Raw genomic sequence first — 143,625 nt, 5'->3', positions numbered from 1 at the left:
TGATTGGCTGGCTGGAACAATGCCCTGGGCTAGTCACAATGGCATGATGTTGGTACAGACCCATATGCCTCATAATGGGCAACCATGGGTTGTTCCCTCTCAGGAAAATGTAAGGGATGGTAACATCCCTCCTGCTGATTGGCTCGTGGTGGGATGAGTAGGGATTTTTCCCCATCCCCATGTTTCCCCATTGGCACCTAGTCCAAATCTCCTTGCCCAGTCAATACCAGTGTCCTTCCCACATATATCTCTCTGTCTCAGTCTGCCCTGCAGCTCTTGTCAGCTGTCCTGTCCAAGCTTCTCCTCTGCCAGCGCCCTGTCACCCCGCACTCCCCACATCATCTGATCAGGTCAAGCTCTGGCCCCCTCAGCATTCTAGTCAATGGCTTCTTTCTCCATGCTGCTTTGGTACCCGGGAAGGGTTGAGAGCACAGGATCAGCAGGCCAGAGGAACGACGTGCAGGGGAAATCCTGCTCAGCCCCTGCAGCTCCAGGCTGGAGAATGCTCAGTGCAAGTGGAACCGTAGCAGATATTAGCTGCCAAACTCTTCTCAAATCTCTACTGAGCATGTCAAATGACAATGTGTTGAAGGCTTAAAACTTAGCCATTTGTGTGTGTGTGTATAGGAGGGTTCCACCTGGACAGGAAAAGGAACATCCCTGATGGGGCCACACTGCCTGTCCATTTCAGGTCCCTGCTCCAAAACCCTAGAGCTTTTCAACCAAATGCCTGTGTGAATTTTTTTTAGCCTGGGTAAATCCACATATTGTCCCCTAATCTTGCTCTCACAACGGCTTACCAGTTTTTGCTGAAACTTGCCAAAAAAAGACTTCCTAAGGCAGGCACCCACATGAAAAATGTCAGCCCAAACACCAAAAGTTTGCGAAAGTTTTAAGCAACTAAAAACAGGGTCTTATGATGGGACGTGTCTAGTAATGTTATCTATATTTACCTCTACCAGGTCCAACTATAATTCTTGAGCACCATCTAATGGCACATTATCTACTAACTAACTAACTAACTAACTATACATAGATAGCCTGTAGGGACTACCACGGTACAAATAAATAAAATAAGAATACTGTGGACACTGGAGATTAAATAGTGTCTCCTATTGCACCCATTTGACTCAAATTATTATTATTAATCATGTTTATTACCGTCACGGTCTTATTTCCACTTTGAACTTTAGCGTCCAGAAAGTGGGGACTGGCATGTACCCCTCTAAACTTAATTCCTAGCTTAGATCTGATAACGCTGCCACCAACCAAAATATAGTGTTTGGTACACTTTCTGTCCCCCAAAAACCTTCCCTGGGGAACCCAAGACCCAAATTCCTTGGGTCTTAAAACAAAGAGGAATAAACCATTCCCTCTCCTTCCCCATCCCAGCTTTTCCCTTCCCTGGGTTACCCTGAGATATACTCTGAGCCAAACTCCTTGGATCCTAAAACAGAGAGGAATTAACCTTTCCCCCCCGCTTCTCTCCCCCCACCACTCCCTGGTAATTTCAGACCCAATCCCCTTGAGTCTTACACAAGGAAAAAAAAATCAATCAGGTTGTGAAAAAAGAAAGCTTTTAATAAAAGAAAGAAAAAGTAAAACTGTCTCTGTAAAACCAGGATGGAAAATGTTTACAGGGTCTCAGCTTTACATAGACCAGAGGGACTCCCTCCCCCCTAGCCTAAGTATAAGTTACAGCAAACAGAGGTAAAATATCCTTCCAATAAAAATACACATTTGCAAATAAAGAAAACAAACAAAAAGACTTTTCCGCCTTCTAGCTATTACTTACTATTTTGAACCTGAGAGACTGTTCCAGAAAGCTTGGAGAAAACTGGTTGCACAACTGGCTCCTCTTAATCCCAAGAGAGAACAAAGAACAACCCAAAAAGCACAAACAAAGACTTTGCTTCACCAAAATTTGAAAGTATCTTGTCCCCCGATTGGTCCTTTGGTCAGATGTCAGCCAGGTTCACTGAGCTTGTTAACCCTTTACAGGTAAAAGAGACATTAACCATTAACTATATGTTTAGGACAATTACAGTAGTGCATAGGGAGCCACCAAGAGTGTGGCTGCCTTGTGGTAGGTGCTGGTACAAACTCAAAGTAGTCAACAGTCCCTGCCCCAAAGAGATTACAATGTAAATGACCAGATAGACGAGTGGCTCACAACCTTTCCAGACTACTGTAACCCTTTCAGCACAGGCACCAACTTTTTTCTGCACCGGTTGGTGTTCTCACCCTTGCCCCGACTCTACTCCTGCCCCAAAGTCCTTGCCCTAACTCCGTCCCTCCCTGCCCCATTGGATCCCTCCCCAAATCACCTCCCTGCCCTGTATCCTCCCTGAAGTGCTCCACGTTCCCCCTCCTCCCCTCCCGAGGCTTGCTGCATGAAATAGCTGTTTCACAGTGCAAGTGCTGGAAGGGAGGGGGGAAAAGTAGGACATGGCAGTGCGCTCAGGGGAGGAGGCAGAGGTGAGCTGGGGGGGCGGGGAGCTGCAGGTGGGTGCAGATCACCCACCAATTTTTCCCCTGGGTGCTCCAGCCCCAGAGCACCCATGGAGTCAGCGCCTATGCCTTTCAGGAGGCTGATTTGTCTTGCATACCCCCAAGTTTCACCACACTTAAAAATGGCTTGCTTACAAAATCAGACATCAAAATACAAAAATGTCATAGCCACACTATTACTGAAAAATTGCTTCCTTTCTCATTTTTACCATATAATTATAAAATAAATCAATTGGAATATAAATGTTGAACTTACATGTCGGTGTATAGCATATAGAGCAGTATAAAGAAGTCATTGTCGGCAGGAAATTTTAGTTTGCACTGACTTTGCTAGTGCTTTTTATGTAGCCTGGTGCAAAACTAGGCAAGTTGATGTACTAGCTGAGTTGAGGTACCCCCAGAAGACCTCTGAGTACCCCCAGGGATATCTGTAGCCCTGGCTGAGAATCACTGAGACCGACACAGGGTGGGGGACAGGGTAGAACACACCCGCAGAGTGAACAACAATGTAGAGTGACTGCAGCAATGTGATGAGAGTTGCACCTTTTTTTGGATGGGTTTAGTTAGGAGGGGATCAGCTAAAGAGAAGGGATAGGGTGACGGGGACAGAGCAGGAGGTGTTTGACAGCTATGGCAATTTCCTGCCATGGCCTTGGGAGGCCTTATTGAATTAAGTGTAAGTCTCGCTGGAGTCCATTGTATTAAATGCAAAGCTGCTGGCTGGGATGGTTTGTAACCTCTCCATGGGGGGGATGTGCTGTGAGCCCTGGGAAGCGTTGTGGATTTCAAAGGACTGGATCAAATAATGTGCTAGATAAGGATGGACTCTGGGGACAGTGTCAAGAGGTTTACCAGGGGAATCTGTAGGGGGAGGCACAGGCGCCGACTTTCCAAAGTACTGGGGGGTGCTCAACCCCCCAGCTGTGCCCCAGGTCCTGCCCCCACTCCACCCAAGGCCCCACCCCTGCCCCACTTCTTCCCTCCCCTGCTCCATCCCCACCCTGCCTCTTCCCTCCCCCGAGCATGCCACCTCACTCCTCTGCCCAGCCTCCTGCACACCGTAAAACAGCGGATTATGGCAGGCAGTAGGCGCAGGGAGGGAGAGGGAGGCACTAATTCACAGGGTTCGCTGGTGGGTGGGAGGCACTGGGTGGGCAGGGGGAGCTGATGGGGGGCTGCTGTTGGGTGCTGAACACCCACCATTTTTTCCCTGCGGGTGCTCCAGCATGGAGTCAGCACCTATGAGGGGAGGGGAATGCCAATTCCCTACCTCCCGTGATGGGAAAACCCAGCCTTTTTTCAGCTGTGTCCCGAGGACTGGGCCTTTGCTGACATGAGGCCGAGCCCCAAGCTGTAAAAGAAAAGACTAACCTATTAATGGGTGCGCTCTCTCTGAGCTAAGGCTGTTAATCAGCTTGTAGAGGCTGAAGGACTGACTCCCACCAGAGGCTTTGCTGGAGTTGGGGGGTGATCTCTGGTAAATTACTGCAATCCAGGAAGGTTCTTGAATTGTTTTTAATGTGGTTTCTCTGCAACGCTTCCACCACAAGACTAAATGCACTGGCCTAGGAAGGGCTGTGCGGCAACTCGTAGGTGTGGGTAATTACAGCCTTTGGAGGGAAAACAAAATGCAGAGACTGGCCTGGGCACGCAGTCCGATTTGCTGGGATTATCACTGTGCAGCCTGGGAAACCCCCAGGTTAGGGATGAGAGAGCTGCGAGTCTCTGCCTGAGAGAGGTGAGGGCTGAGGAGCCGGGAGCCCAGAGTGAGTGCCCTGGAGGGTCAATGGAATGTAGGGTAACCAGATGTCCGATTTTATAGGGACAGTTCCAATTTTTGGGTCTTTTTCTTATATAGGCTCCTATTACCCCCACCCCTCTCCTGATTTTTCACACTTGCTGTCTGGTCACCCTAATGGAATGGGAATACAGGGGCAGTTGCTCTGAGCTGTGATAGTGAGGAGTAATGCAGAGGTGACGAGAAAGGGGGACTGGGAGGAACATAAGAACGGCCACACTGGGTCAGACCAAAGGTCCATCCAGCTCTGCCTCCTGCCTCCCACCAGTGGCCAATGCCAGATGCCCCAGAGGGAATGAACAGAACAGGCAATCATCAAATGATCCATCCCCTGTCACTCACTCCCAGCTTCTGGCAAACAGAGGCTAGGGACACTGTCCCTACTCATCCTGGCTAATAGCCATTGATGGACCTATCCTCCAGGAACTTATCTAGTTCATTTTTTAACCCTGCGATGGTCTTGGCTTTCACAACATCCTCTGGCAATGAGTTCCACAGGGGTAGAAATACTTCATTTTTTTTTAAACCTGCTGCCTTTAATTTCATTTGGTGATCCCTAGTTCTTGTGTTATGAGAAGGAGTAAATAAGACTTCCTTCTTTACTTTCTCCACACCAGTCATGATTTTATAGACCTCAATCATATCTCCCCTTAATTGTCTCTTTTCCAAGCTGAAAAGTTCATTTTATTAATCTCTTCTCATATGGAAGCTGTTCCATACCCCTAATAACTTTTGTTCTTTTCTGAACATTTTCCAATGCCAATAAATCTTTATTTGAGAGGAGGCGACCACATCTGCACACGGTATTCAAGATGTGGGTGTACCGTGGATTTATAGTTTTACAGATTTATACTGTTGTGGAAATTCCTGTCTCTTCCAGCTGAGGAATAAGGAGAGATGGACACAGCTAGTCAAGCAAGGAGCTCCAGGAGGGGTGATCCATTTATTTCAACTGCAGTTGGGTTCAAGCTCACAAGTCAGCAAGAACAAAGAAAACACTTACACCAAAGTATTATATGCAGTTGACTATGATAATCTATTGCTCTAAGACTGGCCAAAATTTGCTATCATTACCATACATAATCAGCAAGCTACATGTATCTGCCTCTCTTGTGACCCCTTACCGTTCATCTTCTCACCACCCCTTTGCGTTAGTTTGCAAACCAAGCAGTTAGTTATCTATAGGATGCAGGTGCAGAAAGTTTCATTGTGTGCGGGTTTGGAGTTTGGCTACATTTCCTCTCGAAGGAACTTCCTGGCTTAAGACTATCCATAGCTGATGCTGCGTTTTCCCCTTCTTTCTCCCATGTGTATGTGACAAATTTGCCCCCCTGGCAGTTAAGTAGAATAATTCTTATTTCAATACCATGGTTGGAGCAAACAACCCATCAACACAGGTCAGAGAAAGGCAGTTGAAACTGTAGCATGTTCTCTGAATGTCCAAAAGACCAGAGGGGCCTGCTTCTGCTCTCATTGGCTGGAGTAGATTGGCCATCCTCTATTCTGCCCACATATGGGTAGGGGAGGCAACACATGGGCTGTAGTGTCCTCTTAGTGTGTGTGTGTGTGTGTGTGAATGTCTCCTCAGTATAGTTCTGCATCTGGGGGTTACTCAAGGGAGGGGTGGCTATGGCTGGGCCCCATTTTACCCCCTTGCTCCCCACTTTGGCTGAGTAAACACTTGGGAGAAAAGAAGACTTGGTTAGAAATTCAGCACCCCCTAAACCCATCAATCAAGGAGGGTCAGCACCTGCCACCACTGCAGCTGACAGCTCTGCAGTTCTCCCGCTGTAGCTTGGAGCTCCAGGTTCTCCTGCCGCCCATGGCAGCTATGCCCACACCCCGACTACCCATGGTGGCTCAGAGATCCAGGTCCCCCATCGCCCATGGTAACTGAGAGCTGCGGGGTGGAAGCAGAAAATGTCACAGAGGTCTCTGGAAGTCACAGACATAATCTTACCCTTCATCGTGACGAGGCAAAAGAGGGCACAGAAATAATTGGATTGTATTCACCTTTCCATTGCACCCTTAACACGTACAAAAAAAAGGTGGAGTTTGTGACTTCCTATTTACGGGCCTGCAAGAGTGTTTGAAGAGAGGCTGCCTGTGTGATTGTTGTTGTTATTATTTGTATTGTGTTAGTTGCAAGGGCATAGGCACTGGAACAATTTGTACAGTAGAGGTGCTGAGAGCCATTGAACCATACTGTAAGCCCTGCATAGGATGGAAACCACTTCAAACCAGGGGTGCTGCCATACCTCCAGCACACCTAGTTCCAGCACCTGTGTGCAAGGAGCCTCAGGCATGGACCATGCCGTGCTGGGTGCCATTCAAACACAGAACAGATGAGCAGAGAAAGCTGGCTGTGCATATGTGACCTGTCTGGAGAGATTTCAACATTGGATTTCTCAGATCTGTCCGTGTGGGAAAGGAAAAGTGTGTTAGTATAAGTTGTGTCTACACTAGGGGTTCCGCTGGTCTAGCTGTAACAGAATAGCTGCATTGGCAAAACATTTGTAGTGTAGATAAGGCTTAAGTGTGAGAAAGAGCAGCCTCCTCCCTGATCTGGAGCTGTGTGCCTGGACCTATCAAAATAGCTGATTCCAGTATCACTAACCCAGTGTTTGAAAATCATAAGTCAGAGCCCCCAATCATGACTGGCTTAAAATTCATGATATCCCCCCACCCCAATAATAACTTTTTTCTTTAGCTTCTGGTCATTGGATTGCACTTGCTTCACATTTCAAAGGTTTTTTCTTCCCCCAAGAGAGCTATAACTTCTTTTTTTTTTAATGAAAGCTGAGATTCTCATTCTATCTCTTGGTTCCAGCAGCTGGGTCTTCGAGTAAACCGCCAGCTATTATGAGATGTGTGATGTAAATTGTGAGAGATGGCACTGCTCTGATTCTTTTCCTGTACTTAGCTGTCCTCCTCTTCCCCTTGTGATGATCTCTTGACTGTGAACATTAAGAAATCAAGGTGTTCTAGCTGAAGAACTAGATCACCCTCTTTCTGATGGGACGGAGACATGCACTAACACTAAAGTCTGGCATTCAGAGGCCTCAAAATCATTAAGGGGGCTTAAATATAATATTTCATTGTTAAAAACAGTACATTTGGGGTTCTTTTTCTTTACCTTCTGGTTTTTAAGCCATTAGAATCCATTCAGGGCATGTTTTCAAGCTTTTCTTTGCAGCTGAACTAGAAACTTCTTAAAAAAAACAAAGAAAGCTGAAGGTCATAATCACATGACTCCTGGAGCTGGAACTTTAAGAAAAAACATCAGCTATCCAGAGTTGACAACACTGAGGGCTTGTCTACACTTGAAAGTTAATGCATATTAAGAGAGATTGTGAATGTAAAGCACAATAGCTGCTCCTGGCCAATGGACACTCCTATTCTTGAACAAAAGTGCCTTGTTTCTTGGTAGTTTACTCTGACAGTTGGTGAGACACAAACCAGGCATTCTTGTTCTGGAATAAGAATCTCCACGCCCACCACTGATCGTGAACAACTCTAAGGGCTTGTTTTCACTGTAAGGGGTGGCATGAGTTAACACACTCAAGTTAGTGCATACTTGACCTAGCTTGGGGGAGTGAAAGTGACTGATCACACTTAGGCACAGTACTCCAGCTAAACAGGGTGCTATAGCCTTAGCAGGGGGATTGGGTTAGCTGTTACATTCCCCCAAAGTGCATTACTAGCTTCAACCCACCCTCCCAACGGGCTCAGACTTAAAGCACTACTTGAGCTACAGATTTTGACGTATGGTCAGGAGTCAAATTAGGGATAACAGTCAAGTTATAACTGGAGCTAACTGTGCTGTGAAAACACATCCTAGGGTAGGCAAGTCCCGAGCCTACTGAAGGTAGAAGGATGGTTCCCAGAGCTCTCTGCTTTGCAGCAGCTTTCAGCCAGGCGTCCCCCCTGGATAGGGTTAAATACCACAAGGAGTTGGGGCTTCTAGGGAGGCGGCTCTTTGGCCTGGGTGTTTTCCAGACTTGCTAGATCATTGATCAGTAACTGGCTGTACGGCTTTCCAGGCGGCGCGCTCACCCCTGCCTGATTTGTAGCTTAAACACTACACCTGGATGCAGAAACGCTGAACCCCGGACCGGAGTGAGTCTAACCCACTTCCCTTTTCTCTCGCTAACACAGCGGGAGCGGCTGGCTCAGTCGTGCTCTGTCTGGGTGTTTTGCGGGGCAGGTTTTAGGGGTGTGTGAACAATAGAAAGACAAAACAAACAGCAGGAATAAAATGAACTAGAAACATGCATGGGCAGAGACATGATGATATACCTGTTTGAAGTACCCATGTGTCAGTGTCAGGATGGCCGAGTGGTCTAAGGCGCCAGACTCAAGGCTTTGTCTTCCCCTCACCTGGGTGTTCTGGTCTCTGTATAGAGGCGTGGGTTCAAATCCCACTTCTGACACATTTTTTCTTCCCTGTTTGAGCTTTTTTCCCCCATGAAGGGAGATTTAGTTACATTGAATTAAAAAATGGGAAAACACAGACAAGGGAACCATTTCTTTCTTTCTTTCTTTCTTTCTTTCTTTCTTTCTTTCTTTCCATGTAGGGGTTGATGTTTTGGAGACAACTCACCATTGTATTCTTTTATGCTGCAAAAAAACAATCCTGAAAATAAAACATATTAAAATAATTAGCTTAACAATAATTCAGGCAATTATCCCTTGCCTCTGTTTGCCAGAAGCTGGGAATGGGCAACAGAGGATGGCTCACTTGATGATTCCCTGTTCTGTTCATTCTCTCTGGGGCACCTGGCATTGGCCACTGTCAGAAGACAGGATACTGGGCTAGATGGGCCTTTGGTCTCACCCAGTATGGTAGTTCTTATGAGAATTCTGGGAAAAAAATGGTTAGTCACAGGTACAATACGTTTTCTTTGGGACATGACATTACAATTGTCAAAAAAACAAACCAAAATCTTCAGTGGTTTGCATAGGACTTTTCTTTGAAGGGTCAGAACTGCAGAATTGGGGTAAGTGATAGAGTGTGCCCCTGTGTCCACACCTTACACATGATTGCAATAATCTTTGTAGAAAGTATGTCTTGTAAGGTATTGTTTGAAAATTCATAATTTGCTGCTCATTATTGTCCTGCTAAAATGTGTGTGGCGATATTGTATTTGAAGTTATAAGAGTCCCCTGTATGTTGTTATTAACACATGTTCCAAGCTGAGCATGGCAAACAGCTCTGGAATCTGTGCCCTGCTTAATTTGTATTGAAGCAGTAAACAGAAGTAAGTAGGAAGGGTAGACCAAGAAACCTCAAACAGGTGAGGAAAGCAGCAGGGAACACCCTTTCTTATAGATGCTGTCTCCTGAATCTCATCTGGAAATGTTTTCCAAGGCAAGAACTGACACTATAAAAAAGGGGACAAACCCTAAGGTACCCCAACTTCTTCCTCTCTCTGTCCATTGATTCACTACACCAGAAGGAACAAAGGAAGCAACCATTAAAGAGGCGCAGAGGCTCAAATCTAAAGACAGCTCAGAGCTTGTGGTGAGAAAACCTTTGCTTTGAATTTAATGTAGTTTGCTAAGTTAGGCACCAGTGGCATTTTATCTTTATTTTTCTGGTAACCATTTCTGACTTTTTATATCTCATTACTTGTATTCACTTAGCATCTAGCTCTTGGTTTTTAATAAACTTGTTTTCTGTAATCCAGTGTGCCTAGATCAAAGTGTCCAGGAAACTCCATTTGGGATAACAAGATGTGTACATATCATCTCTCTTAATAAAATAATGGATTTTATATGAGCTTGTATTGGCCAGGAGAGGGCAGTGCAGTACAGGACATATATTTTTGGGGGGATATCTAGGACTGGGGGTGCATTGGCATCAACTTCTTCCAATATAACCAAGGCTGGTAAGAGCCAAAGAGTGGCTGGGTGGTTGCAGCAGGCACACACACATAGCTGGGAGTGACTTGCATCCTGGAGACTGTCCATGAGCAGTTCAGACTGGAGGTGACAGCAACCATGCCGTGTAAAGGTCACCCCAAGGTAGATGGCAGGGGTAACACAGCTACTCATCGGTCTGGATTCTGAACTGGATATATCACAGGGGAGGTTTGCTTTTACCCCCAGAGTATAAAGGCCAAAAAAGGGAATGAGAAAAAGAAAGCAAAGTCGCCTTCCAATGGCTGAGGCCTGCCACAAGCCTTCTGCGGCTGCTTCTTTCCGGCCCATCCAGATGCTCCCTTCTGTCCTTAGAGGGGTTGGGGCACTGCCCCTGAGTGGTGGGCGGATGGGGTCCAGCAATCCCTGGCCTCACACTCAAGAGGCCGACATTTAAGCCTCTCCCCTAACTTGAGGTGTTGATTCTTAAACCTCCCCACCTCCTACTGCAGCTGGTATCTTCAGCCTTCTTGTGTGGCTTCTCCTGCTGGGAAAAGCGGGCATTGCTGGGCTCCATTTGAGGAGGAAACCTTGGCTGGAAAGAATTGCGGCCAGCAGGGAAACCTCTTGCGCATAAAGGGCTGAGCTAGAGGCCCTGCTCCATAGCACCCAGCTCAGCAGCTCAGGCCGATGCTCCCACGAGTGGGGGAGTCAGCTGCAGTGGGTGGCAGGCCCGTAGCCCAGGGCTTCAGGCCTGTTGGGTCACCGACTCATCCCAGAACCACAGAGAGGGGAAGAGAGGGGATGGCCAGACACTCCTCCCACCAGGCTCACCATGCCCACTTCCTCCTGCCAGAGTAGCTGTGCCTGCTCCTGGTACCTGGACCCTCGCACCAGGATCACCCTCCCCACCTCCCGAGCAGGTGTGCCAGGCGCTGCAAGGCCCTTTCCCAATCTGCTGGAGAGGCCCTCTAGAGCAAAGGTCTTGGGGGGAAAGGCCCAGGCTTGTCTCAAAGGCTGATTTTCAGAAGATGGCACTCAGGGAGCATCTCTGCTTGGCACTAAGGCCCCATCTCTGTTGAGAGTGAAGAAGAAGATGAAGCCAGCTTAAGCCCTTCTGCTCTGTGGAATGTTTCTGTACACCCTGAGCTGGCCTTAGGACACCTAGGCTAGGATTTGTCCAGTGCGCCCCAGTCAAAGTCCCACCTTGATGCTGTCCTCTGAGCAGGCAGCAGCTGGCCTGCGTCGATTGCTTGGAACCAGCCGCCAAAGCCCCTGAGGGCTTGCCCCTGGTCTGAGAGGGGAAGTGAAAAAACCAGCAGTGCTAATGACTCAAACCCCTTCAGAGCCATTTTGGCTGAAGAGAGGTTCTAAGCAATGCATCTTCATGGGCCCTGAGGGCCTTCAGGAGGGTAGCATTGGTGGAGTAGCAGTTAACAGAACTGTTTTCCAAGCCGTCTGGGTTCAATTCACAACCAGAGCAGGGTTCTCCTGAGCTTTTCCCCTCCCTTTACTTCAGCAATTGCAGCGTTGCAGAGTAGAGAGAGGAGAGGAGGTCACTTGCTATACAATGGATAATGTGTTGGACTTCTGAGAAACAGTCCTTTGCATAGGTTAAGACAAGGATTCAAATCCCAACAGAGTCACTCTGGCTGCCATTGCACCTTTTACAGAATAGGCAGCCACTTGAGTGCCCCAGGGGGCCAAGACAAGGACAGAAAGGCATGCCTGGCTACCAGGAGGTAGAAGTCTCTACTTGCATCTTGGGAGGTGGGCTTCCCCTTAGAGTATTAAGGAAAATATGGAGAGTAGAAAGAGACACCATATCGCCCTTCTAGTGGCTGAGGCCTGCCACAAGCCTTCTGCGGCTGCTTCTTTCCAACCCATTTGGGTGCCCTTCTCTGTCCTTAGAGGGGTTGAGGCGCTGCCCCTGAGTAGTGGGCAGACAGAGTCCAGCAATCCCTGGCCTCAACTGAAGAGGCTGACATTTTAGCCTCCTGCAAGAGACCATGGACTCCGCTGGGCTCCATTTGAGGAGGAAACCTAAGTTGGAAAAATTGAGGCCAGCAGGTCAACCTCTTGCATCCAAAAGTCTGAGCTGGTGACCCTGCCCCTTAGTCCGTGGCCAGCAGCTCATGTCCTGGGCCCCAGACCAGTTCAGCCACTGGTTCATCACAGCACCCCAGAGAGGGGAAGAGAGGAGGTGGCCAGTGTGATGTTCCCCTCTGGTGTTATCTGTACTGGTGATCTGCTAGGTCACTCCAATCCTTGACTCTGGGAGCCAGTCTTACCCTGCTCTTCTGTGAGAAGCCCCACTTCAGGGGTTCATGCACAGCCTCTGGCATGTAAGCTGCTCCTTGGATTGGTCAACTGAATGACACTAGCCAATATCTCTGGTTCCAGACACAACCCTAGGAACCTCTTGTCTTGCAGTGCTCAGTTATGCCCGCTGGATGCTGAAAGCTTATATGAGTTTGTCAATTTAACAAAGAAATTGATATGTACCAGGCTTGTTATCCCAAGTGGAGTCTCTGACACACTTCAAACCAAACACACTGCTTCAGGTAGAATAAACAAACAAATTTATTAACTACAAAGATAGATTTTAAGTGATTATAAGTGATAGGCAAAAAGTCAGAGTGGTTAACAAACTAAAATAAACTAAAATAAAATAAACTATAAGCACACACTCTAAACTCTCAACCCTATTAGACTGGGCAGCAACTAGATTAAGCAGTTTTTCTCACCCCACTGGATATTGCAGACCTTAATATACAGGTTTGTTCCTTAACCCTGGGCCAATCTTCTGTGTTGAAGTCTTTGTCTTCTTCTCAGTGTCTTAGTTGCTTTCAGCAAAGGTGGGGGCAGGAGAAGGGCCCAGTATGTGTCCACTCTGTCTGTTTTATACCCTCAGTCCATGTGCTTTGGGAGCACAAGTCCAAGCATGTCTGGGGGACACTGCTGAGTCTCTCCAAGCAAGGTTGAGCAATTCCCCTGGTGTGGCCTCATGCAGGTGAGTCATTGAATTGTAGCTCCCTTGCTGGACAATGGCTGTTGATGGCTTGTTTGGTTGGTTACTTTCCTTGCTGTTGCCTCTGGGGAGCTAATATCTGGCTGATTCCCCAACTTACAGCATGTTTTAGTGACCACCATACAACACAGTTCTCATAACTTCATAGGCATTATTGATATACATATATGGATAGAGAAATGACTTTCAGCAGATCATAACCTTTCCCCTGATAACTTACAAGGCATGCCTTATATGTAAGATCATGATTATATGAAAATGAGAAATATGGGGGTTTCAGTATGCTCCCCCAAGGTACAGAATGTCACAGCCAGACACTCCTCCTTCCAGGCTCACCCTGCTCACCTCCTCTACCAGCTGGACCCGTCCTCCCATCAGAGTGGCCTTGCACATCTCTGGCACCTGAACCCTCCCACCTGGATCACCCTCCCCACAGTTGGAGCAGGGAACCCCCTCCCCCTAGAGTGCAGATGTTGAGAGAAAAGGCAGAGGCTTGTCTCAAAGGTTGATTTACAGGAGATAGGCAGCCAGGGAGCTGCGCTGCTTGTCACCCAGACCCCATTTTCTCCCTCTCTATTCAGAGTGAAGATGAAGCCACCTTTAGCTCTTTTGCTCCACAGAAGGTTTCTGTCCACCCTGAGCTCAACTGAAGACACCTGTGTTTGGATTTGGCCAGTGCAAAGTCCCAGTCAAAGTCCCCACCCCAGACTGTCCCTGGAGGAGATGGCAGCCATCCTGCGCTGGATGCTCAGAGCCAGCCACCAGACCCTCCAGGGGTACTTGCCTCCAACCTCTGGGGGAAAGTGAAAACACAGCAGTGTAGACAGCTGAAGGCTGAAAACAGCTTCTAAGTAGTGCACATTCTTGAGTCATGAAGACACCCAGCAAAGCAGCATTGGTGGTGTAGTGGTTAACATAACTCCTTTCTAAGCAGTTGGTCTGGGTTTAATTTCCAGTCAATGCAGTGTTTTCCTCAGAGCGTTGCCTGCTTTTACCACAGCAATTGCAATGTTGCAAAGTAGAAAGAGAAGAGGCACTCTTCTGGTCTGCTGATAGCTCTGTGGTGCAATGGAATGCATGTTGAACTTCTAAGAAATGATCCTTTGTATGCGTGGGGACAGTCATGTGAAGGTTGTGGGTTTAGGGTGACCAGACGTCCCGATAAAATTGGGACTGTCCCGATTTTAAGGAGTTTGTCCTGCGTCCCAACCAGAGTATGGCTGAAACGCCATTTGTCCCGATATTTTGTTTCCTGGTCTTTGGCGGCAATTTGGTGAACAGTCCTTCAGTCACGGACAGTCTTCGGCAGCATTTCAGCGGTGGGTAATAAACCTTGCCACCAAAGATAGAAGCACCCGCCGCTGAAATACTGCCAAAGACTGTCCACGACTGAAGGGCTCTCCGCCGTATTGCCACCGAACTCCCGGATGGGTGAATGTAAAAAAAAAAAAAAAGCCCCTCCTGCGGCGGTCCTGATATTTTCCCCATAATATCTGGTCACCCTATGTGGGTTCAAGTTCCACCTGAGTTGCTCTAGCTGCTCCTTTGCTTCCAGTGTGGCTCCTATGGAATGAGCAGCCACTGGAGTGTGACCAAAAGGGGCTGACAGAAAGGCCCATCTGGCTAACAGGAGGTAGAAGTCTCAATGGTGAAGGAGACATGCGTCTGTCCCTAGAGAACTAAGGAAAAAAATGGGAGGGCAAAAAAAGAGACCAAAGCCACCTTCCAGCAGCTGAGGCCTCGTGCAAGCTTCCTGTGGCTGCTCCTTTCTGGCCCAGCTGGGTGTCCCCTTCTGGCCTCACTAGGGTTGGGGCGCTGCTGCTGAGGGGTGGGTAGACAGGGTCCAGCAATCCCTGGTCTCACACTGAAGAAGCCAATGTTTAAACCTCTACCCTAACAGGAAGTGTTGATTCTTAAACCACCCCACCTCCGGCTGCAGCTGGAGTCTTAAACCTTCCTGCCAGGGAGAAGGGGCCCCACTGGGCTCCATTTGAGGAGGAATCCTCATCCAGAAAGTTTTCTGGTCAGCAGGTCTACGTGTTGTGTCTGAAGGGTGGAGCTGGCGGCTCTGCCTTGTAGGCTATGTTTATACTACACAGCTTTTAGCAGCACAGCTGTGTCGCTACAGCCATGCCACTAAAAGTTGCACAGCGTAGCCGCTGTTTGTCGGCTCTCTCGGTGACAAAAAAAGAGCAGGGTTAGCCCTGCCAGGAGGAGAGTGCTCCTGCTGACAAAGCACTGTTCACACCAGCACTTCTCCCCTAGAGAATTAAGGCAAAAATGGGGAGGAGAAAAACAAAACAACAAAGTCACCTTCCAATGGCTGAGGCCTGGTACAAGCCGTCTGTGGCAGCATCTTTCTGGCCCATCTGGATGCCCCCTTCTGGCCTTACTGGGAACTGGGATTTGGGTGCTGCTCCTGGGCGGTGGGGTCCAGCAATCCCTGGCCTGGCACTGAAGAGGTTGACGTTTAAGCCTCTCCCCTAAAGGGAAGTGTCGACTCTTAAGCCTCTCCACCTTCTGCTGCAGCTGCAGTCTTAAACCTTCTTGTGTGGCTTCTCCTGCAGGGGACCATGGGCCCTGCTGGGATCCACTTGAGGAGGAAACCTCGGCTGGAAAGAATTGCAGCCAGCAGGGCAACCTCTTGCACCCAAAGGGTAGAGCTAGTGGGTCTGCCCCTTAGTTCCCAGCCCAGCAGCTCAGGCCGGTGCTCCCACGAGTGGGGGAGGCAATTGAGGAGGGTGGCAGGACACCTTTAGCCTTTCAGCTCCATGGAAGATTTCTATTCACCCTCAGCTGGCCTGTATATACTTAGGCTAAGATTTGTCTGGTGTAGCACCCCAGTTAAAGTCCCCACGTGATGCTGTCCCCAAAGTGAGAGGCAGCAAGTCTGCATCAATTGCTTTGAATCAGCCACCAAAGCCCCACAGAGCTTGCCCCTGGCCTGAGGAAGGAAGTGAAAAAACCAGCAGAGTTGATGACTCAACCTTCCCAGAACCACTTTGGCTGACCCTGGCTGGAGACAGGTTCCAGGTAATGCATATTCTTGTTTCTTGAGAACCAAATGATTGTGGTGGAACTGCTAGGCAAGGCTGAGAGCTTCTTAATGAGGCTTTGATCCCTAAGCCCTTTTCTCACCTATTAACCCTTAACCAAGGGGCACGGCTACTCAGGAAGACCAGGGCTTTAAAAAGTCCGCTTCTTAGTGACCAGAGGAGCTAGGGAACAGGGGAGTTTTGCGAGGGAGTTTACAGGGCTAGTGTGTGTGTGTGTGTGGGGGGACATAGATAAACTTATATTCTTTAAACTTAAAGACCAAAACATCCCCTGATAAAAACAAAACAGCAGCCAAGAAACGAGCTTCAGGAGTAAAAAGATAAGGCAGGCAGAAGTCTAGCAACAGAGTGGGGACTATCCTATTTATTGCACCCAATGCAGGATGTATGATTACCTGTCCTATGGGCAGTGGAGTATGTGTGCATTCGGTGCAAGGAGCTCCTGGCCCTCAGAGATCATGTACGGGCTTTGAAGACCAGAGTGCCTGAACTGGAGGAGCTAAGGGAGATAGAGAGGTACATAGATGATACTTTCTGGGACACAGTAGAACAATCCTATCCCCGGTCTCACTGTTGAGGGGAATGAAAGTCTCAGGGAAGGAGAGCATCCAATTGGAGCAGAGGGAAACGATTCCATAGTTGAGATCCTCTGTGACGGGTTTGGTCACAGAGACCCCCTTGGGAATGTCACCTGACATGCTGAAAACATCCCTGTTTTCCCTGCCAGCTTTGAACTCCAGAACCCTGCCTTATTGAGCCAGACACTCTAGCCTGCTGCAACACAAACCCAGGTCGGCCCACGCCCCCAGAGCTTCAGACTTTAACCAAAAACTGCTCAGCAGGTCACCTATCTCCAGCACCCAGACACGCAGTTCCCAGTGGGATCCAAACCCCAAATAAATCCATTTTACTCTGCATAAAGCTTATATAGGGTAAACTCATAAATCGTCCACCCTCTATAACACTGATAGAGAGATTTGCACAGCTGTTTACTCCCCCAGTTATTAATCACTTACTCTGGTTAATTAATACACAAAAGTGATATTATTAAGTACAAAAGCTAGGATTTAAGTGGTTTCAGGTAATAACAGACAGAATGAAATAAGTCACCATGCAAAATAAAGCAAAAACACTCAAGTCTAAGCCTAATACATTAAGACACTAATTACACGTAATAGCTCACCCTCAGAGATGTTCCAATAAGCTTTGTTCACAGACTAGACTCCTTTCCAGTCTGGGTCCACTCCTTTCCCCTGGTACAGACCTTGTTAGTTCCAGCAGACATCTTAGGTGGAAACTAGGGGTTTTCTCATGACTGGCTGCCCCCTTTGTTCTGATCCCCCCATTATAGCTTTGGCACAAGTCGAGAATCTTTTGTCTCTCTGGGTCCCCAGCCCTCCTTCTAAATGGAAAAGCACCAGGTTTAAGATGGATTTCAGTATCAGGTGATGTGTGCACATGTTCTGTGAGACTCCAGCCTCCATTCTTCCAGGACTGGCCCGCAGATACCCAGGAAGATTTGCAAGTAAACAGAGCCATTTACAGGTCGTTGATTCTGAACCACCCTTAATGGCTTCCACTTAATATGTTTATATCTTATCCTTCTAACTCCAGACATAGAAATAAGACATGCAAACAAATAGGATGAACACACTCAGTAGATCATAAGCTTTGTAATGATACCTTACAAGAGACCTTTTGCATAAGGCATATTTCAGTTACATCGTATTCACACTCATAAGCATATTTCCATAAAACATTATGGAGTGCAACGTCACACCATCCTTACAGATGATGTTGTGGTAATCTCTCACACTGAGGATACCTCTCTGGGGGAGAGAACTCCAGTTATTAGGAAGATACAGGTATTAGTAATGAGTGAGTCGATCACTAGAAACATAGATAACTGGGTTTGTGATGACTGGGAGCACCGCATGGTGACTTTTCTGCCTGGTGTGAAGGTTGTGGATCTCTCAAGACATCTAGATAGACTTATGTGTAGTGCTGGGGAGGAGCCAGTGGTTGTGGTACATGTCGGTACCAACAACATAGGGAAGGATAGGAGAGAGTTCCTGGTGGCCAAATTTAGGCTGCTAGGTAAGAGATTGATATACAGGACTTCCATGGTATCATTCTCTGAAATGCTTCCAGTTCAACATGCGGGGCCAGTTAGACAGGCAGAACTGCAGGGTTTCGATGCATGGATGGGACGATGGTGCAGGAGGATGAGTTTAGATTTAATAGGAACTGGGTAAACTTTTGGAAAAGGGGGAGCCTATACAAGAAGGATGGGCTCCACCTAAACCAAAATGGAACCAGATTGCTGGCGCTTAAAATTATGTCCTAGTAAGGAGGAGAGGATGGAAGATGAAAAAATACAGCTAGGATCTGATGAGAAATATTCATATGAAAAAAGTCCCAGTCAATTACATCATGGAATGGCAGACAGCTAAAAAGTGACAAGTTTTTAAAGTGCTTATATACCAATGCCAGAAGTCTAAATAATAAGATGGGCGAACTAGAGTGCCTGATATTAAATGACGATGTTGATATAATAGGCATCACAGAAACTTGGTGGAATGAGCATAATCAATGGGACACAGTAATACCAGGGTGCAAAATATATCGGAAGGACAGAACAGGTCATTCTGGTGGGGAAGTGGCATTATATGTGAAAGAAAGTATAGAATCAAATCAAGTAAATATCTTAAATGAACCAAACTTTACCAAAAAATCTCTATAGACTCAAATTCCATGTTCTTATAATAAGAATATAACAGTAGCGATATAATACTGACCACCTGACCAGGATGGTGATAGTGACTGTGAAATGCTCAGGGATTAGAGAGGCTATTAAAATAAAAAACTCAGTAGTAATAGGGGAATTCAACTATCTGCATATTGACTGGGGTACATGTCACCTCAGGATGGGATGCTGAAATAAAGTTTCTTGACACCTTAAATGACTGTTTCTTGGAGCAGCTAATCCTGGAACCCACAAGAGGAGAGGCAATTCTTGATTTAGTCCTAAATGGAGCACACGATCTGGTCCAAGAGGTGACTACAGCTGGACTGCTTGGTAATGTTCACCATAATATAATTAAATTTAACATTCCTGTGGTGGAGAAAACACCCCCGCAGCCCAACACTGGAGTTTTTAATTTCAGAAAGGGGCACTGTACAAGATTGAGGAAGTTAGTTAAACAGAAATTAAAAGATACAGTACCAAAAAGCTGAAAGCTTCATGGAAACATTTTAAAGACACCATAACAGAGGCTCAACTTGAATGTATACCCCACATTTACAAACATAGTAAGAGAACCACAGAAGTGCCACCGTGGCTAAACAACAAAGTAAAAGAAGCAGTGAGAGGAAAAAAGGCGTCCTTTAAGAAGTGGAAGTTAAATCTTAGAGAGGAAAATAGAAAGGAGCATAATGAAGTGTAAAAATATCATTAGGAAGGCCAAAAAAGAATTTGAAGACCAGCTAGCCAAAGACTCAAAAAGTAATAGCAAAAATTGTTTTAAGTACATCAGAAGCAGGAAGCTGCTAAACAACCAGTGGAGCCACTGGACGATTTAGATGCTATAGGAGCACTCAAGAATGAAATGCCCACTGCAAAGAAACTAAATGAATTCTTTGCATTGGTCTTCATGGCCAAGGATGTGAAGAAGATTCCCAAACCTGAGCCATTATTTTTAGGTGACAAATCTGAGGAACTGTCCCAGATTGAGGTGTCATTAGAGGAGGTTTTGGAACAAATTGATAAACTAAACAGTAATAAGTCATTAGGATCAGATGGTATTCACTGAAGAGTTCTGAAGGAACTCAAATGTGAAATTGCAGAATTACTAACTGTAGTCTGTAACATATCATTTAAATCAGCTTCTGTACCAAATGACTAGAGGATAGCTAATGTGACACCAATTTTTAAAAAGGGCTCCAGCGATGATCCCAGCAATTACAGAAGCCTGACTTCAGTACCGGGTAAACTGGTTGAAACTATAGTAATGAACAAAATTGTCTGACACATAGATGAACATAATTTATTGGGGAAGAGTCAACATGGTTTCTGTAAAGGGAAATCATGCCTCACCAATCTATCAGAATTCTTTGAGGGGGTCAACAAGCATGTGGACAAGGGGGATTCAGTGGATACAATGTACTTCGATTTTTAGAAAGCCTTTAACAAGGTCCCTCACCAAAGGCTCTTAAGCAAAGTAAGCTGTTATGGAATCAGAGGGAAGGTTCTCTCATGGGCTGGTAATTAGTTAAAAGATAGGAAACAAAGGGTAGGAACGAATGGTCAGTTTTCAGTATGGAGAGAGGTAAATAGTGCTGTTCCCCAGGGGTCTGAACTGCAACCAGACCTATTCAATATATTCATAAATGATCTGGGAAAAGGGGTAAACAGTGAGGTGGCAAAATTTGCAGATGATGTAAAACTACTCAAAATAGTTAGTCTCAGGCAGATGGCAAAGAGTTACAAAAGGATCTCTCAGAAATAGATGACGACAACAAAATGGCAGATGAAATTCAATGTTGATAAATGCAAAGTAATGCACATTGGAAAACATAATCCTAACTATACATATAAAACAATGGGGTCTAGATTAGCTGTTACCATTCAAGAAAGAGATCGTGGAAACATTGTGGACAGTTCTCTGAAAACATCCACTCAATGTGCAGCGGCAGTCAAAAAAGCTAACACAATGTTGGGAATCATTTGGAAAGGGATAGATAATAAGACAGAAAATATCATATTGCCTCTATATAAATCCATGGCACACCCATATCTTGAATATCGTGTGCAGATGTGGTCGCCCCATCTCAAAAAAAGATATATTGGAATTGGAAAAGGTACAGAAAATGGCTACAAAAATGATTAGGGGTATGGAATGGCTTGGGATAAGAGGCGAGATTAATAAGACTGGGACTTTTCAGCTTAGAAAAGAGATGACTAATGGGGGATATGATAGAGGACTATAAAGTCATGACAGGTGTGGAGAAAGTAAATAAGCAAGTGTTATTTACTCCTTCTCCTAACACAGGAACTAAGGATCACCAAATGAAATTAATAGGCAGCAGGTTTAAAACAAACACAAGGAAGTATTTCTTCACACAATTCACAGTCAACCTGTGGAACTCTTTGCCAGAGGATGTTGTGAAGGCCAAGACTATGGCAGGGTTCCAAAAAGAAATAGATAAATTCATGGAGGATAGGTCCATCAGTGGCTATTAGCCAGGATGGGGAGAGATGGTGTCCCTAGCCTCTGTTTGCCAGAAACTGAGAATAAGCAACAGGGAAAGGATCACTTGATGATTACCTGTTCTGTTCGTTCTCTCTATGGCACATGGCATTGACACTTTTGGAAGACAGGGTACAGAACTAGATGGACCTTTGGTTTGACCCAGTGTGGCTGTTCTTACGTTAGCATGGCTGTTTTCTAAGCAGTCATCGCGTGGTGAAAACCAAACCACCTCTTTACCTTCTCTTTCTTGAGCAATGCTGTCTTTCAAAGTAGAGAAAGCTGTGACATATAGCTTATCTTTGAGGGCTCTTTGGTGATCAGAGGGTGGATTGGCTTTTTAGAAGGCAGAAGTTATCCTTGTTTAGTTGTTTTAATTTCCAGACTTTGAAAGGTTGTTTGTTCCAATACCACCATCCCCTCTTCGGCTCTTCATTGCGTGAAAACAGAGGAGATTCTTAATGCACAATCTTGTGGTTAGGTGCCTTCTGTTTCAAGCATCTAGGGTCGGTGCAAGGATATTTTGCGCCCTAGGCGAAACTTCCACCTTGCGCCCTCTGCCCCCACCCCTCCCCCCAGAGCACTGCTTATTATAAACTTTCAAAAATGAATACTGCATAATGTGGCATTGTTCATTAGAATTAATGCATATTCGGCTTGAAAAATTATTAATTTCATTATTTAGCCTACATATTTAATGAAAATAATTGAATAACCTGACAGGGTGTGGGGCTGGCTGGCTCTGGGCAGGGCAGGGGATGCAAAGCTGGTTGGACATGGGGTGTGGGGTTCGCTGGAGACAGGGGGTGTGGGACTGGCTGCGTGCAGGGCAGGGGGTGTGGGGCTGGCTGCAGGCAGGGCAGGGGCTGAAGCAGGGGCTGGATGGAGACAGGAGGTGTGGGGCTGGCTGTGGGCAGGGCAGGAGGTGTGGGGCTGGCTGCAGGCAGGGCAGAGGGTGTGGGGCTGGCTGCAGGCAGGGCAGAGGGTGTGGGGGGCTGGCTGGATACAGGGGTGTGGGGCTGGCTGGATACAGGGCAGGGGGTGTGAGGCTGGCTGTGGGCAGGGCAGGGGGTGCAGCAGGGGTGGCTGCGGGTAGGGCAGGGGGTGAGGGGCTGGCTGGAGGCAAGGGGAGGGGTGTGGGGCTGACTGGAGGCAGGGCAGGGGATGAGGGGTTGGCTGCAGTCAGGACAGGGGTTTCAGCTGCCATGGATGGAGCTGGGTCACAAAGAGCAGCTGCAGAAGGAAGAGCTGTTGGACAGAAGTTTCTGTGAGGAACCGGCTCTGTCCCATGGAGAGGTACCACTGCGGGATCTGCATTTTAAATAGCAATGGGGACGCCCCTGCAGCCCCTTGCCCTCTCAGCCTCCTGGGCACTGGCTCTCTGCGGCTCACTCCCTAGGGGCTCAGCCCTGCTCCTCTTGCCCCCAGTCCCTCATTAGGCCTGGGTGCACGGAAAGCATGCAGCACATCTTTGTACTGTGTTAATGACTCCTGAACTGGTGGGGGCTATGTCTAATTGCTGCCACTATCTCTTTCTTTGCTGGGCAATTAGATGACAATTAACTTGGAATAGCCCAGAGGGGTCAGAGTAGAGAAGGAGGGAAGAGAGACCTTTAGGTTTCAGTTCTGTGCAAAGCCGGTTGCCTTTCTTTTCAGCTGCCTATAAACAAACCTAGTAGAGAAAAGAGTTTCTTCCCCACATCCCCTCCCCCAAAAAATCGGTTATGATTTTAATGGCTCCAGAAGCAATATAATTCTGTAATCAAAAAGACAAGTTTCCTGCTTTCCCTTCCACAAAGATCTATTTCCAACCCAGGTAACTTATTATTTATTATCTGTAGTAACTATGTTCTCACGTTTGAATGATACACTGTAGTGGTGTCGGAGTTCTTTGGAAATCCCTCAGCTCTTTTGCGGTGTTGGGAGTGAATGCTAGACCCTCGGTTAATTACTTTTACCTTACTTCACGTGCCCATCTTTTGGTCATTAATTTTTGAAGTTAAATTAGATTTTCAAAACCCAGCTTTAAAATGATGTTCATGCCGACAATTGCAATTTAATTGTCCACATGGGGAAATCGATGCCTTGAAATTATGGGATCTAATTTTAAAATTGTATTAAAAATGTGGCATTATAAAGGGGAAATATTTTAAAAGGTTTTACCAGCATCCCCATTACTGTTACCCAGGATTCTGCTTCAAGCAGTAACACAGGAGGGAGAGGGCAATGGACAGATTAGTGTTCAGTGGTACTTCAAACAAAAAGACATTTACTCTTAAATTATCTCGATGCCTAATTGATGATCTAATGGCATGTATCAACTACATCAAAACTTTGCTGAATAAGCTTGTAAGCATTTCTAAGGGGGACAGTGAACATTCCAAACAGTGATAAGGTTTCTTATCAGCCATACTTCAACCCTCCCCTCACCTCCTTCTATGCCCTGATTGGGCAGGTAGGCAGTGGTGTCTGTGGGAGGTCCACCGCAACCGCGTGAGCAGCCAACAGTCCCCAGGCATGACTGCGGCAGCTCCACGGGAGCTGCCTGTGCCCCCTCCGAACACCCTGGGCTGCGGGCCATGGCGGCGGCACCCTGACCCGGGGGACCCCCTGGGCTGCCGGCTGCCGCGGCGGCGCCCTGACCCACGGGACCCCCTGGGCTGCCGGCTGCTGCGGCGGCGCCCTGACCCAGGGGACCCCCTGGGCTGCCGGCTGCCGCGGAGGAGCCCTGACCCAGGGGACACCCTGGGCTGCCGGCTGCCATGGCGGTGCCCTGACCCAGGGGACAGAAAAGAGAAAAGAAAAATATAATATTCCTACTGGCTTCTGGATTGTATCTTTCCCACAACGCTGCACACCATATCATAAACCTAGTCCCAGATTTGGACCTTAGCATCCAAAATATGGGGGTTAGCATGAAAACCTCCAAGCTTAGTTACCAGCTTGGACCTGGTAAAGCTGCCACCACCCAAAAAATTAGAGTGTTTTGGGGCACTATGGTCCCCACAAAAACCTTCCCTGGGGACCCCAAGACCCAAATCCCTTGAGTCTCACAACAAAGGGAAATAAACCTTTTCCCTTCCCCCCTCCAGGTGTTCCTGGAGAGATAACACAGAAGCAACCTCCGTGAATCTAAGCAGAGGGATTCCACCCTCCCCCGTTTCCAGCCTGGAAACACAAGCACTTCCCTCTTCACCCAGAGGGAATGCAAAGTCAGGCTAGTAAATCTAACACACACAGAGTTCCCCCTGACTTCTTCCTCCCACCAATTCCCTGGTGAGCTGCAGACTCAATTCCCTGGAGTTCCCCACTAAAGAAAAACTCCAACAGGTCTTAAAAGAAAGCTTTATATAAAAAGAAAGAAAAATACATAAAAATGGTTTCTCTGTATTAAGGTGACAAATACAGGGTCAATTGCTTAAAAGAATATTGAATAAACAGCCTTATTCAAAAAGAATACAATTCAAAGCACTCCAGCAACTATAGACATGTAAATACAAAAGAAAAAAACAATAACCCCTATTGTTTTTATGATCTCTGTACTCACAACTTGGAAACAAGATTAGAAAGCAGGAAATAGAAATCCCCTCATAGCCGAGAGAGAGTCAGGCAGAAGACCCAAGAACAAAAGACTCACACACACAAAACCCTCCACCCAAATTTGAAAAAGTCTGGTTTCCTGATTGGTCCTCTGGTCAGGTGTCTCAGATACTTCTTTCCAGGTGTAAGAGACATTAACCCTTAGCTATCTGTTTATGACACTAGGGGACACCCTGGGCTGCCGGCTGCCGCGGAGGTGCCCTGACCCAGGGGACACCCTGGGCTGCCGGCTGCTGTGGCAGCGCCTTGACCCAGGCGATCCCCTGGACTGCGGGTTGCCGCGGAGGCGCCCTGACCCAGGGGAACCCCTGGACTGCAGGCTGCCACCGGCAGCTCAGACTCCCTCTCTGTCCCAGCAGCAGCGGCTGCTCAACCATTTAAAAAGAAATTGAGAGCGCTTTTTGGCGCCCTCAAATCTCGGTGCCCTAGGCAACCGCCTAGTCCGCCTAAATGGTTGCACCGGCCCTGCAAGCATCAGTGATGTAGTGGGTGTACACCATTGTGAAAAAGTACTGTAATGCTGGCCATTAGAGGCAAAAAGGCATCCTTAAAAACATTGCAGTCAAATCCTAATGAGAATTATAGGGAGTGGCCCAAATTCTGGCAGGTTGAGTGTAAAAGTATAATAAGGAATGGCAAGCAAGAGTTTGAGAAGCAACTTGCTAAAAATGCAAAAACTAACGGTAAGTTGATTTTTAAGTACAGTGGAAGAAGGAAGCCTGCAAACAGGCTATTAGATGCACACATTGTGAAAAGGAAGACAAAGCCATTGCAGAGGGGCTAAATGAAGTTTTTGAATAGGTCTTAATTGCAGAGAACATGGAGGAAATAGCCCCATCAGAGCTATCCTTCTTGGGTAACGAATGTGAAATACATCACTGTGGGAAAGTGTCAGAAGAAGAGATTTTAGAAGAAACTGAAAAATTAAACAGTAAAATGTCACCAGGACCAGATGGTCTTCACCCAAGGGTTCTGATGGAATGCAAGTATGAAAGTGCAGGGCTACTAACTGTGATATTTAACCTAGAGCTGAAACAATCCTCTGTACAAGTGTCAATAGTGCAGCCCAGTTGCACCTCTGCAGAATCTGATCAAGTGTGGGTGCGTTTTAGCAGGTCAGAGGGGGTGATTTTGAACTCTTCTATCAGCATAATTAACCCCCGCCTCAATGAGCAGTGGTAGCTGTGTTGGTGGGAAAGCGTCTCTCACTGACATAGTGCTGTTCTCACCGGTGCTTGTGTTGGTGTAACTTATGTCGGTCACAGTGGTGTTTTTTCACAGACCTGAGTGATGTAAGGTTTACCGACAAAAGTGCTAGTGTAGACATAGTCTGACTCCTTGCCAATGGCACTACTGTTTCTAAAGTTGTGTCTACATTACCTAATTATGTTGACTTAAGTTATGGTGTTGAACAGTCACTGCAGTAATTAAATCACTTTTGCACGTCCATACTACACTCCTTGTGCTGGTGGTGCATGTCCACACCAGGAGCACTTGCACTGATTTAACTGCCAGTGTGGGGCATTGTGAGAAAGCTTCTGAAAGCTAGCAACAGTTGATGTAAGCAATGCAGTGTCTACACTAGAACTGCGTCGACCTAACTGCATGGAGCTAGTGCTACACTTCTTGCGGAGGTGCAGTTATGTCAAAAATAATGGGCGAGATATATCAGCGGGAGTGACATTTTTGTATAGACGCTTACAGAGTCAGGTTGACGGAAGAGGCCGTGTGTAGACCTAACTCTGTAGCGTACATCAGGCCTAAGACACTAGCAGTCTTGGCTTGGGGAGGAGCCAGAGGTAAGGCCTCAAGGGAAAAGTAGAGGAGCTTAGATGAGCCAGTCGAGGAGGTGGGAACTATCACTCCTCAAGCCTTAAGTATAAGGTTGAAAGCGGGGAAGGGGAAGTTGATCATTAAGGCTAAGATTTTTAGTAAAAGTCATGGACAGGTCATGGGCAATAAACAAATGTCCCTGGCAAAATGGGGAGGGTGGTGGATCCAGCACCCACAGCTCCCAGCTGCCTATGGCAGCTAGGAGCTCAGGGGACCCTGCTGCCCTTTGGCAGGGAGTTGCAGCAGCTGAGAACTGTGGGGCCCCCACCAGCTGACAACTCCAGCCCCGTTGCCCCAGGTGAAGTGGAAAATGTCACAGAGGTCTCTGGAAGTCACTTTCTGTGACTTCTGTGACATAACTGTAGCCTTACTCATGATCCGTGTTCTCACCTTAGCCTTAGCTCCCCAGGGCAAGTGGAATAGATGTTCCCACCTTACAAAACCTCTATAGGTGGAAAAAGTGTTAGCACCTGTGTTCTTAGTCCAGAGGTGTACCAAGGTTTATTTACCATCCAGCTCCAGTTCCCAAGTATGACTGCTCTCCATTCATCTCCCCTTCATCTCACCCTCTACTGGGAGCAAAACCCACTCATCCTTACACCACTCCTGGACCGCAATTGCCTCCCAGGATTGAGATTCCCTCTTCATCCTCAAGGAAGAGTGCCCGTACTCCACTCTGCTGCAGCAGTATGACTGAGGACATAGATTGGGTGGACGCTACCCCAGTGAACGAGCCTGGCCCATCCACTTTTTGTCAGGGCGGTAACCTTTTTCCCCCCCCTCTCGATTCTGGTTCGGGTTCATTAGATAGGCCAAAATTAAGGTCCAAGTTTGTAAAGTAAAAAATACCAGTTTGAACTGGATCTCCAATTTGGTTCTGGTTCATGTATAAGACTTTTCCTTTTAAACAAAATTACCCTCTCTGTTCTCTCACTCTAGAATTGTCCAAATATATATTGAACAATTTAATCTTCTGCTAAACAAGTTCTCACAGAGTAACAGCACCTGATATTTGGTTACTGGTGTCCACAAGAGAACAGGAAATGTCAAATGAAGTCCTGATCTCTTGAATTACCCCATGGTTGGCTCAAGGACAGGAAAATCTGCTGAAGACCTATTTTATGCAACACGGAGCAAGGTATGCAGGTTGTTGTGTTGTAAAAAAGGCCTGATACTGCCAGGTATTAATAGTTTCCTGGAGCTGCCACTGATCTCAGATTGGCCTCAAATCAATAGGAGCTCAGCACCTAGCAGCAGAATCCTGATATAGAGGACTAATTATGCTGCATGTACAGCTGCTTTGCATCCATGAAGTGGTCCAAAGCTGTCAAAAAGTCTGATTCCCACTTTGAACTTTAGCATCCAGAAAGGGGGGACCAGCATGTACCCCTCTAAACTTAATTCCTAGCTTAGATCTGATAACGCTGCCACCAACCAAAATATAGTGTTTGGTACACTTCTGTCCCCCCAAAACCTTCCTTGGGGAACCCAAGACCCAAATCCCTTGGGTCTTAAAACAAAGAGGAATAAATCATTCCCCCTCCCGGGGTTACCCTGAGAGATCACTGTGATTCAACTCCTTGAATCTTAAAACAGAGAGGAATTAACCTTTCCCCCCCATTCCTTTTCCCCCACCAATCCCTGGTGAGTTCAGACCCAATCCCCTTGGGTCTTACACAAGAAAAAAAATCAATCAGGTTCTTAAAAAGAAAAGCTTTTAATTAAATAAAAAGTAAAAATTATCTCTGTAAAATCAAGATGGAAAATGTTTACAGGGTCTCAGCTTTACATAGACCAGAGGACTCTCTCCTCCCCTAGCCTAAGTATAAGTTACAGCAAACAGAGGTAAAATATCCTTCCAGAAAAAATACACATTTGCAAATAAAGAAAACAAACAAAAAGACTATTCCACCTTCTAGCTATTACTTATTATTTTGAATCTGAGAGACTGTTTCAGAAAGCTTGGAGAAAACTGGTTGCACGACTGGCTCCTCTTAATCCCAAGAGAGAACAAAGAACAACCCAAAAAGCACAAACAAAGACTTTGCTTCACCAAAATTTGAAAGTATCTTGTCCCCCGATTGGTCCTTTGGTCAGGTGTCAGCCAGGTTCACTAAGCTTGTTAACCCTTTACAGGTTAAAGAGACATTAACTCTTAACTATCTGTTTATGACAGACCCACAGCACAACAGTAGTGAATCTCTAATAGAGACTGAATGTACTTTCATGGTGCTCGCAGTGCTTTTACACTGACATGACTCTAACAAGCTTTGTATAGTTCGAAAGCTTGTCTCTTTCACCAAGAGAATTTGGTCCAGTAAACGCTATTCCCTCACCCAGCTTGTCCCCGCAATATCCTAGGGACCGACACAGCTGCAACTACACTGCAATAACTCCACTGTGTTTGGAGTACTTCAGCTGAGCCTGAGGACTCATCAGTCCAGCCTCCAGGCAGATTAATGAGCTCTGCTGAGTTGCAGTAGGGTCACCGGACAGGCTGCCTGATTGGCCAGGGGGAGCAAACAGGCTTGTTTTTAAGCTCAGCAGGAGCAGCAGATTGTGGCTGGGCCATGCTTTGGCTTCTAGCTGTGACAGCTCCTGCCTCTGTCCTGCATCAACAAGTAAATCCTAATTACCCCTGAAAGTAAGGGTTAGCAGCATCATGCACAGGTGCTGACTCTATGGGTGCTCCAGAGCTCAAGCACCCACATGGAAAAAAATAGGGAGTGCTCAGCATCCAGCCACAGTGACTCAGGTGGGGCCCCGGGGCTGGCCACTGATCAGTTGTTCTCCGGGCCCCAGGTCTGGCTGCCGATCAGCTGTCAAAAGTGGGAAGGGGATAGGGCTGGGGCAGGGGGAAAAGAAAGGGCTGGGGCAGGAGACAGTGGGAAGAGAAAAGGGGAGGGGATGGGGAAGGGGGGACCTTGGGGGAGGGAGTGAAGTGGGGGCAGGGTGGGAAGAGGCAGAGCAAGGGCAGGGCCTCAGGGTGGAGCGGGGGTATCTGTTATCTCAATGGAAACGCTGTCAAAGTTATTGCAGAAGTATCTGCAGCCAGAGTTGAAAACTGTCTTCGCTGTCTGTGCAGGAATCATGAATCTATTCACCAGGGCCGGCCTTAAGATTTATGGTGCCCTAGGCGAGATTATTAAACTGGTGCCCCTGTGCCTGATCTGCTCTTAGCAACACAAACATAAGCTTACAGTATTGGAAAACTTGCCACATTCACGTTATTAAAACCAGTTTAACTTAATTAAGCACACTGTAATGCTGATGGACTAGCACTAAAGAAGCAGCACTATAGAAAAAATTCTAATATAACAGAATGATGCAAATAATATATATTTTTTAATTTATCAAAATTTATTGGAAATTTATATGAAGAGGTATTGAAACAAAGATTTATTTTTAATTAAAAGCAATCTTTCTGGCTTTTTTGGCTGCAAAATCAGTAATAATGTCAAAGTATGACAAAGACAAAGTCATGTCTTGTTCGATTGCAAGAATAGCAAGACCAGTTAAGCGTTCCTGACTCATGGTAGAGCAGAGATAGTTTTTAATGAGCTTTAGTTTTGAGAAACTCCGTTCTCCTGATGCTACTGTTACAGGAATTGTCAGTAGAATATGAGTGGCAATGTACACATTAGGATATATGTCTACAAGTTTGCGGGTATGAATAAACTGTACAATGTCCATCACCGATTTTGCATGTGGCAACATTGATGACAGTGTACTCAATTCTTCATACAGTTCAAGTCCATTTAAATCAAAACTGTCACCGTGCTTCAGGAGGCTCTCTAGGTTCTTGCACTTTGTCATTAGTTGCTCTTGTTTTCCTATTTCGTTGAATTTAGTTATGTCATACAAAAATCCAAACTGTTCATGGTGTACTTGCAAGGTATTAAACCTTTCATCAACAGCAGATACTGCTTTATCCATCACAACATTAAAAAATTCAACCTCAAATTTCTTTTCTGGATCGTCTATGGACATGATCTGCTGTACAGATTCTTCACCAAGAAGTGTCCCTGGCCTTTTTAACTCATATTAACTATGTATTTACTTTATGAAAGTTGGAGAAAACATTGTGAAAACGTAAAACATTGGCTGCCCAACTTCTGGGCTGGCAAAAGTTATACTGACTCACAGGGAAAAAAAAAAGCAGGAAAATCTTAGTACAACATATGGTCACTCTATACCAGGGGTCGGCAACCTTTCAGAAGTGGTGTGCCAAGTTCACTGTAATTTAAGGTTTCTCGTGCCAGTAATACATTTTAATGTTTGTAGAAGGTTTCTCTCTATGTCTATATTATATAAATAAACTATTGTTATTATCTGAGGTCTTGGCCACCAGTCCTGCTCAGGCCACTGCCAGCTGAGTAAATGAAACCCCAAACTGGCAGCAGGCTGGTGGCTGGAACCCAAGACAAGGATCCCAGGCCCTGCTCAGCCCGCTGCTGGTCTGGGGTTCTGACCACTAACTCCTGCCAGCCAGGATCCCGGCCACCAACCCCCCCTCAGCCCGCTACCAGCCTGGGATTCTGCTCACCCAGGCTGGCAGGAGGCAGAGTGGGGCTGGCGGCTGAGCTCCTGACTGGCAAGGGGCCGGCAGCCGGAACCCCGGAGTAGCAGTAGGCTGAGTGCTGCTGGCACCCCAGACTGGCAGCAGACTGAGCCACTCAACCCCCCACCGGCCCTGCTCAGCCCGCCATCAGCCACTCAGCCCGCTGCCAGCTGAGTGAATGGAACCCCAGGCTGACAGCAGGTTGAGTGGTTCAGCTGGCCTGCTCAGTCCACTGCCAGCCTGGGGTTCCTTGGGGGTCCCCAGGCCAGCAGCAGGTGCTGAGTGGGGCCGATGGCTGGTATCCCAGCGGGCAATAGGGCAGCAGCCGGAACCCCAGAGCAGTGATGGGCTGAACTGCTCAGCCTGCTGCTGCATACCATCAAAAATCAGCTCACCTGCCACCTTTGACACGTGTGCCGTAGGTTGCCGAGCCCTGCTTTATACACTAGTAAGGAGATGAGCATATTACAGTTGTTTGAGGGTTCTTATCAGGAGTAACAGGCTATAGGAAAGTCAGTCAACATTTTTTGTTTCTCTGATGAAAACTGGCCCACTCCCTGCCTCAAACCAAACCTGTCACTAATAATTGTCAACAACTTAATTTTCTGTTTTTGGCTAAGATATTGATTTTTTAAAAAAAAAATATTGAAATTGGATTCAGGATTGTTAGCAAGAATTTTTGGCAAACAAAGTTGTTAAATGACAATCTAAATGGCAACACAGTACTGCTTTCATGCTTGGCTCACCCCCCAGCCTGCTGGTCCAACAGCTGCAATAGACCCCAAAATCTACCTCTTGGGATGCAGAATGGCAACAGCAGCAGCAAACCCTCAGGTGCAATCACACGCCAATGGGCACCGCCGCCAGCCCAACAGACCATGGTGAAGTTAGCACAGCATCTGATCTCAGACAGGTCACCCATGGAGCCACAGCAGCTCATCTTGCCCTGTGCAGCTCCCCCCGGATGAGACGGATCGCTGGCAGCTGCCAGCCCGGGGAGAGGCGCTCCCCAGCTAGGGTGGCCAGATCCAGATGTCCTGACTTTATAGGGTCAGTCCTGATATTTGGGGCTTTGTCTTATATAGGCACCAATTACCCCCACCTAGAGTGACCAGACAGCAAGTGTGAAAAAACAGGACAAGCAGTGGGGGCGGGGGGGGGGTAAAAGGAGCCTATATAAGAAAAAGACCCCATATATCAGGACTGGCCCTATAAAATAGGGATATCTGCTCACCTTACCCCAACCCCTTGTCCTGATTTTTCACACATCTGGCTAACCCCAACCCAGCCCTGTGTGACATTCCAATCCTGGCTCGCTGCCCAGGAAGTGAGTTACTTTCACTTTCATTCCTCAGCAGGCAGCCAGCCTCCCCTCCCCCGCAGCACCTCACCCAACCCAGCCCTGACGGAGGGGAGGGAGGAGAGAGAGAGGGCTGCTCCTGGGGAAGAGGGAGAAAGGAGGGGGTGCGCCATGGGGCGGGGGGGAGAAGAATGGATGTTATGGGAGACAACAAAGGATACTGGTTCCAGAGCCACAGAACCTGCCTCACCTGACCTCAGCCGGGGGGAAAGAGTCACACTCACAGGTGAGCTCCCTCCCCAACCCCTATCCCCTCCCCTTCCCAGAGACCCCAGCAGCCAATCCCATTCCTCAGACTGTGCTGCATTCGGCTTTCTCTAGGACCCAGCAGCCCTGCTTCTACACTGTCTGGGCTGCCTGCAGAGTGGTGCCCCCAGGCAGTGAGGCCCTACGCGGCTGCCTATTCTGCCTATGCCTAAGGACGGCCCTGCTATTCACCTACAGAAAGATACACAGGAAATTGCTGAGAAAGACAGCAGGTCAAATTCTAGTCTCCCGTTCATGATATCCCATTAACTGCAGCGTAATAGCAGCGGTATAACATACAGTCCTTTATAACTGACAGGCAGAATTTGATCTATCCTGGGCATGAAACTAAGTCCGGAAAAAACATACACCTGCAAGTTCACAGAATTCCCAGCGCTTTTCATCACTTGGATTTAGAACCTTAAGGTGTGTCTACACTGAGCGTGATGCCACAGATGCCAGCTTTCAACTTTCCCTGCGGGTCTCAACCCCCGCTCAGCTGCAGGCCCTGCCCCCACAACACTCCTTCCCCCAAATCTCCACTCCCTGCTTCTTCCTGCCCAGTCCTGCCAACTCCCCATAGCGCATCCCATCCCTGCTCCTCTCACTCCCTGCTCCTCCTCCTCCCTCCCAGAGGAAGGAGCTGATTGGCAGGGTCTCCAGAGGGTGGAAGGTGCTGGGAAGAAGGGGAAGGAGTTGATCTGTGGGGCAGCAGCAGGTGGGAGTCATGGGGGGAGGAGTGGAGCTGGTTGCTGGTGGGTGCTAAGCACCCGTTATTTTTTTTTCCATGGGTGCTCCAGCCCTGGAGCACACTGTTGCCTATGCTGCACGCCCAGCTGGAATGGGCAGAAGTAGCAGTGTAGACAGTGAGGCACTGCTTTAGGAGAGTAGAGTAGAAACCCCTACACGGCTTTCTACATGCCTGAGCAGTGCCTCCCATGCCTACACTGCTCTTTTTAGCAGTGTAGTGTCCTGCTGCTTCCTTCCCTACCAGAGACTTTCCCCATGGCCTCTCCGATGCCAGAGCCTTCCCATGTGAATCTGGCCCTATGTGAATAAGTCGCTGTGGGGCTGAGCCCTTATTTATTTGTTTATTTACAGGCAAATGGTTGATTTCTGCAAAATCCTAAAGAGAAGCAGACAACATATTTTTTTTCTTAAAGTCCCAACCTGAACCCTATGCAATTCCAGGGGAGGCTTTCCCTTGAAGGAGAGGGGAGTTTGCATCAAAGTGTATAGGTTTGCCTTTTCCAGCTCCACCAGAGCCAAAGGATGACCACTTGACCATGTGATAGACTATTTGATCTTGTTGACACCTAGCTGAGACATAAATTTGCCTCTTGTTTCTGAGGAACTAGTCTGATGAAGTCTCCCCAGATTTAGAATATGTCTTAGTAACAACATACAGTAGAATCTTATAACTTTACGTACAATGTTGCTATGCATATTTTACCAGGACAATACTGATCAGCAAATAATGAGTTTTCAAATGCTACCTCACAAGGCATACTTTGTACGAAGTTTATCATAGCCTTGTACATAGATGAACATATAGACTGTCACAGTAGTTAACTCACCTCTCTGAGAAGTGGTAGATATGCGCAAGTCTACATTTATAATGGCTTCATCAGCGCAGCTGTGCCGTTGTAGTGCTTTAGTGAAGTCGCTCTATGCCGACAGGAGAGAGCTCTCCCGTTATTGTGGTTGTCATAGTATAATTCCCAGATCTGAACCTTAGCATCCAAAATATGGGTACTAGCATGAATTTCCCTAAGCTTAATTACCAGCTTAGATCTGATATGCTGCCACCAATCAGGACTTAGGTAGAGCGCCTGATAGACTCTGGTCTCCCACAAAACCTTCCCTGGGGACCCCCAAGACCCAAATTCCTTGAGTCTCACAACAAAGGGGAATAAGCCATTTCCTTTCCCCCTCTTCCCCTCCAGGTGTTCCCTCCCTGGACTCCTGGAGAGATATACAGATTCAAGCTCTGTGAATCTAAACAAAGGGATTCCCCCTTCTCCTTTCTTCCTCCCAGATCTTTCCTGCCCTGGGTACACTAGGAGATCACTGTGACTCAAACTCCTTGAATCACCACACAGAGAAATCAGGTGGGTTCCCCCCTCTTTCTCTCCCCCTCCCTTCTCCTTCCCTGTTAAGTACAGACTCAATTCTCTTGAGCCTCAAGAAGGGAAAAAAATCAGACAGGTCTTAAAAGCAAAACTTTTAATAAAAGAAAAAAGAATAAAGAAAATCACTGTAAATTCAAGATGGAATATTACAGGGTCTGTCAGCTATTAGACAATAGAAAGAAAGCTTTCTCCAGCAGAAATACAATTTAAAATACTTTCACCCAAATACACATTAAAACTCTACTAGCCAGATACACAGTTGCAAATACAGAAAAACAATTAAAAAGACTAAACTGTCTTTCTACTTTTGTACTTACAAAATTGGAACAGAAGATTAGAGAGCCTGTAGGTATGTGTGGTCACTCTCAGAGCCTACAGAGAACAAAGCAAAACCCAAAACTACAAACAAAGGCTTCCCTTCACTGAGGTTTGAAAGTATCTTGTTTCCTGATTGGTCCTCTGGTCAGGTGTTTTTTTGGTTCCCTGTTTGTTAACCCTTTACAGGTAAAAGAGACATTAACCCTTAACTATCTGTTTATGACACGCCCCCCAAATCGCAGACAGTGGGGAACCTCACTGGCGGTGATTTCTTCCTAGAACTTTAGAATAAACAGATTAATACAACACGTGCACCTTTACATATACTACTAAGTATGTAAACTACAAGACTTTCTACATTTTAAGGACAAATTTTACCCAGTGGATTCTGGGAAACTTACACGAGAGGGTGCATCAGCTACTTTGTCAGAAGCTCCTGAAATGTGTTGAATTTCAAAATCAAAATCTTGGAGGGCTAAACTCCATCGAAGAAGTTTTTTGTTGTTCCTCTTGGCAGTATGAAGCCACTTTAGCGCAGCATGGTCAGTTTGCAGCTGGAACTGCTGTCCCCAAACGTATGGGCGTAGCTTTTCCAGGGCATATACAATGGTTTAGCATTCCTTTTCACTGACTGACCAGTGACTTTCCCTCTCAGACAGTTTCTTGCTGAGAAACACGACAGGATGGAAGTTGTGATCCGGTCCTTCCTGCATGAGAACTGGTCCTATACCACACTCAGATGCATCTGTGGTTACTAAGAATGGTTTTCAAAGTCCGGGGCACTTAGCACAGGGTCCGACATGAGTGCCACCTTAAGCTGGGTAAAGGCCTTTTGACACTCATTAGTCCACTTAACTGCATTCGGCTGGGTCTTTTTGTTCAAGTCGGTCAGTGGGGCAGTGATTTGGCTGTAGTGTAGTACAAATTGCCTGTAATACCCGGCCAAGCCTAACAAGGATTGGACCTGTTTCTTGGACTTTGGGACAGGCCACTTTTGGATAGCATCCACCTAAGCCTGTAGGGGGTTTATGGTTCCTCGACCCACCTGGTGTCCCAGGTAAATCACTCTGTTTTGGCCTATTTGACACTTTTTGGCCTTAACAGTTAGTCCTGCCTGCCTGATGTGCTCAAAGACTTTTTCCAGGTGTTCTAGGTGTTCAGGCCAGGAGTCTGAAAAAATGGCCACATCATCAAGGTAGGCAACTGCATATTCTCCCAGTCCAGCTAGTAGACCATCTACCAGCCTCTGGAAGGTGGTGGGTGCATTTTGCAGCCCGAAAGGAAGTACATTAAATTCATACACCTCCGCATGGGTGATGAATGCTGACCTTTCCTTGGCAGGTTCATCTAGCGGTACTTGCCAGTACCCCTTGGTTAAGTCTATTGTAGATATGAATTGGGCACATCCCAACTTTTCCAATAGCTCATCGGTGCATGGCATTGGATAGTTGTCTGGATGAGTTACCGCATTTAGCTTACGGTAGTCCACGCAAAAGCGTATTTCCCCATCTAGTTTCGGTATCAGAACCACTGGAGATGCCAATGCACGGGTAGGTGAGCGGATTATACCCATCTGTAGCATGTTTTGGATCTTCCGTTCTATAGCAGCTTGAGCATGAGGAGACACCCAGTAGGGTGGGGTTCTAATGGGGTGAGCATTACCTGTGTCAATGGAGTGGTATGCCTGTTCAGTCCTTCCTGGGGTGGCTGAGAACAATGGGGCGAAGCTAGTGCATGGCTCCTTGATTTGTTGCCACTGCAGACGTTCCAGGGTTGTGGAGAGGTTCACCTCTTCCACGCTACTGTCACTTTTTCCTTCATAGTAGACACCTTCAGGCCACTTAGCGTCATCTCCTCCCTGGGCTGTAAACTGACAAACCTGTAAGTCTCTGGAATAAAAGGGCTTGAGAGAATTAACATGGTACACTCTGGGCTTTAGGGAGGAATTGGGAAATGCTATGAGGTAGTTAACAGCTCCCAGGCGCTCTTGGACCGTGAATGGCCCTTCCCATGATGCTTCCATCTTATGGGCCTGTTGTGCCTTCAAGACCATACCCTGGCCTCCTACCTTGAAGGAACGTTCTCTGGTATGTCTGTCATACCAGGCCTTTTGCTCTTCCTGAGCATCCTTTAGGTTTTCTTTAGCAAGGGCTAAAGAGTGCCGGAGGGTGCTTTGTAGGTTACTTACAAAGTCCAGAATGTTAGTCCCTGGAGAAGGCGTAAACCCCTCCCACTAGTGCTTCATCAACTGTAATGGCCCCTTAACCTCATGGGCATACACAAGTTCAAACAGTGAAAACTCTAAACTGGGATGTGGTACAGCCCTGTAGGCAAAAAGTAACTGCTGCAGCACTAGGTCCCAGTCATTGGAGTGTTCATTGACGAATTTATGTATCATGGCCCCCAAAGTTCCATTAAACCTTTCCACCAGGCCATTGGTTTGATGGTGGTACGGGGTGGCAACCAAGTGGTTCACCCCATGAGTTTCCCACAGTTCTTTTATGGTCCCTGCCAGGAAATTAGATCCTGAATCTGTAAGGATGTCGTAGGGCCAACCTACCCTGGCAAAAATGTCTGTTAGGGCCAGGCACACAGCTTTAGCCCTGGTGTTGCCTAGAGCTACTGCTTCCGGCCATCGGGTAGCAAAGTCCACGAAAGTCAGTATGTACTGCTTTCCTCTGGGTGTCTTTTTTGGGAAAGGACCCAGAATATCCACAGCTACTCGCTGAAATGGGACCTCAGTTATGGGGAGTGGCTGGAGAGGGGCCTTGACCTGGTCTTGGGGCTTCCCCACTTTTTGGCATACCTCACAAGACCGGACATACTTGGCAACGTCCTTGCCCATCCCCTCCCAGTGGAAGGACTTCCCCAACCGGTCTTTGGTTCTGTTCACCTCAGCATGGCACTGGGATGATCATGGGCTAAGCTTAAGAGCTTTTCCCAGTACCTAGTTTGGAACCATCGACTGTTTTTGTGGATGCCAGTCTTCCTGGTGTCCACCAAAAAGAGTCTCCTTGTATAAAAGTCCTTGTTCTATAACAAACTGGGATCGATTAGAAGAGCTGAGAGGCAGTGGGGTGCTCCGTGCCACTGCCCAAGCTTTCTGAAGGCTGTCATCTGCTTCCTGCTCAGTCTGGAACTGTTCCCTTGAAGCTGGATACACCAGTTCTTCCTTAGACTGTGGACTTGGGCTTGGTCCCTCTGGAAGCGATGTAGGTGATGGGGTTGTTTTCGTTGCTGGTGAACCACTCTCCGCTGGTGCATCAGGTGGTATTTCAGGCTCTGGCTGATCTTCTTGAGTGTGGTTGTCTGCTGCTTCGGCCAGTTTAGGCTCGCTAGTGCCCTCTGGCTTTGGGGTTGAAGATTGGTTTGCAATTGCTGGCGCTGGTGCTGGTTGCTTTTCCAGTTTCAGGTCTGGGACTGGAGTCACTGTGGCTATTTTAGTCGTTGGCAGGGGATCCGGGTCCACTACCTCTGTCTGGTCTCTGGTAACACAGACGGGGCCCCTGTGGACGGCTCAGGAACAGGGATGGGTCAGGAAGCTTGCCTGGTTTGGCTGCGGGTAACCATTCCCACTCTCTTGGCCCGCTTCACCTGGTTGGCCAAGTCTTCCTCCAGCAGCATGGGGATGGAATAATTGTCACAAACTGCAAAAGTCCACATTCCTGACCAGCCTTTGTACTGGACAGGCAGTTCAGTTGTAGGCAAGTCTACAGCTTGTGACATGAAGGGGTAAATTGTCACTTGGGCCTCTGGGTTGATGAATTTGGGGTCAACGAAGGATTGGTGGATAGCTGACACTTGTGCCCCCGTGTCTCTCCACGCGGTAACCTTCTTTCCACCCACTCTCAAAATTTCCCTTCGCTCCAAGGGTATTTGAGAGGCATCTGGGCCTGAGGATCTTTGGTGTGATGGTGGTGTAATGAACTGCACTCGGCTGGGGTTCTTTGGGCAGTTGGCCTTTATATGTCCCAGTTCATTACATTTAAAGCCCCAGTTCATTACATTTAAAGCATCGCTCAGCTGACTGGTCACTGGGCCGAGGTGGGTTACTGGAGACTGGTGAGGTGGGAGAATAGGGCATGTGTGGCTTCCCTTGGGTTGTAGGTGGGGTCTTGGGCTGCCCTCGGTTATAGGATTTATTGTCGGTGTGCCCCCTAGGGTATTCGCTCCCCTTGACAGTAGCTTTTTTCTTTTCTGCCACTTCCATCCATTTAGCTCCAATCTCCCCCGCCTCGGTTACCGTTTTGGGTTTCCCATCTCGGATGTACCTCTCTATTTCCTCAGGAACACCATCTAAGAACTGCTCCATTTGTATCAGGAGGTGCAGCTTGTCCAGATTGTTAACCTTTGTTCCTGATATCCAGGCCTCATAATTCTTTGCAATGTGGTAGGCGTGTCGGGGGAATGACACATCTGGTTTCCATTTTAGGGCTCTGAACCGCCGACGGGCATGCTCAGGTGTTATTCCCATTCTGTATCTGGCCTTGGTTTGAAAAAGTTTATAATCATTCATGTTCTCCTTAGGCATTTCAGCCGCCACCTCTGCTAAAGGTCCACTAAGCTGTGGCCTCAGTTCTATCATGTACTGGTCTTCAGAGATGTTGTACCCAAGGCAGGCTCTTTCAAAATTTTCTAAGAAGGCCTCAGTGTCATCACCTGCCTTGTAGGTGGGAAATTTCTTGGGATGTGGAACAATAACTGGAGAAGGGTGGTTAGGGTTGACTGGAGCATGCTGCCTAGCCGGCGCTAATTCCAGGGCCTGCCGGTGGGCCTCCCTCTGGAGTTCCAACTCTTTCTCTTTTATCTCCAGCTCTCTCCTGTGGGCGGCCTCTCTTTCTCTTTCTCTCAGCTCCATCTCTTGTAGTTTTTTTCCCATGTCTCGCCTGTGGTCTGCGTCTTTGATTTGTTTCTCTGCATCCGATTTTGCCCTGGAAGTCATGTTTCCTGCTTTTTTGTGTTGGGGCGCCCTCTGCTGGTTTACTGCCTGAACTGCTGCTTCTTTGTTGCCTCCCTGGGTTTTTGCTTAGCAACAGAGTCTTTCTACTTTTTCCCCTAGCTACTCACAGTAAGGTAAAAAGGAATAAAAAAAAATCAATCATTGGCAAATATGTTCTGTTGCTGCTCACTTAAGCCTGTTTTGTTTAACAAAAGACCCTTGTTAAACCTTAATGTCTTTGCCCTGAGGCAGCCTCTGCACAACCAGAAAGGAGCAAGGAAAAACAAATTCTGGCTGCAGTTCTAAAAACCCTCTCTCTGCTAGCAGGGAAAAAAGAAAAATAATTACTGGCTTTTGGATTCTACTTTATCCCACCACTGCCTACCATTTCATAGTATAATTCCCAATTCTGAACCTTAGCATCCAAAATATGGGTACTAGCATGAATTCCCCTAAGCTTAATTACCAGCTTAGATCCTGTAGTGCTGCCACCAGTCAGGACTTACAGTAGAGTGCCTGATAAACTCTGGTCTCCCCCAAAACCTTCCCTGGGGACCCCCAAGACCCAAATTCCTTGAGTCTCACAACAAAGGGAAATAAACCATTTTTTCCCCCTCCTCCCTTCCTCCCAGCTCCTTTCCGCCCTGGGTACACTAGGAGATCTCCGTGATTCAAACTCCTTGAATCACCACACAGAGAGGAATGATACCTTCCCCCCACTCCTCTTTTCCCTTCACCCAGAGGCAATACAGATTCAAACTCCGTGAATCTAAAACAAAGAGGAAATTCACCTTTCCCTTCTCCCCACCAATTCCCTGGTGAGTACAGACTCAGTTCCCTTGAGCCTCAACAAGGGGAAAAAATCAGACAGGTCTTAAAGCAAAACTTTAATAAAAAGAAAGAAAAAAGGTACAAGTTATCTCTGTAATTTAGATGGTAAAAGTTACAGGGTCTGTCAGCTTATAGAAATTGGAGAAACAGCCTCCACCAGCAGAAATACAATTTAAAATACTTTCAGCCAAATACACATTTGCAAATAAAGAAAAAACAAATAAAAGACTATACCACCTTTCTACCTTTGTACTTACAAAATTGGAATAGAAGATTAGAGAGCCTGTAGGTATGTATGGTCACTCTCACAGCCCAGAGAGAACAAAGCAAAACCCAAAAAACAGAAACAAACGCTTCCCTCGACCAAGATTTGAAAGTATCTTGTCTCCTGATTGGTCCCCTGGTCAGGTGTTTGGTTCCCTGTTTGTTAACCCTTTACAGGTAAAAGAGACATTAACCCTTAACTATCTGTTTATGACAGACGCCTATATAATAACTCGAAGGGGGAAAACCCAGTTGAGGCCTGAGGTACCTCCTGGATAGCGAACATAAGATAGGGTAGTAGGGTGTCCCAATCCTTCCCATCCCGACTTACCACCTTCCATATCATAGCCTTGAGGGTTCGGTTAAAACTTTCTACCAACCCATCAGTCTGCGAATGGTAGACTGAAGTTCTCGGGGTATGTATATGGAGCAGCGTACAGAGGTCCTTCATTAGCTTTGACATAAATGGGGTTCCCTGTCTGTTAATATCTCCTTTGGTACCCCACTCGGGCAAAGTTCCCCACCAGCTATTTGGCTATCATTTTAGAGGCTGTGTTCTGCAGGGGGACAGCTTCTGGGTAGCGAGTAGCATAGTCCAAAACAGCAAGTATATATTGGTGGCCCCGAGCCGTCTTCTCCAGGGGTCCCACTAGGTCCATGGCTATTCGCTCAAAGGGGACTTCTATGATGAGAAGGGGTACTAAAGGTGCCCTCAGGTGGGGACGGGGACTGTGCAGCTGACACTCTGGGCAGGATGCACAGTACCTCTGCACTTCTTCATGTCCTGAATACAGCAACAGCTCTCCTGTCAACAGTCGTCTCTGTCCCGCTTGCATCCATCTTGTCTCGCTAATGCCTAATAGGGTCAGGTTGTTGCTCCTCATCTCTGCTGCAACCTGCACCGTCTTTCCTGACTCGTACATGGTCCTCATATTCCATGTGCCTATGGTAATCCTCCTGGTTGCGAGAAGGGTAATCGTCTTAGTGGCTTCATCATGGCTTATACCACCCAGCGTCATGCGTCTTTGAATTGAAGACCCTTCTTTTTCCAGGGTAAAAATCTCTGTTGTCTCTATTGTTAGAGTTTCTGTAGCAGGTTGGTTTTTACGAGGTGGAGTTGCTAGCCCCACGCCCAACCCTCCTCCTTTATCCTGACTTGGGACAGGCAGATGGCCGCAAAGAACCTCTCTGGTGGAGTTCTGCAGCCAATGGCTGGCCCATATGATCTGCGTCCCATCATGGCTGCGGTTCAGCTCTGTAAGGGTCTTTACCTGGTTTACCAGCTCCCGCAACATACCCCGGTCTTGAGAAGCCTGGTCCATCAGCAGGAAATTAGTCTTCTGCTGCAGCCACACTGCCTCATGTTGGGCAGCTGCCTGGACACGGGTAGCCATAGCTTGTATCAATGCCCGTACTAAGTCATTCATTGTGGTAAAAAAAAAACAACCCTCTACCTTTTTTTTTTTAAAATCACCCTCCTTCTTCTGCTGTGCTGTGCACACCAAGTCCCACCCCTGACACCAGTTGTGACAAAGTTCCTCCTCTACCTTGGTGGGTCCTGCGCTTACTGGCAGATTTGCTCACCTCAGTGATCTTCCCCATAGTCTGGATCAACTCCTCCTGTGTCTGACCAGGACTTGAGAGGTTTGGAGGGAACCCAGGCCTGCCCTCTACTCCAGTTCCAGCCCAGGGCCCTGTGGATTGCAGCTGTCTAGAGTGCCTCTTGTAACAGCTGCATGACAACTACAACTCTCTGGGCTACTTCCCCATGGCCTCCTCCAAACACCTTCTTTAGCCTCACCACAGGACCTTCCTCCTGGTGTCTGATAATGCTTGTACTCCTTAGTTCTCCAGCAGCACCCACTCTCACTCTCAGCTCCTTGTGCCTCTTGCTCCCAGCTCCTCACATGCACTTCCTCTCTTCTGGCTCCTCCCCACCAGACTGGGGTGAGCTCCTTTTTAAACCCAGGTGCCCTGATTAGCCTGCCTTGATTGGCTGCAGGTGATCTAATAAGCCTGTCTGCCTTAATTGGGTCTAGCAGGTTCCTGATTACTCTAGTGCAGCCCCTGTTCTGGTCACTCAGGGAACAGAAAATTACTCATCCAGTGACCAGTATATGTGCCCTCTACCAGACTCCTGTACCCCCTGGTCTGGGTCTGTCACATGCTTCCATTGTGATTATAGAAAAACAAGCTTGGCTATGACAAATTGTGTTTGGGGACTTTCCACTTCACCTCCTCGTGCCCCTTGTACACAGAAGGCCATTGTTCTGTTTTGGGCACTTTCCATCCCACTTTGCCTCCTCATGCCCCTTACACACAGAAGCAAGCTCAGCTCATACTTCAGGCCTACTAACTTGATCAAAGCCTGAGGCTCTTTGTAAATTTTCTTCTACAGGACAAATTGGAGAGAGTCCAGCGGAGGGCAACAAAAATGATTAGGGGTCCGGGGCACATGACTTATGAAGAGAGGCTGAGGGAACTGTGGTTATTTAGTCTGTAGAAGAGAAGCCTGAGGGGGGATTTGATAGCAACCTTCAACTACCTGAAGGGGGGTTCCAAAGAGGATGGAGCTCGGCTGTTCTCAGTGGTGGCAGATGACAGAACAAGAAGCAATGGATTCAAGTTGCAGTGGGGGAGGTCTAGGTTGGATATTAGGAAACACTATTTCACCAGGAGGATGATGAAGTACTGGAATGTGTTACCTAGGGAGGTGGTGGAATCTCCTTCCTTAGAAGTTTTTAAGGCCCGGCTTGACAAAGCTCTGTCTGGGATGATTTAGTTGATGTTGGTCCTGCTTTGAGCAGGAAATTGGAGTAAATGACCTCCTGAGGTCTCTTCCAACACTAATATGCTATGATTCTATGAACCCCCAGATGCTATCTATCTATCTATCTAACTATCTATCTACTAATGGACCAACTGCTTCATGTAGATCAACAGCTTGTGTCTCTCACCAACAGAAGTTGGTCCAATAAAATATATTACCTCACCCATTTCCTCACTCTGACTCCATGGGTGCTTATGATGTATTTTGTGCAGGATAAGGCATGTGAGATATCTTTGGAAAGGTTTTGATTTACTGAATATGATTATCCTACTTGTAAGCATATATCATTTTGGTATCTGAAGTCAGGAATATTGTCTATGCATCTATTACAAGTGTGTTTACAGCTGGGGAATGCACACTAGACAGAAGGCCAAAAGTATAGATGGCTGCCTGGGGGAAGGGTCATTAGAGAGAACAATAGGTCTCAGAAGATGCTAATCTCCCACTGGGAAGCCTTTCTGGGGATGCTGCAAACAGACTCTGAGTCATGGATGTGGTGGCCCTACAGGGACATGTGACCAAGTAATCTGGCACTGGAGTCCATGATGATGGATTTTTTTCCCCACTGACTGGGTGTGGGAATCAAACTGGGATACAAAGGGTTCGCATCATATATTAAAGCTATTTAAGGCAGGGGAGTGAAATCATCATAGTTCATTCTTCACTGACTCCCTGCCCAAGAAAGAAGACTGCTGGAAACACCTGGAGAAACAAAAAGACTGAACTAATGGAATAAGGCTGAACCCAGGCAGAGGGTTGTCTAGCCTGTGAAAGGAATAAGTGGGGTTTTAAGCTAAAAACAAGTGTAGCTTGCCTTCAAGAATCTCTGCAATCTGCCTAAACAACATTTAGGTGTGAATTTGCTACACATATCCAATTTCTTTAGTATATTAAGCAAACTACAGCTTGTGTGTCACATACGAGCTATGGGACTATCCTGCTCAACCCCTGAGCTCCCAACTGGGGACCCTAGCCCCTGACACCCCCCACCACGCTGTCCACCCTCCCCTACAGCCACGCCACCCTGTGGGCCGCATTCTGGCCCACCTCTCCCCCTGGGTGGCATGGGGAGGTGTTGCGGCTGTGAGCTCATTCTGCTGGTAAGGAGATGGGGAACAGGGAGGTGTCAGGGTCTCTTTACCACTTTGAACTTTAGCATCCAGAAACTAGGGACCTGCATGTACCCCTCTAAACTTAATTCCTAGCTTAGATATTATAGCACTGCCACCAACCAGAGCTTTAGTGTCTGGTGCACTCCTTGTCCCCCCAAAACCTTCCCTGGGGAGACCAAGACCCAAACCCCCGGGGTCTTAAAAGAAGGGGAAATAAACCATCCCCCCTACCTTTCCTCTCCCAGATTTTCCCCTCCCTGGGTTATCCTGAAAGATACTGTGATTCAAACTCCTTGAATCTTAAAACAGAGAGGAAATTCACCTGCCCCCCTTCTCTCCCCCTCCCAGACTCTCCCTGAGAGAGAGACACTGATCCCAACTCCTTGGATCCTAACACAGAGAGAAATTAACCTTTCCCTCCTCCTTCCTCCTCCCAAACTTTTCCTGAGAAGTATACTGATCCAAACTCCTTGGATCCTAAAACAGAGAGGAATTAAGCTTTTCCTCCCTCTTCTCTCCTTTCCCTCACCAATCCCTGGTGAGTTCAAACCCACTCCCCTTTGGTCTTACACAAGAATAAAAAAATCAATCAGGTTCTTAAAAGAAAAGCTTTTAATTAAAGAAAGAGAAAGTAAAAATTATCTCTGTAAAATCAAGATGGAAAAATGTTTACAGGGTCTCAGCTTCACCTAGACCAGAGGGACTCCCCCTCCCAGCCTAAGTATAAGTTACAGCGAATAGAGGTGAAATATCCTTCCAGCAAAATACACATTTGCAAATAAAGAACACAAACATAAATCTAATCCGCTTTTTATCTATTACTTACTCTCTTGACTCTGAGAGACTGTTTCAGTAAGATTGGAGAAATCTGGTTACATGTCTGGCTTCTCTTAATCCCAAGAGAGAATAAAGAACAGAACAAAACAGCACAAAACAAAGACTTCCCTCCACCAAGATTTGAAAGTATCTTGTCTCCCGATTGGTCCTTTGGTCAGGTGTCAGCTAGGTTCACTGAGCTTGTTAACCCTTTACAGGTAAAAGAGACATTAACCCTTAACTATCTGTTTATGACAGGAGGGTTGAGAAGAGATGGAGTGAAGGCAGGGCCTTGGGGAAGAGGGCAGAGATAGGGCAGGAAGAGGCAGGAGGAAGGTTGGGCCTTTGGATAGAGCAAGGGTGGAGCTTAGTTTATGAACCTCTACTGCATGAGCTAAAAGTCAAATGGCACTTAGCTAAGACTGTAGAGCAGATTCATTAACTGTCTCTCTCTTTCTCTCGTGTCTCGATGCCACTAGATGGGACAGAACATCATACCCAGAAAGTGTGTGGATTACACATATTTATTAACTCAGACACTCAGCCTTCAAATTGGAGAGTGTGGTCAGCAGTTGCAGAGCAAAGTCAGTGAAAATGCCAATTGAACCAAGAGACATGAGAGCATAAAGTGAAGACTGAACCAAAAGAGGAACTCCCTTGGAAGTCCTTCAGTAGCAGATTGTTCTAATTATGGGTTCGGATCACTAGAGAGATGCATGGACCAAGATTTACAAAAGTGACTCGCAATTTTGGGTACTAGAGTGTTGCCAATGAAAGTTTGGCAGTGCTAGGTCTTCTCCTGAAAGTGCAGCCCCTAGAAGAATGTGCTTACAATTAAAAAATAAATTTAAAAAGAAACATTTCTAGCCCCCATTGAGATGGAGCAAAACCATGTAATGTGTCCCAAGAGTGATCTAAATATTAGAAATTTGAAGGCAAAGAAAAAGAACCCAACAATAATAATTTAATGAAATCTCATGTTTTTAAAGATGATCTCATGATTTTTGGAGCATGACTCATGATTTTTAAATGCTCGCTCTTCAGGAAGCCCTGGGCACTTGCCTTTTGAAAATCTGGTGCCTTTAGGATATCTCATTTTCATCATCCAAAATCATCTGTCACTTTCCCAAACCATAGCCATTGTCACATGCCCTTTGGGAGCCAATCTGATGGCCCCTGAAATCAACAGGCCTTTTTCCATTAACCTTTGAGAAGTCCCATAGCCAAAGCAGTTCAAAATCAACAATTAGGCTGGTGGGTCCCAGACAAACAGATGACATGTGGTCCAGCAAATGGAGTTTCCAACCCTCCAGAGGAGCAGAGACATGAGTGGAGGAAGGGCTATCGTGTCTTCCTCTCTCAGTAGGGAGTGTGCAGTCTTGCAAGCCGAGAGCATTCAAAAAGGGTGTATCAGGCCCTAAAAATCAAGAGATTGGCTTAAAATCAGAAGGTTTGTTTTAAATAATAAATTTCATTTTTCCCCTTTTCTTTCTGCTTTCTGAGTCTTTATGTCATTCTGGTGTCAACTTTCCAGCTCTACTAACCAACCATACGCGGTGAGAAGAAGAGAATTTTTTTTTTTAATGAATGCTGATATCCTGGTTATAATCTCAGAATTCCAAGATATAGTCTACTCTACAGACCTATATTAGTATAAAAATCCAACCCCCTGAGCAAAGTAGTTATATCAGCCTAAACCCCCTGAGTAGACTGCACTATGTCAACAGGACAGGTTCTCCTGCCAACATAGCTACTGCCTCTCAGGGAGGTAGATTAACTATGCTGATGGGAGACCTCTCTTACATTAGTGTAGAGTGCTTCTCCCATGAAAGCTCTACAGCAGCGTAGCTGCACCGATGCAGTTTTAGGTGTAGACATGGTGGGTTGCAAGGGTTGAAAGAGGTCAGGGGACTTGTATGGCTCGAGGAGGACAGGTTTTTATTTGAGGAGGGATAGGGCAAGGGCAGTTGTGAGGGGTGGAAACGGGCAGAGGGTAGAAGAGTCCATATGGGCAGGGAAGATGCTAGAGAACCCAAAAGAGGCACAGATGGGTCCATGCCCAACTCCTGCACCAGTTTGGGTCCACTGGGTAGTCGGGCTCCTTCCCAGCACTTTCTGCAGAGCCCTGTGCACCTCCTTGTTACTCAGCATGTTGATCAGGGGGTTGAGTATTGGGGTAACCAGGCTGTCGAAGAGAGAGACCATTTTGCCCTGGTCCTGGGATGAGGGATGCAGGTACACATAGATGGAAATGAATAGATATATGTTATCACCACATGATGAGGTTATATCGCCTGTTTTTTCCCCAAATACAGAGCAGAAACATTTATTGAACAACTCTGTATTTTCTGCATTATTATTGATAAGCCTACCATTTCCATCTAGTAATGAACCAATAACATTCTCAAGATACTTCCTACCCCTCAACATATTTTAAATACCTTTTTCGTATTGTCTTTAAATCTGCTTGGGTCCCTTTGCTTTCCTCATCAATTTTCTACAATTCCTAACTTCAGATTTATATTCAGCTCCCTCTGTCTTTTATTTCTTATAAAAAATAAAAAAGCCCCATATTCCATTCACACACACAGCCCGATGCCTGCCCAAGGGCATAATTGGAGTCAGCACTCCCAGTGAGGACAGGTCTCATAACACATTCCCCAGTCCATCTGTGCTGGAGCTGGATTAGAGTCAGCACCCCCAGAGAAGGGAAAGAACTTATATTCCATTCCCAAACCTACACCCTAGACCATCCAATCTCCCCCACTCCCCCCTTAAAATTGTAGTAATAGATTCATAGCCTTTATGAACAGAAAAGACTACAAGGTCCATCCAGCCTGACCTCCTGCATCCAGCCTGATACCTTGTGATTGTCATTTTCTTCTGTGTTTGTACAGTGCTTAGCACAAGGGAGTCCAGTCTCCTAAGTATTTCCATGATGCAGAGAACCAGCTGCTGGTGTGTCGAGTCCACTGCTCACCTTGCTGACCAATCCTGTCTCATTGTGACTTTGTGCTCCCGCATCTGTCTGTATCTAGCTGTTGTCTCTTGTCTTATACTTAGATCGTCAGCTCCTTGGGGCAGCGACTGTCTCTTTGTTCTGTGTTTATTCAGCACCTGGCACAGTGGGGACCTGGTCTATGACTGGGCACCTCGGCGCTGTCAACTTAACACAAATAATAAATACTAATACTGTGTTTGGAGATAAATGATTACACTTGCAGAGCTCTGGGCCCTCTAGTTACCAAGTTGGCCGGTAGATGATGTAGCAAGAGTTTACTAAAGTGAGGGATATTTGGGCAGGAATTCATTGTCTGCTCTGCTAACATAACTCACGGACTAATGCCATCTTGAGCAGGGCACACGAATGACAGAGAACAGAGATGGGTAGGAAAGACTGTTCACATCTTGTGAAATTGTTTTGAGATTTTAAACCATTTTCCATCTGGAATCAACATGTGTCATAACTTAGTCCCAGATTTGGACCTTAGCATCCAAAATATGGGGGTTAGCATGAAAACCTCCAAGCTTAGTTACCAGCTTGGACCTGGTACTGCTGCCACCACCCAAAAAATTAGAGTGTTTTGGGGCACTCTGGTCCCCCCAAAAACCTTCCCTGGGGACCCCAAGACCCAAATCCCTTGAGTCTCACAACAAAGGGAAATAATCCTTTTTCCCTTCCCCCCTCCAGGTGTTCCTGGAGAGATACACAGAAGCAACCTCCGTGAATCTAAACAGAGGGATTCCACCCTCCCCGTTCCCAGCCTGGGGAACAGAATTACCGAGAGTCAATCTCTCTTTCCCCCCTCACCCAGAGGGTATGCAAAGTCAGACTAGTAAATCTAACACACACAGATTTTCCTCTGACTTCTTCCTCCCACCAATTCCCTGGTGAGTAGAGACTCAATTCCCTGGAGTTCCCCAGTAAAGAAAAACTCCAACAGGTCTTAAAAAAAAAGCTTTATATAAAAAGAAAGAAAAATACATAAAAATGGTCTCTCTGTATCAAGGTGACAAATACAGGGTCAATTGCTTAAAAGAAATATGAATAAACAGCCTTATTCAAAAAGAATACAATTCAAAGCACTCCAGCAACTATAGACATGTAAATACAAAAGAAAAAAAACCATATAACTCACTATTTGACCTCTTTGTACTTACAACTGGGAAACAGAAGATTAGAAAGCAGGAAATAGAAAAATTCTTCTCTAGCTGAGAGAGATGCAGGCAGAAGACAAAGAACTCAGACACAAACTTTCCTTCACCCAGAGTTGAAAAAATCCTGTTTCCTGATTGGTCCTCTGGTCAGGTGCTTCAGGTGAAAGAGACATTAACCCTTAGCTATCTGTTTATGACAGCATGAAGGGTTGAAATCTTGAAAATTTGCATGAACCAAAAATTAAATAATAAATTAGTTTGGGTCAATTGAAATATTTTGTTTTGTTTTGAAAATTTCAAAATGTTTTGATTTTTTAAAAATCTCTAGTTAGCTTTAATTTGTGTCAAACCATAAAAATAGAAATTTCCATTTACTAAATGTCCAAATGGGAGGTTTCCACAATTTTGAAACTTTTCTCAAAAAATATTCGCACCCACCGACGCCCCACCCTAAAATGTTCAGGTTGGATGAATCAGCATATTCTGGCAAGAGAATTTTGAGTTAAAGAATTCCCAACCAGCTGTAACGGAGGGTCCACATGGACCATGATCAAAGCCACCTACAACCCTACTGGTAGAGAAAGACTCACTCCATAGACTCTATTTGTGTTTCAAGACATCCCACCTCTGGGGTTGCCATTTCATCAGCTGCCGTTACATGTACAAACTGTGTATTTGGTGTATGATTGGCTCCTTATCTTCCAAATATTTCTGAAATTGCAGCTCAGTAATAGTGCTGATTTCTAACAACTGATCTTCACCTCGACTATAAGTACTTCGGCAGTTAGTCTCCAAATGCTCGCTCACACAAGTCGATAGATATGCTGGCACTGTCTGAGCTCCTCTCAGCACTGTATGCAGACTGATTTTCCACCAAAGACAGGCCTAGAAATCCTTCTGCCGCTGCCTCGCCTTCTGCTGTTGATGGGCCACTCAATCCTCATGCCACTTTGGTTTTGAGTACCTGAGGCTCTGGACTCTTTCTCAGTGGACATTCTCAACTAGTATGCCCTGGCCCTTCACAAGTGTAGCAAATGTACCTGCCCTGGATATCCTTCAGCGGGAATCTTTGGGATCCTTTAGCATACTAAGGGAGATTTTAACTTTCATTCCCTCAGTCATTGTTTTCACCATCACCTCCTGTATGCTGGCCAGTTTCTTTTAAACTTTCCACTGTTAACCGTCTTTGGCGAAAAGCCTTTCCTCTGTTAGATGCATTACCTAGGCCTCCACTTTGTGTAGGGGGGTTGGGCTTGGCCATCTCTTCCACGTGAACTTGTTCTAATTCAGACCATGTAATGGCAGCTTGCATGAGTTCATGGACATTTTTACTGGACTCTTCTTTAGACCTCTTCTTCATTTCACAATGGAAGGAGTCATCCCAGGGCCCCAGCGCTAACTACTCTTTCAGGACCATATTCATGTCCCAAACTTGTTGTGGGTCCCAGCGTTTCACCTGGCTCATTCTCTCCTGGAGCTCATATGAGTAGACCCAAATGGTCCTACCTGATTCTGTGTCAGCTCATAGAATTCTTTCAGTCTGGTTCCACTTTGTCTGCATACAACTGAAATGTCTTCTCTATGTCTGGCTTGTTAGCTGTTGCCATGAACTTTACTGTGGATTTGGCCTGGAATTTGAGATGCTCTTCCACAAAATCCACAATGTCTTCTTCAGGTACTCTCAAAACCTATAAAGCTGCCTTCACTGACATAATTCAGTCTTCTATCCAGATGTGCGCTAGTTTCATTGAGAAACCACTGAACTCAGACACCTTCTGGTCCCATAGAAGATGGCCCTGACCTCAGCTGGAGCAGGGGCTGTCCCTTGATTTGTGTCTGTGCAGTGGCCAGCACAATGGAGCTCTGATCTCAGGTAGAGAAGATACTGCCTATCGCTGTGTGTCAGTGGAGTGCCCGAAACAATGGGGCCCTGATATCAGCTGGGGAAGGAACTGTAACTTGTTCAGTGTCTGTACTGTGCTCGGTATAACCCTGATCTCAGTTGCAGCCTCTTTACTACCACAACAGAAAGGAATAAGAAAAATCTCTTTGGGCAGGAGAACAGGGATTGTTTCTGGAGGTCCACCAAAGACAGTCCTTGGTTGAATTGCAAAGCAGAGGGCAGGGGTGTTGTGTGGGTGAGAGATGGTTTTGTGTGGAGTGAGAAAGGGAAGGCAGGTTGTGGGACAGATTAGGTCAGGCTTGTTCTGCAGAGAGGGGGAGAGGCCAGAGGGTTTGTGTGGGTGGAGAGGGCTGGGGCTGTGGAGAGAGCAGAAGGCTCCACATAGTCACAGAAGAGGTTACAGTAGCCATGAGAGGTAGAGATGGTTTTGTGCCAATTGCTCTCCCAGCTCAGAGCCCCTGGGCGGTCACATTTCTCCTCAGTGCCCTCTGCAGGGCCCCGTGAACCTCTTTGTTCCTCAGCGTGTAGATGATGGGGTTGAGCATGGGGGTCACCATTGTGTAGAAGAGGGATACTATTTTGCCCCGGTGCTGGGAGTAGCTGGATGGAGGCTGTAGATACATGGAAATGCCCGTGCCATAAAAGAGCGACACCACGGCCAGATGGGAGGTGCAGGTGTTGAAGGCCTTGATCCTGCCTTTCGCTGAACGAATCTTCAGCACAGCAGCACCGATGTAGCCGTAGGACATCAGGATGAAGCCCAGTGGGACCAGCAGGAAAATCACTGAGCTGGCGAGGACCTCGGCCTCATTGGCAGAGGTGTCAACACATGCCAGTTTGAGCAGGGCTGGTATCTCGCAGAAGAGGTTATCGATTTGGTTCTGCCCACAGCGGGGCAGCCTCATGGTGCGAATTGTATGCAGCATGGAGTTGCCGAAGCTGCACAACCAGGCAGTGGCCGCCAGCTGCAGGCAAAAGCGGTGGCTCATGATGGCTGTGTAGCGCAGTGGCTGGCAGATGGCGGCATAGCGGTCATAGGCCATGATGGCCAGCAGGAGGCACTCAGTTAAACCCAGAGAGAGGGAGATGTAGAGCTGGGCCACGCAGCCAGCCCAAGAGATGGATTTTTGGGTGCTGTGGAAATTCAGCAGCATCTGGGGGCCAACGCTGGTGGTGTAGCACAGGTCCAGGAAAGAGAGGTTGCTGAGGAAGAAATACATGGGCGTGTGGAGATGAGGATCTAGCGATGAGACCAGGATGATGGTGGTGTTTCCAAGCAAGGTTATGGTGTAGGAGATTAAGATGAGCACAAAGAGCAGCAGCTCCAACTGCGGCCGGTCAGACACACCTAGCAGGATGAATTCCCCCAAGGAGCTTTGGTTTCCATCTTCCCGTGCCCCTTTGCCATACATCACCTGTAGGGGCCAGAAAGAATAAGGGTGAAAAATATCCCGCAGCAAGGATATTTGTGATACTAGGTGCTAGTGCTGGGATTGACAGTGTGTATTTTTGGAATGGAAGCCTTGAGTCCTAGGAGACAAGTAAATGTTAAGTGAATGGATTAGGGAAAGGCTGGAATCTCTAATAACCTGGAATGACCCACCTGCAGCACTGCATACATTTATGCAAGGGCAGGGAAATCTCTCATCTGTCTGTCTGCATGGTTGTTGTAGTCGGGTCAGTCCCAGGATATTGGAGAGATGAAGCGGATGAGGTAATATGTTTTATTGGACTTGTTAACAACAATTTTCAGAACCCACAGCAGGGGCAACTTAACTGTTTCACTGCAGGTGGTGTCAGGGAACACAGCATTTCTGCCTGATGAAATATTAATACAAGTAAGAGGACACTCTCTAAACCTGCAGTTTATTAGATTTAAGCTCACACAGACATAAGCAATAGATTTAGAGCAGCCCAGATGTTTACCTAAAAACTACATCGGTATTGAGTAATTAGCAATGGGTTCTCAGTGGACAGTTGCTCACCTACCGGGGAGAAAAGATGTAAAAAAAAATCTCTCTAAATGGCTTCAGAGGACTGCTCCAGAATCCACTGTATTCATTAATCTTTTATAACTAACTTCTACAAAACACGTAGGTCATAATAACCTTTACAAAATCATCACATTTCCTAACTTTCAATAAATTTCTATCAGAGGTGCCCAGACTCCAGGTCTTCCATACACCAAGGTTTTCAATTTCCCTTGTTGACTTTTCTTTCCCCTCCTCCCATTCTGATTAGCAGAAACTCCCAGCTAGTTTTCACCTTGCCTCTAAAAGCTGTTTTCCAATTTATTCTTAACTATCTGGTGTTCCATTTTATTAATTCACCGTGTCTCAATGCACAGAATATGGTTGTAATTACCTTGATTGCATTCTGGGGTACACACATCCATCAAATCTAGCATAACAGACAAGCTTCCATTGGAGAGAGAGAGAAGCTTTTAAGCTCCCACAGAGCATTTCTGCAGGTCTGGGAAATATACTCAGAGTGTCATAGCTAAATGCAAAGTGAAGCAGATTTTTCAGTACAATTCTTAAAACATATTTCAATGGACCATCCATGGTGAAATGGTCTGTAACATGCTTCCAGTCATAGAGGGGAAAGGAGAGGGAGAAATAAGCTGATGGGGGTGGGGTTAGTGGGATATAGATTTTGTCTCTGTTCTGTCCGTGATTTTTAGTGTCCAAGAAAGTTATGAATTTAAGCTCCCAGGCTGGTCTTTTGAAGATTTTGTGCAGGTTTTCTTTGAGAATGAGGATTGATAGGTCATAAAAACAGCAATCACTGTGTGTCAAGTTTTCACCCACCGTAATAGGGTATTTTTGTCTTCTATCATTTTCCTGTTTGAGTTCATTCAAGAGTATAGTGATTGTCTGGTTTCACCCACATATTTGTTGTTGGAGCACTTAGTGCACTGGAGGAGATACAGCACATGTTGTGATTGGTGTTTTTTAAAGTAATGAATCTTGAAAACCGTGTTGTGGATGGTGTTGGTCATCATAGAAACGGAAATATGGCTGCAGGTTTTGTGTCTGTTGTTCTGGCAGGGTCTGGTACCACTTTGAGTTGGTGTTTCCTGCTCTGTGGGGAGCTTGCTTATGACACTGAGTATGGTGAGCTTGGGGGTTTGTTTGAACGCCCGAAGAAGGGACTCAGTATGTGGACCCCCATCAAGTCTGTGTTGTAAATTCATAATCATGCTACACACTAAAATCACGAATTGAACAGAAAGGCTGGATATATGGCTTATTATAACAATCTGTGACCCACTGAGCCTCCTCCTCCAGGTTCTTCCCCCTGCCCATTCCCCTCTATGACGGGAGACAAGTTCACTGGCAACTTTACCTTGAACAATCCCTTGAAATATGTGTTAACTATTTAGGCTCCTGTTCCTCTTTCTACTTAGCTGTGACACTCAGAGCACCTTTTCCTGCTCTGTGTAAGCTCAAAACCTTGTCTCTCTCACCAACAAAAGTTGCTCACCTACCTTGTCTCTCTGCATTTCTAAGATAGCGGTCAATATGATATCAAACACTGCACGTATTTAGCATTCATCACATCCTCATTCAATCTCTTCTCCCCCATGTTATACATTTTCAACTCTCCCCCCATCCTCACTTTCATCTTCATTCCTGTTCTCCCACTTCTCTCCTCCCCTCCTCTAACTCTATCAGTGTCACCCAAAAGGGCTGGGAATGTTACAAATACTTTGGACTCCCTGACAGGAACCTGGGCACCTACTGAGGCTTTTATACCTCTGAATAAGTACATCCATGCATGTGAGACTTGGAAGGAAGAAGTGGGGGAGAGAAATCTGAGTGCTAAAGAAAACAAGGAGGAAGATACAGTTGGTGATGGTTGTCAGAGAGCAATGCTGTTTGGCCATTTTTTCAAAAATGGATTGTGGCCAGAAAGATGAAGACAAGGAGTTGAGATAATTTGAAAGGAAACTAACTCCTCAGCAGCAAAGTTGAGAGACATTAGTTAAACTTGCTGGGTCATTGGCTATTGTTTCCAAAAAGCTGGGATGAGCTGGGGAAGTGCTGTGGGATTGATGGAAAAACAATATAAAAAAGTGACTCTGGCAATTGCATTCTGCCCAATTTACTGGCAGTCCCACACAATGTAGTGATGGCCATGGGGTGATGGGAGTAAAAATGGAATGATGACATGGGGATTCGACCTGCTTTGAGCAGGGATTGGACTAAATGACCTTCCGAGGTCCCTTCCAACACTAATCTTCCATGATTCTATGATTCTATGGGAAGAGTCTAGAAGATATTAAGGTGAGTGAGTGAGGGGGAAGGGAGAATCTTATCTCAAAGAATGGTCCAGAGGATAAGTCCTGGCTGAGGACTCCGGAAAGCTGGCTTCAGTACCCAGCACTGACACAGAGTACCTGGGTGATTTTGGGATAGTGACTTCAACTCTCTGAGTCTGGGGTCCCATCTCTAAAGTGAGAACAATAATCTTCCTTTTCTCCCTCCATTTATCTGTCTTGCCTACTTAGATTGGGGCATGGATTGTGTGTCCTTCATTTACTGTAAGTCTGTGCAGCACCCAAAAGAACAGGGCCCTGATCTCTAGGGTGACCAGACAGCAAGTGTGAAAAATTGGAACATGGGGTGGGGAGTAATAGAAGCCTATATAAGAAAAAGACCGAAAAATCGGGACTGTCCCTATAAAATCGGGACATCTGGTCACCCTGCTGATCTCAGCTGGGTCAGGAACTGTCTCTCGCTGTGTGTCTGTGCAGTGACTGGCATGGTGGGGACCCCACCTCTCTGGGAGCTTCTAGATTCAACTGTAATATAACTTGGTGGTACCCACTGAGGATCTGCTCCAGAGAGAGACTGAGGGAGAAAGAAAACTTTAGGGGGAAAGTAAGGTGGGACAGAGGGTTGGTTAAAAAGAGAACTGCTCCTGATACTCCAGTGAGATCCACCACTGGAGATCCATGCACCCGCTGGACTCCCACCAAGGCTCTGTCCAGCCAGGTCAGATTGGGGCCACAGTGTCTGTGCCATTGATAAGCCTATGCTGGTAAGAACCCTGATTTTGGAGATGTGGCATGAAACATCCATCCATCCTAATCATCATAATCCCCTGGTCAGTCTGTCTGTCTGTCTCCATTCATTGTGCTGTTCCCTTCCCCACTCCCTTGCTCTGACTATTTCAAACCTCCTCTTCCCCGACTCACCTCCATTCACCTCCGGGTCTGCTGTCTTCAGACCGCTCCTGCCTGAACAGCTCTGGGCTCTTCACATGCTCCGATACCAGACAGAGTCTTAGCTGCAATCCCTGCTCCCCTTCACTGAAACCCGCTCTGTGCTTGCGGAGCCTGGAGATGAGGCACCCCAGGCCGAGGGGCTGAATGCCTAGGGGTTTTGGGAGGAGGCCGGTAAGGAAACCAGCTAACTCTGTTCATCTGCTGTGTGGGCAGCATACCCACCTCTGGCTCAGGAAACCTGAGCCAGGTGAGGATGCCCAAAGCCTATCTCAGTGGGAAGGGGCTCCTGAGAACCCAGCAACTGCAGTGCTGGGAACATTAGAAAAACCAGAGATGAGAGAGAGAGAGTTACTGTGTGTATGGGGGCTGACGGAGGCTAGGCATGGGTGGATGGAAGTAGAGAGGAGGAGTCAGATGGAGAGAAGGATGGATGTGGAGAAAGAGAGGAAGTCAGAGGTGAATTGGTAGAAGAACAGACAAAGGCAGAGGACAATAAAGAAAGAGAGACATGGACAGAAAAGGAGAGAGCTGGATAGATGCAGAAATGTACGGTGGATGGCTAGAAGGATGGCTGGCTAGCCAGACCCCTCTACAGCCGTCCTTGTGTCTGCCAGCTTTTGGGGATGGTATCTCTATGTGTCTGGGTGGGCTGAGGTCCAAAGCACGGCCAGGAAGGGCCCCGTGTCTCTGAGACTGCAGGTGTCTTCTCCCACACAGCTCAGCTCTGTCCCAGACTTCTAAGGGCTATGTGCGGGGAGGGAGACAAATCTTTATGTTGTCAGAGCTGGAGAGTATGGGGAGAGTTCCCTCCCTGCGTCGTCCCCAAGGGGCTGGCACTCAGCTGGTGATGTTTGCGGAACTCCAAGGACCAGGGTTGACAGTTTTGTGGGGAAAGTTAGGTCAGGCCAAGGGGCTGGTAAATAACAGCTTAACCCTGATTTATACCCAGAATCTGGAAAAAAGAATTGCATCAGTGTTCAACAGCATAGAATAAATCTTTTCAATCTTCCGATACCTGCATTTACACCTGATGAATAGGCTTGTTCTACACACTGCAGAAACTTGACAATGACCTTTTGCAGAAGAAAATGGGGTACTGGAATAACTGGACAGTTACCTGGTACAGAAGGGTATGTGGCACTTGAGTAACTGGACAATGACCTGATGCAGAAGGATATGTGGTATCAGTCTGGCTGGCAAAGGATCTGGTGCCAAAACATTCAGCTCCTCTCTGTGACAGAGGAAAGTCTGGGACTGGTGCCAATTGTCCCTGGCAGAGTAAGTGCCCTCATTAGACTCCAGAATTTGACATGCTGGGCATTGTTAGAGTCTTGGCTCCTGGCTCCAGCTGGGGGATCCAGCAATCAGGACTTATTAAAAATGTGCTGTTTTTTACATGGCCCCTGATGAGTCTCCTTGTGGGGCCATTAAAAAGTTTTCTGCTTCAGATTAAGAAGGGAATCTAAGTGAATCCAAAGGGAGTCAAACTCAAGCGAGCCCCATGAGCAGTGGGAGAGTTTTTGTGTTCATTTCCAGTGGAATAAGGGGGCCCAGAGATCACAGGTGTTAGCATGATCCTGTCACTTACACAACACTAAGCAGTCAAACCTGGTTCAGGGTTCTGAGTTCAGAGACCTCAGCCGGCTCAGTCCCATGGGCAAAACACTAGAAAATTCATGCCAGAGTCTGGAAATGTATTGAATCAGATGCACCAGAGGAAAAAGAATTTCAACACAAGACATACATCAATTTGAATCTGCCATTGGCTTGTTCTGAAACCTGAACGTAACCCAAACTTTTCAAAAGCCCCTTTCAGACAGGATAGCAATTAGACTCTCTTCTTTTGTCAGACAATCCCTCACAGTGGGAAAGAAAGGCTTTTAGTTCAATTGATGGCTGTGACTGGTGGTTTCCTGTCTCGAACAAAAGACTGACACAGCAGATAGGATGGCAGTACAGCTTTTCTAGATCTCTAGGTAAGAGGTGGCTATTCAGTCTTAGCATCCAGGACAAGTATGCTGCTCTAAGTCATTAGACCACACTCTCCTCTGACAGCTGGGGAGAGAAACCAGGAGTCCTGACTCCTAGTCCTGTCTACTAGTTGTCTCTGCAGGGCGGATAAAGGATCTAGCAGCAGGACAGGTTGCTTGTAGGTGAACTGGTCTTGTGTATTTAGTGCTGTCGGAAAGGGGTTCTATCTCTGGCTCCACAGAAGTGCATGTAGCTGGGTCTGCATTTCCTGACTGATCCACACAGCATCCACTCCCTGATTTGTGGGAAAATCACTGGACAAGTGTGTGACTTATTCCCTGGTGTGTTCTCTGCTTGGGGAGGCAGCTCCTCCTTATCCAAGCATCCAACCATTGCTCTGAATCCTCAGAGGAGATTGGAGGAAAGACCCCACTCCTTTGTCAAGGCCTTGATCTCTTTTCTAAGAAGTGCTAGGTCCCTCTCCTCCTCCTCTGAGCTGACTGGCCTGTACACAAAGACCTTCATGGCCAGCTTACAGATCTCCTGGCTGGAGAAGCTGGAGCATGAGTGCCAGCTGGAGAGGAGGAGCACATGGGTCCTGCCAGGAGTGGATGGCACAGTGCTGTACCGCCAGTGCAGCCGGAAGAGCAGGAGTGCTGATGAGAGCAGGATCACCTGGTGCAGGATGGTGACTCTGGTGAACATCTTGCCCAAGTGTCGAAGTAGGTGCAGTTTAACATGAGAAGAGGGAAGATGCCGCCAAACTATCCATATCTGAGAATTAAATAGAGAGGAAGCAATGTTGAGGGCGATTTTAGATCACTATTCAATAAGAGAGAATCAGAGGGATTATATATTAAGTGTATGTCTGGTCTGTGCTGGCTGCAGCTGATGACTCTCAAATGCCACATCGCTCAGTCTTCTCCAAGCAGAGCCAGCTTTGCTCATGGATGGAGCCAAGGAAGGACACAGTGCAGTGCCCAACACGATCTGCCAGGCCTTTTCACACTCTTCTGCCTTCTGGGGCTCCTGGTGACTGACTCTGGTTTCCAAGTCCCAGCACCATGTGGTGCTGATCAGACATGATCAGAGAGATTAAAACGCAAACCTCTTAGATGGGAAAGACTCCATATCCCATTGTCTGCCCCCCAGAGCCAGCCAATCTCTCTGACCTGAGACTGGATTGGAGCTGCTGCCCCACAGAGAACCAAGCCAGCCAGTCCCAACTCATTTCTCTGGCTCATCCTTTTTCTCCAGAATAACCTCCCCAGCACCCTCCTTAGGGCTCCTGGACATCCTGGTTCCTCAGCGTGTAGATCGGGGAGTTGAGCATGGGGGCGATGATGCCACAGAAGAGGGAGATCATCTTGCCCTGGTCCTGCGAGTAGCTGGATGCAGGCTGTGGATACATGGAAATGGCCACACCATAGAAGAGTGACACCACGGCCAGGTGGGAGACGCAGATGCTGAAGGCCTTGAGCATGTCCTGGGCTGAGCGAATCCTCGGCACTGTGGTGACAATGTAGCTGTGGGAGACCAGGATGAGACCCAGTGGCACCATCAGGAAGAGACCACTGACAGCAAATGCCTAGGCCTCATAGGGAGAGGTGTTGACACAAGCCAGCTTGAGCAGGACTAGCTCCTCATAGAAGAAGTGGTTGACCCAGTTCCGGCCGCACTGGGGCAGCGGCACGGTCAGAATGGTCTGTAGGATGGAGTTGCCAAAGCTGCACAACCATACGGTGGCCGCCATCTGCAGGGAGAGGCAGTGACTCATGATGATTGTGTAGTGCAGCGGCTGGCAGATGATGACGTAGTGGTCTTAGGCCAAGAGAGCCAGCAGGAAGCACTTGGTGCCAGCCAGCGAGAGGACGATGTAGAGCTGGGATATGCTGCCTGCCCAGGTGATAAACTGATGGGCGCTGCAGAAGTTCACCAGCATCCGAGGAACAGCGCTGATGATGTAGCAAAGGCAGAGCCGGCATTAGACCTATACCACCAACTCCCCCGAACTGGGCCCCACGCCTAAGAGCGCCCTGCACCCAGTGAGAATCCCTTCCCTGGCTAAAGACACCTTTTTAATTTTTACTCACCTGGCGGTGCTGTAGGTCTTCGGTGGCACTTTGGTCGCGGGTTCTTCGCTCGCTCTGGGTCTTTGGTAGCACTTTGCTGTGGGTCATCATTTGCTCTGGGTCTTCGGTGGTGGGTCCGTCAGTGCTGCCGAAGACTTGGAGCGAGTGACGGGACAGATGGTTAAGCATGTTGCAGGAGCCCATTTAAAGTGAAGTGGGCAGTAAACATGAAGTGGGAAATTAACACCTCTGCAGTTGTCAGACAATGGAAGGTAAGTAGACTGCAGGGTGTGTTACAAATTGTTGTACTGGGCCTGTAATGGTCCCTCACTCTTCCCCTCAGATAGAGGCCACTCAGGCTGGTCCTTCTTGCCAGGTCCAGAGTCCACAGGACAGCCTCAAGCCCACAATAGGGCTCTGCGATCAATAGTTCTAGTCAGGTTTTAGACTGGTTTTGGGTGGTCCCAGCTGTTGGCCCTTAAACAGAGTCTATCAGGGCTGGCTCTGGCCTGAGTGGGACTCAGGCAGCCAGCAAACAAACAGTCTATGGGGGGCGGGTCATAGAGGCTCCTCTTCACGGCTAGGGCTTCTCTGAACAGTTTAGGGAGCGAGCCATCCTGGGGTGGGGTGGCGGGGGACATGGGCCCACCTTACTCCACCATGTCCCTGCCCAGGGCCCTGACAGAAGCAAGATTGTCTGCTCCTGGGTTGGTGGGGATCCAGCCCCAACATGCCAACTGAGCCACCACTGGCTCTGCAGCCAGCTGTTCCATGGCTGCTCCTGGCAACTTCCTGCCAGCCTGGGGTTTGGTACCTCTAGCCTCCAGGCCTCTTCCGGCTCTTCAGGGTATACGGCGGCAGGCATGCCTGGCCAATCCTTGTCAGCGTCTGAGGATCAGGAACAGTCAGGCGAATGTTCCTCTTGCGGATGTGGCCGAATAGGCAGAGCGTCCTCCTCCACCGGCTCTCTCTCAACTGTGCTGCAGAGCTGGCCTTTTATACTTCCGTCCACGCCCCAATTCTTCCGGCTAGGGGGGCAGGGCAATCTAGGATCTGCTCTCCAAGGGAAGTGTAATGGTGCCTTGCTCTCCCGCTTGGCAGGAGGCCACTCAGCCTCACTACAGGGCCATAAAACCAGAGTCTCAGTTAAGTCCAGGCTTTTCAGTGTTCAGAATGTCACAGCCCCAAGGATCTCCTCACTCAGGGGGTCCCATGGGGAGGCAGATCAGCCTTGTATGTTGCTAATGCTGGTGCAGGCAATGGAAAGTTTGTCAGGAAGGGTCAAAGGTGTGAGTGTGGAATGAAAGATTCTTTTACAGGTTGCAAGAGGCCAAAGAGGGAGAGAGAGAGCAGAGAATGGGTTAACTCAACACTTCGTCTAGCTTAGTCCGAAGATAAGACACTGACTCCAGTCCAAGCCACAGCACACATCTGATTCTCGGCTCCCGGCCAAGAAAGAAGGAGACCTATTCCACTCCGACCAGCCATAAGAAAGGAGGATTCAGCTGAACAGAACTGCAGGGGCTGCAAAAATGAGCGAGACAGTGAAGGCCAGTGGTGAGGGAGGGGGGACAACCGTTTTCGCAACCATGAGGCTGGTGTGTTTTGGGAAAGCTGAGAAAACCACAGAAGGCCCGTTTGGACTGGTACAAAGAGAACGAGGAACAGAGGTCCCTAAACAAAACTCCTCAAAAAGAACCCGGGAGTTAAAAACCCTCCTGGGAGCCGAAGCAAGTTAGAGATCAGCAGCGTACCCTGGATGACCGGTGCATGGGAGAAGAATTCCCATCCACCCTTCCCCCTCTTCTTATGTTATACCCAGGCTTGGCCCGCCTCGGGTAGCGTGAGTGTGAGTATGAAAGTGGGTTAGGGCCGGGGCACTAATGCTTTCTTTCTTCCTCTGAGTGACGTGGGAGTATTCCCAGCTCTCGCCGCTGTTATTTTATTATTTTATTAATAAAGCTTTAAAGCGTAGTCACTTGGTGTGCTCCTCCATCTCCTCCCCTAAGATCCTGCAGCCTCAGCCTGATCACGTGACACTCCAGGCAGATTGGTAACATAAATCTGTCACAAGAAGACTTATGAATTTAAGTTATCAGGCTCATCTTTTGAAGGTGTTGTGCAGATTTCTTTTGAAACCTCCAACATAAGTTGGTCCAATAAAAGACATTACCTCACCTACTTTGCCTTGCTCATATCCTGGGACCAACCTGACTACAACAATACATCAAACAAGTTGTCATGGAAAAGTGCAGCTGGGGCAGTTGGTGACAGTTCTATGATATGTTTGCCAAGGGATAGGCAATGAGACAACCTACATATAACAGAAATTTCTTCCTCAGTGTAGACAGTTAGAGGCTGACTTGTACCTGAATCATGGGAACATATATTCTTAAACATTTGAATCCTCAATAGTGTATATGATGAGGTTATTTCAACATGCAATGCCCTTCTCAGAAATTTGAAAGAAAAATGCTTTTAACTCAAATTGTACCCTTAACTCTGACCTTAAAATAATTTATAAAGAATTTAGAAATTTTTTAATAAGTCTTATGAACTGTCATGCATCTTATTAGTAATTTTTGTAGCTGTCATAGAAATATTGTATGTCATTAAGTTAACTTCTAATTTACCAAGGAGCTCTAGACCAACCTCAGTTAGGAATTGACATCTAGAATAAATGCCTAATCTTTCCCTGGTAATGTCACAGAGTATGAGTAACACAGGTTAATTTTGGGTCATGTTAAAAAGCATTTCCATGTATCTGCATTACCTTTGTTGCCTTTCAGTTTATTGGAGTTGTCAATTAATTACCAAACATTAACAACTAACCATTAATAATTGCTATGATGACACCTAAAAGCACTCATTTAACACTGCACTTCCTGAATTTCAGAGGTTTCATCAACCATTCCTACCAATCTATAGATCCAGAATCCAAACCCAATAACTTTGTAACCACTCCATTTTGTATCTGGTTCTTGGTGTGAGACACTAGATGAGCCCAGGGAAAGTCCACTGGTGTCCATTTCATGTGGTTTCTGCAACTGGTTTGTTCCCCAGCTCTGCTCAGGAAAACATTATAAGCACCGGCAATTCTGAAGTGGTAATTTTTTGCAGGAGGATGTATGTCAGGATCCCCATGACAGAACCCCAAATTTGGACTTCTAACTGCACTCTGCCCCTGATGTGGCACTGCAAATTACAAGGTAATATACCTATTTGTGTTCAATTTAGATCACTTTGAAAAACTGGCTGATAAACAGAAATCTATCAATCTATCTGTCTACGATCTATGTCTGAAAGGAGTTAATTACATGGAAAGATTGAAAAATTTTAATGTGTGTAGGTTGTCTATACGATTATCTCAATTATTATTACTATTAATTAATAAATAATATAATATATTGTGTATTAAGAAAGATGTGGACAAACTGAAGAGAGTACAGAGGACAGCAACAAAAATGATCAAGGTTTAGAAAACATGACCTGTGAGGAAAGGCTGAAAGAGCTTGGCATGTGTAGTCTAGAGGACAAAAGGCTGATCGAGAACCTGGAAACAGTGTTCAGATATATGAAAAGTTGTTATAAAGAGGATGGTGATCAATGGTTCTCTATGTCCATCCAGGGTGGGACAAGAAGTAATGACCTTAGCCTGTACTAACAGAGATTCAGGTTAGCTATTAAGAAAATTTTCTAAGGACAAGTCTACCCTTTAAAACGCTGCATTGGCTCAGCTGCTCTAAGCCTGTTGGAGAGAGCTTTGAAAAGCAATAACTCACTTGTCATACTGTCATGACAAAATGTGTGTAGCAACATTCTATATAAAGTAATAAACATAAGCTGAAATTAGGTCTGAAATGCATTTACCTGCAGTTTCTTGGACACAAAGGAGTCTAGCTAGGTGTCATCAATGTTGATGGGTAATCACCTATCAAGTGGCCAGTCTTATGCAAGGAAGAGGGGCAGGAACAATCCGATCTGCATGTAAACAAACAGCAACCTGGCACATCTTTCACCAAGAGACTCTTTGTCTCCATCCTAACAGCAGGAATGTAATTTATCTAGGCATAACTCTCAATAAAATTCATTTCAAAGAGGGATTGGACAATAAAAGTGGGGGCCAGAAACACCCCATGGTATATCTCCCTATTCATCTCTCTCTCTTTCCCCTAAGATGACAAAGAAACAGTCTTTGGACTTTGGGAGCCGATCCTGGCCTGAGAATTGGCTCAGCAATGTTGCTAGGAGCATGTGGTAAGGGATTTCACCTTGAAACAAGTCTACTTTGTTAAGGTTTGTTACTAGGAAGTGATTTATTTTTATTTCTCTTTTAACCTTTTCTGACTTTAATGCCTTACACTTGTACTCACTTAAAATCTCTCTCTTTGTAGTGAAATAAACGTGTTTTTTCCATAATCCATACTGATTCATTGATGCATTTAAACTGAATTGTATGAGTAACTCCATTTAACATAGCAAACTGTGGGCTATTGCTCCCCTCACAGGGCAACAGACCTAAAATATCTGAACTGCCCAGGAGAGGGCTGGGCAGTACAGAACAAACATCGGGGGGGGGAGGGGAAATTCTTCACTAGGAATGTGTTGGGATCACCCTATTAACCAGGAACTCAGGTCTTGCATATGGTTAATTGGATGTACTCTAGGTTCCACACCTCAGAGTCCCCACCTAGCAGACTTGTGCCCCCAAAGTTCATCTGTCAGTGGAGAGAAAACTAAGGGCAGAATTAACTATAAAGCAAACTGGTTTATTAAACAGTGATGCAAACAGGAAACAGTAACTTATGGGACATCCAGCAAAACAGTATACATATTCGGGGAGGGGTAGCTCAGTGGTTTGGGTATTAGCCTGCTAAATTCAGAGTTGTGAATTCAATCCCTGAGGGGACCATTTAGGGAACTGAGGTAAAAAATCTGTTTGGGGGTTGGTCCTGCTTTGAGCAGAGGGTTGGACAAGATGACTGTAATATTCCATGATTCAGAGAGGCTATTAACATTTTTTTATGCTAGGTTTAGAAGTGAATCAAAGTGTGTCAAGAGGGATTCAACCTCGGGGAGCGTTACATGTGCTGGGGAGAAGCACAGCACAAAGACAACTAATAGGAACATACCAGTCCACAGGCTGGATCCCTCCTGGGTCCTTCCAGTCCCCATCTTCAACAGTGGCCAGTGCCAGCTTCAGAGAAAGTGTCACCACAGGCTTTGTGGACAGCTGGGAAATTTCTTGCTAACCCTTGTAAGTCTTCGATTCTCTTACACCTTAGGGAATGACACGGCTACAAAAACATGCCCCCACTGTCCAGTCTAATTGATCTTTCCCTCCCTCACCTCTAGTGTAAACCAGGGATAAAACCATCAGGCAATAATGCTGAATCTCCTCCTGCAAAAGACATTTTCAAAACCATGAGCTCAGCAGTGATCTAATAATGCAATATGGGGCTTCTTTTTCTTTAGGGGGCTCTGGCTCCGATCCAACCACAGGTTGAGCAGACTAGCTCAGACGTGTCTATATTAGGGGTAGGCAACCTATAGCATGGGTGCCGAAGGCCGCACGTGAGCTGATTTTCAGTGGCATTCACACTGCCCTGGTCCTGGCCACTAGTCCAGGGCACTCTGCATTTTAATTTAAAGTTGAATGAAGCTTCTTATATATTTAAAAAACCTTATTTACTTTACATACAACAATAGTTTAGTTATATATTACAGACTTATAGAAAGAGACCTTCTAAAAATGTTAAAATGTATTACCGGTATGTGAAACCTTAAATTAGAATGAATAAATGAAGATTCGGCACACCACTTCTGAAAGGTTGCCGACCTCTGGTCTATATTATAGCATTCTGTTCCATTTAGGTGTCTGTGCTGGCCAAATAACTGGGCACTTTCCAGACTTAAAAATAAACTGAATACATATACCTATCTGTCTAAATCCTGACGCTATCTAGCTATCTATCTACATCCCTGCCTACCTACCTGTTGTTTGCAGTTTTATTGTAGCCATGTTGGTCTCAGGATGTTAGAGAGAGAAGGTGGTGAGGTAATATCTTTTATTGGACAAACTTCTCCATGTAGCTCGACAGAAGTTGGTCCAATAAAAGATATTATCTCACTAACCTTGTCTCACTAAAATACATCTACCTATCCAGCCTCCTAGCCTGCTGGGCTAGCTATCTAAAACTTCAGTCAGTACAGAGGGCCCAGAGAATGAAGTGAAGCTGGAGGCATATTTATTAACTCAGGCACTCAGCCGTCAGGTTGCAGAGGTGAGGTCTGCCACTACAGAGCAAAGTCACTGAATGACTATTCTGCCCAAAGGCATCAGAGCATAAAGGGAAGATTGAACCAAGAGAGCAACTTCCTTGGATGTGGTTCAGTATCAGACTGTTGCAGTTAGTGAGGGTCAGGCTACTAGAGAGGGATATGAACCAAGATTTACAAAAGTGACTGGTGATTTTAGGTATCTGATTTGATGCAGTGTTGCCAACGAAAGTCTCACAGTGCTAGATCTTCTCCTGAAAGCTGCAGCACCTGGAAGAATGTGCTTACAATAAAAAATAGTTTTTAAAAGAAACATTTCTAGCCCTCATGGAGATGGAGAAAAAACCTGCAATGTGATACAAGTATGATCTAAATCTCAGAAACTGGAAGGGAAAGAAAAAGAACCTGACAGTTATAATTTAATTAAATCTCACAATTTTAAAGACAATCTTACGATTTCAGAGCATGATACATTATTTTTAAATGCCTGGTTTTCAGGGAGCCCGGAGCACTTGCCTTCTGAAAATCAGGTGCCTTTAAGGTGGGGATTTTCAGGATCCCAGTGCCCTTGTGTATTTTGGTGTACTAGGGGAGATTTTACCTTTCATCACCTCAGTCATCATTTTCAGCACCTCCTCCTGTTAGCCGACCAGTTTCTGAACAGCTTCTTTTAAACTTTCTGGTGTTAACTGTTTTTGGGGAAGAATCGTTTTCCTGGGAGATACATTACCTAGGCCTTCACTTTGTGTACGAGGGTTGGTCTTGGCCATCTCTTCCACAGGAACTTCCTTTAATTCAGACCATGTAATGACAGCTTACACGAGTTCAGGGAAATTCTTACTGGGCTCGTCTTTAAACCTTTTCTTCATTTCACAGTGGAGGGAGTCATTCCTGGAGCCTCAGCACTAACTATATTTTCAGGACCATATTCATGTCCTGAACTTCTTGTAGGTCCCAGCATTTCACCTGGCTTATTCTCTCCTAGAGCTCATATGAGTAGGCCTGAATGGTCTCACCTGGATTCTGTGTCAGCTCACAGAATTCTTTGAGTCTGGTTCCAGTAGTTACTTTGTCCCATATACTTCTAAGAGAATCTGAAATGTCTTCTCTACGCCTGGCTTATCAGCTGTTGCCATGAATTTCACTGTGGATCTGTCCTGGCCTTTGAAACGCTCTTCCACAAAATCCAAATGATTTTCTTCAGGGACTCTCAACACCCATAGACCTGCCTTCACTGATTCAATCCAGTCTTCAATTGTGATGTCCGATAGTTTTGCTCAGAAGGCACTAAACTCATATATCTTCCTGTCTCATGGAACATGGCCTGGATCTCAGCTAGGGCAGGGACTGATTCTCAATTAAAAAGACTAAACTGTCTTTCTACTTTTTTACTTACAAAATTGGAACAGAAGATTAGAGAGCCTGTAGTATGTGTGGTCACTCTCAGAGCCTAGAGAGAACAAAGCAAAACCCAAAACCACAAACAAAGGCTTCCCTTCACCGAGATTTGAAAGTATCTTGTTTCCTGATTGGTCCTCTGGTCAGGTGTTTTTTTGGTTCCCTGTTTGTTAATCTTTACAGGTAAAAGAGACATTAACCCTTAACTATCTGTTTATGACAGTAGTTAATCCACCTCCCTGAGAAATGGTAGGTATGTCAGTGGGAGAAGCTCTCCTGCCCACAGAGCATGGTCTACACCCGGGGTAGGTTGGTTTAACTACCTCGCTCTGGGGTGTGGATTTTTCACATCCCTGAGAGACGCACTTATACCGATATAAGTTTCTAGTGTAGACCTGGCCTTATTCTGTTTCCCATGCCCTTTATAGGCGTTTGGCAGAAGAGATAGACATAGTGCCCTGCACTCTGCATTACATTGCTGTTATTATTTGAGGGGTAGCTCAGTGGTTTGCACAATAGTCTCTTAAACCCAGGGTTGTGAGTTCAACCTTTGAGGGGGCCACTTAGAGGTCTGCAGCAAAATAAGTACTTGGTTTTGCTGGTGAAGGCAGGGGGCTGGACTCAATGACTTTTTCAGGGTCCCTTCCAGTGCTATGAGATAGGTATATCTCCATATATTACTATAAACATGCTCCTTTCACTTGTAGACCTGCTGTAAAACTCTTAAACCAGGTCACTACCAGCTTAGAAGTCCCCTTTGTGAGGTTGTGGAAGTTTAGGAAGCAAAGAGGTCTGGGAGGAGCTCAGACTCATAAATTCAGAAGGAAAGTGACGGAGGAAGTGGGGCCCAGACAAGGGGAGAAACTTCAGCTAGTACAACATATACAAATATTCCAGTAAAGTGAAGTTCTGACTGTGGTCACAGATCAGCAAGTTGAGAGCATGTTAAATTTCAAGAAACTTAGGATAAAAAAAAAATCCAAAAAGCATCGCTAAATCTTGAACATTTAAAAATCTGGGGAGTGCCAATTTAAAGTTACACTTCACAGATGAAGTGAACCTTAATTTACTTATTCAGTAGCATGGGCGGTGCGTGAAAAAATGGTTACTCACCTTCCTGTAACTGTTGTTCTTTGAGATGTGTTGCTCATGTCCATTCCAATCAAGTCACTCAAAAGCCCAAATTCAGGAGTTGGGGTTGGAGTCTTCCACTGACTGGAGTACTGCTCGTCTGAAGGCCACATCATCCCTGGCCTGCTGGGTAAACTCATAGTGCGTGGCAAAGTGTGTATGGAGGACCATGTCGCTGCCCTGCAGATTTCTTGAGTGGGGACCTGAGGTAGGAATGCTGTAGATGAAGCCTGCACCCTGGTGGAGTGTGCAGCGATCGGAGGTGCAGGAACACTTGCCAGGTTGTAGCACTCATGAATACAGGATGCTATCCATGACAAGATGCATTGGGATGACACAGACTGACCTTTAATCCTGTCCGTCACTGCCACAAATAACCGATTTTCTGAACGGTTTCGTTCTTGCAATGTAAAAGGCCAGCACCCTGCAGACATCCAAAGAATGGATCCTCTGCTCCCTGCCACTGGAATGCGGCTTAGGGTAGAAGACTGGGAGAAAGGTGTCCTGGTTGATGTGAAACTGTGACACAGCCTTTGGGAGGAAAGGAGGGTGAGGTCTGAGCTGAACCATGGTTTATGGAGCCTCTGAAGTCAGGGCCCTGAGCTCAGACATCCTCCTGGCTGAGGTTATCGCTACCAGGAAAGTGACCTTGTAAGGGAGATAGAGCAGGGAGCATAAGCATAAAAAGGACCAAGTTGAGGTCCCAGGCTAGGACAGGCTGATGGACATTAGGATATAGCCCATTGAGTCCTCTTAGGGATCAGCTGACCATGGGGTTAGCAAACACAGATTGGCCCTGCATGCCCTGGTGGAAGACCGAGATAACGGCTAAGTGCACCCTTATTGAAGACATCGAGCGTCCCTCCTGTTTCAGATGGAAGAGGTAGTCCAGAATGAGCAACACTGAAGCTAGCGTTGAAAATCAGATTGAAAAATCTCTTCACTTGTCAAGGTATGTGGCTCTCGTAGAAGGTTTCCTTCTGCCAAGGAGGACCTGTCTAACCTGTTCTGAATTGGAAAGCATCAACAGATTTAACCATGGAGTTTCCACGCCATAAGATGAAGCGATTGGAAGTTCAGGTGTTGGAGACCCCTGTGATCTTGTGTGGGAAGGAGCAAGGTAATCGGGGCTCCCATGGACATGTCTAGGAGAGATGTGTACCAGGGCTGATGGGGCCAGGCCGGTGCTATCAATATGACCTAATCCCAATCTCTGCGGATTTGAGAATGAGCTGTATGTGTGGAAAAATATATAGGAGAGACCCTCCCTAATGGAGGAGGAACCAGGGCTGGCTCTAGCCATTTCGCTGCCCCAAGCATGGCGGCAAGCCGTGGGGTGCGCTCTGCCGCTTGCTGGTCCCATGGCTCCGGTGGACCTCCCACAGGTGTCCCTGCGGAGGGTCCGCTGGTCCCATGGCTCTGGTGGACCTCCCACAGGCGTCCCTGCGGAGGGTCCGCTGGTCCCATGGCTCTGATGGACCTCCCACAGGCGTCCCTGCGGAGGGTCCACTGGTCCCGCAGCTCTGGTGGACCTCCCACAGGCATCCCTGCGGAGGATCCGTTGGTCCCACGGCTCTGGTGGACCTCCCGCAGGCGTGCCTGCGGATGCTCCACCGGAGCCTCGGGACCAGCGGCCCTCCACAGACACGCCTGTGGGAGGTCCACCGGAGCCACCTGCCACCCTCCCGGCAACCGGCAGAGCGCCCCCCGCGGCATGCCACCCTAAACACGTGCTTGGTGTGCTGGGGCCTGGAGCTGGCCCTGGGAGGAACGCATCCACGCTGGAGCCAGAGCTGTGATTTTGGAAGGAGCAGAATTGCTGGTAATTCCTGTAATGTTGCATGTCGAAAAGGTCTATCTGGGGAAAACCCCACCTCTGGAAGATTGAAATTGCAATGCCCGGGCAAAGGGACCACCTGTGGCTGTGAAACGACCTGCTGAGGTGGTCCGACAGCTCATTCTGTACCCCGGGGAGGTACAATGCCTGCAGGAGTATTGAATGTTCTACACAGAAGTCCCAAAGCATGATGGCTTCCTGGCACAGGGAAGAGGAGAGTGCAGCCCCCCGTTTGTTGATATGGAACATTGCTGTTGTATTGTCCATCATTACTGATACACTGTCCGGTTAGGTAAGGAGGGAAGGTCTCACATGCTAAGCTCATTGCTTTCATCTTTCTGACATTGATGTGGAGACCCAGATCTGCTTGAGACCAGAGGCCTTGAGTCCTGCGGTCTTCTGGATAAGCTTCCCAGCCCAAGTCTGAGGCATCCGCCACCAGTGACAGGAACGGCTGTGGGGCGGCAAAGGGAACCCCTGAGCACACCTCCTGAGTGTCGATACACCACCGGAAGGAGTTGAGGACAGGGTGAGGCAGGATCACGATCCTGTCCAAGATGTCTCAGGCTGGGTGATAGACTGACATGAGCTGTGACTGAAGCGGTCGAAGCCTGAGTCTGGCATGCTGCACCACGTAGGTATAGACAGCCATGTGTCTCAGAAGTTTCAGGAAGTTCCTTGCTGTAGTGGTGGAGAACTGTCTGAGGCCTCGAATGATATCGTTGAGGGCCTGAAACCTTGCCTGTGACAGGTAAGCCCTGGCTTGAGTCGAGTCCAGTACTGCCCCTATGAACTCTATCCTCTGGACGGGGGACAGAGTTCATTTTGCTTCATTTAGAAGTAGACCCAGGCTGTCGAAGGTGTCTCTGATGAATCTGACCTGAGCTTCCACTTGGGTCCTGGAGCAGCCTTTAATCAACAAATCGTTGAGCTATGGAAATACCTGTACCTGGTGCCTTTGCAAGAACATGGCGACGACTGCCATGCACTTGGTGAAGACTCGAGTTGCTGCTGACAGGCTGAATGGGAGGACAGTAAATTGGTAGTGGGTACTGTTTACCAGAAACCTGAGGTACTTCTTGTGGGGCTCGGTGATTGCAATATGAAAATATGCATCCTTCAAGTCAAGGGCGGCATACCAGACTGCTGGATCTAGTGTTGGGATGATGGAGGCCAAGGAGATCATATGGAACCTGAGTTTCTTCACAAACTTGTTGAATTCTCACAGGTCCAGGATAGGCCTGAGGCAGCCTTTGGCTTTCGGTATTAGGAAATACCGGGAATAAAAGCCCTCTCCCCGTGTTCCTGAGGAACCTCCTCCACTGCCCCTAGTGATAGGAGTGACTACACTTCCTGGATAAGGAGCTCCTTGTGAGAAGGGTCCCTGAAGAGGGATGGGGAAGAAGGGTGGAAAGCAGGAGGGCACAGAATTGGATGGAGTATCCTGTCTCTACCATGTGGAGGACCCAGCAGTCTGAAGTGATACGGAACCAGGCACTGTAAAAAAGGGACAGTCGGAAAGAAAAGGTAAGGTGGGGTAGATCCAGTCTCTGATCTGGTGCAAAATCCTCGACCGCACCTTCAAAAGGTTGGTTTAGGGCTAGAAGGTGGTTTGGGTTGGCCAGAACTGTGACCTGAAGATGGGTGTTGTCTCTTCCTGCCACTCCTGTTCCTCCTCTGAGAACTGTCTTGGTGGCTCTGCTGATGGAATCTCAGAAGAGGTTGTGGGCGGAAGTGTCTCCACTGTGTGACGGGAGTGTGCAGGCCCAAAGACTTGAGGGTGGCTCGTGAGTCTTTCAGGCTGTGCAGCCCTGCCTGTCTAGTCAGAAAACAAGAATCACACTCTCAAATGGGAGGACCTGAATGGTCTATTGGACCTTGTAAGGGAGCCCTGAGACTTGGAGCTAGGAGTCCCTTCTCATTGCCACCCCAGTAGCCATGACCCTAGTGGCAGACCCCTAGGTGAAGGTGAAGGTTGCGGATCTCTCGAGGCATCTACATAGACTTACATGTAGTGCTGAGGAGGAGCCGGTGGTCGTGGTACATATAAGTACCAATGACATAGGGAAGGGTAGGAGAGACATCCTGGAGGCCAAATTTAGGCTGCTAGGAAAGAGACTGAAATCTGGGACCTCTTTGGTGGCATTTTCAGAAATGCTTTCAGTTCCACATGCAGGGCCAGGTAGGCAGGCAGAGCTTCAGAGTCTCAATGCGTGGATGAGACAATGGTGTAGAGAGGACGGGTTCAGATTCATTAGGAACTGGGGAAACTTTTGGGTAGGAGATGCCTATCGAAGGAGGATGGGTTCCACCTAAACCAAAGTGGATCCAGACTGCTGGCACTTAACATTTAAAAGGTTGCAGAGCAGTTTTTAAACTAAGAGACGGGGGAAAGCAGATTGCTGTAGAGGAGTATGTGGATCGGACAGAGACTTCTCTTAGAGGAGAGTCTATTGATAGAGATTTATTTAGGTTTTAATCAGGAGAGGATGGAAGGGGACAAAGTATGGGCCAGATCAGATGAGAAACATTCACATAAAAAAGAATCTGACTCATTAGAAAAGGGCAGACAAATAAACAGGGACAAATTTTTAAAGTGTTTGTACACAAATGCTAGAAGTCTAAATGATAAGTGGATGAACTAGAGTGCCTTGTTTCAAAGGACGATATTGATATAATATGCATCACAGAAACCTCGTGGAGTGAGGACAATCAATGGGACACAATCATTCTGGGGTACAAAATATATCGGAAGGACAGAACAGGTCATGCCGGGCGGGTAGTGGCACTATATGTGAAAGAAAATGTAGACTCGAAGTAAAAATCTTAAATGAATCCGCATGTTCCATAGAATCTCTATGGATAAATATTTCATGCTCTAATAAGAATATAACAGTAGGGATCTGTTATCAACCACCTGACCAGGACAGTAATAGTGATGATGAAATGCTAAGGGAGATTAGAGAGGCTATCAAAATAAAGAATTCAGTAATAATGGGGGATTTCTATTATCTCCATATTGACTGGGTACGTCACCTCAGGACAAAATGCAGAGACAAAATTTCTTTATACTTTAAATGACTGCTTCTTGGGGCAGCTGCTACAGGAGCCCACAAGGGGAGAGGCAACTCTTGTTTAAGTCCTGAGTGGAGTGCAGGATCTATAAATAAATACATATGGAGCTATTCCTATTGCATAGAACTGAAAGGGCCCCAGAAATGTCATTGAGTCTAGCCCCCTGCCTTCAGTAGCAGGGCCAAGTACTGATTTTGCCCCATGTCCCTAAGTGACCCCCTCAAGGAGTGAGCTCATAACCTGGGGTTTAGCAGGCCAGCGCTCAAACCACTGAGCTATCCCTTCCCCCTCTGTTCTGTCATGTAACTATAACAGGACCACTTGGAAATAGTGACCATAATATAATGACATTTAACATTCCTGTGGTGGGAAGAACACCTCAACAGCCCAACACTGTGGCATTTAATTTCAGAAAGGGGAACTATGCAAAAATGAAGAGGTTAGTTAAACAGAAATTAAAAGGTACAATGACTAGAGTGAAATCCCTGCAAGCTGCGTGGACACTTTTCAAAGACACCATAATAGAGGCTCAATTTAAATGTATACCTCAAATTAAAAAAAAACAGTAAAAGAACTAAATAAGAGCCACTGTGGCATAACAACCATGTAAAAGAAGCAGTGAGAGATAAAAAGGCATCTTTTAAAAAGTGGAAGTCAAATCCTGGTGAGGTAAATAGAAAGGAGCATAAACACTGCCAAATTAAACGTAAAAATATAATAAGAAAAGCCAAAAAGGAGTTTGAAGAACAGTTAGCCAAAAACTCAAAAAGTAATAACAAAATGTTTTTTAAGTACATCAGAAGCAGGAAGCCTGCTAAACAACCAGGGGAGCGCGGGGCCCTGGACGATCGAGATACAAAAGGAGCACTTAAAGATGATACAGTCATTGTGGAGAAACTCAATAAATTCTTTACTTCAGTCTTCATGGCTGAGGAAGTTAAGGATTTCCCAATCCTGAGCGATCCTTTGTAGGTGACAAATCTGAGGAATTGTCACAGATTGAAGTGTCACTAGAGGAGGTTTTGGAATTAATTGGTAAGTAAAAAGTCACTGGGACCAGATGGTATTCACCCAAGAGTTCTGAAAGAACTCAAATGTGAAATTGTGGAACTATTAACTATGGTTTGTAACCTGTCCTTTAAATCAGCTTCTGTACCCAATGATTGGAAGATAGCTAATGTAATGCCAATATTTAAAAAGGGCTGTAGAGGTGATTCCGGCAATTACAGTCTAACGTCAGTACCGGGCAAATTAGTTGAAATAACAGTAAAGAGTAAAATTGTCAGACACATAGAAGAACATAAATTGTTGGGCAAAAGTCAGCATGATCTCTGTAAAGGGAAATCATATTTTACTAATCTATTAGAGTTCTTTGAAGGGGTCAACAAACATGTGGACAAGGGGGATCCAGTGGAGGTAGTATACTTAGATTTCCAGAAAGCCTTTGACAAGGTCCCTCACCAAAAGCTCTTACATAAATCAAGTTGTCATGGGATAAGAGAGAAGATCCTTTCATGGACTGAGAACTGGTTAAAAGACAGGGAACAAAGGGTAGGAATAAATGGTAAATTTTCAGAATGGAGAGGGGTAACTAGTGGTGTTCCCCAAGGGTCACTCCTAGGACCAATCCTATTCAACTTATTCATAAATGATCTGGAGAAAGGGGTAAACAGTGAGGTGGCAAGTTTGCAGATGATACTAAACTGCTCAAGATAGTTAAGACCAAAGCAGACTGTGAAGAATTTCAAAAAGATCTCACAAAACTAAGTGATTGGGCAACAAAATGGCAAATGAAATTTAATGTGGATAAATGTACAGTAATGCACATGGGAAAAAACAACCCCAACTATACATACAATATGATGGGGGCTAATTTAGCTACAACTAATCAGGAATGAGATCTTGGAGTCATCATGGATAATTCTCTGAAGACGTCCCTCAGTGTGCAGCAGCAGTCAAAAAAGCAAACAGGATGTTAGGAATCATTAAAAAAGAGATAGAGAATAAGACGGAGAATATCTTATTGCCCTTATATAAACCCATGGTACGACCACATCTTGAATACTGTGTACAGATTTGGTCTCCTCATCTCAAAAAAAGATATACTGGTATTAGAAAAGGTTCAGAGAAGGGCAACTAAAATGAGTAGGGGTTTGGAACGGGTCCCATATGAGGAGAGAGTAAAGAGGCTAGGACTTTTCAGCTTGGAGAAGAGGAGACTAAGGGGGGATATAATAGAGGTATATAAAATCATGAGTGGTGTGAAGAAAGTGAATAAGGAAAAGTTTATTTACTTGTTCCCATAATATAAGAACTAGGGGCCACCAAATGAAATTAATGGGCAGCAGGTTTAAAAGAAATAAAAGGAAGTTCTTCTTTATGCAGCGCACAGTCAACTTGTGGAAATCCTTGCCTGAAGAGGTTGTGAAGGCTAGGACTATAACAGGGTTTAAAAGAGAACTAGCTAAATTCATGGAGGTTAAGTCCATTAATGGCTATTAGCCAGGATGGGTAAGGAATGATGTCCCTAGCCTCTGTTTGTCAAAGGGTGGAGATGGACTGCAGGAGAGAGATCATTTGGTCATTACCTGTTAGGTTCACTCCCTCTGGGGCACCTGGCATTGGCCACTGTCAGTAGACAGGATACTAGTCTGGATGGATCTTTGGTCTGACACAGTATGGCCGTTCTTATGTATGACTGAATTCCTGATTAACGCTTCTATGCGTATGTGTATACTGTAGCTGGAAAGTGCAATTCCCAGCAGTGGCTGGCCACCTGAGTTCAATCCCTCCAGACACCCTGGGTATGCATGTGCATATCTAGTCAAAGCCACTGCCTATGCTGCTGTGGCCACACAAGTGCAGAGATAGAACATGTATGTATACCCAAACTGGGAATGATGCCTTCCAGCTGCTGTGTGGATGAGTTTCTTTTTTTTTACGAGTACTAGATGGGAACCAGTCATAGGAGTAAGGATTGCAGATATTAGTTATAGTCTGTGAAGGGCTCTGAGTTCTTTTGGAATGAAAGATATGAAAGATGTTATACTGGTTGAATTTTTTTAATTCCTAAATGATAAACATTTTCATGGACATTTTGAATGTCCATTAAAAGATGAGGGCAAAAGTTCTTACAAAATTTTCCTGAAAATTCTCCCAGCTGTAAACTTGGTTGAAAATATTTCAATCAAAAATGTCCTGTATTTTTTGAATTTCAACCTAATTTTCATGAAATTCCCCTCTGCCTTCTCCCAGTTTTTGTCCACCTGTAATAAGTATTGAATAATGTTAATAATAATTTTAAAAAAGTTAAATAAGACCTTGATCCTGCCAACATTTACAGTCATGTTTAATTTGAATTTAGTGGGACTACTCACATGCATAAAGTTATGCACATACTATTGTTGTTGGGCTGGATTTACATCTTATGCGTCCCTAGGCCCACCCCCCGACCCCCCTGCCTACAGCTGACCTTCATGTTTTCCATTAAAAATGAAACAAAAAGAAATATAAGCACAGCCTCTCTGAGAAGGCACGAGACCGTCCACCACACACGGCGCTCCCAGCCCACCTGCCCCAAGCAAGATGCAAGGGGGGAGTGTACCTCTCCCCACAGTTAGCAGTCCCTGAGTGCCTTCCGTCCCTCCCGTAGCCCAGCATGGCAGCTGCACTCCTGCTCTGCCTGTGCAAGTAAATGTGTGCCATCCATGCCCCTTCCCCTCCCTGCTTGGCATGGGGAGGAAGCAGTGGGACAGCTGAGATTGGGAAGGGACTGGGACATTCCCAGCACCTTCAGCAGCCACCTCTCCTGGCCGTAGCTCACAGCACTCCCTACTTGGGCTGACCTGGACTCTCACCCTGCTCCAGCCCCACATGCTGAGCGGCCACCAACCCATGTCAGGAGCCCGCCCCTCTGCAGGGGAGTTGTGTGCATTAACTTTAACTTTTAACCCACTTTTAACTTTTAGGTGCCCCTAGGAAACCTGCGCCCCTAGGCACGTGTCTACTGTGCCTAATTGGAAATCTGGCCCTGCAGAAGGGACAGTGTGACCTCCTGCATATTGCAGGCCACAGAACCTCGCCCACCGACTCCTGTAATAAACCCCGATCCTCTGGCTGAGTTACCGAAGTCCTCAAATCATGGTTTAAAGATGTCAAGTTACAGAGAATTCACCATTTACACTAGTTTTAACCTGTGACTGAGGTTCCCCATGCTGCAGAGGAGGGCGAAACCCGCCCCCCCAGGGTCTCTGCCAATCTGATCCAGAGGAAAATTTCTTCCTAACCCCATATATGGTGGTCACTTGGACCTAACAGCCAGACACCAGGGAAAGAACTCTCTGTAGTAACTCAGAGACCTTCCCATCTAGTGTCCCATCACCAGCCATTGGAGATATTTGCTGCTAGCAGTCGCAGATCAGCTGCATGCCATTGTGGGCAGTCTCATCATACCATCCCCTCCATAAATTTAACGAGCTCAGTCTTGAAGCCAGTTAGGTTTTTTGCCCCCACTGCTCCTCTTGGAAGGCTGTTCCAGAACTTCACTCCTCTAATGGTTAGAAACCTTTACCTAACTGCAAACCTAAACTTGTTGATAGCCAGTTTATATCCATTTATTCTTGTGTCCACATTGGCTTAACTTAAATAACTCCTCTGCCTCCCTTATATTTATCCCTCTGATGTATTTATAGACAGATATCCTATGTCCCTTTAGCCTTGGTTAGGCTAAAAAAGCCAAGCTCTCTTAGTTTTCTCACCCCATTATGAGAGTGCTATATAAACACAGAACAAAAAAGACAACTGTGACAAAGCGGGGTGCGGTGGGGGTCCTGTTTTTCAATGGTTTGCATGCAGACGGTTTGGGACTCAGTTTCCCTGTGTGTTACTGGTTTAACAAGGTGGTGGGAGAGAGAGTTTGTTGTTACAGAAGGCCAGTGAACAGCCTGGAGAATGGATACCCCAGTGAGTGGGGTGGGGGGCAGCCAAAATTTTTTTTGCTTTGGGGGGCAAAAAACCTAGAGCCGACCCTGCTTCTAGTCTGACTCCTGCCAAATGCAAGACATAGAATTTCATCTTGTAATTCCTGCATCAAGCCCCTGTCTTGTGGTTTAGCTACAGGGTAAAGAGCAATTTAAGTGTGCCCCCGTTGAGGTGTCTTAAAGAGGCTTCATTTTTCAGAAAAGGCTGGACTCCTGTTATCTGAAAACCAGCCCTCTTTCAAGTGTCCCAAGCTGGTCACACAACATTACTTCTGCAACTCTTGCCCATTATGTTCATTACATTGCAGCTCCTCTCCTCAGGTTGCTACCCTGTCCCTAGAACTCGGGTATGGCACATCATGAGTGGGACTGACACACACTCTTCCAGAGATTAATTATATATTTGAACTCCTCTACCTAGGCTGTTGACAGCTCCTTGTGTGGTGAATCCAAGAGGTCTCACTCAGGCCTCTCACCTTCATTGTGCTAGGCACTGTGCAAAGATGTTTTAAATGACAGCCCTTTCCCCACAGATCTTATAATGTGGGTGTAACCATGCTGGTGTAAGCAGCAGGAAGGGGTACCTGCCCCAACATGATTTTGTCCAAGCTCCTAGGAATATAATCCTCCCTGCCCCAAGCTTCCGCTGCTATGGATACCATTCTATTTTTAGCATGCTAGCTCAATAAGAGGGAGCACAGGAGTCTGTCTACTCAAGCTGCAAATGACACATCCTGCTCCAGTGTAAACATATCTTAAAATGATCATCTTTGTATACTGGTAATGTTAGGGGCTGGTTTGCTCTTATGTATCATCTGGCAATATTCAAGGTTGGTTTGCTGCACACTCTTGTATGGATTTTAGCTCTGCCGTGGGTTGATTGCTGTCATTTCAGGGATGCCACCTGCCATTTGGGTTTCAGAGAATGAGTTTGCTTCCCTGACTGCATCATTCATTAACTACACCTCACTTCTCTTTGTCCATATGTCCCCAGCGCTTTCCAGGCTGTGTCTCCTTGTGGCTGTACTATGGTCTGAGAGTTTCTCTAGATTTCCCGACCCTTGCCTCGATGATCCAGACTACGATGAGCTGGTGAAGATTGCAGAAAACGGGCTTGGAAAGGCAGCTCATCCAGTGGAGGTGGTCCTTGTAGGGGCAGGCATAAGTGGACTCACTGCTGCCAAACTGCTCAGAGATGCCGGTCACATGGTAATTCTATGCCCAGAGAGGTGTCAGAGCAAGGCAGGGAGTTGGTGCTGCCTTGAGTATTTTTTATTATTTCTTTTCTGAAGAATAAAGGTTATTAGGCTAAAGAATGGTTAAAATGAAACAAGGGGAATTCACACGAAAGAAAGAAAGAAAGAAAGAAAGAAAGAAAGAAAGAAAAAGAAAGAAAGAAAGAAAGAAAGAAAGAAAGAAAGAAAGAAAAACCTCATTGATAAAGGAAGAGATTTTTCAAAGGCAATAATGGGACTTTAGTTGCTCAACTCCCATTGTGTTTCATTAGGATTTAGGCTCCCTCTTCCCATTTCTGTCTTGGAACATTTTCCCGAATTTAAAGCTGGAGGAGTTACAGTATCTATCATAAGAAATAGAAAGGGGGACAAATACTCCAAAGCTGCATTTTCAAAATAACCCCATCCATTAGAAAGTGGCAAGTCACAGGAATATACTTTCAAGTTTCAATATCCGTACAGGGCATATATTCTCTCACAGAAATCTAAGCATGTGAAAATTGATATGTTATTGGTAGCCTTCAGTCTGCCTTCTTTTCTTTTCATGCTAGAAATAATAGGGGTGAATTTCAGCCTGGAGAAGACACATCTTTAAATGATTTTCATCCCTGTTTACAGCAGTGGTGGCACCAGGGTTTTTGGCGCCCTAGGCGCAGGGCCGGCTCTAGCCATTTCGCCACCCCAAGCACACAGCGGCGTGCCACGGGGGGGGGGGCCTCTACTGCTCGCTGGTCCCATGGCTCCAGTGGACCTGCCACAGGCATGCCTGCGGATGCTCCACTAGAGCCACGGGACCAGCGGACCCTCCACAGGCACACCTGCAGGAGGTCCACCGAAGCCACCTGTCGCCCTCCAGCGCTCCCGGTCAGAGCTGGCCCTGCCTAGGCAGAGGTCCTTCCCATGCTCCCGGTCGGTGACAATTCTGCTGCGGGGGGATCCTTCTGCACTCCCTGTCTTTGGGGCACTTCAGCGGCGGGTCCTGGAGTGAGTGAAGGACCAGCCGCAGAATTGCCGCCAAAGACCCGGAGCGCAGAAGGACTCCCCACCGCTGAATTGCCGCTGAGGGTGGCAAAATGCCCCCCCACCAAATCCTAGTGCCCTAGGCGACCGCCTAGGTCCCCTAAATGGAAGCGCCAGCCCTGGTTTACAGAGGAGTCAGTGCAAGACTTATGAACTATTTAACTCCCACACAAATCCATTTGTCTTTAAGGCTGGGATGTGCATAGAAGCTTAAGGAGTTGAAAATCCCAGTCTAAGTTATTTGTGAATTCTGAGGACCCTGATAATTTGGAAAACTTACAGGCAAAATGTACAAACTTGGGTGCTTAAAGTTAAGCATCTACAGGAAGGTTTTCAAAAGCACGAAAGTTAAATGCAGCTTGAGAAAATCTTCCCTCAAAATCCTTATGCCAACATATAAGGCTCAGACCTTGCCTACACTACAAATTCTTTGCCAGGATAGCTCTTCCAGCACAGCCACCTAGATTAGATGCAGCTTATGCTGACAGACCGAGTTTTTTCCATCAGTATGGTAACTCCACCTCCCCAAATGGCGTTAGTTGTGTCAACAGAAGCACTCTTGTGTTGTCCTAGCAATGTTTACACTGGGGTTTTTGCCAGCATATTTACGTTGCCTGGGGTGTGTGTTTTTTCATACCCCTGACAAACACAACTAGGCCGACAAACCCTTGTAGTGTAGACCTGGCTCTCAGATTTTCAGATGCACTCAGAGTTGACATCACTCTCCTCCCATTGACTGCAGTGGGTGCAGTTCAACTAAGACAGAGCACTTTTGAAAATCCCACCTTAAATGAGTGCAATTTTCAGAAGTACAATGTACATAATGTTAGGAACTGGTTAGTGCAGAGCCATCAGGACACTTATTTAGGTGCCTGAATGTAGATTTAGTTGCCTAATTTTAGTCGCCAAGGTTTGAAAAGTTTTGTCCTTTGTGCCTAAAATTGTGCAGGTGCCACATAAGTGAGTGGAAATGATGTTCCATGCTTGTTCCTAGGTTACAGTTCTGGAAGCCAGTGGTCATGTGGGAGGACGAATCAGGACCTATCGAGATGAGACACAAGATTGGTACATGGAGTTAGGAGCCATGCGTTTGCCAAGCACCCACAGGTAATACAGTTTCTACTCCTCAGCCATGTAAGTTGTTTGGTAAAGGAACAACCCAGGTTTGCAGAATTCTGCTATGGTTAGGGATGAGATCAAGCATCCTAAAAGAACTTGCTGCTATATATAATATTTCTGGCCATGACTAGTCTCAATGACCTGTGTGGAATTATGGCCAATAGTAAAAAATAAATTGAGTAATAAGTGTTTTCAGGATCGTACATGGTCGAACTTCTATGAAACCAAAGGAAAAATTCCACTTTAAATTAACGGCAGTTGTATCAGGCCCTGAGTCAAAAGAAAGCCAGACAATAGATATGAGCTCTTCATTACCCAATGTGGTTTGAAATGAGTTGTGTTGTTTCATAAAACACTGCACCCAGTTGTTTTGTGAGGAAATATAAGAATAGAATAGCACAGAAGAGAATCTTTTTCAGGACAATTATATGGAACAAAAGCTTATTAAAACAAACAAACAAACAAACACAAAAAGCTGTATCATAAATATACCCTAATTACAAAGGAAACTATCATAAACTGAGACTACAATTTAGAAGCGGAGCAATCAGATGAGATTATTATATACAACTTCTGTGGTTACCAGTTAATATGTCAAGCCCTCAGCTACTATATAGCTGGTAGCCCCCTTGTAGTCAATGGAACTACATCAGTTTACACCAAGATCAGGATCAGGATCAGGCTCAGGATCAAGATCTATCTATCTACCTATCATATTCCTACAGCATTAATAACATTAGCTGGAATCAGGAAAGTTCAATAAGGGAATGACATAAATAACATACTTACAATTGTATTATTTGTATAGCCAGTAGAGCATATAATTTATTTTCTTATTTTTGACTCTCTCTTTTCCCCTTTTCTCTCCCCTTTCTTTCTTTTGCAGAATTGTTCGTGAATTTATTACGCAATTCAACCTTTATCTGAACAAGTTCTCTGAGATGGATGACAAGGCCTGGTATTTGGTTAATGGTGTCAGGACAACAGCTGGGAAGGTCAAACAGAACCCTGATATCTTGAATTATACTGTGGCTCCATCAGAGAAAGGTAAATCTGCTAAGGAACTTTATGTAGGAATTCTGCAGAAGGTTTGTTTATTGGGTGATTGTATAAAGGAAGGTAAATTACCAGGCCTGATTCTGAAAAATGCCCCTAACTTCTACTGCAGCACAGGAGGACTCTTCTTCTGTAGTATGTGCTGGTCTCCCCCTCTCTTTTCCCAGCACATCCCTTCTCAATACCATTCCAATCCACAATACATCCTGAGTCAGGGGAATCTTAGACTGCTGCCTGCATGGAGCTATAATACTCCTTGTAGGGGATTTACCATGTGATCTGGCCCTGGTTTTCCTTTCACTTTTATTCATTTGATCCTCCTGGACCTGCGGGTATTTGGCACCTCTGAAAAGAAACACCTGTTTTTGTTTCCTAAATAGTGAATTTGGAATCAAATCCTGCTGTTTAACTACAGCAGGGCTGGAGATTATGCCATGCAGCTCAGTTCCATTCAGTGAGGTCTCGTGGATACACACAGAAATTAGGGTCTAGTAGATAGGGCACTGCAGTAGGACTCAAGAGATGTGAGTTCAGTTACTGCCATAGCTATGTGCTCTGTAAAATGGAGCTGATTCTTCCCTACCCCAAAGGAGTATGTTGGGAATAAAATCCATCGGTGATTATGAAGCCTGCAGATATCATGCAAGTACCTACCTAGATAGATAGGAGACCAGAATTTGGTCCAATGTTTTTGTGAACATATTTCTCTTTCTGTCTATGAATGTTTCCATGCATGGTTCCAACACAGGCCTTAGAGCAGTTCCGGATTCAGGATTGTGGAGTGTTGTGGGATCAGTATGACTCCTTTTCCACCAAGGTAATGGATATGGGCCTTCGAGTACCTTTAAATCCAAATGATTATCAAAAGTCTGAAATGTTCTGAGAGAGGTGTATAATGCACTTGTTTATCCTGATAAAACCTAATGATGTCAGTTTTCATGTCAAGGTTGTCCTTTATTCAAAGCATCAATAAGGAATGAGGGAAAACAGCACATTATGAAGCTCTGCACAGTCTATCGGGATTGGCTTCTCCTTTTGGCAGCCTCAGTGGGCAGGGTTTTGTTTGTGGCCAAGATTATGGGAAAGAAAGGATTTAGTGCCAGAAATTTCATACTTCCTTCAATTATTATTTCAATATTGTTATGCTGGAAGGTGTTAATGATGGTGATCAAACATATCTTTAGTCTGTAGGTTAGCCACAGACATGGTTAAAGTCGATGGGGATGCTAAACACATTTTCATTCATGTTAAATGGAAGAAGCAATTAAGCTCCTTTCTGGAGTAAGATAGCTAGAGAAGTGGAAGCCACTGCCCAAGGCAGTATCAGGCTGCATGGGTAGGCCAATCATAAGCTAAGATGTGAGGGTTGAGGGTTTCCCTAGGATTGATTGCAGAGGGTAGGCGCTTGATTGTTTGCAGCTGTGTCTGTGTGTGAGAGGGGGAGAAAGCCAGGAGAAAGAGAGAGTAGCAGTGGTTAACATGGCCCTTTGAGGAAAACAAAGGATAGAGCTTCTTTTGATCACAGTATTTTCTGGAAAGGCAAACTTGGATTGCTGAGCAGGGACATTGCCTTCTGTTGACTTTTTCTGTTTGGGGAAACAGGACTTTATATCCATTCTTTTAAAATAGACAGGATTGCACAAAGAAAGACCTGACTGACATCCTCAATCTCTCCTTCAAACAGAAATAACCAGGCAAGGCCTTAGATATTGATAACATAAAACTTGAAAATAACCCTTTATCTTCTCCTTCCTCATGAAAGTCAAATCTTTCCCCAATGCTTCCTCCAACCCTCTTATTTCCAGCATAAATGCACTTCTTGTGCCTAAAGAGAGAACAACTTTCCTCCCTTTCCTCCCCTCCTAGGAGTTCTTGATTAAAAAAGGGAATTTAAGCCATGGGGCTGTACAGATGATCGGAGACTTGATGAATGAGGATGCTGGATTTCACATGTCATTTCTTAACTCGCTCATGGAGTTTAATATCTTCTTTCATGAAGACGAGTGAGAAAAGAATGTATTTAAATTGAAAAGTCTTTGGGGCACGACTACATCTTTTCATTCTACATGTATGTACCTTACCTAGGACAATGAGGCCATTGATTGTTGCCCTCCAGGGGTACGTCTACATTGCCAGTGGGCTGCCCATGGCAGTGAGACTCCTAGGCCAGGTTGAGAGACTTAAGCTAGTGGGGATTTTATTAGCACTATAGAAATAGCTGTGTAGACAGCGCTCTGAAGTTGCAGTTTGGGCTGGAGATCGGGCTCTGTAGCCTCAGGAGACCGGTGGGCTTGAGAACCCGAGTTCCAGCCCAAGCCATAACTTGAAAGCACTGTCTACCCAGCTATTTCTACAGTGCTACTGAGTCTCTTGACAGAACTGGGAGTCTTGCTGCCACCGGCATTGTAGATGTACCCTTGTGGGATCACAATGTGAGTAAATAAATAAATAAATAAATAACATCCTTCTTCTTGCAGTTGATAGGGGAAGAGGTAGACACTCCAGCTTACCAATGGGAAACACCCCTTGTGGTAGTTTGAATCTACATGTGAATGATGACGTTGAATTCTTTATTCCCGAGTGATGAGAAGTGCATTGATGTGGTGCTGGAGGACCTGGCAGAAATCCACAAGATATCTAAGGACCACCTCCGGTCTGTCTGTGATAAACACGTGATACAGAGATGGAACCTGGACAAACATTCCATGGGAACATTTGTCTCGTTCACCCCATACCAGTTTGCTGACTATTCTAGGCCTTTGTTTCAGAATGAAGGGAGGGTCCGCTTTGCAGGAGAACACACAGCCCAGCCTCACGGCTGGATCGACACCGCTATGAAATCTGCTGTGAGAACAGCAAGGAACATCCACGGGGATAGCTATCCTTCATGGGGGAAACATCAGCTGCTGAAGGAGCAAGAACAACAAAAGCAGGAGCAGGAAAGGATTGACTGGGGTCAAAAAGTTGAACTTTAATTGCGTTATGGGTGTTTAAGGAAGGCACAATTGCACCGGACACTGAGGAGGGAATTAGAAACTGCACTGCTAATCTCCTTCGTGGGGACAGATCCTCAATTGGTGTAAACTGGTGTATTTCCTTGAAATCAATAGAGCTAAACCACTCAACACCAGTAGAGGATCTGGCCCCAAATCCAGGGGATGTAAACTGTGATTGTTCTGTCTCCTTTGAAATATTAATTAAAACTACTACAGTATAGGAACCTCCAAAGAATTCATTTGTTTCATTAATCATAATCATTAATGATCAAATACAAAGCACTAACCTGTTCTTTATAATTAGAAAAAATATTGTTCTGTAGCATCCTATCAATAAAGGAATAGATGGAAATAATCCAATATTGCTTTTATTTTGTTCATTAGTTGTAAACTATGACATTTTGCAATAGTGATGCTGTGGAATAGGTAAGGCGGAGAGAACAGCTTATTCTTAAACCAATTCTAGTCAGTTGCACTTTTTGAAACATGTTTCTAACAGTGCAAATAAACAAAACCAGGCATGCGCCGATGGCCTTAAATCCTAGGCCCTGACTAGACTAGAATTGTTGGTCACGTCATCACTTAGGTCGATTGAGATGTGTGGCAAACTCCCATGATGCTGAATGCAAATATAGATACTTCCCAGATGGATGTATGTTGGTCATGGTTCAATTTAGGGCTCAGGAACCAGATCGGGAAACAATGTTTGTGTCACTGAACAAACAAGGACACAAATTTTAGTGTAGACAGGGCCCTCTGGGTGATTTCTTTTTAAAGAAAATGTGAATTAAACATTTTCAAATGTTGATGAGGTACATGAGTGTGAAATAAGCTGTTTCTCTGCCACTGCAGGATTTGTTTTGAGAATGGCTTCATCCTGAAACTGGGTATTTAATTCGGCCACTCATCCTCTCGTGGAATAGTATTTCACTCTGTGCCTGATACTACCACACTTCCTTATCTTACGTAATATCTAAGTCCTGGTCTGTTCTAGAAAATTAGGTCATCATAACTAAGTTACTTCTGGGAAAGAGAGGCTACCACCATCTCTGCCCATCCTGACTAATAGTCATTGACAGGACCAATCCTCTATTATTTATCTAGTTCTTTTTTGAACCCTGTTATAATCTTGGCCTTCACAAAATTTATTGGACAATGGGATCTTCTGATAATGTGCTTTCTCAAAAATTGTTCTAAAAAATCTCAAATTCTTAAAGAATTTAGAACTATCAGGAGATAACACAGCAAGATATTCCCAATCCCTGAGGGATCAGTTCTGGAGCTTTAACACAGATATTAGAAACACACATTTGATACTTTGTTCACTATCTTTAGGAGAAAGAAATAAAACCTCCTTTCTTTTTTTGACCCTGTCATAAACAGATAGCTAAGGGTTAATGTCTCTTTCACCTGGAGCACCTGACCAGAGGACCAATCAGGAAACCGGATTTTTTCAACTTTGGGTGGAGGGAATTGTGTGTCTGAGGTCTTTGTTTTCTGTCTGCCTGCTTTCTCTGAGCTTTGGAGAAGTAGTTCTGCTTTCTAATCTTTTGTTTCTAAGTGTAAGGACAAAGAGATCAAATAGTAAGTTATATGGTTTCTTTTCTTTGGTATTTGCATGAATATAAGTGCTGGAGTGCTTTGATTTGTATTCTTTTTGAATAAGGCTGTTTATTCATATTTCTTTTAAGCAATTGACCCTGTATGGTATCATCTTAATACAGAGAGACCATTTGTATTTTTTCTTTCTTTTTTATATAAAGCTTTCTTTTAAGACCTGTTGGAGTTTTTCTTTACTTCAGGGAAATTGAGTCTGTACTCACCAGGGAATTGGTGGGAGGAAGAAATCAGGGGAGATCGGTGTGTGTTGAATTGGCTAGCCTGATTTTGCATTCCCTCTGGGGGAATAGGAAAGTCCTTTTTGTTCCAGAACCGGGAACGGAGAGGGGGAGTCACTCTGTTTGGATTCACAGAGCTTGTGTCTGTGTATCTCTCCAGGAGCACCTGGAGGGGGGGAGGGAAAAAGGATTATTTCCCTTTGTTGTGAGACTCAAGGGATTTGGGTCTTGGGGTCCCCAGGGAAGGTTTTTCAGTGGGACCAGAGTGCCCCAAAACACTCTAATTTTTTGGGTGGTGGCAGCAGGTACCAGGTCCAAGCTGGTGACTAAGCTTGGAGGTTTTCATGCTAACCCCCATATTTTGGACGCTAAGGTCCAAATCTGGGACTAAGGTTATGATAGACCCACTCTGGGTTACGGCCATTGTCTGCTCTAGTTTAGTGAATTGTTTTTCACTCCACTAAAAATGTATTTACTTAACCTTGAGATACACAATTAAGATTTTTTTCTTCTTTTATTAAGAAGGAAGAATTTATTTTTCTAATTATTTTAGCATTCATGTTTACTGATCACAGTCATGTACATGACCCACTAACATTTAGCTCAATAATTACTATTATCATCAGACTTGAAACTGAATTTATTTTCATACAAATTTAAAGCTATTTTATAGATATAACTAAAAGTACAATATGAAAATAAGTAACCTTCATCTGCCTAGTATGTGTTTAAATAATTTGTTTTTAAACTGGCATTGCTAAGGTTTGTATAAGCTAAATTTACATTCTGGAAGGATACTATTAGTTGAGTGTATCATTTCAAATAATGAATGGCAAAGCACAATATGGTAATAAAAGTACTAATGAGAATTACTCCGGGCAGGACAGGTTGTGCATTTTAGAACTCACTACTCAAAGAATTAAATTTAAGCATAAGAGAGAAATAAAATGATGAAATGCACAGACCAGTCGAAAAACTAAAACAACAGCACTGTGATCCTCACCAAACTTTGAAGGAATAAAATTACAGAGACTATATGTGCCTTGTGCATTGCGACACGAAGTGCCAAGACATAACAACAAAAATAATAATACAAGTGTGTGAGAGGGAGATTGTGTGTGTTGAGAGGACTGTGTGAAGGAGACTGTACCAGTGTGTTGGGGAGAGTGTGTGTGTGAGTGTTTGGGGGAGTGTGTGAGAGCGTGCGTATGTATGACAGAGTGTGTGACTGTGTGTCTGTTGGGTGGGTGACATAGACTGTGTGTGTGTGCGTGCGTGAAAGAGTGTGTTGGGGAAATGTGTGAGAGCATAAATGTGTGAGATATTGTGTGTATGTGAGAAACAGTGTGGGGTGGGGCTTGAAGGAGTATGTGAGAGAATGCTTGTGGGTTGGGGGCATGTCTGTGAGAAAGTATGTGTGTGAGAGAGTATGTATGTGAGAGACCATGTGTCTGTGTGTGTGTTGAGAGGAGCATGTGACAGTGTGTGCGTGTGTGTATGAGGTCACACCCTGAGTGTCTGTGTATAGCTGCATCCTGGTCCCTCAGACGCTGACCATAGCCATCTGCTAGCAGCACACGAGTTACACTCTGGCGTCCACCAGCCTTGGCTACAACCAGCAAGTCAACTCCAACACACTTCCAGTGCCAAATTTTCCCCAAACCGTATGACCTGTAATGTCCAGCCCTCTCCTGGATAGTTCAGAGAAATAATCAGGTTTGTTTGTTGCTTTGAAGATGTAAGCAGAGTCAGGATGAGCTCTGCCCTGACATCTGGTGGTGAATTATGGGGAATGTGGAAAGGAATTTTAGGTATTTGCATTTGCACACCCACCCCACCTAGCATAGACCACGGCAGCCTGGGATGGTTATTTTGACAGCTCTGGGATCCCCAATTTCTTTGTTATTGGGGCAGGAGGAATAAAGTGTTGTCACCCTGATTATGTGAATGAGGAACTATGAGACTGCTTTATGACATAGATGTCTCAATATCAATTAAGTAGCACTTGCTAGACAAGGGACATGGATGCCAAAACCCATTGAAATGACAGAGGCGGGGGACTGGTGTGTGTACCTGATGAAATGGGTCCCCTTTTGAGGGCCTGGAACACCAATTGCACATCCTCCTCTCTCCACTGTTGAAGAGTAGAGCTAATTTTGATTCCATTAGGAGTCCATCTAGAGGCTGCTGAGCTGAATTCACATTGAGCCAATGGTGCACCAGCACCAGGGCTCCCCTTCTACAAGCTGAAATCACTAAAAGAGCTAAGCTTACTGAGCTGAGATCACTGAGTGCTGTGTTAACTAGTGGGGGAGTCTGAAGATCTATCGCTAAGCGGCTGGCAGAGCGGAGCAGTTTGCAGCATGTTGGAGCAGCCCATGGAACAGTGAACGGAGTGGAATGGTTTGCGGGGACGGCTGGAGAGGCTCACGGGTCGGCTGGAGGAGCGGCACAGCTGGTGTAGTGGAGCTGGTCATGGTGAAGGCTGCAACAGAACTCCACGGAGAGGCAGAGCAGTTGGCCCTGGCCCACGTAAGGTGCCCCTTAACACCCTGTGTGTACACCCCCCCCATTTCCACCCAGGCTGGGGGGGTAAAACTCTGCAGATAAACTTTTGAACTCTGGGGTGGCACTGACCAGAGACTTTCGGGTTGTTGGACTTTGGGGTGATTGGAATTAAGACCCTAAGGGGGAAAGGACATTGCCAAGCATACTTGGAGGTGGGTTTTTGCTTATGGTTTGTGTTATAATCCTGTTTGTGGTGTTTCTTCAATGTGATGCTGCATTGTTTCCCTCCTTTATTAAAAGGATTTTGCTACACTCAGACTCTGTGCTTGCAAGTGGGGAAGTATTGCCTCCTAGAGGTGACGGGGGGTGGTATGTAATTGTCTGAGGTCACTGGGTGGGGGCTCAAGCCAGTTTTGCATTGTGTTATTGAAATGGAACCCCTGGATACTGAACCCAGCCCTTGTTGCTGCCAACTCAGAGGGGCAGAAGGGTTACAAAGACAGAAAAGCACATCACAGCTTATTAACTTGACTGGGCATAAATACACCCTTGCCTTTAAACATAGCAGTGAGTCTGTTTATGGCAAGAATGAAACTAATTTATTAACAAAATAGACATAGGATTAAGTTAGTACAAGTATAAAGAATAAATCTAGAAAGAGTTACAAGCAAAATATGCTTCTAAAAGTCTAAAACTTAATCTATCAAGATGCATGCTTTGATCAAGCAGGTTTCTCACCCATATTCAATTCCCAGCAACTTCAGCCCCCATCTTAGTTGAAAGACCCCACTTTTCCAGCCTGTAAGAGCTCTTCCCTCTAGCATTTGTTCAGTGATTTCTATACAAATGGACCTTCGGTTGTTTTTTGTTCCATCGTGCTTTATTTACATAGGAGACAGGTAAATAGCTGCACTCACCCCCCCCCCAATCTGGGCAGAAACTGTACCTTTCTTTGCTGAGCCACACACTTAAAAACAATAGATATGGGAAGTGGGTGAAATCCCCCTTTGGGGAGGTTAGCCCTCCAGCCCCACCCCTTCTGCCTGAGGCTCCACTCCTACCCTGCCTCTTTCACCCCACCTCATCCCCTGGAGCTGCAAGGCTCATCCACCCACAGTGACAGAAGGAGCCTTGGCTGAACTGCCACAATCCCCGAGCTGCCCTGAGCCATCCTGAGCTGCCCTGGCTCAGGCCACCCTGAGCTCCAGGCCACAAACCAGTCTTGAGATCCAAGCTCCAGGCCACCAGCAGTAGCTGAGCCCCTGCCAGATTCAGGGGACAGGGGAGTGAGAAGGGATGCAGCAGGCAGCCTCGTGGGGGAGGGAGGTGGAGAAGAGGAGAGACTCACCAGGCAGCAGCAGGTACTGCAGGTCTCAGGGAAGATGGAAAGGAGGAACGTGGTGAGCAGTGGGGACTTCCAGGAGAGGGGATTGGCGTGGAGGAGAGGAGGTACTCAGCCAGGCAGTGATGCGTGGTGGGGGTTTTGGGGAAGGGGCAGAGCATGTACAGAAAGAGGCGGAGCACAGGTGGGGCCACCATGGCCCAAGTGTCTGGCAGCGCTCTGCCAGGAGAGGCTTAGCCTTCCTTGGCATATTATACCTGTCATGCATAGCCATAGGCATAGTTTGACTTCTAGATCTGGGGAGGCAGCCGCAGTCAGGCAACATAAAAGAGGACAGGTCACTCTTATAGAGTGATCTGGATGGCTTATTAAGTTGGGCCACAGCGAACTTCAATATGACCAAATGTGAACTCATACAATTAGGCACAGAATGCAGGCCATAGTTATAGGATGATCACCCAGTGGGATCTGTGCTGGGGAGAAGCCTTCATAAAAGCTCCCTTTATGGCCAGCCAAGGTGTGAACTTTTGCTGTTGGCTTGGAGGCAGCCTAGGCTCTGCTGACATCAACTCGTGGACCAGAGATTCACAGGCGCCAACTTTTCCTTTTCCCCTGTGGTACTTTACCCTGAGGCCCTGCCCCCACTGTGCTCCTTCCCCCAAGGCCTTGCCCTCACTCTGCCTCTTCCTGCCCCTGCTCCACCCCCATCCTTCGAGGCCCCCCCCAGGCCCCTCCTGCAGGGCCCTGCCTTCTCTCCACATCTTCCCATCCCCACTCCGCCCCATCTCTGAAGCTCTTCCCCAGGCCCCTCCCTGAGCTGCCAAAAGGCTATTTGGTTGCTGCACCCCCTCCATCAGCTATTGGGGAGTGGCAGTGCCACCCTCCCATCAGCTGATGAATGGGGGCAGTGAACAGCTGTGGCTGGTGAGTGCTGAGCACCCACTATTTTTTTTCCACGGGTACTCCACTGAATGGCGAATATGCAGAGACTCCAGGGGATGAAAGAGGCCTGGGGGAAAATGCTGGGGCTGGGTAGGAAAGTGACTTTGCACAAATGGCCCCTCCTTGCCCCATCTTTGCTCCTGGGGGTCTGCCAGTCCCAGAGCTGCTGTCCTCACTAGCATTCAAGGGCTCTCACTCTGCCATTAGGTCTTGCAGGAGCTGATCCAGCTATGGGACAGCAAACACTCCAGTACAGTAACTAGGTCTCCTGGACAGAGGGGAAGGAAATAGAATGGGAGGCAGGGAGAGGGAGAGAGAAACTGGAAGGGACAGAAGGGGCAGTAAATGGGGAGGGAGTTCCAGGGTCCCAGCCCTGCCCAGCTCCATTGGTGCATCTTCGTAGGCAGATTCACTTTCCTGGGAACAAGGTGAGGAATAGAGAGAAGAAAAGCCAGTTCTGCCTCTGCCAAGTACCTGTATTGCTGAGTCAACCTACTGCCCTCTGGGACAATGTCAGGGGAATCCCCCAGAACAGCTCCTTTAACTCTGCACTTTTCTAGCATTTGGTTCAGAGGGTTTAAAAATATCTTTGTGGTTTAATACTGGTGGGAGGAACTGGTCTGTGCTGTAGTAAAGTGACTAAGCATTTTTCCTGCATCACAAAATCTAGAACAGGGATAATCAATTATTTTTTGTCAAGTTCCAAATTTCTTGGTCAAGGTATAGACAAGGTCCAAACTTCAGAGAAAATAATACAAAAACTATAACAATCATGGCAATAATAGGTCAATAAAAAGATTTTGCAGTCTGTTCAAAAGTGTCTGGAAGTCTGGATTTGGCCCACAGTCTGCCTATTGACTACCCCGATCTAGAATCTGTCTGCCGGGAAAGATCCTGGAAGGAACTGTGGTGTGAAATGGATGAAAGCCCCTTCTGAAACCTCCCTGGTTGCCCTTCTTGCCATGATGGGCTGCGGAGTAACATTCACACTTCGCTCCAGATCATCCCAGCCTCCCAGAAGGAGAAGGGAAATGGCTGCCTGGGAGCTGGTGACTTCTGAGGAGGTGTCTGTATTTCACCAAGAAGCAGGGGACTCTGCTGGACTTGGGTCAGGAAGCCCTCTACAGGGATGTCAGACAGCCGAATTATGAGGCTGTGACCTCACTGGGTAAGGGATTCCTGTCCCCTCAGGTATTAGAAGCTGGGCGGTCTCTGAACCATCTGGGCCAGATTCTGTTCAGGGTTCTTCACTGGACCATCAGATTTCAGGGGGATCAACCCCTATATTCCCCAGATACTGTGTAAGAGAGACTGTCCTCTGCATACCCTCCCTTGGGACAGGAGATTCAGGGTCATAATGATAGAACTGTTCTTGCCATAATCAAGGCTTTCAACTGGAATAAACTCACTGTCTGCCCCCTTGTCCTTCCCAGGGCAGGTTCCGGCCTCTGACTCCTCTGCTGTCTCAGACAAGCGTCTCATGGCTCAATTCTGCCTACGTCCCAAGTGGCCAAATTTTCAAATGTGCTTCACCTCCATCTTCCCAAATTCCACCTTGGCCAGCTGTGTTTGTGGGAGGCCTCAGATGTTTTTGATTCTCTTCCACCAGCCAGGAAAGGCAGACCAGAGAAATAAGGCTGGGTCCCCATACTGTTAGTGCCTTCTCGGTTACCCCCTGTGCCAGTGTGCTGGATTCTTGGAAGGAGGGTGTTTTTCCTGGTTTCTCTTCCTAGCCTCTGTGATGATGGTTCCTCATAGTGAGAGGGGCTGGCTTCTGGGGCTGAGTGAGAGTTTATGAAGCAGTTGGCTGAGACTGCAAAGACCTTCAAGTCAACTTGAGGTCATTTCTGTCTGTAATCCCACATCCAATCAATTTCAGGAAATGTTGTAGGCATCAGTAGTCAGAACTTGTTGATTGTGGGAAACACTGGAAAAATATGAAGCAGAAAATGGGGACAGATGCAGCCCAGGCTCTGTGTTTAGCACAGCCTGATTTTCATGCACCTCCACAAATGTCTGTAGATCATATAGGTGTCTAACACCAACCTGGGCACTTGTCAGGATAACAATATCTCATCTCATCTTCCTTCATCCTTTCAATAGCTTTTAACACGACACTCTGAGTGACTTATCCCACAGACAGAATAGAAATAAACAGGGTGGGAGGAAGAGGGAAATTGGAGGCTGTGACACTATGTACTCCTGTAGTCACACTCTACACACTATTGTAATAATCTTTGTACCAAACATGCTTTGTGAGGTGTTACTTGAAAACTAATAACTGACTGATCATGAATATTCTTGCTTAATATATGGATGCAGGGTGTATTAAGCATAATGGAATCTAGGGGGAGTTGTTGAACAGGTCTGCTTAAACAAAGGAATGGGTCTGTGTTTCTCTGACCAGCTCAGCCATAAGGCAGAGACAATAAGGTCCATTTTTAGAAACGAGGTAAACAAAGCTATCAAGCTAAGGGGGGGGGGAGGAGAGAGAGAGAGAGAAGACAGGGTGGTTACACCCCAGCAGAGAAGAGAAACTTTATCTGACCCATTAAAGACAGGGGGAGGGGTCTAAACCTCAAATAATAAGTGACTGATTAAATACAACATTAATGCATCATGTAAGGTCTTTTATAAACACATATAACACACTGGTGATTAATATCATTGTGAAAAGTGTTGGTGTCACTAGGCATAACCCTAGGTAACTAGGGAGGGTGGTAGACCACAAGTGTCAATGAAGCCCTCCTGTTGTAGGCCTCAATGAATCAATACTCCTCCATGTTAAACACTTTGTGTAACCTAGTGTAACCCAATATGTTAAGAGCTGTAAAATGTAATGTCAGCAGTTAGTTTTCTGATTGTAACAGCCAGTTCCCTGCTGTAACACACTGGAGCTAAATTGAAGCAAGTTTCAAGGCCGCTTTTAGATACAGCATACTTGTCTCTGTAGCAGAAAGGGGGAGAGAGGGGAGGAAGACAAAGGAGTGTGTGAGAAGAGAATGCTGCAGTTGGATAGAAGAGGGAGGGGAAACGGGGGATTGTTAGTCAGCAAGAAAAGTTCTCATGGGATGTAAAGGAACAGACTGCTTGTTTTACCTGTGCTTGATTTGAGGCATCAGCCTCCCAGCACCGCTTTGAGATCTCAAATAAACTTGTGTTTTGCTTCTCCACCCTGGTGTGTTTATTGGTGCTACGCACTCTGGGCAACGAATCACTGTTGCTTGCCTCTGGCACTTCTGTGTCGGCAACAAAAGTATGTATACACACTATGTTTTAAACATGGTCATATTTTGGTGGGATAAAGGAGTGTTGCCCCACCAAACTTCAGGCCTCGGGCAGGCGTGGAATTCACTCCCCACCCCATGTACGGCCCTGTTGGCCTGACTGGAGCTACTCCCCCAAATATAGAAGTCAAACTATGCCTATGGTTATGCATGACAGGTATAATAGGCCAAGGAAGGCTAAGCTTCCCCTGGCAGAGACGCACCCAGACATCTGGATCGTGGTAGCCCTGCCTGTGTTCCTCCTTTTTCCAAGGAAGGGGCTGGTTGAGTCCCTCCTCTCCTCCACTCCAACCCCCACAGATGATATTCCCCAGGAGTTCTGAAGGATCTCAAATGTGAAATTGCACAACTACTAACTGTGGTGCGTAACCTATAATTTAAATCAGCTTCTGTACCAAATGACTGGAGAATAGCTAATGTAATACCAATTTTTAAAAAGGGCTCCTGGAAATTACAGGCCTTTAAGCCTAACTTCAGTCCCAGGTAAATTGGTTGAAACTATAGTAAAGAACAGACACATTGATAAACGTGATTTTTGGGGGGAAGAGTGAACATGGTTTTTATAAAGGGAAATTATGCCTCTCCAATCTACTAGAATTCTTTGAGGGGATCAACAAGCATGTGGACCAGGGTGTTCCAGTAGATATAATGTACTTAAATTTTCAGAAAGCCTTTGACAAGGTCTGTCACCAAAGGCTCTTAAGTAAGCAGTTATAGGATAAGATGGAAGGCCTTCTCAGGGATCAGTAACTGGTTAAAAGATGGGAAACAAAGCGTAGGAATAAAAGGTCAGTTTTGAGAATGGAGAGAGATAAATAGTGGTGTGCACCAGGCGTCTGTATGGGACCAGTCCTGTTCAATATATTCATAAATAATCTGGAAAAAGGAGTAAACAGTGAGGTGGCAAAATTTGCAGATGCTGCAAAACTACTTAAGATAGTTAACTCCAAAGCAGACTGCAAAGAGTTACAAAGGTATCTCACAAAACTTGGTGACTGAGAAATAAAATGGCAGATATCAGTATTCATAATGAAAAGTAATGCAGATTGGAAAACATAATCTCAAGTATACATATAAAATAATTGGCTCTAAATGAGCTGTTACCACTCAAGAGATTTTGGAGTCATTGTGGATAGTTCTCTGAAAACATCCACTTAATGTGCAGCAGCAGTCAAAAAAGCAGGCAGAATGTTGGAAATCATTAGGAAAGGGATAGATAAGAGAAAATATCATATTGCCTCTATATAAATATATGTTCCTCCCACATCCTGAATATTGCTTGCAGACCTGGTCAACCCATCTGAAAATGATCTGGAGGATGGCATGGATTGCGCGCTCAGCAAGTTTGCAGATGACACTAAATTGGAAGAAGTGGTAGATACGCTGGAGGTTAGGGATAGGATACAGAGGGATCTAGGCATATTAGAGGATTGGGCCAAAAGAAATCTGATGAGGTTCAACAAGGACAAGTGCAGAGTTCTGCACTTAGGATGGAAGAATCCTATGCACTGCTCCAGACTAGGGACCGAGTGGCTAGGCAGCAGTTCTTCAGAAAAGAACCTAGGGGTTACAGTGGACGAGAAGCTGGATATGAACCAACAATGTGCCCTTGTTGCCAAGAAGGCTAACGGCGTTTTGGGCTGTATAAGTAGGAGCATTGCCAGCAGATGGAGGGATGTGATCGTTCCCCTCTATTCGACATTGGTGAGGCCTCAATCTATCTACTAAAGCCACATCTTACAGGATAAAAGCCTGTATGTTTCTTGCATTACTATTAAAGATAATAAAACAGGATAACAAAGCAATGAATATAATACAGGTAAGATGGCCCATTGGGTTACACATTGGCCACTGTAGGAAGATTGGGCTAGATGGACCTTTCGTCTGACTCCATATGGCTGTTCTTATTTATGCTTCTGTTTCACTTTGTATTTAGCTGTGACACTCGGAGTACCTTTCCCTGACCTGAAGAAGGGATCTGTGTATAGCTCCAAAGTTTGTCTCACTCACCAACAGAAGTTGGTCCCATAAAAGATGTTACCTCACCAACCTTGTCTGTCTATATTTATAAGACACTGATCAATATGATAGCAAGTACTCTACGTATCTAGCATTTGTCACATCCTCATTCAGTCTCTTTTCCTCCTGGTTCTACATTTTAAACTTTCCCTCCATCCTCAATTTCATCTTCACTCCCGTTCTGCCACCTCCTTCCTTCCTTCCTTTAACTCTATCAATGTTACCTAAAAGGGCTAAGAATTTTACAAATACATTGAACTCCCTGACAAGAAGTTACATCAATACATGTAAGAGTTGGAAGGGAGGGAAGGGGCAGCAGAGAAATCTGGGTGAGAAAGATGACAGGAAGGAAGATACAGTCAGTGATGTTTGTCAGAGACCATTCTGTTTGGCCATTCTTTCAAAAATGGCTTCTGGTAGGGGAGTGAACCTGGCAATTGATGTCTGCCCAGTTTACCATCAATCTCTAACAATGTAGCGATGGCCCTGAGGTGAGGGCCACATGGGTGGAATGATGACACAGGAAGAGTCTAGAAGTGATTATGGAGAATGAGTCAGGATGCAGAGATTTCATCACCAATGATGGCCCAGGGAGTAAGGCCTGGGCTGAGGACTCTGGAGAGCTGGCTTCAATAGCCAGCCCTGGCGCAGAGTCCCTGGGTAATTTTGGGCTAGTCACTTTGTCTCTCTGAGTCTGGGGTCCCATGTGAAACCAGACCCATTGCTTGGAAAGCAGCAACATTAATCACTACCCCACCAACACACCGTTGGTAAAAGCCCTCAAGACCCAAGAATGTGCACTACCTAGAACCTTTCCTCAGCCAGAGTACAGCCAAAGTGAAGCTGGCAGGGTTCAGTCATCTACTCTGCTAGTTTTTTCAGTTCCCCTTGAGGCTGGGGGCAAGCCATTCTGAGAGGCTCTGGTGGCTGACTCCAACCGTCTGGCATGGAACGCCTGCCACCCACTCCAGGGACAGTCTTGGGTGGGGACTGTCAGTGAGGTGCTACACAAGCCAAATCCAAACGCAGATGTGTTAAGGCCAGCTCAGGGTGGACAAACCTTCCATGGAGCCGAAGGACTAAAGTTGGCTTCATCTTCAGTCTCAATAGAGAGGGTGAAAGCAGGGCCTTGTGACCAATCAGAACAGCTCTCTGGCTGCGATCTCATCAAAACTGGTCTTTGAGACAAGCCTTTGCATTTCCCCCCCCAAGACCTGCGCTCCAGGGGGCCCTTCCAGCAGCCTGGGAAAGGGCCCCACAGGGAGCTTCCGTCTTTCTTGTTCCACTGTAGTGCTAAAAGTCTTCAAAGACATTTAAGTACCTAACTCCCATGGGAGTCAGATCACCTGAGACTGACCAGCCACCTAGTATCACGAGATCAAAACAAGCCATATTACTCCTGTAGTGCTGTTCTATCACTTCTTCTCTTCTGTCTGTCTGTTTTGTTAAAGGCAGGAAAGGTAACCACCACTCACAGCCATCAATTCAAATAAAACCCTTTCTCCATGCTACGGAGGATTGTTTGTAAAAATAAGAGATTCTAATTGCTATCTTCTCTGAAAAAGGCCCTTTGAAAAGTTTTGGTTACGTTTGGTTTGCAAAACCATCCAATGGCAGATTCAAACTTGTCTTGAGTTGAATTTCTTGTATGTCTTGAGATGAAATTCTTTTTCCTCCGGTGCATCTGATTCAATACATTCCCAAGCCTCGGCATGGATTTCTAGTGTTTTGCTCATGGGATTGAGCCAGCTAAGGTCTCTGCCCTCAAACCTCTGAACCACGTTTCACTCTTTAGTGTTGTACAAATGACAGGACCACGCTAACACCTGAGAGCCTATGGGTCTCCTTATTCCACTGAAATTAACACAAAAGCTCTCCTGCTGCATGTGGGATTTGCTCGAGTTCGGCTCCCTTTGGACTCACTTAGATTCCCTTTGGAATCTGGAACAGAAAACTTTTTAATGGCCCCACCAGGGGGCTCATCAGATGCCAAGTCACAAATAGCACTTGTTTTTAATAACACCCAGAGTCCCCAGTTGCTGGATCTTCCAGCTGGAACCAGGAGCCAATACGCTAACAATGCCCAGAGCGTCACATCCCAAAGCCTAATGAGGAGCCCTGGGAAATGATGTCTCCAGGCACTGACGCTGCAAGGGACAATTGGCACCGAGCCAGTCCAAGGCTTTCCTCTGTAATAAGCAAGGGTTGGATCTCTCAGAATGAGATCCTTAGCCAGCCAGACCAGTACCCAGCACCAGGTCATTGTCCAGTTACTATAGTGCCTCAAACCCTTCTGCACCAGGTCATTGCCCAGTTACATCAGTATCCCATACCCCTCTGCACCAGGTCATTGTCCAGTTACTGTAGAGGCTAGAACAAGCTTCTTCCTCAGGTGTGAATGGAAGTATCCACATATCTGTTCTGTGCTGCTGGACACTGATACTACTCTTTTTTTCCACCAGGTTCTGGTTATAAATCAGGGTTAAGCTTTTATTTACCAGCCCTCTGCCTGAATTAGCTTTTCCCAGGAAAACACCAGTCCTGGTTCCCGAGGCTCCACAAACCTCACCAGCTGAGTGCCAGCCCCTTGGGGACAATGCAGGGAAACAGCTGTCCCATCACTTTCCAGCTCTGACACACGTAAAGGTTTGTCTTCCTTCCCCCCACAAATCCTTTTGGAGTTGGGGATGGGGATCCTGAGCTGTGTGGTGAGGAGACACCTGCAGTCTCAGAGACACGGCTGAGCTTTGGACCTTGGCTGGCCCAGACATACAGAGATACTATCCCCGTGAGCCCAGAGCCGCCAGGGTGTGGGCAGGGGTAGGGGCAGGTGGCGGTAGAAGATGTCTGATTATTCAGCCACCTTTCCAGCCATTCACCGTACATCTCTACATCTATCCAGCTCTCTCCTCTTCTGTCCATCTCTCTCTTTCTTTACTGTCCAGCTTTCTCTCTGCCTTTCTCTGTCCTTCTACCAATTCACCTCTGAATTCCTCTCTTTCTCCACATCCATCCTTTTCTCTCTCTGATATCCCTTCTCTATTTCCATCCACTCATGCCTAGCCTCCGTCGGCCCCCACACACTGAGTAACTCTCTCTCATCTCTGGCTTTTCTAATGTTCCCAGCACTGCAGTCGCTGGGCTTTCAGGAGTCCCTTCCCACTGAGACAGGCTTTGGGGATCCCCACCCAGCTGGGGCACATGTAGTTTGAGGCTCTGTCTCATCCTCAGACCTCTTACTTGCTCACAGAGCAGGTCTGGTTGCCCAGATGGGGGGACCCCAGGACTGTACTACACTGGCTCTGAATGCCCAGCGGATGCCTTCCTTTGTCCCATTCTCCTCCCAGTAAGACCCCTGGAACCTCGCAGCAGGTGGGGTGATACCTGTGTCCTCTCGGTTTCTGAGGTGGGTGTGCTGCCCCAGAATAGGGGGACAGCATTAGCTGGTCTCCTCCCCACAGCCCAAACCCCATAGGCAGTCAGCCCTTAGCCTGGGGCTGCCTCCTTCCTGGGCTCTGCGAGCACACAGGGGATCTTAGCACAGTGGCATGGGGACCGCAGCTTAAGAATCTGCCCTGGCATTGGAGGGTCTGATCTACCCGGAGCTGCCCAGTCAGGAGCGATCTGGGGAGAGCAGAGCTGGAATTGAATGGAGGTGAGTCTGGGGAGAAGGGAGTTGAAATAGGCAGAGCGAGGGAGTGGGGAAGGGAGAAGCACAATGAATGGAGACAGACAGACAAACTGACCCAGGGAATCATGATGATTAGGATGGATGGATGTTTCTTTCCAAATCTCCAAAATCTGGGTTGTTGCCAGCATAGGCTTATCGATAGTACAGATGCTGTGGCCACAATCTGAACTCGGATTCACCCGCATCAATGGCTGGACAGAGCCTTGTGGGGAGTTCAGTGGGTTCATGGAACTCCAATGGTGGATTTCACTGCAGGATCAGGACCAGTTCTTCTTTCTATCTCTGCCGCCTCTGTCTACTTCTCTGCTAAAGTTTTCTTTCTCCCTCATAGTCTCTCTTTCTCGGGCAGTTCCTCGGTGCCAACAAATTATATTATGGTTGAACCTAGAAGCCATGACAGATATGGGGGCCCTGTAGTGCCAGGCACTGCCCTGACACAGAGGAGGGAGAAAGTCCCTGCCCCAGCTGAGTTCAGAGCTCCGTTGTTGCAGGCATTGCACAGAGTCCTAGTGAGAAAAAGTCACTGCCCCAGATGAGATCAGGGCCCCATTGTGCCAGGCGCTGCACAGACACACAGTAAATGAGGGACACACAATCCATGCCCCAGTCTAAATAGGCAAGACAGATAAATGGTGGGTTAAAAGGAAGATTATTGTTCTCACTTTACAGATGAGAACCCAGACTCAGAGAGATGAAGTGACTAGCTCAAAATAATTTGGTCAGTCTGTGTCAGTCTGAGATGAAATTAGAAATAGGGACTTATCAGTATGGACCTGGGTTGGGGCCAGCTCTGGTCCCCGGAAGGGGCAGGGCCTCGGGCAGAATGGGTGGGGATAGGGGGCTCAGAGCCAGCCCTGGCCCTCCCTGTATCAGTAAGTGCCATCCGCTGCTGGGGTAGCTGCGGCAGCTGGGGGCTCTGGCAGCGGTTTAAAGGGCCCAGAGCTCCACTGCTGCTACCACCCCCGGCTCTTTAAACCGCTGCCAAAGCCCCCAGCTGCTGCCGCTACCCCAGGGGTCCGGCAGCAGGACTCTGGGAGCTATTTAAAGGGCCCTGGGCTTCCCTGCTTCTACCACCCCTGCCCTTTAAATAGCCCCTGGAGCCCTGGGGTAGCGGTTGCAGGGCTCTGACAGCTATTTAAAGGGCTCAGGGCAGTAAAGGCAGCGGGAGCCCTGGCCCTTTAAATAACCGCTGGAACCCTGCTGCCATTACCCCAGGGCTCCAGCAGCAGGGCTCTGGTGGCAATTTAAAAGGCCTGGGGACAGCGCACTGGCTCTTGCCAGGCCCCAGTACCAGGGCATACTGGCTTACTTTCACCTCTGGTGTCAGTGCTGGGTACAGAAGCCAGCTCTCCAGAGTCCTCAGCCCAGGACTCACCCACCCCATCCTACTCATCTTCGTGGGTTAAATCTCCCCTCCACTCTCACTCTCACTCCCTCTCCTTACTCTCTTCTAGATTTTTCCCTTGTCATTATTCCACTTGTGTTCCCGTCACCCCAGGGCCATCACTACATTGAGAGGAACTCAGGGTAAATTGGGCAGAGAGCAATTGCCAGGTTCATTGTTTCCCATCACTCCCCCAAGCCCTCTCCAGTTCTAGATAGCCAACAAACTAATGAGTTTAATTAATGGCCCTCAACTGTGCTGCTGAGGAGTCCATTTCATTTCTACTTATCTCTGCTCCTTGTCTTTATCTTTCTGGTCACAAGCCATTTTTTAAAAGAACACCCAAACAGCATTGCTCTCTGACAACCATCACCAATTGTATCTCTCCTACCCTCTTCCTTCTTTTCTTCCCCTTCTTCCCTTCCAACTCTCACATGTATGCATGTAACTATTTATTTGCAGGTATAAAAGCCTCAGTAGGTGCCCATGCCCCTGTCAGGGAGTTCAATGTATTTGTAACATTCTTAGCCCTTTTGGGTGACACTGATAGAGTTAGAGGAGGGAAGGAGAGTGGTGGGAGAACAGGAATGAAGATGAAAGTGAGGGTGGTGAGAAAGTTGAAAATGTACAACGTGGGGGGAGAAGAGATTGAATGAGGATGTGATGAATGCTAGCTATGTACAGTGTTTGGTATCATATTGACCATTATCTTAGAAATGCAGACCGACAAGATGGGTGAGCTGATAGCTTTTATTGAAGCAACTTCTGTTGGTGAGAGAGACAAGGTTTTGATCTTACACAGAGCAGGGAAAGATACTCCAAGTGTCACAGCTAAGTACAAAGAAGAACAGAAGCCTAAATAGTTAACATATATTTCAAGGGACCGTTCAAGGTAAAGTAGCCAATTAACACCTGTCCCCTCATGTAAGGGAAGGGACAGGGGGAGAAGCTGGAGCAGGGGGCTCAGTGGATCACAGATTGCTGTAATAAGCCACAAATCCAGTATCTCTGTTCAGTCCATGATTTTTAGTTTCCAGGAAAGTTATGAATTTACAACACGTACTTGATGGGGTCCACACCCTGAAAGAAATCCTTCCTGAGCCCCTTCTTCTCACGCTCAACCTCTCCCCCCACAAACCTCACCAAGCTCAGCTTGAGAAGCAAGCTCCCCACAGACCTTGACCCATCAACTCAAAGCAGCACCAGACCCTGCCAGTGCAACAGACACAAAACCCACAGCCCCATCTCCACTGCTGTGATGACCAACACCATCCACAACACATCTTTCAAAGTCCATGGGTCCTATACATGCCTATCACAACGTGTGCTGTTCCTCACTCAGTGCACTAAATGCCCCAACAACAGCTTTGTGGGTGAAACCAGACAATTACTACGCTCTCGGATGAACTCACACAGAAAAACAAGAGAAGACAAAAACACCCTGTCACTGGTGGGTGAACACATGATCACTCTATATCTGACCTCTCAGTCCTTATCTTCAACAGAAACCTGCACAACACCTTCAAAAGATGAGCCTGGAAGCTTAAATTCATAACTCAACTGAACACTGAAAATCATGGACTAAACAGAGAAAAAACCTATATCCCATTGACCCCACCCCCTTTCATTTATTTCCCCCTCTATTTCCCCCTCATGACTGGAGGCATGTTACAGGGCACTTCACCTTTAATGGTCCTTTGGAATCTGTTTAAACTTCTTGTGCTAAACAATCTGTTCCACCTTGTATTGAGCTGTGACACTCTGAGTACACTTCCCAGACCTGAAGAAGAGCTCCGTATAAGCTCAAAAGCTTGTTTCTCTCACAAATAGAAACTTGTCTGGATTTGAGGGGTGTGTGCACCCCAGAATGTGATCAAGCTAATTGCAACCATATTATGTGCATTTGGCCACCCTGAATTAATAAAATAGAAAACCACATCGTTAATTGGAAAACAGGCTTTTAGAGACAAGGTCAAAACTAGCTGGTAGTTTCTTCTAATCAGAATGAGAGTTGATGAAAGAAAAGTCAAGAAGTGAGACTCAAAACCTTGGTGGATGGAAGACCTGGAGTCTGGGCACCTCTGATATTAGAAGTTTATTGAAAGTTAGGAAAAGTGATGTTTTTGTGGAGGCCATTATGACTATTTGTTTTGTAGAATTTAGTTATAAAAGACCAGTGAATACAGTGGATTCTGGAGCAGTCCTCTGAAGCCATTTTGGGAGATGTTTTTCTTGACATCTTTTCTCCCTGGTAGATGAGCAACTGGCCACTGAGAACCCATTGCTAATTACTCAATACCGTTCCAGATTTTAGGTAAATATCTGGGATGCTCTAAATCTATTCCTTATGTCTGTGTGTGCTTAAATCTAATAAACTGAAGGTTTAGATAGTGCCCGCTGACTTGTATTAACATTTCATCAGGCAGAAATGCTGTGTTCCCATTGATTTATCCCTGACACCACCTGGAGTTAAACAGTTAAGTTGCCCCTGCTGTGGATTCTGAAAACCATTGGTAACAGGTCCAATAAAAGATATTACCTCATCCGCTTCATCTCTCCAATATCCTGGGACTGATCTGACTACAACAACACTGCAGACAGAGAGATGAAAGATTTCCCTGACCTCTGCATAAATGTATGCAGTGCTGCAGGTGGGTCATTCCCAGGTTATTAGAGATTCCTGCCTTTCCCTTATCCATTCACTTAACACTTACTTGTCTCCTAGGACTCAAGGCTACCACTCCAAAAATACCCACTGTCAATCACAGCATTAGCACCTATGATCACAAATCTCCTTGCTGTGGGATATTTTTCACCCTTATTCTTTCTGTCACCTACAGGTGATGTATGGCAAAGGGTCACGGGAAGATGGAAACCAAAGCTCCTTGGGGGAATTCATCCTGCTAGGTGTGTCTGACCGGCCACAGTTGGAGCTGCTGCTCTTTGTGCTCATCTTAATCTCCTACACCATGACCTTGCTTGGAAACACCACCATCATCGTGGTCTCCTGGCTAGACCCCCATCTCCACACACCCATGTATTTCTTCCTCAGCAACCTCTCTTTCCTGGACCTGTGCTACACCACCAGCGTTGGCCCCCAGATGCTGGTGAACTTCCGCAGCAGACGCAAAACCATTTCCTTGGCCGGCTGTGTGGCCCAGCTCTACATCTCCCTCTCTCTGGGTTGCACCGAGTGCCTCCTGCTGGCCGTCATGGCCTATGACCGCTATGCCGCCGTCTGCCAGCCGCTACGCTACACGGCCATCATGAGCCGCCGCCTCTGCCTGCAGCTGGCAGCCACCGCCTGGTTGTGCGGCTTTGGCAACTCCATGCTGCAGACCATCCTGACTCTGCAGCTACCCCGGTGTGGACAGAACCAAATCGAGCACTTCCTCTGCGAGCTGCCAGCCCTACTCAAGCTGGCTTGTGTCGACACCTCTGCCAACGAGGCTGAGCTCCTTGCCAGTGCGTTTTTCTTTCTGCTGGTGCCACTAGGCTTCATCCTGGTCTCCTACGGCTACATTGGTGCTCCCGTGCTGAGGATTCACTCAGCGAAGGGCAGGCTCAAGGCCTTCAACACCTGTGCCTCCCACCTGGCCGTGGTATCACTCTTCTATGGCACAGCCATTTCCATGTATCTACAGCCTCCATCCAGCTACTCCCAGGACAGAGGCAAGATGGTCTCCCTCTTCTACACCATGGTGACCCCCATGCTCAACCCCCTCATCTACACGCTGAGGAACAAGGAGGTGCATAGGGCCCTGTGTAGGGTGCTGGGGAGGATCCTGAGCACTTAGGGGACCTGAGCTGAGTGAGCAATTGGCACAGAACCGTCTGTACCTCTCATGGCTACTGTAATCTCTTCTGTGCCCACGTGGAGCCTTCTGCTCTCCCTACAGCTCCAGACCTCTCCACACACACAATCCTTCTGTCCTTTCCACTCTACAGAACAAACTTGCCCTAATATACCCCATAACCTGCCTTCCTTTTCCTACCCCACAAAACACTTCTCCCACCCCACAGAACAACCTGCCCTACCCCCACACTCAACCTGCCTGGCCTCTCCCACCCCACACAACTCCTCTGTCATCCCACATGGCCCCCTTGCCCTCTGCTTTTCAATACAACCAAGCACCATCCTGGCTGCACCTCTAGGAACAAACTTTGCTCTCCTGTCCAAAGAGATTATTCTTATTGCTTTCTATTGCAGTAGCAAATAGGATCTGACTGATATTAGGGTTGTACCAAGTGCTGCACAGACACACAGTGAGAGGCAGTCCCTGCCCCAGCTGAGATCCAGGCCATGTTCCATGAGACAGGAAGATATATGAGTTTAGTGCCTTCTGAGCAAAACTATTGGACATCACAATTGAAGACTGGATTGAATCAGTGAAGGCAGGTCTATGGGTGTTGAGAGTACCTGAAGAAGATCATGTGGATTTTGTGGAAGAGCGTTTCAAAGGCCAGGACAGATCCACAGTGTAATTCATGGCAACAGCTGATAAGCCAGACGTAGAGAAGACATTTCAGATTCTCTTAGAAGTATATGAGACAAAGTAACTATTGGAACCAGACTCAAAGAATTCTGTGAGCTGACACAGAATCCAGGTGAGACCATTCGGACCTACTCATATGAGCTCTAGGAGAGAATGAGCCAGGTGAAATGCTGGGACCTACAAGAAGTTCGGGACATGAATATGGTCCTGAAAGAATAGTTAGTGCTGAGGCTCCAGGAATGAATCCCTCCACTGTGAAATGAAGAAAAGGTTTAAAAACGAGCCCAGTAAGAATTTCCCTGAACTCGTGTAAGCTGTCATTACATGGTCTGAATTAAAGGAAGATCCTGTGGAAGAGATGGCCAAGACCTACCCTCGTACACAAAGTGAAGGCCTAGGTAATGTATCTCCCAGGAAAACGATTCTTCCCCAAAACCAGTTAACACCAGAAAGTTTAAAAGAAGCTGTCCAGAAACTGGCCGGCTAACAGGGGGAGGTGCTGAAAATGATGACTGAGGTGATGAAAGGTAAAATCTCCCCTAGTACACCAAAATACCCAAGGGCACTGGGATCCTGATAATCTCCACCTTAAAGGCACCTGATTTTCAGAAGGCAAATGCTCCAGGTTCCCTGAAAACCAGGCATTTAAAAATAATGTATCATGCTCCAAAATCGTGAGATTGTCTTTAAAATTGTGAGATTTAATTAAATTATAATTGTCGGTTTCTTTTTCTTTCCCTTCCAGTTTCTGAGATTTAGATCATACTTGTATCACAATGCAGGTTTTTTCTCCATCTCCATGAGGGCTAGAAATGTTTCTTTTTAAAACTATTTTTTATTGTAAGCACATTCTTCCAGGTGCTGCAGCTTTCAGGAGAAGATCTAGCACTGTGAGACTTTTGTTGGCAACACTGCATCAAAGCAGATACCTAAAATCACCAGTCACTTTTGTAAATCTTGGTTCATATCCCTCTCTAGTAGCCTGACCCTCACTAACTGCAACAGTCTGATACTGAACCACATCCAAGGAAGTTGCTCTCTTGGTTCAATCTTCCCTTTATGCTCTGATGCCTCTGGGCAGAATAGTCATTCAGTGACTTTGCTCTGTAGTGGCAGACCTCACCTCTGTAACCTGACGGCTGAGTGCCTGAGTTAATAAATATGCCTCCAGCTTCACTTCATCCTCTGGGCCCTCTGTACTGACTGAAGTTTTAGATAGCTAGCCCAGCAGGCTAGGAGGCTGGATAGGTAGATGTATTTTAGTGAGACAAGGTTAGTGAGATAATATCTTTTATTGGACCAACTTCTGTCGAGCTACATGGAGAAGTTTGTCCAATAAAAGATATTACTTCACCACCTTCTCTCTCTAACATCCTGAGACCAACATGGCTACAATAAAACTGCAGACCACAGGTAGGTAGGCAGGGAAGTAGATAGATAGCTAGATAGCGTCAGGATTTAGACAGATAGGTATAGGTATTCAGTTTATTTTTAAGTCTGAAAGTGCCCAGTTATTTGCCCAGCACAGACACCTAAATGGAACAGAATGCTAAAATGTAGACCAGAGGTCGGCAACTTTTCAGAAGTGGTGTGCCGAATCTTCATTTATTCACTCTAATTTAAGGTTTCACGTGCCGGTAATACATTTTAACATTTTTAGAAGGTCTCTTTCTATAAGTCTGTAATATATAACTAAACTATTGTTGTATGTAAAATCAATAAGGTTTTTTAAATATATAAGAAGCTTCATTTAAATTAAAATTAAAATGCAGAGTGCCCTGGACTGGCGGCCAGGACCCGGGCAGTGTGAATGTCACTGAAAATCAGCTCATGTGCGGCCTTCAGCACCCATGCTATAGGTTGCCTACCCCTTATATAGACACGTCTGAGCCAGTCTGCTCAACCTGTGGTTGGATCGGAGCCGGAGCCCCCTAAAGAAAAAGAAGCCCCTTATTGCATTACTAGATCACTGCTGAGCTCATGGTTTTGAAAATGTCTTTTGCAGGAGGAGATTCAGCATTATTGCCTGATGGTTTTATCCCTGGTTTACACTGGAGGTGAGGGAGGGAAAGATCAGTTAGACTGGACAGTGTGGGCATGTTTTTGTAGAGCTGTCATTCCCTAAGTGAATCGCGGACTTACAAGGGTTAGTAAGAAATTTCCCAGCTGTCCACGAAGCGCGTGGTGACACTTTCTCTAAAGCTGGCACTGGCCACTGTTGAAGATGGGGACTGGAAGGACCCAGGTGGGATCCAGCCTGTGGACTGGTATGTTCCTATTAGTTGTCTTTGTGCTGCGCTTCTCCCCAGCACGTGTAACGCTCCCTGAGATTGGATCCCTCTTGACACACATTGATTCACTTCTAAACCTAGCATAAAAAAGGTTAATGGCCTCTCTGAATCATGGACTATTACAGTCATGTTGTCCAACCCTCTGCTCAAAGCAGGACCAACCCCCAAACAGATTTTTTACCTCAGTTCCCTAAATGCCCCCCTCAATGATTGAATTCACAACTCTGAATTTAGCAGGCTAATACTCAAACCACTGAGCTATCCCTCCCCCAATATGTATAGTTGTCATAACATTTTTTCCCAGATCTGGACCTTAGCATCCAAAATATGGGTGTTAGCATGAAAACCTCCAAGCTTAGTTACCAGCTTGGACCTGATAACGCTGCCACCAGCCAGGGATTTATACAGTGCCTAGCTCACTGTGGTCTCCCCAAAACCTTTCCTGGGGGACCCCCAGACTCAGATGTCTTCAGTCTTACAAAAAAGGGAAATAACCACCTCCCCTTGTTTCCTTGTTCCTTCCTCCCAGGCTCCCCTCCCTGGATGACCCTAGGAGATTCCCTGCTTCCAGTCCTGGAAACACAAGTACCGAGAGGTCTAATCTCTCCCCCACCCCTTCCCAAGAGGGTATGCAAAGTCAGGCTAGTAAATCTAACACAAAGAGATTTCCTTCGTCCCTTAGCCTTAACCAATGAAAAAACTCAAACAGGTTTTAAAAAGAAAGCTTTATATAAAAAGAAAGAAAAGAACATAAAATGGTCTCTCTGTATTAAGGTGACAAATACAGGGTCATTTGCTTAAAAGAAAAAAATGAATAAACAACCTTATCCAAAAAGAATACAATTTAAACCTTCCAGCAGCTACACACATGTAAATACAAAAAAATATATAAACCTATTGTCTTACTATCCTTGTACTTACAACCTGGAAACAGAAGATTAGAAAGCTGGAGATAGAGAGAGATCACTCTCAGAGCTGAGAGGGTCACCGAACCAAGACAAAGAACAAAGAAGTTACACCCAAACTTCCCTCCACCCAGTTTTGAAAAAATCTTGTTTTCTGATTGGTCCTCTGGTCAGGTGTTTTAGGTCACTGCTTGTTAACCCTTTTATAGGTGAAAGAGACGTTAACCCTTAGCTATCTGTTTATGACAATAGTGTTTTGCTGGATGTCCCATAAGTTACTGTTTCCTGTTTGCATCACTGTTTAATAAACCAGTTTTCTTTATAGTTAATTCTGTCCTTAGTTTTCTCTCCACTGATAGATGAACTTTGGGGGCACAAGTCTGCTGGGTGGGGACTCTGAGGTGTGGAATCTGGAGTACATCCAATTAACCATATGCAAGACCTGAGTTCCTGGTTAATACGGTGACCCCAACACATTCCTAGTCAAGAATTTCCCCTCCCCCCCTGATGTTTGTTCTGTACTGCCCAGCCCTCTCCTGGGCAGTTCAGATATTTTAGGTCTGTTGCCCTGTGAGGGGAGCAATAGCCCACAGTTTGCTATGTTAAATGGAGTTACTCATACAATTCAGTTTAAATGCATCAATGAATCAGTATGGATTATGGAAAAAAACATGTTTATTTCAATACAAAGAGAGAGATTTTAAATGAGTACAAGTGTAAGGCATTAAAGTCAGAAAAGTTTAAAAGAGAAATAAAAATAAATCACTTCCTAGTAATAAACCTTAACAAAGTAGACTTGTTTCAAGGTGAAATCCCTTACCACATGCTCCTAGCAACATTGCTGAGCCAATTCTCAGGCCAGGATCGGCTCCCAAAGTCCACAGACTGTTTCTTTGTCATCTTATGGGAAAGAGAGAGAGATGAATAGGGAGATATACCTTGGGGTGTTTCTGGCCCCCACTTCTATTGTCCAGTCCCTCTTTGAAATGAATTTTATTGAGAGTTATGCCTAGATAAATTACATTCCTGCTGTTAGGATGGAGACAAAGAGTCTCTTGGTGAAAGATGTGCCAGGTTGCTGTTTGTTTACATGCAGATCGGGTTGTTCCTGCCCCTCTTCCTTGCCTAAGACTGGCCACTTGATAGGTGATTACCCATCAACATTGATGACACCTGGCTAGACTCCTTTGTGTTCAATAAACTGCAGGTAAATGCATTTCAGACCTAATTTCAGCTTATGTTTATTACTTTATATAGAATGTTGCTACACACATTTTGTCATGACAGTATTGACAAGTGAGTTATTGCTTTTCAAAGCTCTCTCCAACAGGCTTAGAGCAGCTGAGCCAATGCAGCGTTTTAAGTGTAGACTTGCCCTTAGAAAATTTTCTTAATAGCTAACCTGAATCTCTGTTAGTACAGGCTAAGGTCATTATTTCTTGTCCCACCCTGGATGGACATAGAGAACCATTGATCACCATCCTCTTTATAACAACTTTTCATATATTTGAACACTGTTTCCAGGTTCTCGATCAGCCTTTTGTCCTCTAGACTACACATGCCAAGTTCTTTCAGCCTTTCCTCATAGGTCATGTTTTCTAAACCTTGATCATTTTTGTTGCTGTCCTCTGTACTCTCTTCAGTTTGTCCACATCTTTCTTAATATACAATATATTATATTATTTATTAATTAATAGTAATAATAATTGAGATAATCATTTAGACAACTTACACACATTAAATTTTTTCAATCTTTCCATGTAAGTAACTCCTTTCAGACATAGATCGTAGACAGATTGATAGATTTCTGTTTATCAGCCAGTTTTTCAAAGTGATCTAAAATGAACACAAACAGGTATATTACCTTGTAATTTGCAGTGCCACATCAGGGGCAGAGTGCAGTCAGAAGTCCAAATTTGGGGTTCTGTCATGGGGATCCTGACATAGATCCTCCTGCAAAAAATTACCACTTCAGAATTGCCGGTGCTTATAATGTTTTCCTGAGCAGAGCTGGGGAACAAACCAGTTGCAGAAACCACATGAAATGGACACCAGTGGACTTTCTCTGGGCTCATCTAGTGTCTCACATCAAGAACCAGATGCAAAATGGAGTGGTTACAAAGTTATTGGGTTTGGATCTGGGTCTATAGATTGGTAGGGATGGCTGATGAAACCTCTGAAATTCAGGAAATGCAGTGCTAAATGAGTGCTTCTAGATGTCATCATAGCAATTATTAATGGTTAGTTGTTAATGTTTGATAATTAATTGACAACTCCAATAAACTGAAAGGCAACAAAGGTAATACAGATACATGGAAATACTTATTAACATGACCCAAAATTAACCTGTGTTACTCATACTCTATGACATTACCCGGGAAAGATTAGGCATTTATTCTAGATGTCAGTTCCTAACTGAGGTTAGTCTAGAGCTCCTTGGTAAATTAAAAGTTAACTTAATGACATACAATATTTCTATGACTGCTACAAACATTACTAATAAGATGCATGACAGTTCATAAGACTTATTAAAAATTTCTTTATTCATTTGTAAATTATTTTTAAGGTCAGAGTTAGGGGTACAATTTGAGTTAAAAGCATTTTTCTTTCAAGTTTCTGAGAAGGGCATTGCATGTTGAAATAACCTCATCATATACACTATCGAGGATTCAAATATTTAAAGAATATATGTTCCCATGATTCAGGTACAAGTCAGCCTCTAACTGTCTACACTGAGGAAGAAATTTCTGTTATAGGTATCAGAGGGGTAGCCGTGTTAGTCTGGATCTGTAAAAGCAGCAAAGAATCCTGTGGCACATTATAGACTAACAGACGTTTTGGAGCATGAGCTTTTGTGGGTGAATACCCACTTCTTCAGATGTTATAGGTAGGTTGTCTCATTGCCTATCCCTTGGCAAACATATCGTCGAACTGCCACCAACTGCCCCAGCTGCACTTTTCTATGACATCTTGTTTGATGTATTGTTGTAGGAAGGTTTGTCCCAGGATATGAGCAAGGCAAAGTAGGTGAGGTAATGTCTTTTATTGGACCAACTTATGTTGGAGGCTTCAAAAGAAAGCTGCACAGCACCTTCAAAAGGTGAGCCTGATAACTTAAATTCATAAGTCTTCTTGTGACAGATTTACGTTACCAATCTGCCTGGAGTGTCACGTGATCAGGCTGAGGCTGCAGGATCTTAGGGGAGGAGATGGAGGAGCACACCAAGTGACTACGTTTTAAAGCTTTATTAATAAAATAATAAAATAACAGCGGCGAGAGCTGGGAATGCTCCCACGTCACTCAGAGGAAGAAAGAAAGCATTAGTGCCCCAGCCCTAACCCACTTTCATACTCACACTCACGCTACCAGAGGCCGGCCAAGCCTGGGTGTAACATAAGAAGAGGGAGAAGTATGGATGGGAATTCTTCTCCCATGCACAGGTCATCCAGGGTGTGCTGCTGATCTCTAACTTGCTTCGGCTCCCAGGAGGGTTTTTAAGTCCTGGGTTCTTTTTGAGGAGTTTTGTATAGGGATCTCTGTTCCTAGTTCTCTTTGTACCAGTCCAAACCAGCCTTCCGTGGTTTTCTCAGCTTTCCCAAAACACACCAGCCTCAGGGATGTGAAAACGGTTGTCCCCCCTCCTCCACCACTGGCCTTCACTGTCTCTCTCATTTTTGCAGCCCCTGCAGTTCTGTTCAGCTGAATACTCCTTTCTCACGGCTGGTCGGGGTGGAATAGGTCTCCGTCTTTCTTGGCCGGGAACCGAGAATCAGATGTGTGCTGTGGCTTGGACTGGAGTCAGTGTCTTATCTTCAGACTAAGGTAGACGAAGTGTTGAGTTAACTGATTCTCTGCTCGCTCTCTCCCTCTTTGGCCTCTTGCAACCTGTAAAAGAATCTTTCACTCCACACTCACACCTTTGACCCTCCCTGACAAACTTTCCAATGCCTGCACCAGCATTAGCAACATATAAGGCTGATCTGCCTCCTCGTGGGACCCCCTGATTGAGGGAGTCCTTGGGGCTGTGACATTCTGAACACTGAAAAGCCTGGACTTAACTGAGACTCTGGTTTTATGGCCCTGTAGTGAGGCTGAGTGGCCTCCTGCCAAGCGGGAGAGCAAGGCACCATTACACTTCCCTTGGAGGGCGGATCCTAGATTGCCCTGCCCCCGTAGCCGGAAGTATCGGGGCGTGGCCGGAAGTATAAAAGGCCAGCTCTGCAGCACAGTTGAGAGAGAGCCGGTGGAGGAGAAGGACCCTCTGCCTATTCGGCCACATCTGCAAGAGGAACATTCGCCTGACTGTTCCTGATCCTCAGACGCTGACAAGGATTGGCCAGGCATGCCTGCTGCCGTATACCCTGAAGAGCCGGAAGAGGCCTGGAGGCTAGAGGTACCAAACCCCAGGCTGGCAGGAAGTTGCCTGGGGCAGCCATGGAGCAGCTGGCTGCAGAGCCAGTGGTGGCTCAGTTGGCACGTTGGGGCTGGATCCCCACCAACCCAGGAGCAGACAATCTTGCTTCTGTCAGGGCCCTGGGCAGGGACATGGTGGAGTAAGGTGGGCCCATGTCCCCCGCCACCCCACCCCAGGATGGCTCGCTCCCTAAACTGTTCAGAGAAGCCCTAGCCCTGAAGAGGAGCCTCTCTGACCCGCTCCCCCATAGACTGTTTGTTTGCTGGCTGCCTGAGTCCCACTCAGGCCAGAGCCAGCCCTAATAGACTCTGTTTAAGGGCTGACAGCTGGGGCCACCCAAAACCAGTCTAAAACCTGACTAGAACTATTGATCGCAGAGCCCTATTGTGGGCTTGAGGCTGTCCTGTGGACTCTGGACCTGGCAAGAAGGACCAGCCTGAGTGGCCTCTATCTGAGGGGAAGAGTGAGGGACCATTACAGGCCCAGTACAACAATTTGTAACACACCCTGCAGTCTACTTACCTTCCATTGTCTGACAACTGCAGAGGTGTTAATTTCCCACTTCATGTTTACTGCCCACTTCACTTTAAATGGGCTCCTGCAACATGTTTAAACATCTGTCCCGACACTCGCTCCAAGTCTTCAGCAGCACTGACGGACCCACCACCGAAGACCCAGAGTAAGCGAAGGACCCACAGCAAAGTGCTACCGAAGACCCAGAGGGAGGGAAGAACCCGCGACCAAAGTGCCACCGAAGACCTAGAGCACTGCCAGGTGAGAAAAAAATTAAAAAGGTGTCTTTAGCCAGGGAAGAGATTCTCACTGGGTGCAGGGCGCTCTTAGGCGTGGGGCCCAGTTCGGGGGAGTTGGTGGAATAGGTCTAATGCCGGCTCTGCCTTTGCTACATCATCAGCGCTGTTCCTCGGATGCTGGTGAACTTCTGCAGCGCCCATCAGTTTATCACCTGGGCAGGCAGCATATCCCAGCTCTACATCGCCCTCTCGCTGGCTGGCACCAAGTGCCTCCTGCTGGCTCTCTTGGCCTACAACCACTACGTCATCATCTACCAGCCGCTGCAGTACACAATCATCATGAGTCACTGTCTCTCCCTGCAGATGGCAGCCACCGTATGGTTGTGCAGCTTTGGCAACTCCATCCTGCAGACCATTCTGACCATGCCGCTGCCCCAGTGTGGCCGGAACTGGGTCAACCACTTCTTCTATGAGGAGCTAGTCCTACTCAAGTTGGTTTGTGTCAACACCTCTCCCAATGAGGCCTAGGCATTTGCTGTCAGTGGTCTCTTCCTGATGGTGCCACTGGGTCTCATCCTGGTCTCCTACAGCTACATTGTCACCACAGTGCCTAGGATTCGCTCAGCCCAGGGTATGCTCAAGGCCTTCAGCACCTGCATCTCCCACCTGGCCGTGGTGTCACTCTTCTATGGTGTGGCCATTTCCATGTATCCACAGCCTGCATCCAGCTACTCGCAGGACCAGGGCAAGATGGTCTCCGTCTTCTGTGGCATCATCGCCCCCATGCTCAACTCCCAGATCTACACGCTGAGGAACCAGGATGTCCAGGAGCCCCTAAGGAAGGTGCTGGGGAGGCTATTCTGGAGAAAAAGGATGAGCCAGAGAAATGAGTTGGGACTGGCTGGCTTGGTTCTCTGTGGGGCAGCAGCTCCAATCCAGTCTCAGGTCAGGGAGACTGGCTGGCTCTGGGGGGCAGACAATGGGATATGGAGCCTTTCCCATCTAGGAAATTTGCATTTTAATCTCTCTGATCATGTCTGATCAGCACCACATGGTGCTGGGACTTGGACACCAGAGTCAGTCACCAGGAGCCCCAGAAGGCAGAAAAGTGTGAAAAGGCCTGGCAGATCGTGTTGGGCACTGCACTGTGTCCTTCCTTGGCTCCATCCATGAGCAAAGCTGGCTCTGCTTGGAGAAGACAGAGCGATGTGGCATCTGAGAGTCATCAGCTGCAGCCAGCACAGACCAGACATACACTTAATATATAATCCCTCTGATTCTCTCTTATTGAATAGTGATCTAAAATCACTATCAGCATTGCCCCCTCTCTATTTAATTCTCAGATATGGATAGTTTGGCGACTTCTTCCCTCTTCTCATGTTAAACTGCAGCTACTTTGCCACTTGGACAAGATGTTCACCAGAGTCACCATCCTGCACCTGGTGCTCCTGCTCTCATCAATGCTCCTGCTCTTCCGGCTGCACTGGCGGTACAGCACTGTGCCATCCACTCCTGGCAGGACCCATGTGCTCCTCCTCTCCAGCTGGCACTCATGCTCCACCTTCTCCAGCCAGGAGATCTGTAAGCTGGCCATGAAGGTCTTTTTGTACAGGCCAGTCAGCTCAGAGGAGGAGGAGAGGGACCTAGCACTTCTTAGAAAAGAGATCAAGGCCTCGACAAAGGCGTGGGGTCTTTTCTCCAATCTCCTCTGAGGATTCAGAGCAATGGTTGGATGCTTGGATAAGGAGAAGCTGCCTCCCCAAGCAGAGAACCCACCAGTGATTTCCCCACAAACCAGGGGGTGGATGCTGTCAGTGGATGCTGTGCGGATCAGTCAGGAAACGCAGATCCAGCTACATGCACTTCTGTGGAGCCAGAGATAGAACCCCTTTCCGACAGCACTAAATACACAAGACCAGTTCACCTACAAGCAACCTGTCCTGCTGCTAGATCCTTTATCCGCCCTGCAGAGACAACTAGTAGACAGGACTGGGAGTCAGGACTCATGGTTTCTCTCCCCAGCTGTGAGAGGGGAGTGTGGTCTATTGACTTAGAGCAGCATACATGTCCTGGATGCTAAGACTGACCAGCCACCTCTTACCCAGAGATCTAGAAAAGCTGTACTGCCATCCTATCTGCTGTGTCAGTCTTTTGTTAAAGACAGGAAACCACCAGTCACAGCCATCAATTGAACTAAAAGCATTTCTTTCCCACTGTGAGGGATTGTCTGACAAAAGAAAAGAGTCTAATTGCTATCCTCTCTGAAAGGGGCTTTTGAAAAGTTTGGGTTACGTTCAGGTCTCAGAACAAGCCAATGGCAGATTCAAACTCATGTATGTCTTGTGTTGAAATTCTTTTTCCTCTGATGCATCTGATTCAATACATTTCCAGACTCTGGCATGAATTTTCTAGTGTTTTGCCCGTGGGACTGAGCCGGCTCAGGTCTCTGAAGTCAAAACCCTGAACCAGGTTTGACTGCTTAGTGTTGTATAAATGACAGGATCATGCTAACACCTGTGATCTCTGGGCCCCCTTATTCCACTGGAAATGAACACAAAAACTCTCCTGCTGCTCATGGGGCTCGCTTGAGTTTGACTCCCTTTGGATTCACTTAGATTCCGTTCTTAATCTGAAGCAGAAAACTTAATGGCCCCACAAGGAGACTCATCAGGGGCCATGTAAAAAACAGCACATTTTTAATAAGTCCTGATTGCTGGATCCCCCAGCTGAAGCCAGGAGCCAAGACTCTAACAATGTCTGGCATGTCATATTCTGGAGTCTAATGAGGGCACTTACTCTGCCAGAGACAATTGGCACCAGTCCCAGACTTTCCTCTGTCACAGAGAGGGGCTGAATGTTTTGGCACCAGATCCTTTGCCAGCCAGACTGATACCACATATCCTTCTGCATCAGGTCATTGTCCAGTTACTCAAGTGCCACATACCCTTCTGTACCAGGTAACTGTCAAGTTATTCCAGTACCCCATGTCCTTCTGCAAAAAGTCATTGTCAAGTTTCTGTAGTGTGTAGAACAAGCCTATTCATCAGGTGTAAATGCAGGTATCGGAAGGTTGAAAAGATTTGTTCTATGCTGTTGGACATGATGCAATTCTTTTTTCCAGGTTCTGGGTATAAATCAGGGTTAAGCTGTTATTTACCAGCCCCTTGGCCTGACCTAACTTTCCCCACAAAACTGTCAACCTTGGTCCTTGGGGTTCCGCAAACATCACCAGCTGAGTGCCAGCCCCTTGGGGACGATGCAGGGAGGAAACTCTCCCCATACTCTCCAGCTCTGACAACCATAAAGATTTGTCTCCCTCCCCGCACATAGCCCTTAGAAGTCTGGGACAGCTGAGCTGTGTGAGAGGAGACACCTGCAGTCTCAGAGACTCGGGGCCCTTCCTGGCCCTTCCTGATGGTTTCAGTGAAGGGGTCTGGCTAGCCAGCCGTCCTTCTAGCCGTCCGCCATACATTTCTGCATCTATCCAGCTCTCTCCTTTTCTGTCCATGTCTCTCTTTCTTTACTGTCCTGTGCCTTTCTTTGTTCTTCTACCAATTCACCTCTGACTTCCTCTCTTTCTCCACATCCATCCTTCTCTCCATCTGACTCCTCCTCTCTACTTCCATCCACCCATGCCTAGCCTCCGTCAGCCCCCCCACACACAGTAATTCTCTCTCTCTCTCGTCTCTGGTTTTTCTAATGTTCCCAGCACTGCAGTCGCTGGGTTCTCAGGAGCCCCTTCACACTGAGATAGGCTTTGTGCATCCTCACATGGCTCAGGTTTCCTGAGCCAGAGTTGGGTGTGCTGCCCACACAGCAGGTGGACAGAGTTAGCTGTTTTCCTTACCGGCCTCCTCCCAAAACCCGTAGACATTCAGCGCCTCCACCTGGGGTGCCTCATCTCCGGGCTCCACAAGCACAGAGACGGTTTCAGTGAAGGGGAGCATGGATTGCAGCTAAGTCTCTGTCTGGTATTGGAGCATGTGAAGAGCCCAGAGCTGTTCAGGCAGGAGCGGTCTGAAGACAGCAGACCCGGAGGTGAATGGAGGTGAGTCGGGGAAGAGGAGGTTTGAAATAGTCAGAGCAAGGGAGTGGGGAAGGGAACAGCACAATGAATGGAGACAGACAGACAGACTGACCAGGGGATTATGATGATTAGGATGGATGGATGTTTCGTGCCGCATCTCCAAAATCAGGGTTGTTACCAGCATAGGCTTATCAATAGCACAGACACTGTGGCCCCAATCTGACCTGGCTGGACAGAGCCTTGGTGGGAGTCCAGCAGGTGCATGGATCTCCAGTGGTGGATCTCACTGGAGTATCAGGAGCAGTTCTCTTTTTAACCAACCCTCTCTCCCGCCTTACTTTCCCCCTAAAGTTTTCTTTCTCCCTCAGTCTCTCTCTGGAGCAGATCCTCAGTGGGTACCACCAAGTTATATTACAGTTGAATCTAGAAGCTCCCAGAGAGGTGGGGTCCCCACCGTGCGAGGCACTGCACAGACACACAGCGAGAGACAGTTCCTGACCCAGTTGAGATCAGCAGGGTGACCAGATGTCCCGATTTTATAGGGATGGTCCCGATTTTTCGGTCTTTTTCTTATATAGGCTTCTATTACTCCCCACCCCATGTTCTGATTTTTCACGCTTGCTATCTGGTCACCCTAGAGATCAGGGCCCTGTTCTTTTGGGTGCTGCACAGACTCATAGTAAATGAGGGACACACAATCCATGCCCCAATCTAAGTAGGCAAGACAGATAAATGGAGAGAGAAAAGGAAGATTATTATTCTCGCTTTAGAGATGGGACCCCAGATTCAGAGAGTCAAAGTCACTATCCCAAAATCACCCAGTGACTCTCTGTCAGTGCTGGGTACTGAGGCCAGCTCTCCGGGGTCCTCAGCCAGGACTTATCCTCTGGACCATTCTTTGAAATAAGATCCTCCCCTCCCCTCTCACTCACTCACCTTAATATCTTCTAGACTCTTCGCATAGAATCATAGAATCATGGAAGATTAGTGTTGGAATGGACCTCGAAAGGTCATCTAGTCCAACCCCTGCTCAAAGCAGGACGAATCCCCATGTCATCATTCCATTTGTACTCCCATCACCCCATGGCCATCACTACACTGTGTGGGACTGCCAGTACATTGGGCAGAATGCAATTGCCAGAGTCACTTTTTTATACTGGTTTTCCATCAATCCCACAGTCGCTTCCCAGCTCATCCCAGCTTCTTGGAAACAATAGCCAATGACCCAGCAAGTTTAACTAATGTCTCTCAACTTTGCTGCTGAGGAATTTGTTTCCTTTCAACTTATCTCCACTCCTTGTCTTCATCTTTCTGGCCACAAGCCATTTTTGAAAAAATGGCCACACAGCATTGCTCTCTGACAACCATCACAAACTGTATCTTCCTCCTTGTTTTCTTTAGCACTCAGATTTCTCTCCCCCACTTCTTCCTTCCAAGTCTCACATGCATGGATGTACTTATTCAGAGGTATAAAAGCCTCAGTAGGTGCCCAGGTTCCTGTCAGGGAGTCCAAAGTATTTGTAACATTCTTAGCCCTTTTGGGTGACACTGATAGAGTTAGAGGAGGGGAGGAGAGAGGTGGGAGAACAGGAATGAAGATGAAAGTGAGGATGGGGGGAAAGTTGAAAATGTATAACATGGGGGAGAAGAGATTGAATGAGGATGTGATGAATGCTAGATATGTGCAGTGTTTGATATCATATTGACCGCTGTCTTAGAAATGCAGAGAGACAATGTGGGTGAGCAACTTTTGTTGGTGAGAGAGACAAGGCTTTGAGCTTACACAGAGCAGGAAAAGGTGCTCCGAGTGTCACAGCTAAGTAGAAAGAGGAACAGAAGCCTAAATAGTTAACACATATTTCAAGGGATTGTTCAAGGTAAAGTTGCCAGTGAACTTGTCTCCTGTCATAGAGGGGAATGGGCAGGGGGGAGAACCTGGAGGAGGAGGCTCAGTGGGTCACAGATTGTTATAATAAGCCATATATCCAGCCTTTCTGTTCAATTCGTGATTTTAGTGTCTAGCAAGATTATGAATTTACAACACAGACTTGATGGGGTCCACATACTGAGTCCCTTCTTTGGGCATTCAAACAAATCCCCAAGCTCACCATACTCAGTGTCGTAAGCAAGCTCCCCACAGAGCAGGAAACACCAACTCAAAGTGGTACCAGACCCTGCCAGAACAACAGACACAAAACCTGCAGCCATATTTCCGTTTCTATGATGACCAACACCATCCACAACACGGTTTTCAAGATTCATTACTTTAAAAAACACCAATCACAACATGTGCTGTATATCCTCCAGTGCACTAAGTGCCACAACAACAAATATGTGGGTGAAACCAGACAATCACTATACTCTTGAATGAACTCAAACAGGAAAATGATAGAAGACACAAATACCCTATTACGGTTGGTGAAAACTTGACACAAAGTGATTGCTGTATTTATGACCTATCAATCCTCATCCTCAAAGAAAACCTGCACAAAACCTTCAAAAGACCAGCCTAGGAGCTTACATTCATAACCTTGTTGGACACTAAAAATCACAAACTGAACAGAGACAAAATCTATATCCCACTAACCCCACCCCATCAGCTTATTTCTCCCTCTCCTTTCCCCTCTGTGATTGGAAGCATGTTACAGTCCATTTCACCATGAATGGTCCATTGAAATATGTTTTAAGTACTTGTACTGAAAAATCTGCTTCACTTTGCATTTAGCTGTGACACTCTGAGTATATTTCCCAGACCTGCAGAAATGCTCTGTGGGAGCTCAAAAGCTTCTCTCTCTCTCCAATGGAAGCTTGTCTGTTACTCTAGATTTGATGGATGTGTGTACCCCAGAATGCAATCAAGGTAATTACAACCATATTCTGTGCATTGAGACACGGTGAATTAATAAAATGGAACACTAGATAGTTAAGAGTAAATTGGAAAACAGCTTTTAGAGGCAAGGTGAAAACTAGCTGGGAGTTTCTGCTAATCAGAATGGGAGGAGGGGAAAGAAAAGTCAACAAGGGAAATTGGAAACCTTGGTGTATGGAAGACCTGGAGTCCGGGCACCTCTGATAGAAGTTTATTGAAAGTTAGGAAATATGATGATTTTGTAAAGGTTATTATGATCTACGTGTTTTGTAGAAGTTAGTTATAAAAGATCAATGAATACAGTGGATTCTGGAGCAGTCCTCTGAAGCCATTTAGAGAGATGTTTTTTTTTACGTCTTTTCTCCCCGGTAGGTGAGCAACTGTCCACTGAGAATCCATTGCTAATTACTCAATACCAATCTAGTTTTTAGGTAAATATCTGGGCTGCTCTATGCTTATGTCTGTGTGAGCTTAAATCTAATAAACTGCAGGTTTAGAGAGTGTCCTCTTACTTGTATTAATATTTCATCAGGCAGAAATCCTGTGTTCCCTGACACCACCTGGAGTGAAACAGTTAAGTTGCCCCTACTATGGGTTCTGAAAACCGTTGGTAACAAGTCCAATAAAAGATATTACCTCATCGGCTTCATCTCTCCAATATCCTGGGACTGACCCGACTACAACAACGCTGCAGACAGACAGATGAAAGATTTCCCTGGCCTTTGCATAAATGTATGCAGTGCTGCAGGTGGGTCATTCCAGGTTATTAGAGATTCCAGCCTTTTCCTAATCCATTCACTTAACACTTACCTGTCTCCTAGGACTCAAGGCTACCACTTCAAAAATACCCACTGTCAATCACAGCATTAGCACCTATGATCACAGATCTCCTTGCTGTGGGATATTTTTCACCCTTATTCTTTCTGTCACCTACAGGTGATGTATGGCAAAGGGTCACAGGAAGATGGAAACCAAAGCTCCTTGGGGGAATTCATCCTGCTAGGTGTGTCTGACTGGCCACAGTTCGAGCTGCTGCTCTTTGTGCTCATTTTAATTTCCTACACCATGACCTTGCTTGGAAACACCACCATCATCCTGGTCTCATCACTAGATCCTCATCTCCACACGCCCATGTATTTCTTCCTCAGCAATCTCTCTTTCCTGGACCTGTGCTACACCACCAGCGTTGGCCCCCAGATGCTGCTGAATTTCCGAAGCACCCACAAATCCATCTCTTGGGCTGGCTGTGTGGCCCAGCTCTACATAGCCCTCTCGCTGGGTTCAACTGAGTGCCTCATGCTGGCCATCATGGCCTATGACCGCTATGCCTCCATCTGCCAGCCACTGCGCTACACGGCCATCATGAGCCACCGCTTCTGCCTGCAGCTGGCGGCCACTGCCTGGTTGTGCAGCTTCGGCAACTCCATGCTGCATACCATTCGCACCATGAGGCTGCCCCGGTGTGGGCGGAACCAAATCGATAGCCTCTTCTGCGAGGTGCCGGCCCTGCTCAAACTGGCATGTGTTGACACCTCTGCCAATGAGGCCGAGGTCCTTGCCAGCTCAGTGATTATCTTGCTGGTCCCACTGGGCTTCATCCTGATGTCCTACGGCTACATTGGCGCTGCTGTGCTGAAGATTAGCTCAGCGAAAGGCAGGATCAAGGCCTTCAACACCTGCGCCTCCCACCTGGCTGTGGTGTTGCTATTTTACGGCACGGCCATTTCCATGTATCTACAGCCTCCATCCAGCTACTCCCAGCACCGGGGCAAAATAGTATCCCTCTTCTACACAATGGTGACCCCCATGCTCAACCCCATCATCTACACACTGAGGAACAAGGAGGTTCACGGGGCCCTGCAGAGGGCACTGAAGAGAAATGTGACCGCCCAGGGGCTCTGAGCTGGGAGAGCAATTGGCACAAAACCATCTATACCTCATGGCTACTATAACCTCTTCTGTGACTATGTGGAGCCTTCTGCTCTCTCCACAGCCCCGGCCCTCTCCACTCATACAAACCATCTGGCCTCTCCCCCTCTCTGCAGAACAAGCCTGACCTAATCTGTCCCACAACCTGTCTTCCCTTTCTCACTCCACACAAACCATCTCTCACCCACACAACACCCCTGCCCTCTGCTTTGCAATTCAACCAAGGACTGTCTTTGGTGGACCTCCAGAAACAATCCCTGTTCTCCTGCCCAAAGAAATTTTTCTTATTACTTTCTCTTGTGGTAGTAAAGAGGCTGCAACTGAGATCGGGGCTATGCCAAGCGCAGTACAGACACTGAACAAGTTACAGTTCCTTCCCCAGCTGATATCAGGGCCCCATTGTTTCGGGCACTCCACTGACACACAGCGATAGGCAGTACCTTCTCTACCTGAGATCAGAGCTCCATTGTGCTGGCCACTGCAAGGACACAAATCAAGGGACAGCCCCTTCTCCAGCTGAGGTCAGGGCCATCTTCTATGGGACCAGAAGGTATCTGAGTTCAGTGGTTTCTCAATGAAACTAGCGCACATCTGGATAGAAGACTGGATTATGTCAGTGAAAGCAGCTCTATCGGTTTTGAGAGTACCTGAAGAAGACATTGTGGATTTTGTGGAAGAGCATCTCAAATTCCAGGCCAAATCCACAGTGAAGTTCATGGCAACAGCTAACAAGCCAGACATAGAGAAGACATTTCAGTTGTATGCAGACAAAGTGGAACCAGACTGAAAGAATTCTATGAGCTGACACAGAATCCAGGTAGGACCATTCGGGTCTACTCATATGAGCTCCAGGAGAGAATGAGCCAGGTGAAACACTGGGACCCACAACAAGTTTGGAACATGAATATGGTCCTGAAAGAGTAGTTAGCGCTGGGGCCCTGGGATGACTCCTTCCATTGTGAAATGAAGAAGAGGTCTAAAGAAGAGTCCAGTAAAAATATCCATGAACTCATGCAAGCTGCCATTACATGGTCTGAATTAGAACAAGTTCACGTTGAAGAGATGGCCAAGCCCAACCCCCCTATACAAAGTGGAGGCCTAGGTAATGCATCTAACAGAGGAAAGGCTTTTCGCCAAAGATGGTTAACAGTGGAAAGTTTAAAAGAAACTGACCAGCAAACAGGAGGTGATGGTGAAAACAATGACTGAGGGAATGAAAGTTAAAATCTCCCTTAGTATGCTAAAGGATCCCAAAGATTCCCGCTAAAGGATATCCAGGGCAGGTACATTTGCTACACTTGTGAAGGGCCAGGGCATACTAGTTGAGAATGTCCACTGAGAAAGAGTCCAGAGCCTCAGGTACTCAAAACCAAAGCGGCATCAGGATTGAGTGGCCCATCAACAGCAGAAGGCGAGGCAGTGGCGGAAGGATTTCTAGGCCTGTCTTTGGTGGAAAATCAGTCTGCATACAGCGCTGAGAGGAGCTCAGACAGTGCCAGCATATCTATCGACTTGTGTGAGCGAGCATTTGGAGACTAACTGCCGAAGTACTTATAGTCGAGGTGAAGATCAGTTGTTTGTTTGATACTGGCTCAGAAATCAGCACTGTTACTGAGTTGCATTTTCAAAAATATTTGGAAGATAAGGAGCCAATCATACACCAAATACACAGTTTGTACATGTAACGGCAGCTGATGAAATGGCAACCCCAGAGGTGGGATGTCTTGAAACAGAAATAGAGTCTATGGAGTGAGTCTTTCTCTACCAGTAGGGTTGTAGGTGGCTTTGATCATGGTCTATGTGGACCCTCCATTACAGCTGGTTGGGAATTCTTTAACTCAAAATTCTCTTGCCAGAATATGCTGATTCATCCAAGCTGAACATTTTGGGGTGGGGTGTCGGTGGGTGCGAATATTTTTTGAGAAATTTTTCAAAATTGTGGAAACCTCCCATTTGGACATTTAGTAAATGGAAATTTCCATTTTTATGGTTTGACACAAATTAAAGCTAAGTAGAGATTTTTAAAAAATCAAAACATTTTGAAATTTTCAAAACAAAACAAAATATTTCAATTGACCCAAACTAATTTATTTTTTAATTTTTGGTTCATGCAAATTTTCAAGATTTCAACCCTTCATGCTGATTCCAGATGGGAAATGGTTTAAAATCTCAAAACAATTTCACAAGATGTGAACAGCCTTTCCTACCCATCTCTGTTCTCCGTCATTCGTGTGCCCTGCTCAAGATGGCATTAGTCCATGAGTTATGTGAGCAGAGCAGACAATGAATTCCTGCCCAAATATCTCTCACTTTAGTAAACTCTTGCTACATCGTCTACCAGCCAACTTGGTAACTAAAGGGCCCAGAGCTCTGCGAGTGTAATCAATTATCTCCACACACAGTATTAGTATTTATTTGTGTTAAGCTGACAGCACCGAGGTGCCCAGTCATAGACCAGGTCCCCACTGTGCCAGGTGCTGAACAAACACAGAACAAAGAGACAGTCGCTGCCCCAAGGAGCTGACGATCTAAGTATAAGACAAGAGACAACAGCTAGATACAGACAGATGCGGGAGCACAAAGTCACAATGAGACAGGATTGGTCAGCAAGGTGAGCAGTGGACTCGACACACCAGCAGCTGGTCCTCTGCATCATGGAAATACTTAGGAGACCAGACCTCCTTGTGCTAGGCACTGTACAAACACAGAAGAAAATGACAATCACAAGGTATCAGGCTGGATGCAGGAGGTCAGGCTGGATGGACCTTGTAGTCTTTTCTGTTCATAAAGGCTATGAATCTATTACTACAATTTTAAGGGGGGAGTGGGGAGGATTGGCTGCCCTAGGGTGTAGGTTTGGGAATGGAATATGGGATCTTTCCCTTCTCTTGGGGTGCTGACTCTAATCCAGCTCCAGCACAGATGGACTAGGGAATGTGTTATGAGACCTTTCCTCACTGGGAGTGCTGACTCCAATCATGCCCTTGGGCAGGCATAGGGCTGTGTGTGTGAATGGAATATGGGGCTTTTTTATTTTTTATAAGAAATAAAAGACAGAGGGAGCTGAATATAAATCTGAAGTTAGGAATTGTAGAAAATTGATGAGGAAAGCAAAGGGACCCAAGCAGATTTAAAGACAATACGAAAAAGGTATTTAAAATATGTTGGGGGGCAGGAAGTGTCTTGAGAATGGTATTGGTTCATTACTAGATGGAAATGGTAGGCTTATCAATAATACTGCAGAAAATACAGAGTTGTTCAATAAATGTTTCTGCTCTGTATTTGGGGAAAAAACAGGCGATATAATCTCATAATGTGGTGATAACATATATCTATTCATTTCCATCTATGTGTACCTGCAGCCCTCATCCCAGGACCAGGGCAAAATGGTCTCTCTCTTCGACAGCCTGGTTACCCCCATACTCAACCCCCTGATCAACATGCTGAGTAACAAGGAGGTGCACAGGGCTCTGCAGAAAGTGCTGGGAAGGAGCCCGACTACCCAGTGGGCCCAAGCTGGTGCAGTAGTTGGGCATGGACCCATCTGTGCCTCTTTTGGGTTCTCTAGCATCTTCCCTGCCCATATGGACTCTTCTACCCTCTGCCCGTTTCCACCCCTCACAACTGCCCTTGCCCTATCCCTCCTCAAAGAAAAACCTGTCCTTCCCGAGCCATATAAGTCCCCTGACCTCTTTCAACCCTTGCAACCCACCATGTCTACACCTAAAACTGTGGCATGTCTATACCTAAAACTGCATCGGTGCAGCTACGCTGCTGTAGAGCTTTCATGGGAGAAGCACTCTACACTAATGCAAGAGAGGTCTCCCATCAGCATAGTTAATCTACCTCCCTGAGAGGCAGTAGCTATGTTGGCAGGAGAACCTGTCCTGTTGACATAGTGCAGTCTACTCAGGGGGTTTAGGCTGATATAACTACTTTGCTCAGGGGTCGGATTTTTATACCAATATAGGTCTGTAGAGTAGACTATATCTTGGAATTCTGAGATTATAACCAGGATATCAGCTTTCATTAAAAAAAAATTGTCTCCTTCTCACTGCATATGGTTGGTTAGTAGAGCTGGAAAGTTGACACCAGAATGACATAAAGACTCAGAAAGCAGAAAGAAAAGGGGAAAAATGAAATTTATTATTTAAAACAAACCTTCTGATTTTAAGCCAATCTCTTGATTTTTAGGGCCTGATATACCCTTTTTGAATGCTCTCGGCTTGCAAGACTGCACACTCCCTACTGAGAGAGGAAGACACGATAGCCCTTCCTCCACTCATGTCTGTGCTCCTCTGGATGGTTGGAAACTCCATTTACTGGACCACATGTCATGTGTTTGCCTGGGACCCACCAGCCCAATTGTTGATTTTGAACTGCTTTGGCTATGGGACTTCTCCAAGATTAATGGAAAGCCTGTTGATTTCAGGGGCCATCAGATTGGCTCCCAAAGGGCATGAGACAATGGCTATGGTTTGGGAAAGTGACAGATGATTTTGGATGATGAAAATGAGATATCCTAAAGGCACCAGATTTTCAAAAGGCAAGTGCCCAGGGCTTCCTGAAGAGCGAGCATTTAAAAATCATGAGTCATGCTCCAAAAATCATGAGATCATCTTTAAAAACATGAGATTTCATTAAATTATTATTGTTGGGTTCTTCTTCTTTGCCTTCAAATTTCTAATATTTAGATGGCCCTTGGGACACATTACATGGTTTTGCTCCATCTCAATGGGGGCTAGAAATGTGTCTTTTTAAAATTATTTTTTAATTGTAACCACATTCTTCTAGGAGCTGCACCTTTCAGGAGAAGATCTAGCACTGCCAGACTTTCATTGGCAACACTCTAGTACCCAAAATTGCGAGTCACTTTTGTAAATCTTGGTCCATGCATCTCTCTAGTGATCCAAACCCATAATTAGAACAATCTGTTACTGAAGGACTTCCAAGGGAGTTCCTCTTTTGGTTCTATCTTCACTTTATGCTCTCATGTCTCTTGGTTCAATTGGCATTTTCACTGACTTTGCTCTGTAGCTGCTGACCACACTCTCTAATTTGAAGGCTGAGTGTCTGAGTTAATAAATATGTGTAACCCACACACTTTCTGGGTATGATGTTCTGTCCCATCTAGTGGCACCGAGACACGAGAGAAAGAGAGAGACAGTTAATGAATCTGCTCTACAGTCTTAACTAAGTGCCATTTGACTTTTAGCTCATGCAGTAGAGGCTCTTAAACTAAGCTCCACCCCTGCTCTATCCAAAGGCCCAACCTTCCTCCTGCCTCTTCCTGCCCTATCTCTGCCCTCTTCCCCAAGGCCCCGCCCTCACTCCATCTCTTCTCAACCCTCTTGTCATAAACAGATAGTTAAGGGTTAATGTCTCTTTTACCTGTAAAGGGTTAACAAGCTCAGTGAACCTGGCTGACACCTGACCAAAGGACCAATCGGGAGACAAGATACTTTCAAATCTTGGTGGAGGGAAGTCTTTGTTTTGTGCTGTTTTGTTCTGTTCTTTGTTCTCTCTTGGGATTAAGAGAAGCCAGACATGTAACCAGATTTCTCCAATCTTACTGAAACAGTCTCTCAGAGTCAAGATAGTAAGTAACAGATAAAAAGCGGATTAGATTTATGTTTGTGTTCTTTATTTGCAAATGTGTATTTTGCTGGAAGGATATTTCACCTCTGTTTGCTGTAACTTATACTTAGGCTGGGAGGGAGAGTCCCTCTGGTCTAGGTGAAACTGAGACCCTGTCAACATTTTTCCATCTTGATTTTACAGAGATAATTTTTACTTTCTCTTTCTTTAATTATAAGCTTTTCTTTTAAGAACCTGATTGATTTTTTTACTCTTATGTAAGACCCAAGGGGAGTGGGTTTGAACTCACCAGGGATTGGTGAGGGAAAGGAGAGAAGCGGGAGGAAAAGCTTAATTCCTCTCTGTTTTAGGATCCAAGGAGTTTGGATCAGTGTACTTCTCAGGAAAAGTCTGGGAGGAGGAAGGAGGAGGGAAAGGTTAATTTCTCTCTGTGTTAGGATCCAAGGAGTTGGGATCAGTGTCTCTCTCTCAGGGAGAGTCTGGGAGGGGGAGAGAAGGGGGGCAGGTGAATTTCCTCTCTGTTTTAAGATTCAAGGAGTTTGAATCACAGTATCTTTCAGGGTAACCCAGGGAAGGGAAAGTCTGGGAGGGGAAAGGTAGGGGGGATGGTTTATTTCCCCTTGTTTTAAGACCCCGGGGGTTTGGGTCTTGGTCTTCCCAGGGAAGGTTTTGGGGGGACAAGGAGTGCATCAGACACTAAAGCTCTGGTTGGTGGCAGCGCTATAAGATCTTAGCTAGGAATTAAGTTTAGAGGGGTACATGCAGGTCCCCAGTTTCTGGATGCTAAAGTTCAATGTGGGAAAGAGACCCTGACACCTCCCTGTTCCTTTTCTCCTTACCACCAGATTGAGCTCACAGCTGCAACACCTCCCCGTGCCACCCAGGGGGAGAGGTGGGCCAGAGTGCGGCCCACAGGGTGGCGTGGCTGTAGGGGAGCGGGAACAGCGTGATGGAGGGTGTCAGGGGCTAGGGTCCCCAGTTGGGAGCTCAGGGGCCGAGCAGGATGGTCCCATGGCTCGTATGTGACACACAAGCTGTAGTTTGCTTAATATACTAAAGAAATTGGATATGTGTAGAAAATTCACACCTAAATGTTGTTTAGGCAGATTGCAGAGATTCTTGAAGGGAAGCTACACTTGTTTTTAGCTTAATACCCCACTTATTCCTTTCACAGGCTAGACAACCCTCTGCCTGGGTTCAGCCTTATTCCATTAGTTCAGTCTTTTTGTTTCTCCAGGTGTTTCCAGCAGTCTTCTTTCTTGGGCAGGGAGTCAGTGAAGAATGAACTATGATGATGTCACTCCCCTGCCTTAAATAGCTTTAATATATGGTGCGAACCCTTTGTATCTCAATTTGATTCCCACACCCGGTCAGTGGGAAAAAAAAATCCATCATCATGGACTCCAGTGCCAGATTACTTGGTCACATGTCCCTGTAGGGCCACCACATCGATGACTCAGAGTCTGTTTGCAGCATCCCCAGAAAGGCTTCCCAGTGGGAGATTAGCATCTTCTGAGACCTATTGTTCTCTGTAATGACCTTTCCCCCTGGCAGCCATCTAGACTTTTGGCATTCTGTCTAGTGCGCATTCCCCAGCTGTAAACACACTTGTAATAGATGCATAGACAATATTCCTGACTTCAGATACCAAAATGATATATGCTTACAAGTAGGATAATCATATTCAGTAAATCAAAACCTTTCCAAAGATATCTCACATGCCTTATCTTGCACAAAATACATCATAAGCACCCATGGAGTCAGAGTGAGGAAATGGGTGAGGTAATATATTTTATTGGACCAACTTCTGTTGGTGAGAGACAGAAGCTGTTGATCTACATGAAGCAGTTGGTCCATTAGTAGATAGATAGTTAGATAGATAGATAGCATCTGGGGGTTCATAGAATCATAGCATATTAGTGTTGGAAGAGACCTCAGGAGGTCATTTACTCCAATTTCCTGCTCAAAGCAGGACCAACACCAACTTAATCATCCCAGACAGAGCTTTGTCAAGCCAGGCTTTAAAAACTTCTAAGGATGGAGATTCCACCACCTCCCTAGGTAACACATTCCAGTACTTCATCATCCTCCTGGTGAAATAGTGTTTCCTAATATCCAACCTAGACCTCCCCCACTGCAACTTGAATCCATTGCTTCTTGTTCTGTCATCTGCCACCACTGAGAACAGCTGAGCTCCATCCTCTTTGGAACCCCCCTTCAGATAGTTGAAGGCTGCTATCAAATCCCTCCTCAGGCTTCTCTTCTACAGACTAAATAACCACAGTTCCCTCAGCCTCTCTTCATAAGTCATGTGCCCCGGACCCCTAATCATTTTTGTTGCCCTCCGCTGGACTCTCTCCAATTTGTCCTGTAGAAGAAAATTTACAAAGAGCCTCAGGCTTTGATCAAGTTAGTAGGCCTGAAGTATGAGCTGAGCTTGCTTCTGTGTGTAAGGGGCATGAGGAGGCAAAGTGGGATGGAAAGTGCCCAAAACAGAACAATGGCCTTCTGTGTACAAGGGGCACGAGGAGGTGAAGTGGAAAGTCCCCAAACACAATTTGTCATAGCCAAACTTGTTTTTCTATAATCACAATGGAAGCATGTGACAGACCCAGACCAGGTGGTACAGGAGTCTGGTAGAAGGCAAATATACTGGTCACTGGATGAGTAATTTTCTGTTCCCTGAGTGACCAGAACAGGGGCTGCACTAGAGTGATCAGGAACCTGCTAGAACCAATTAAGGCAGACAGGCTGATTAGATCACCTGCAGCCAATCAAGGCAGGCTAATCAGGGCACCTGGGTTTAAAAAGAAACTCACCCCAGTCTGTTGGGGAGGAGCCAGAGGAGAGGAAGTGCGTGTGAGGCGCTAGGAGCAAGTGGCACAAGGAGCTGAGAGTGAGAGTGGGTGCTGCTGGAGGACTAAGGAGTACAAGCATTATCAGACACCAGGAGGAAGGTCCTGTGGTGAGGCTAAAGAAGGTGTTTGGAGGCGGCCATGGGGAAGTAGCCCAGAGAGTTGTAGCTGTCATGCAGCTGTTACAAGAGGCACTCTAGACAGCTGCAATCAGCAGGGCCCTGGGCTGGAACTGGAGTAGAGGGCAGGCCTGGGTTCCCTCCAAACCTCTCAACTCCTGATCAGACACAGGAAGAGTTGATCCAGACTGTGGGGAAGATCACTGAGGTGAGCAAATCTGCCAATAAGTGCAGGACCCACCAAGGTAGAGGAGGAACTTTGTCACAACTGGTGTCAGCGGTGGGACTTGGTGTGCACAGCGTGGCAGAAGAAGGAGAGTGATTTAAAAAAAAAAGGTAGAGGGTTTATTTTTTTTTTCACCACAATGAATGACTTAGTACGGGCATTGATACAAGCTACGGTGGCCCAGCAGGAGGTTACCCGTGTCCAGGCAGCTGCCCAACAGGAGGCAGTGTGGCTACAGCAGGAGACTAATTTCCTGCTGATGGACCAGGCTTCTCAAGACCGGGGTATGTTGCGGGAACTGGTAAACCAGGTAAAGACCCTTACAGAGCTGAACCGCGGCCATGATGGGACGCAGATCATATAGGCCAGCCATTGGCTGCAGAACTCCACCAGAGAGGTTCTTTGGGGCCATCTGCCTGTCCCAAGTCAGGATAAAGGAGGAGGGTTGGGCGTGGGGCTAGCAACTCCACCCCGTAAAAACCAACCTGCTACAGAAACGCTAACAATAGAGACAACAGAGACTTTTACCCTGGAAAAAGAAGGGTCCACAATTCGAAGATGCATGACGCTGGGTGGTATAAGCCGTGAGGAAGCCACTAAGCCAATTACCCTTCTTGAAACCAGGAGGATTACCATAGGCACATGGAACGTGAGGACCATGTACGAGTCAGGAAAGACGGCGCAGGTTGCAGCAGAGTTGAGGAGCAACAACCTGACCCTATTAGGCATTAGCGAGACAAGATGGACGCAAGTGGGACAGAGATGACTGTTGACAGGAGAGCTGTTGCTGTCTTCAGGACATGAAGAGAGCGATGCACCCCACACACAGGGAGTAGGCTTCATGTTGTCCAAGCAGGCACAGAGAGCACTGATTGGTTGGGAGGCACATGGTCCCAGGATCATCACAGTATCCTTCAGAACTAAAATGAAGAGGATTAAGATTAATGTTGTTCAATGCTATGCTCCAACTAATGACAGATATTAGAGATTCCTACTGTATGGAGCTGAAACCTGGGACAACCAAAACAACCATTAGGAAGATCCAGACCTTCATAAATAGCTGCCTCGGAAGGATTCTCTAGATCCGCTGGCCAGACACCATAAGTAACATCCACATCTTGGAGAGGACCTGTCAACTCCCAGCAGAGGAAGAAATCAGAAGGAGAAGGTGGGGTTGGATAGGACATACACTATGCAAGCAGCCAACTAACATCACCAGACAGGCACTGTGGTGGAACCCCCAAGGCAAGCAGAAAAGAGGCCATCCAAGAAACACCTGGCGACGTGACCTTCAGGCTGATAGCAAAAAAATGGGCTATACCTGGAACCAGTTAGAATGAATGGCCCAGGATAGAGGACTCTGGAGATCTGTTGTTCGCGGCCCATACCCTGATTGGGGTGACGGGCATGAGTGTGAGTGAGTGAGTGTATTGGCTGCAGAAAATGATGCGGGAGGATGATGTGGAGACATACCTTTTGGTCTTTGAGAGGACAGCCCTACGGGAGGCCTGGCCTCGAGAGCAGTAGTCTGGCATCCTTGCCCCATTCCTGTGTGGGGAGGCCCTGAAGCCTTACTGTGATCTGCCTGAAGAGGCTGCAGCAGACTAGCTGAAAGCAGAGATCCTGGCGAGATCTGGGTTAATGACCGCAGTGCGGGCTCAACGGTATCACGAGTGGAGGTACCAGGAAAACAAAACCCCTCAGTCCCAATTGTATGACGTCATCCATGTCACATGAAAGTGGCTGCAAACAGAATCCCGGAGTCCGGAAGAGATACTAGAGGTTCTGGTCATCGACCGATACATGAGGGGACTACTGTCAGACCTTCGTGCCTGGATAAGCCAGAACGAATCCTCCACCTATGATGAGGTTGTTGCACTGGTAAAGAGGTGAAGGACGGTGAGGGAGCTGACTCAACTAGTTAAGGAAGAGGTACCCCAGGTTAAATTAACAGCATGAAGCCCTAGAGCTCGGGTGACTGGGCCACCAGGAGGGCCCAGGTGGAAAAAAAGAGGGGCTGAAGGCCCACCAGAGGCCACCAAGAGTCGGAGCACAGAAGGAGAAGAGGATCATGATGTTAGATTGCCCAATCCAAGAGACCAGGGAATGCCTAGGGCTCCATATAGATATTATGCCTGCGGGGAGTGGGGACATATAGCTGCCCAGTATCCCAATGCTGAGGAGCCTATGCAGTGTAACTGGGCAGACCCATGCTCCCTAATCCATCTTGTGGGGGTCTCACTAACCCCATATTTGTACACCAGACCAGTGAAACTAAACGGAATAGAGACCATAGAACTGGTTGATTAGGGAAGTGCTATCACGCTTGTCTCGGGGAAGCTCGTCAAGTGTAGTCAGCTGCTGCGGGCTAAGTGTACAGGGATAACACGCGTCCATGGGACAGTTGGTTATTACCCCACTATCCCAGTAAAACTCGAGATTCAGGGGAACACTACTGAGGTAGCAGAAGGTGTAGTCCCTAAACTCCCATACCCGGTGCTCATAGGGAGGGACTTCCCAGGGTTTGGAAACTTACTCCCAGTAGGAGGATTGGAGGAAAAGGGGAACCCTGAAGTTAGTGAGGCTTCCACAGGAGACTGTCAACCCCCAGTCTTCTCTGAAATATTCCCAGATTTATTTTCCATTTCCAGACAGGGTAGAAAGTCAAAAAGGGAAAGGAAGGCAGCTAAGGCCTTGGGAACCCAAATACTGACTCAAAGCCAAAGGGTCACTCTCATAGGTAAGCGGACACGAGCAGCTGAAAAGGAGGCCACCCAGGAGAAAGAAGCACCTGAGTCTGACCCCCACCCTAAAGTTTCTGTACCTGTGGAGGCAACAGAGACTGGGCCCCTAGATCTTGGGCAGATTAGCCCCGGGAGAGGAAATTTTGGATGGGACCAGGCTGAAGACCCAAGGTACGACAACCTTCGGAAGGAGGTGACTGAAATAGATGGGGTCCCCGTGGAAGGGAAAACCCAGGGACCAGGACTCTACTTCATAATGAAGAAGAATCTCTTATACCAGGTTGCACCAGTACAGGGGCAGAAGGTACAGCGGATCCTAGTACCTCAAAAACACCAGAACACTGTATTAAGTCTTGCTCATAGTCATCTTTTTGGGGGGCATTTGGGGGGTAGAGAAGACCCTGGCACGAGTCCTGAAATGGTTCTTCTGGACAGGAGTACATGAAGAAGTATGGAGGTACTGTGCGTCCTGCCCAGAGTGTCAGCTGCACAGTCCCCGTCCCCACCTGAGGGCACCTTTAGTACCCCTTCTCATCATAGAAGTCCCCTTTGAGCGAATAGCCATGGACCTAGTGGGACCCCTGGAGAAGACGGCTCGGGGCCACCAATATATACTTATTGTTTTGGACTACGCTACTCGCTACTCAGAAGCCGTCCCCCTGCAGAACACAGCCTCTAAAACGATAGCCAAATAGCTGGTGGGGAACTTTGCCCGAGTGGGGTACCAAAGGAAATATTAACAGACAGGGAACCCCATTTATGTCAAAGCTAATGAAGGACCTCTGTACGCTGCTCCATATACATACCCCGAGAACTTCAGTCTACCATCTGCAGACTGATGGGTTGGTAGAAAGTTTTAACTGAACCCTCAAGGCTATGATATGGAAGGTGGTAAGTCGGGATGGGAAGGATTGGGACACCCTACTACCCTATCTTATGTTCGCTATCCAGGAGGTACCTCAGGCCTCAACTGGGTTTTCCCCCTTCGAGTTATTATATAGGCATCTGTCATAAACAGATAGTTAAGGGTTAATGTCTCTTTTACCTGTAAAGGGTTAACAAACAGGGAACTAAACACCTGACCAGGGGATCAATCAGGAGACAAGATACTTTCAAATCTTGGTCGAGGGAAGCCTTTGTTTGTGTTTTTTGGGTTTTGCTTTGTTCTCTCTGGGCTGTGAGAATGACCATACATACCTACAGGCTCTCTAATCTTCTATTCCATTTTTGTAAGTACAAAGGTAGAAAGACGGTATAGTCTTTTATTTGTTTTTTCTTTATTTGCAAATGTGTATTTGGCTGAAAGTATTTTAAATTGTATTTCTGCTGGTGGAGGCTGTTTCTCCATTTTCTATAAGCTGACAGACCCTGTAACTTTTACCATCTAAATTACAGAGATAACTTTTACCTTTTTTCTTTCTTTTTAGTAAAGTTTTGCTTTAAGATCTGTCTGATTTTTTCCCCTTGTTGAGGCTCAAGGGAACTGAGTCTGTACTCACCAGGGAATTGGTGGGGAGAAGGGAAAGGTGAATTTCCTCTTTGTTTTAGATTCACGGAGTTTGAATCTGTATTGCCTCTGGGTGAAGGGAAAAGAGGAGAGGGGGGGAAGGTATCATTCCTCTCTGTGTGGTGATTCAAGGAGTTTGAATCACGGTGATCTCCTAGTGTACCCAGGGCGGAAAGGAGCTGGGAGGAAGGGAGGAGGGGGAAGGAAAATGGTTTATTCCCCTTTGTTGTGAGACTCAAGGAATTTGGGTCTTGGGGGTCCCCAGGGAAGGTTTTGGGGGAGACCAGAGTTTATCAGGCACTCTACTCTAAGTCCTGACTGGTGGCAGCACTACAGGATCTAAGCTGGTAATTAAGCTTAGGGGAATTCATGCTAGTACCCATATTTTGGATGCTAAGGTTCAGAATTTGGAATTATACTATGACAGCGTCACTCCCATGGCATACTAGATATCGCCAAAGAGATCTGGGAAAAGGAACCCAATGAGGGGAGAAATATAATAGAACATGTAATGCAGATGTGAGACCAGATAGCCCAGGTCATCCCTATTGTACGGGAACATTTGGAAAAGGCACAGGAGGCCCAGAGAACCCATTACAATTGCCAGGCAAAAGTCCGACAGTTCCAACCAGGGGATCGGGTGATGGTGTGGGTACCTACAGCAGAAAGCAAGCTTCTGGACCAATGGCAGGGGCCCTATGAGGTGGTTGAACCTGTGGGGGAAGTAACCTACAAGGTGCAGCAGCCAGGACGCTGAAAACAAGAACAGATTTATCACATCAACCTTCTGAAACCCTGGCATGCACAAGAGGCGTGCATAACTGTCCAAAAAGACCTAACCCAGGAAAACAAGCCTTCCAAACAGGTGAGAGTGTCTCCCGATTTAACACCAGACCAGAAAAATGAGGTGTCTGAGATGATCTTCCGGAACCAAGATGTGTTCTCAACAAAACTGGGTCGAACAACCGAGACATATCACCTCATCATCACGAACCCTGGGGCCAGAATAACAACGAGGCCCTATTGGGTGCCAGCGGCTGAAGGGAGGAAATAAAAGCAGAAGTAAAAAAAATGCTGGCATTGAGGATCATCGAAGAATCCCTCAGTCAGTGGTCCAGTCCAATTGTGCTGGTGCCCAAATCTGATGGCACCACAAGGTTTTGCAATGACTTCCTGCGACTAAACAAAGTATCCCAGTTTGACGCATACTCCATACCTCGCATAGATGAGCTAGTGGACCATCTGAGTAATGCCCAATATTTGACTACTCTAGACTTGACAAAGGGGTACTGGCAGATTCCCGTTGCAAAAGGCGCAAAGGAAAAGACTGCGTTCTTTACACCAGAGGGTCTTTTTCAATAAACTGTCCTCCCTTTTGGACTACATGGGGCCCCAGCTACTTTCCAGCGCCTCACGGACAAGCTATTACACCAGCATAACCGTTATGCTGCTGCCAACTTGGATGATGTGGTCATTCATACCCCAGACTGAGAAACCCACCTAGAGAAGGTGGAGGTAGTCCTTGATACCTTCAGGTGAGCTGGCCTTACAGCAAACCCTGCCAAGTGCTCTGTAGGGTTTACAGAGGCCAAATATCTTGGCTGCATTGTGGGAAAGGGTCTGGTAAAACCTCAAGTGAACAAGTTGGAGGCCATCTAAAATTAGCCCCGACCACATTGCAAGAAAGAAGTCTGGGCATTCCTAGATGTAGTGGGTATTACTGATGATTTATCCCCCACTTTGCCACAAGAGCAAGCCCCCTGACAGACCTAGTGAAAGCCCGTGGATCTGATCTGGTGAGATGGTCTGATGCAGCAAAGGAAGCATTCACAGACCTATGGACCCTCTGCAGTAACCCCGTACTGATAGCCCCTGATCTTACCAAGGAATTTATCCTGCAGATAGATGCATCGGAAGTAGGGTTGGGGGCCGTTCTATCACAGACGGTCGGGGAGGAGGAACACCCAATTCTCTACCTCAGTAGGAAACTCCTTCCGAGGGAATAAAAATATGCAGTGGTGGAGAGAGAGTGCCTCGCCATAAAATGGGCCATGGAAGCATTGCACTACTACTTGCTTGGGAGCAGATTTGTCCTCTTGACCGACCATCCCTCTCTTCAACGGATGCAGCAGAACAAGGAGAAGAACACAAGGGTGACCAGGTAGTTCTTATCCCTCCAACCTTTCCAGTTCCATGGGCAGCACAGAGCAGGGAGCCGACATGGTAATGCCGATGGCTTGTCACGTGTGCACTGTGTGGCATCCTAAGCTGCCCAACCCCTTGGTGTTGAGCGGGGGGGGGGGGATATGTGACAGACCCAGACCAGTGGGGTACAGGAGTCTGGTAGAGGGCAAATATACTGGTCACTGGATGAGTAGTTTTCTGTTCCCTGAGTGACCAGAGCAGGGGCTGCACTAGAGTAATCAGGAATCTGCTAGAACCAATTAAGGCAGACAGACTGATTAGATCACCTGCAGCCAATCAAGGCAGGCTAATCAGGGCACCTGGGTTTAAAAAGGAGCTCATTCCAGTCTGGTGGGGAGGAGCCAGAGGAGAGGAAGTGCGTGTGAGGAGCTGGGAGCAAGAGGCACAAGAAGCTGAGAGTGAGAGGGTGTGCTACTGGAGGACTAAGGAGTACAAGCATTATCAGACACCAGGAGGAAGGTCCTGTGGTGAAGCTAAAGAAGGTGTGTGGAGGAGGCCATGGGGAAATAGCCCAGAGAGTTGTAGCTGTCATGCAGCTGTTATAAGAGGCACTATAGACAGCTGCAAATCCACAGGGCCCTGGGTTGGAACGCGGAGTAGAGGGCAGGCCTGGGTTCCCCCTAAACCTCCCAACTCCTGATCAGACACAGGAGGAGTTGATCCAGACTGTGGGGAAAATCACTGAGGTGAGCAAATCTGCCAATAAGCGCAGGACCCACCAAGGTAGAGGAGGAACCACAGAAGAGCTAACCACAGAAGAGCTAGATAGATAGCTAGATAGGGAATAACAATAACAGAAAAGCCAAATAAGTGAGATGATCGTTTCTTTCTGCTTTTGACCTTTATTAAATTTTGCAGTTATATTCCAAAAAAGGTAATCAATACGAAATGTATATGTAATTTGTCTGTGGTGTTAATCTTTAAAAGACTTGTGTGTTTCTTGAGTCAGGGGGCAGCTATTGGGAGCAGTTACCCCGCTGCATTTGTAACAATAAAGGAGCCTCAGACTGATCTGATCCGAACTCAACGTGTCGTTGATTTTCCACAACAGTCCAGATCCCTTCCGTAATGGTGGACCAAACCTGGAGACAATACGCCAGGTGCGGCCTCACCAGTTCTGAAAAGAGGGTAATAATAACTCAATCTGCTGGCAATGTTCCCACAAATGCAGCCTGATATGCCATTGGAACTTCTTGGCAACAAGGGCACACTGCTGACTCAGATCCAGCTTCTCATCCACTGTAATCCCCAGCTTCTTTTCTGCAGAACTGCTGCTTAGCCAGTTGGTCCCCAGCCTGTAGCGGTTCATGGGATTGTTCCTTTCTAAGTGCAGGAGTCTGCACTTGTCCTTGATGAACAACATCAGATTTCTCTTGGCCCAATCCTCCCATTTGTCTAGGTCGCTCTGGACCCTATCCCTACCCTCCAGTGTATCTACCTCTCCCCACATCTTAGTGTCATCTGCTGAGGGTGCAATTCATCCCATCATCCAGAGGAAGCAGGAGCCGGCAGCCGGAGCCCCGTGACCATGACTTCCTGGCAGAACATAAACTTCTGTTGGATCACTATACTAAAACCAATATAACTGCACACCAAAAGGACTTTGCAAAACATTCAAGCAATACTTTCCAGCTATGGCAGATGATAAGGACTGGATTCACAACCCCTTTGATGATAACACTTTCTCAATGCAAATATTGAGCACTGAGGAAAAAGAGAAATTGATTGAGATCTCCTGTGATTAAGAACTGAAAAGGAGTTTCGGTAATCTCTCATCGATCAGCTTTTGGCTGAGTTCAAGAAACGAGTACCCCCTACTGGATGAAAAAGCTACTATTGTTTTGTCACCATTTTAACAACATACT

At 46.5% G+C, this 143,625-nt stretch overlaps 3 protein-coding genes, 1 non-coding gene and 2 pseudogenes across 4 annotated transcripts; 4 read left to right on the top strand and 2 right to left on the bottom strand.

Annotated features, from left to right (window-relative positions):
* Positions 1–8,633: 8,633 nt before the first annotated feature.
* TRNAL-CAA lies at positions 8,634–8,742 on the top strand. The gene is made up of 2 exons: positions 8,634–8,671; positions 8,697–8,742. It is a non-coding gene; the product is annotated as a tRNA-Leu (tRNA).
* A 44,117-nt stretch (positions 8,743–52,859) lies between these two features.
* LOC115641111 (olfactory receptor 2G3-like) lies at positions 52,860–53,822 on the bottom strand. Its single transcript, XM_030544210.1, has one exon. The coding sequence runs from the start codon at positions 53,820–53,822 to the stop codon at positions 52,860–52,862; it is 963 nt and encodes a 320-aa protein (XP_030400070.1).
* A 6,197-nt stretch (positions 53,823–60,019) lies between these two features.
* On the bottom strand, positions 60,020–61,598 carry LOC115641110 (annotated as a pseudogene).
* Positions 61,599–64,809: 3,211 nt separating this feature from the next.
* On the top strand, positions 64,810–85,093 carry LOC115641109 (L-amino-acid oxidase-like). Its single transcript, XM_030544209.1, has 5 exons — positions 64,810–64,895; positions 65,864–65,943; positions 81,380–81,594; positions 83,635–83,747; positions 84,646–85,093. The coding sequence occupies exons 2-5, from the start codon at positions 65,925–65,927 to the stop codon at positions 85,091–85,093; spliced, it is 795 nt and encodes a 264-aa protein (XP_030400069.1). The 5' UTR covers positions 64,810–64,895; positions 65,864–65,924.
* A 2,277-nt stretch (positions 85,094–87,370) lies between these two features.
* Positions 87,371–126,479, top strand: LOC115641108 (olfactory receptor 2G6-like). Its single transcript, XM_030544208.1, has 4 exons — positions 87,371–87,661; positions 107,663–108,287; positions 110,725–110,731; positions 125,555–126,479. The coding sequence occupies exons 1-4, from the start codon at positions 87,371–87,373 to the stop codon at positions 126,477–126,479; spliced, it is 1,848 nt and encodes a 615-aa protein (XP_030400068.1).
* On the top strand, positions 117,805–119,393 carry LOC115641214 (annotated as a pseudogene).
* Positions 126,480–143,625: the final 17,146 nt, after the last annotated feature.

Source organism: Gopherus evgoodei, unplaced genomic scaffold, assembly GCF_007399415.2.
Source record: "Gopherus evgoodei ecotype Sinaloan lineage unplaced genomic scaffold, rGopEvg1_v1.p scaffold_33_arrow_ctg1, whole genome shotgun sequence".
Classification (NCBI taxonomy): Eukaryota; Metazoa; Chordata; order Testudines; family Testudinidae; genus Gopherus; species Gopherus evgoodei.
Note: the sequence above shows the minus strand (reverse complement) of the source record. Positions and strands in the feature narration are given on the sequence as shown.

Excerpts from the sequence above, each read along its gene's own strand:
- LOC115641111 (XM_030544210.1), bottom strand. The coding sequence starts at position 53,822 with ATGTATGGCAAAGGGGCACGGGAAGATGGAAACCAAAGCTCCTTGGGG.
- LOC115641109 (XM_030544209.1), top strand. Across the intron at positions 81,595-83,634 it reads TCAGAGATGCCGGTCACATG|GTTACAGTTCTGGAAGCCAG; the intron begins GTAATTCTATGC and ends GCTTGTTCCTAG. Across the intron at positions 83,748-84,645 it reads CGTTTGCCAAGCACCCACAG|AATTGTTCGTGAATTTATTA; the intron begins GTAATACAGTTT and ends TTTCTTTTGCAG.
- LOC115641108 (XM_030544208.1), top strand. The coding sequence starts at position 87,371 with ATGACGTTGAATTCTTTATTCCCGAGTGATGAGAAGTGCATTGATGTG. Across the intron at positions 87,662-107,662 it reads ACACCGCTATGAAATCTGCT|GTGATGTATGGCAAAGGGTC; the intron begins GTGAGAACAGCA and ends TGTCACCTACAG.